We start from the raw sequence: 144,179 nt of genomic DNA, 5'->3' as shown, positions 1-144,179 counted from the left end.
TATGAAATTTAAAAAATGACCAAATCGTATCGTTAGTCGTAACACGTTATTTTTCATTAGTCTATGTTATGTTGCATATTTTTCATCTATCTTCTGATTCATTTAAAATAAAATGTGCGTCTTTAAAACATACACACTTAAACTGTATATTTCAATTTTATAATAAACTAATTATTTAGTTAATTTTTTATTATTATTTTCCAAACATTTAAAAATGCTTTAAAAATAGAGTTAAATAATATAGCCTTAGCACTTACCTAGTACATTTATCTTCAACTGCCTTTCATCAATTCCCCCTTCATTCACTGCAATACATATATAAGTCCCTGCTTGTGTGATGGCAACACTATCAAATGTCAAATCAGCGTAACTAGCGCCCTTGTCATTTTGACTTATATTATTGCCATGCTTAAACCATTGTATCGTTGGTTTCGGATTGCCTTTCGCTTCACATGCTATTCTGACGTTTGAATTGAGCTAAAAGTTATATTTTTTATTAAACACTATAGATAAAAAGTCGTCACTTATGGTATAAAGAGGAAATTTTAGACATTTTTGTGTTCTTTACTTAATTGAGAACACTTTCACCAGTAGAAACCTATAAGAATTATTTTTAATGACCAATTAAATGATTGTTTAACCATAATATTTAAAATGTAGTAAAAGCATTTAAAATTAAATCATCTATGTATTGGAATGATATAAAAATAGTCATAACTTACAGCAACATCAACACTACCCTCTAAATCAGTTCCTTCCCCATTTCTAAACACCACAATACTCTTCACCCTGGCAACACCGACAACCGTCACATTATACTCTAGGTGGGCAACACCGACTTTGTTGATGGCAACACAGCGGAATGTACCCTCGGATGCTGGAGTCACTGATGTTGATGTTAGCGATGTGTTTGTGATATGCCAATTTCTGTTACTGAAAATTATGTTGTGTGTAATAAACGATAACTTATAAAATTTTAAATAAATAAATAAAACCAGACAGTTTTTGATATTGTGGAAATGATTTTTTTTTTAATAAATTACTTATTCGTATTCTTTAAATCAATAATAAAAAGTAAAAGAACTAAAACCCAACTACGACAAAAAACGACGCTGAAAAAGTATAAAACAAGATTTTCAGAATTCCACTATGTAGAGATAAATTTTCATGTTTGGAAAGGCGTAGTCACACGTTACATATATCTACCATAGCACTTTGACAACGTGTGACTACGCCTTTCCAAACATGAAAATTTATCTCTACATAGTGGAATTCTGAAAATCTTGTTTTATACTTTTTCAGCGTCGTTTTTTGTCGTAGTTGGGTTTTAGTTCTTTTACTTTTTATTATTTGTACTATTTTGGTGTTAAAGTGTATTTGTGGCGCATAATATTGACAAAAGTTAAATTGATGAACTAATAAAGAAGCTATGAACGAAAAGATGTGAATTATATGCAATCAGCCCATGAATACAGGTAAAGTCACAAGCAAATGCTAGTAATATATATATATATTCAAAATGTGCAAGTAAAAAGCTTTCAAATGATACCAAACACGGCATATTTATCTTAACTTTATTTTTTTACTCTGTATGTTTTGTCCGCTAGAGGGCGCCACATTAGATTTTGTGAAACCCCATATAGCCTATAACCAGCGGACAATTAAGACCACGGACATATATCAAGATAGACTAAGCGAGTGTATGTACTTCCCGTGTCCAAACTACGATTATGAAACTTACTTGACGCTGGCCTACACTCAGTCCGCGCTTGCAGTTCGCCAAGGAAAGACGTGAAGCTGAATAAAGTAAAATGCCGAATTACGCCGTTATAAACTGTAGAAACTCCACAGCTGTGAGTGGCCGAGTTAGCAGAGATGTTTCCTTCCACCGGTAAGTAATTTTCTAATCAGAATATGCACTATTTATTTTAAAATCAAATAAAGAATATCTGTGGAAAACGATCGTGACAAACACGGATACCAAATCATACGAAATGATTCGGAATACATTGCGGCTTTTACTTGGCACGGTAAAGATCGCGTCGTATGATAACAAGCAATGAATAGCGTCTTCTCATTTTTCTGTCCAATTTTGTGGTTAGTGATGTTCATTTGATGCAACAGTTCTCGATTCTAATCGATTTTATAATCGAACAGATAAATGATAATTTGAAGGAGCAATTTTTCAGAAAAAAAGGCATAGATTTTTTTTGTCATTTAATACGACTTGACCTAGAACTTTTAAGTATTTTAATACAAAGGTACTAAAAATAAATATTATGACATGGACGCCATTAGTTAAAGTGTCATCTTGGGAGTTTTTTAAGAAAACTCCTTATTGCTTAGACTATGTTTGTTTTTTCAGTTTTCCAAGTAACCCGAACATAAAAGGAAAATGGATCGATGCAACGGGACATAAAGATTGATTGATTGACAGTTTCATTACTTTCTTTCGATGGCCTCTCTAGTACGTAGTACATGGTAACTCAATGGGCATATGTAAGAAAAAGCTAAAACACATTAGTTTACTTGTTAGAATATTAAAAGGTTTATAACTTTATTTTATCATCCCTCTGTCTATGGTAATTATCATTTTTCTGTCTTGAATCGATTTAGTAATCGATTACGATTCATTTATTTGACTACCTCTTAGACATAGATCTAGTTTGATCTGATTTCTTTCGATTTACTTCGATGGGATAGGACGATACTAGAATCGCCGCGCGAGTGGCGGCCTAATCGATTTAGCGTAAAATGAAATTAACATCACTAAAAAGCGCTCGTGACGTCATAACGCGTCAAGGTCAGTACAAAAAATATGACACGCTTGGTTTTCATACAGATCGCGGTACTTGCGTTGTCTACTTATATATACATGTCTGTGATTAAGACGCTTCTAATGATATGTCATTTGTCGAATTCTGATAAGTAGTTTAGAAGTTACGAGGGAACAGATGAACATACATACATACATATATACATACATACATACATACATACATACATACATACATACATAGCCTGTGAAAATCATAACCCTCCTTTTGCTTTGCCGTAGTCGGGTAAAAATCAAAGGTGCCGACTGCCCCAATTAAAATAGATATGCTACTCAGTGCGTCCAATAATTGTTTTAACTTATAAATAATTTTCCAAAGAGCAAATTCAAAGCTTCTATATATTTAAATTCAAACTACTACTACAAAAAAAATTGAATATTTTACCATACCATATTTAATTAAACAGCAGTCAGTATTCTAACTTACTCAAAACTCCATGTAACATTTGGTTCGGGGACGCCCTTTGCGTTACAATCAAGTGTTGCATTTGCTCCTTCCTTCAATTGTACATCTAATACATCGAACTCCGATATAAAAGGCGGGACTAAAATATATAAATATTTATGACTGTATTTCTAATAAAAATAAAAGAAATATATAGCTTGATACATTATGTAGATGAAAAATCATTTGTTACATTTCTCTAAACTTTATTTCAAAAAGTAAATCAATTATGGTGGTTTGAAAAACTTTTCTAGATTGTTAGTACGGTAACAAATTATTAAAATTGCGTAAATTTTGCAAATTATGTAACGTTACTTTTTAAGTTTTAGTCAGGTTGAATGTCAAAGTGACATTTCCCGCATATTTTTGTTTATTAAGGAATAATAAATACATATATATATCCTTATAAATAAGAAACTTCTTATATTTCTTACAATTCCAAATACAAAAAAGCCCAATAAAAATAATTAATTAACCTCACCTAATACACCTAGAGAAAACTCCCTACTAATGGTACCGTATTCGTTACTAACAATACACTTGTATTCGCCCGCGTGGTGTGGTTTTATATTCAGTACCACAAGTTTGTCCCGATCTTCCCCAAGTAATAACTTTGAGTTGAAAAGCCATTTTGTCTGAAAATAAATATCATTTCATAATATAGAAAGTCCTTTTGGTCGTCTGTTTATGCTTAGATCTTTTAAATTACGCAACAGCTTTTGGGGGATTTTTAATAGATAGAGTGATTGTCAAGAAAGGTTGTGGTGTAGTATAATTTGTTAAGTTATAAACCAAGCGAACGAAGCCGAGTGCGGAAATAGAGTTTTAATAATATAAGAAAGAGAAGCAAATAAATCATAGAATTGTGTGTGGGTAATGAAAAATTTTACAAAGTTTGCGAGTAATTATTTCAAGCTCTAAAAATGCTGTCAAATAACAGGCAACATAATATGTTTGCGCCTTGCGACATTATTGTGTATCTAAACAGCAAGTATTTTTTAAATGCCGAGTGTTCGAAATTAATTATAACAATACTATATTTTAACCGCTATTTATGACGGTTTATAGATTATTTTATAGTTCATAGATTTTTTAAATATTTTTCTTACATACCTTAGCACGCGGCTTCGCATCGACCTCACAATCGAAATACCAATCCCATCCCTTAGTCACATCTTGATGTTTCTTCGGGTTAGCGTGGAAGCGTGGCGCCCACGCTACGTCCACGCTCACGCTGGAATGTGCGGAGCCCACTGTGTTGGACACTACACATGAGTATGTGCCGGAGTGTGAACGTGATACGTTCGGAAATTTTAGAGAGCCTGTTGATATTAGCGTGCTTTCCTAATAAACAAAGAAACAGGATAATTTAAACCTTTTTTTGATTTTTAAACGAAATTCCTAAAAAGGGTTTGTCGTAATTAAATATTTTTTATAATAACCACCAAACCACGTTTATAAATTACTTGATTATGATCAACATTGTAACTGCAATAAGATTTTATTTGCGTTCTGTACAGTGGGTTAATCATTCCAGAGTTAGCGTGGAAGCGTGGCACCTTCGCTACGTCCACGCTCACGCTGGAATCATCTGGAATTTGCGGAGCCCACTGTGTTGGACACAATACATGAGTATGTGCCGGAGTGTGAGCTTAATACGTTCGGAAATTTGAGAAATCCTGTTGATATTAGCGTGCCGTGCTATTGAAGGACAAAAAATTAATATTATTCCTAATAAGGAAAAAATAATGGACTGTTTAAACCTATAAAATCGGTTTTTAATTCTTGGCGTAGGTATATATTTGTTTTATTTAATATAATTGTAGTGAAAATATTCAAACCTTAAATCAAATATTTAAATTTCTCAACCGATCGATATAATCATTATGTAGTCACAGTTAGTGTGCTTTTCCCCCAGAGGATGTGCAAAGATGCCAATGGAATGAACCAATCATATCGCTTCATTTAGCGTTTGAAGCGAATCACAGTACCAAATATAAATATTTAAGATAGAAAGTGCTAAATGTATAAACAATCAACAACTCCAAATTTTATAATTATTTTCAAAACTATCGAACCTTGTACCATTTTATTTCTTGTGCATGTTTCACAGGACACTCCACTTCGGCAAATTTTCCTTCCTCTAACGTCACTTTTGTAAGCGCTTCGTCCGATTGTGCTATAGGGAGGGCTATAACAAAAATACAAATACGTATTTACAATCTCACGAGAAAAAAATTAAGACAAACAGATATATTTTTTTATTCATCTAGATAAGGTTATAGATAAAGAGTATTTTATTCATGTACTAATATAGATAATTATCAATCATAACATTAAATTTCATCCGCATGAGTTCAGTAGTAGTGTATTTTTTTTTCGAACAAATTCCTTAAAAATACATGTACTTACGATAAATGTTCACCTTTACATTCTCGGTGACATTTCCTAGATAATTCCTTGCGACACAAGTGTAGTTCCCGCTCATTTCAACTGAGGGTAGATTTATTGTTAGACTACCCTCACTGTCGATATTGTAACGGGAATCTAAAGTGAATACAAAAAAAAAAGTTTTTAATGGTTAGATTCCTTTCAAATATTAGAAAATTAAATAAAGATAAATATTTAATATTAAATATTTTATTAACTTGGAGGTAGCTAAAAAATATGTATGTAATAATTTTATTCATGAATTTGTGCAGTTACTTGTGACAATTGGGTATTTGAATAATTTTTTTTTGTGCTTAATGGAAAGATTATATATTGGTTTTATAACAAAACTATTTTTTTTTGTAATACATATTTCAAAAGTTATTTCAAAATAAAAATTAGTCTTTGAATCCAGTACCGAAGACACACCGACAACTCCCGAAGCGTCACCCGGACGCGTGTGACGTCATAATGTTAGTTTTCATTCATTGCAGTTGATAGAAAAACGTATACAAGTAGAACATTTTGACGTCACATCTATGGTGACCAGTCATGGCGCGTTTATAGTCACGTTATATTAATTTAAATTTCATCAATTTTTAATTGCTTATAATTAATTGAAAAAAAAATTTTTTTGGAGTTTTCTGCATTAAATATCGATATTATTAATAATAAAGTTTTAAAATACATAAAAAATCAATATTTTTTTATTATTCATACCCAATTCTTTCACCCATGAAAATGGAATATGCAAAATCATTTAAGAAAGTGTAACAATTTCATTACAAATTACAATTCATTACGTATTTTTCAAGTAAATAAAAACAAATTTCGCAAAAAAACCTTTAATTTTATGTCGAAAGACAGATAAGACAAAGACACAAGTTTAAGGCAAAATATAAAACAAGATTAAATTTTTTCACAAAAGATGAGGGTAGATTAAGCTTACCTCTGTCCAAATAATATTCATCGTTCATCCACACGACATAAGGTCGAGGTTTGCCCGCAGCTTTGCATGATAGAGTTATAGCGGTATCTCTACCCTCTATTCCTATGTATTCTTTTAAATTATTCGATATTATTCTTGGCGGTTCTGAAATAAAATAAAGTAAATTAGTTTGTTAAGTATTAGTAATTAGCACTTTAATTTCCTAATTTACAAAAATATTGATTGCACACAAAAGTTATAGTTATATTAATTCCTTAGTCTGTTAAACAGAAATCTACACTGATAAAAATTTCAAAAAACGTTTCGTTTTTATTTAAGTAACGTCTAATTAAAATAAGAGCATGAAAAAAAACTGTTACCTAAATTGAAGTCACAGACGCACACTTCTATGTTTAAATTATTTAAGTTATTAATATTAATTTGAGTTATTAAGTTATTAACTTACCATGTATATCAAGTAAAAATCTCTTAACATCAAATCCAGCGATATTCTCAGCCACACATACATACTCGCCCACTTTATCTGAACTAACATTTTGTATGTACAAATTACCAATATTGTTGAAACTGGAAGGAAAAAGTTAATTTAAAAAAAATAGGCTCCTGAATTATTACAGTACTGTTCATATTAATGTAGGTATTTAGATTTGTGTTGATTTTATATTTTTTAGATCATTATATTCCGTGTAATTAAATACTCTTTTTATTTTATACTAGCGGTCCGCCCCGGCTTCGCCCGTGGTACATATTTACGTTTTCTCTATACAAGGTGAAAGGTAAGACGTTTGAAAAATTTAGACAGGAGCTTCTACTCATGAAACTGAACAACTTTTGTTCTACAACTTTGCTGAATTCGTAAAAAAAATTGGACTTTGTAAGGAAACTTCGCTAATCAGCTGACAGATTTCCATACAAAGTCCAAATTTTTTTCTTGATAGAAGACTTGCATAATTGCTTAAGGCTGCCTGAGCCGTTATATGAGGAACTTTTGCACTTAGTAACACCTATTATAGCAAGACAGGCTACGCTCGCGGCTCCCGGAAGTCCCGGAGGTGACAGACGTGCGAGTGAAGGCGGGCTACGAGCACAATTTCAAACACGTTGGGTCGTCAACGAACTTACTCGACGGTTTTTAAGTACGCGTACTTGGGGTGATACATGAGCGAAAAAGGTTGTCGAGCCACAAGTTCGCGTACTTACTCGCCATAGAGGAAAGTAATATATACAGGGAATAGGGAGCCATCTCGCGGTATTTTTTTGCCAATTAATTTGAAACAGCAGCGACCTCTGGATTTGTGGTTCCGTAACTTTTGTCAATATCTCTTATATATAAAATTCTCGTGTCACAATGTTAGTCTGCATACTCCTCCGAAACGGGTGGACCGATTCTCATGAAATTTTCTGTGCATATCGGGTAAGTCTGAGAATCGGCCAACATCTATTTTTCATATGTACCACGGGCGAAGCCGGGGCGGACCGCTAGTATATGTATAACTACATAAATCAATAATATCATAAAATAATTAATGTGGTGTTTGCAGTCAGACTGATTGAATTTCATAATACAAAATGATAAGACTGATTTCAATTTATCATTTTATATTATGAAATTAAATTAGTCTAGCTGCAAACACCAAATTTTTTGAGATTTGGTAACAAGAATGAGGAAATATATTTTTTTATCAAACACAAAAATTATTTCATATTTTTATTTTATTATTTTTATGTTTATTATAATACAAATTATTGTGCTTTTTGTTTGGTCTCGTCATCCTCCCTTGATATTTTAATTTTTCACATAAAATTCGATTTATAGAGCGACACCAACTATAAAAAATTATTCTTGGAAATATGATTTCAATTCTTTTTTATGTTTATCACAATTGTTTAAAAAATTATAATCAACTAAAATGTCACACAGTATATTTATATTACTTTTTATATTTTTAGGGTTTATTTTCCCTTTTAAAATATTTGTCGAGATTGACTGTATTTTCCTAAAGCAGTGTTTTAACTCTTCGGAGGGATAGCATAGCCATTTTTTAGAATCAAACAAAAATTACAAAAAGCAAATAGCACATTTAAATTAACGAGCGGCCATTTGAAATTTGCTTGTCAAAGTCCAAAGACACAGATCAAAGATAGAGGAGTAAGCTGTCAAAGTATCGATAAAAAAAAACAAAAAAACAATAGTTTATTTCCCTTCTCAATTTCATACAATATGGAGTAGTAAGTTTAAGATAAAACCTGTGTCAGGAGGACCCGCTTATCCTTAACTTAAAATAGGTAATCTACATGAAAAAAATAAACTGTTTATAACTAAATAATATTAATGTGTGTAATGTGTTTGTGTATTGTGTGTGTGGGCGCATGTGTGCGTGTGTGTGTGTGTGTGTGATCGATACTCATTAGATATGTTTAATTAATCATCGAAAGAAAATATGAACAGAAATATACAGTTTTAAAATAAGCAAATACCAAATAAAATCATAATCATAATTATTTGATAAGAATTAATAGAGATTTACTACCCGTTCGCTTCGAGTTGGCCGTCGATGACCGTTACAAAATGATGTCACAGGCTCATCGACTGGTACCATTGACAAAAAAATAATAACACTCCGAAAAATAAAATAACAAAAACAGTTTGTATAATTACTTACTTCAGCGATTTCCTCGCTGAATAAATCTAAAAAATATAAGAAATAGCTATAAAACTTAACAATAATAAACTTAACAAAACGATCAAATAACATAACCAAAAACAACGGGAGCAATATTAGTGACGAACGAGCGCACGTGATTGCGTTACTGACGGTACTAACAGGGTCTGTCTAGGAGTGCGGTGCGGTGAAGCGGCCAACTCGAAGCGAACGGGTAGTAGGATTTTAAAATATTTTGGTATATCGGAATTTATAGATGCTCAACAGCAAACTCGGTACAAATCGAGTGTTCGAATAGATATTTATTTACTCTATTTCAGTTTGATAATTGATTTAGAGTAACTTTTTTTATAAATAACGCGGAACTCCGATTGGCTATTATAGATGGTGACTCCACAAAGGACAATACAGTACTTTTAATTGAGTTTCCCCCCCTGTTAGGCTGTTACTCGCACGTATATCAACATTCAACTCCTTAAGGAAGGAGCTTACAAAAATAACACAATAAATACACTTAAATTACGACGAATCAAAGGTCCAAGGTGTCGTGTCCGTGTATACATGATATAACAAAAACAAAACACTAGCGCGATATAATTTCGAACAATTCTAACGTGGCGCCATCTAGTTTGCGATAAGGAACTAAACGTAGACGGTATTGATCACGTAACTAGTACGAAGTTTATATTAATCTCTTTGTAATCGCAAGTGGTAGCGGTATATTGGGAAGTCTTCCAAGAGTACAGCGCGATCGGTAAACAAATGAATAACAGGATATGTATTATAATTATAAAATTCATAAAATAACACAAAGTTGACAAGCATAAGGAAGGCAATAAGTCCACTAGTATGATAGAACTGAAGACGCCTAGGAAAAGGTATATTATAGTTATTTTCCTTGGTACCTAGGTTTTTAAAATTTTCTTTTAGATTTAAAAAAGTTTATTTACTTATGTATCAATTAAATTAAATAAGTCGATCATTAACTAAAACAAAGGAGAATGAACAAAAGTGGTCCAAATATCCACCACGAGACCTATGTTGACTTATAGACCACTAAATATAGAGTCACTTTCAGTTTAGCACAAAAAAAAATAAGCTGTCAGTAAAAAGTTACGACCATATGAAACGACCATATATATTGTTTGCATTTGGGACATATCATGTAAAACTTGTGCGTAGCTACTATGCTGAACATATACGCAATGGCGTATATCACATTGAAGTAGCAAGAGACGGTGTTTTTAATGATATTGTAGATTTTGGCATAGAACCTGAACATGCTGTGTTGATACGCGCAAGGTTTCAATCCAGGCACGCACATGCAAGATTGTATTATAATTTCTAACTATTACTGTTCATGTTTACCTGGCATGCGAACTGTGGGTTGCTGTGCCCATGTGATGGTAATTGTGGTGGTACTTTGGATGGCCAAGTAAAATATAACACTAACTTAACTATTTACCCCATATTTGATCCTATCATAATTAATTAACGAATAAAATTACCTAATTTCCGTAGTATTTTCCGTCAACATTTCCCCATTAAACTCCCAAGATATATCCGGTATGGGGAAACCGATCGCATCACATGATAACGTCACGTTACTTGCTTCTAGAACATTCTTATTTTCTTCGAACGGTAGAGTTATAGATGGCGGCACTGTGACAAAACTTTATTTATTTAATATTATATTTAGTCTGTAGTTAGTATAGTTTATTAGGAATATTTTATAGTGACAACACAAAATAATAAGAGAAAAACGAACGGCGTCATACCTAAAAATAATTAAATATTATGATTTGAACATGGCCATGTAGAATGTTTACAAATAATGAAATCTGGTTTCAAACTACCATATATGTTAATTTTTATTATATTAATCAGTCCAGCAGCTTAGTTGTAAAAGTGTAACGTACAGAGTTTAGGAATTTTTAAGGAAGGTAATTAAAATAATTATAAGTGAAATAATAGTACTTACTCCACACAAAGAGTGTATAGTTGAAGGTAGCTGTGCCGTGGTCATTGCTCGCTATGCACGAATAATTACCAAAATCTGTTAAATTCGCAACAAATCTGAAATTAGGAAATAATTATTATCAAAGCATAAATCGCGTTTAAAATCCGTAAATAATCTTAGATAAAGAATTTGATAAAGTTTTTTTATAGCATGCAAATCTTTACTAATACATATTATAAAGCTGAAGAGTTTGTTTGTTTGTTTGAACGCGCTAATCTCAAGACCAACAGAAGCGGAGCCACGCGGGTGAAACCGCGGAGCGCAGTTATAAATGAGAAATTTTTAAGAATTGAAAAGAATTCTTTAAAAATTTCTCGTAATTATAGAAGTTTCGAGAATTTTTTTCGTTACCTAATCCCATATTCGTCCACATATATTCTGCTAGTAATATTATTCCCATTGTGTTGCCACCACACTGCAGGGTTGGGAACACCACGAGCAGAGCATGGCAACTCTACTAGTTGTCCTTCTAGTAGTTCTAATTCTTGGTTATTGGTAGAATAGATTGTTGGGGCTTCTGTAAAATTATTAAAGCGTAAAAAAGAATGTGGTAAGTAGGTACATAGTTTTTTTATATTTCTTGCCATAGTTTTTATAGAATGAGAACTTTATTAGATGCCCTTTTAATAGCTCTACTTCTTGGGTATAAGTAGAGTGGTTTTTTGGGGCTTCTCTATAGTGATTGTAGAGAAATTTATGCGTGAATAGGAATTATAATACTTAGAATAGAGGCGTTTTTACATTATTCTGTTATTCTTGTAAATATGTTTCTATCCATGTAAGTTTAACTATTCGGTGGTTAATGATAAAACTATGTTATGACGATTCAAAGTGCTTCTAGAAGTCTTATCGAATAATTAATAAATGTTCGAGTTTATAAAAAACAGAAATGGGCGTTAATAATAAGTAAATAAAAAACATTTTTATACATACCATACACATTGAGTGTAAAATTCCTGGCCACAGAACCCAAACTACTAACAGCTTTACAAGCAAATACCCCTGTTTCATATTGAGATACATTTGCTATGATCAAATCGTTGTCTTCGCTTAGATGACTGGAAGTTCATTTAGGGCCGATTTTTCAATGCTTGGATAAAACTTATTCGTCGAATAATGTATAAAACTACCATTTTAAAAACGTATTCTCATTGCCCGTATTTGACAGTTTACGTAACATTTTAATATTATCGAGTAATACTTTATTGGACTGATAAGTTTTATCCAAGCATTGAAAAATCGGCCCTTAGAGAATATAAATGGATATTTTAAATATCGGTTAAGTGTAGAAAACGTTAGGCGTAAGACGAAATTGGAAGATAATTAATAACTTCTTTTCGACCAACAAGATTACACTTATTATGTAAAAAAATGAAATGAAATAAATTTATTTGTCCATTTTATGTTTTACAATTAATGTACGACAGTGGGTCCCAAACTAAGTAAAATACTTGTGTCTTGGGACTCTTATTAACCCATAAATTCAATACAAATAGTTCTATTCCAAATATAGGGGTTGTTAACTGGCTTACTACTGGCAAAATAGTAGTGGTATTCAAAAGAAGTCGGTTAATAAACTGTTTTCGTTTCAAACACCCTTTTTCATAAAAATCCTCATATTTTTTTTTGCAAATAAATAAGAAATGTACCCAACAAAAGCCAACATACATATTTCTTGAAAAAACTATTGGTTGATCGTTTTTAGTCCACACCACGACTGGTTTAGGCGAACCAGTCACATTACAACTCAATTTTAGAGAATTCCCCACTTTCAATTGCAAGTCATTTTTCTCTTCCGGATACAGCAGTTTTGGAGCATCTGTAAGACAGATAAAAAATCGAATGTTAGACTAAAAATAAACAGGCTAAACTTCACTACTTTTAGCTTCACAAACATATGTTATAAAATAATAGTTTTAAAAAACTAAAAAACACGCTTTTTATAGAAAACCGAACTAAAAAATAGAAAATTTTATCAAATTAGTGTATTGTCATCGGTCCTCAATAAATCTACAAAGTTTGAACGAAATCTGGCCGTTTAAAGTGGGTCAAAATCGCGCCCAAAGAAGTCGGTTACAAACAAACAAACATACAGGTGAAGCTGATATAAAGCGTGTAATTAAGATGTTTATATCTATCACAACTCCCAGCTACACCAGACAATATGGAATTATTTTTAGTAATGAAAAAATATTCAAAATCGCTTTTATACCGTTTATTTTTGAAAACTAATTAACATTCATACACAAAAAAAAGATACTTACACTGTACAACTAATTCGATATAATATTCATCTCTCCCAATAATATTTTCCGCCACACATCGATAGATCCCCTCACTATCGATACTAACGTTCGTTAACATTATCTTATTATCGATAACAGATACATAACTAGTAAGATTCGTAAAGTCACTCGAATTATGGCTTTTGTATTGCCATTCTATTGTTGGTTCTGGTTTACCTTTTAACAAGCTGAAATTTTTAAAATTATTAAAGTTAAACATTTTGTTTTCCAGTAACTATATTTTTGAGATTTTTTTTATATAAGACAACAACTTAGAATATCTATTTTTAAAGGTAAAACCTATTTACTTTTGTTGTGTCTTAAAAATATTCTTAGAATGTCTAGCTACCCTCATAAAAAAATATAATTTCGTAGTAATATGCTAGATGAAACTACATATCTTGTTAGATTAATGTTCTAAAAATGCCTAATACCGTGAACAATACAAAATCTTACCTACATGTCAAAATTATTGATTTTCCTTCTTGAGATATTTTTTTGGTTGTTTCCTTTGATATAACTGGAGCCTCTGTAAATTATTTAAAACGAATTCGCATCATTTTTTTACTGATTTTACTACAAAGATTAAAAAAATGGAGATATATATTACTACATCTTCTTATATATAAAAATGAATCGCAAAATGTGTTGGTAAGCGCATAACTCGAGAACGGCTGAACCGATTTCGATAATTCTTTTTTTATTATATTCCTTGAAGTACGAGGATGGTTTTTATGTAGTGAAAACGTAAATATGTACCACGGGCGAAGCCGGGGCGGACCGCTAGTTTTATATATTTATACCGATTCATGTCCAGATTTTGTCCATGTCTGTATGTTTATGCAACATATTTTGAAAGTATAATTAATATTTATATTTAATAATAAAAATGAATCGCAAAATGTGTTGGTAAGCGCATAACTCGAGAACGGCTGAACCGATTTCGATAATTCTTTTTTTATTATATTCCTTGAAGTACGAGGATGGTTTTTATATAGAGAAAACGTAAATATTATGTACCACGGGCGAAGCCGGGGCGGACCGCTAGTATTTAATAATAATTTAAAAACAATTTCTTACCCAAACCATGAACAGACAGCGTTGCATTAACAACCAAAACCTCATAACTATTATCAGCCACACACGAATACATTCCTAGATCGTCAAAATCTACTATTTCTATATAAATGGTAGAATTTTCCGCCATCTTGGTAGAATTTATTATTCGTGTGGAATTGTGATACCAGGATATGGTAGGTAGGGGATATGAGTCTATTTTGCATGGCAGTTCTACTTTTGAGTATAGTTCTACTGATTGATCTGAAATAAGTAGAATATGTTGTTAATTCGACTTATAAAAATAGTTATGATCAGTCAGTTTGCGATAATGGAAGGACTTTTGTTAATATTGTATGCAAACATAATCGATTGCAACTGTATGAATGATAGTGAAATAATATAGTCTAATGCGCATATTATATTATGTTTTCACTCGGCAACAACGCAAGTCAAGGGCTCCAACATATTATACTCTAATAAATATCGATTTGTGAATTTTAAAGATTATAACTTGGGATATCATTGAATGGCAGCAATTTCTTTATAATTTGAGACAAATTTTAATTGAATTAGATAGATACCAGCAAACCCCTCCAATAAAGTCATCTTCCTTCTCACTCGCACAGTGATGTTGTCCTTGTCTGTCTCTTCAGAGTTCTCGCCAGAACAGAAATATGTACCATTTATGTTTTCTTTGGTACTATCCAGTATAAGAGTGCTTTTGTACGTATTATTTGATATTTTAGTTATCTGTAAATATCATATTAGGTACAAATAAGCTAATTATTTCATTTTCATAAATTTATTGTGAATTAAAATAAATGAGTGTGGTGCATTCCTGTCGACTTAATACTTTAAAATGTAATTTATGCTTAATTTTTATTAAATCAAATATGTATCATCGTTTCTATTTTTCCGTAGTTTACCAGCCAATAGTCTACGTCTCTACCAGCTAATAGCCATCTTTGGCTATGTCTAGGTCAGATAGATATTTGTATCGGACCATAGTCCTAGCTCCAAATATGATTTTATTTATTTTACTTACTAGTAAGATTACGCACCATAAAGCTAGAGAAATTTATATTAAAGCTCAAAAAAATCACAAAGTTATTATATTTAATATTAAATTACTTACATTTTGATCCATATATTTTTCATTATCTCTATACCATACTATCTCAGGTTCAGGTTTAGCTCTGACAATACAATTGACTAGAACCGTTGTTCCATTAAGTACTGTAATGTTTCTGGAACCTTCTATTTTTACTTCAGGGTTTATAAGTAATTTTATATGTATAGAGTCGGATGCTGAAATAATTCAAAAGTCAAAAGAATATAGTTTGGAAATCATACACTTAATTAAATGGATAGGACTCGTTTTATTTCAGTTACTAGTATACTCTTACTAGCTGTGCCCTGCGGTTTCACCCGCATAACTCCGCTCCTGTTGGTCTTAGCGTGATGAAATAATACCTATAGCCTTCCTTAATAAATGGGTTATCTAACACCGAAAGAATTTTTCAAATCAGACCAGTAGTTCCTGAAATTAGCGCATTCAAACAAACAAATAAACTCTTCAGCTTAATAATATTAGTATAGATTTACTGTATAATTAGGCTGAACCTAAAATTGCATCATGCAAATTGCTCTATCTTTTTCAACACTCATTACTATCATTTCTAGTTTATTTAAAATGATGTATTTTTAAGTAATTTAAAAATGATAAACAAAAATTTAAATTACCTGTATAATTTTTTCGACTGGCAACACACGTCCAAGTGCCATCCTCTTTCAAATTCTTCACACTGAACACTGATTTGTAACTACCATTTACGGAAACTGCATCCAAAATGTTTCGATTCGGGTCCAGCCAGTGCATGTGTAGAGCATTCTCTATATCACAAGTAATTTGTATGTCTGTATGTTCGTGTGCTGTGAGTGTGTGCGGGCCGATGATTTGCACGTGTGGGTGTGTGATTACAGCTATGTGTGTTGATGTGTTTGTTATTCCACCTGAAAATTTTAAATATATGTTAAAAAGTTGGTATACAAATGTTTTAGAAGTAAATAACTTCATAGTATGAACGAAGTCGCGTCCCGCTGACTGTCTGACTGTACAAGCGTACAGATATTAAAAACTTCATATAATGTTTACTATAGCGACTAGTTTTAAACTTAAACATGCGGATTTGCGCATAGCGGATTTTGATGCCGTTTTTATTTAATACATAGATAGAGTTCAACGGGAAAATTTTCACATACGTAGCCGCAGGCAGAAAGGTAGTGTAATAAATGACTCAGGAATTCCGAAACAACAAAAATTAGCTCAATTCCAAAACTAGTCACCTAAACATAGTTAAGATAAATAAAGTTGCAAGAACAAAAATAATAATGATTATTATTTAGTGATAAAATAACAAACCTCTATTCCGAACGAGACATGTATACAATCCTGCGTCCCTTTCACTCAAATTTTTAATAGTTTTATTGAATGTATAAATACCATCCAAATTGGGCTCCAATTGGAAATCTAGAACTAAATTTAAAACATTTATTGATTTATGTAAAATTTTAAAATATATAAGAGCCTGTGTGCCGAGCATACGTGTAAGAAGCTAAACTTCTTTGACAAGATTCAAAGATACAAAAAACGTCGCCTTACTTCATGACGTGACGGTACTGCCATGACACGACCATGAAATTTTACTCTCAATTCGTCTTAAAAAGTTTCACTTCGATATTAATACAATTTTGTCTTACCAGAATCTTCATCAGTGCCGTTGAAAATAATTTTCGATCCATATAATAGAGCTTCGCTAAATACAGAACAAGTTATAGTCAAGTCTTCGTCAATTAAAATGCTTGTGTTAGCTGGCAACACTGATATTTGAGGCGGATCCACTGTAAATTTGAACGTTATTGAAATGAAGAACAAAAAATTGTAAGTAATTTTGTGTATGTTATGGGACAAGTATTAATAATATCTATTATTAACACTTGTCCCATAATATGTCATCTGACAGGAAATGCATATTTTGGGGTTAGAAAAATATACTATTGAAAAAAGCAAATCGTATAATGTGCCATCGGAACAGTAATTACATATGAGGGTCATAGAACATAATCAGGGTTGTCTGGTAGGTATAAAATTTTACTACCGTCATTTATATTTCAAACGAAGAATAAAAATTGTAAAGCGAATCAATAGATTTTAACATGTAGGTAAATAAGAGAATTTATAATTAACACTTTTCAAGTCACTTGATAAAATGAGTACTACATATCAAACGCGAAAATCACACTAAAAGGAACTTTAAATTATACTTCTTCCTTACTAACTTGCCATTATAACCTCTTACGGATACTGTAGAAAATGCCCATATCATTCACTTGATCAACAACACACACACACACACACATCTTACCAATAATCTCCAACACAGTTTCCGCACTAGTTGTCCCCGCGGCGTTCCCCGCTACACATGTGTATGAACCCGCGTGTCCTTCGCGCACGTCTGATATATCGTGATCTAATGTTGTGCTCTGTCTGTAAGTGTGGATAAAATGCATTTTAATTATTAATGGATATTATTTATTGTCATGGAAGTACAATAAACAACAATTCTGACAATCAAGTCAAAGTGTCCGAAGAAAAACTCTGCCTACACATGTATCAGGCAGAGTTTTAGAATTAGCAATACTATGTTACGTTTTAATCATTACTGCCTCGGAATAAGATCTTAATTTCAATTCATGTTTACATACATCACCGCTCGGATATTTTTTTGACGAACATTTATAGAGGATTGTGAATGTATAGGTTTTTAGAACGTCAATGTTTATTGTAGACAAACAAAAAGAGAAAAGAGGCACAAAGCACATGTATGTAACTTTGTTTGACCAAAAAATTGTTTCATTATTAAGCTATCTTAATAAGCTTAATAAGCTAAGCTTAATCTTAATATATATAAATCTCGTGTCACAATGTTTGTCCTCAATGGACTCCTAAACCACTTAACCGATTATAATAAAATTCGCACACCATGTGCAGTTCGATCCAACTTGAGAGATAGGATAGTTTAAACATGTAGGTACCACGGGCGAAGCCGGGGCGGAAAGCTAGTAGTGTTATAAATAAAAGAGGGGACTGAGTGAAATAGGTTCAATGTGATTAATATCAATTGTACAAAAAACAATTTTATTATATAATTTATTTACAAGATAAATAACATAAAAACAATACTCACAAGCTAGAACCCCTCTGCAAACTAACAGAGTCTTTATACCAAGCGACGGTCACAGGAACAAGACTGTCCACTTCACAAGAGAGAATTATGTGCTCGTGTGTACGCGCTTGAATCTGAATTTGTAATTAAATTATTAGTATAGAATGCGGGTACTTGAATATTTAATATATAGACAACGATTATGCATTAAAAATTCTTTACGAAGTTTATATGAGGACATTTAGGATTTTCAGAATTAGAAAACGATGCATCGGCAAAGAAAGATGAAAAATTAACATACCCTCTGAGGCACAACTAAGTATGGAGCATCTGTAACAAAAATGTTGTTTTTTTACACTTCACCAAAAACAAAGTCACTAAATTCAATTAGAAATATTAGTAAACTAAAAAAGAAATATTTCAATACTTATTAACTTTGTAGATAATTTAATTACCTGGTAATTTGGCTTGTACTGCAGTAGTGCCGACTCTTCTGAAATCTTGACCACTCTCGTCGACTCCATTTATCTATAATGTAGGATATGCAATTTGAGCTAAAATACATTTTAGACTGCGGCTTTTCTTGGCGTTAGCAAAAATATCATTTAAAAATATATACTTTTTTTCTGATCTTTAGAAAGTCGTAAAAAAAATATCAAAACATAAAACTTATTATTATTAAAGATTTCGTATATCAAACAGACTCTTCTATCTCATTTATTTGTAAACAGTGAAAATACTCACAGATAAGTAGAATAATTCATCAGGCGGTAGAAACGCATCAGCTAAATAGACGCCATCTTGTTTTTTTACTAGTGGAACCTCAAATAAGGATTTTCCTTCCAAATTTAATATCTCCGCGTATTTTACTTTTACTGGAGCATCCGGTTTTGAAAGTGTGATCATCATGTGGTTGTAAGTACCTAGAATACGTTTTCTATAAGATTTAAATGTCATTAAATAAATTAAATAATTAATGAAACACAATATGATACGAGTATCCGACTTCGAATACATGTATCGAAGATATCAACAAACTAACTATGCAATAACAATTCACTCACTAATCCGTTGAGCGAAACATATATTTTCATTTATTTTTTGTGCCATTTAACCTCAACCTACCCTTCATAGGTCTATAACCAGTGTCCTTCATACTCTGTGGCGTTTGAGCCGCGAACCCGTGCGAGAAAGAGAGGTCCGATGTGCCCAACACTCGGACAGAGTGAGATGCACTGCTTCCTACTGTTATACTCCAATTTCCGGGCTCCGGTTCGAGTACTTTTACTATCTGGAATATATAGAAGGAAATTTTTAACCACAAACATTTTAAAAATAATCATTTTTAAAATCAAACCAAAAGATAATGATAACCATGATTAAACGCATTAAGCTCGCACTCTACTAAACTTTTTAACATCGTAAAGCCTAGAGTTGAAATACTAGTTAAATTTTTCTACAACAAAAATGAGGGTAGATCGAAGTTCCATATTTTTAAAAGCATATTATTAACCGCTTAAAATAGTATTAAATACACAAAAAATACAGAGTATTTGAAGAACTTTATCCTTTTTTGAAGTCTCTTTAAAAGAAAATCAACATTTATCAGACGAACCTTAATCATTGGTACAGCCTGTAAATCATCGCTGTTTTTGTGCAGTATTTTTCTAAGGCTGTGTCTATTTGCCCTTATAATTTTAAGATAAATTTTGTATGTAACTACGTGTTTTTGGCAATAAATTTATTTTCTCTTTTTTTCTTAAATTTCGCTGATACAAATTCTTTAATATAATTATTAATTACCATAATTTCCGAAAGATCCAGTGTAGTCACCAATTGCGGTGGTCCAGTGATCTCTTCACCACTGGGATTGACCACACGGATCTGGGGTTTGGCTCCCGACACAGAAACTGTTACTTCATTGACTGTTTTGTCTACTGGTATCTGTAATTATTAATATTTTAAGAAATTCATGAATACTGTTATGAATGACTCTCATTTTATATTAATTTAAGTAGATGTAGATGTCGCAATACCTACCTACCATACTATACTGCGACAAATAGTTAGGAAATAGGAAATGAGATTTTTTGTAGACTCGTTTTGAGAGTCAAAATATCATGTAGAGAGTAATTGAATTTAATTTTACATAGGTACGTGTTGAATATGTAATGGTACATTATTAGTTCAGATAAAATAAGGGCTACCAAACCTTTTGTGTATAATTATATCCAGGCGGGTTGATTGAAGACGCGAGATTAACAGATCTGCCCTTTATAGAAGTTCTTACAAAATCCAGCACCTGAAATTATAAACATAAGTTATTAGTATTTTACTAGATTCACAATCACGCTCAATAATTGTCCAAAGAAAAAGTCTGCTTACGCGCACTACGCGGCTTTCAGGTAGAGTTTTCCAATGAGCGATAGAATCGACGCGAAAATAGTCCTTTTATATCAATGTATGTATAAATAAATAAATAATAAATTAATATTTCAGGACAATTTTAACACACGGCGCAATCTGATCCCATACTAAGCTTTTCCTTGTGTTATAGAAACCAGATGGCTGATAAACATACATATGTATATATTTTTTAAATAAATACTTATACCTATAGATAATATGCATAAAAATAATGTAAATACCTTATGAACATTGTTTTTATTAAGATTAAAGATCTGTCCAGAGCTAGCGGCTGCGATTTGCTCGTACACCTTGAAAGTGGGCTTGGTCAGGTCATTGCAGTGTCCCGTCAGCACAAATACTACCTAAAAATGGATAAATATTATACTTTATTAACAAAACCGAATCCCAAAAAATGCTCTAAAATAAGAGCCATAACTGGCTATCTTATGCAACTTTTTTAAATGTATTGTTCTCTTTCATGTATTTATTTTTCCACTGTAAAAAATTATGTAATACTTCTACTAATTTAATAAATATTAAAAATACTACTAATTTACCAACCTGACTCTGCTTCCTCTGCACAGCATCCAGGACCTTTCCCACTAGCCTATGATCAGACGCCGTTGCGTCAGTGAACACATACACAAACGACCTGGGACGGCTAACGTTAAGCGCTAGTAGTAACCCCCCCAAGGACTTCTCCGGGCAATCCCCCCCACCATACACGTGGACTATCTGTAACGCAGCTTTGAATACTTCCTTGTCCTTTGTCACTGTTGCTGGACCGATGGCTAAATAATTCATATTAAACCAAGATTAAGTAATATACTATGTATTTGTAAAGTTAGTCATTCAAACTTTAGCCTAAGTTTACAGATTAACAGTATGGAACCTGTCTACAAAATCTAAGGCCTAGTTGCTTTACTACTATTCGTATTCTATTTATTATTATAATCAAAATAATAGTGAGTTGCATATTTCACACAACTCGATGAACTTCAATATGCGTTAAAATGTTATTGAAACTTGTTACAAATTTTAGTAAATAAAAACATAAATAAACGGCCTTTTTCTGAATTTAGTTTCTACTTTCTAGGTTTGTATTTCCCGGGGCTAAGATAGAATCTGATTAAAAATGTAGCATATTCATAGAATATAATTAACTTATTTTCTTATTAGCAAAAACGCAGCGAACATTTTCAATAATAAATTTGCTTAAATGTCTTTGCGTAGCTTATTCAGAGGGATAACCTTTTGTACATAAATAAGGAAATGGTTAATGGCAATCATTACATTAACTAGCATAGTAGATAAGTTGTTTATATGAAAAATCTCAATGAACTACAAAAAAAAAAAGTCACCTAAATGTAAAATAAAACTTACCTGGATCGTGAAATGGAACGAACACAAAATCTGCGATAACATTGCTTTCTTCGAGCGCCGTTTTCAAAATCATCTCTGCACCAGCCCGAAGCTGCCTCAGATCATTATGCATCGACCCCGTTGTATCAAACACAAAAACTAAACTGCTTTTACCATCGTCTTTATCAATTATCTTAGCTCTGGTAGCGTTTTGTTTCTCTACAATAAATTGGTACGAATTTGAAAATAGAATGAAAAAAGTTAAAAGAAATAAAACCATTTTCGCGCCTAATTCGAATTTGGAAACATGTAAAAGTTACATGAATCGCGAGCGCGTAATGAATAGTATTTTGTTGTAAAGAGCTAGATGTTATCAATGACCTATGACCATACAATCAATCTGGGTTAGATCTTTCTGTACTTGAATTCAAATTACCAACTACATGCTTCAGGATTATAATTTTATGGTCAAAAAACTATAATTTAATCATCATGTCTCATTAATCATGAACACAATGGCAAAGAATAATAATTGTCCTTTGCCTTGTCAAATAAAGAAGAGGTTACACTCACTACTTATAAAAATAATTTAAATAAATATAAAACTATGGAAAGGAATCAAGTTTTTAAAACGTACCTCAGGTACAAAATAGTATTAGAAAATAATGATACATTGATACATACAAAATTAAAATAAATAAAAAAGGGAATAAAAATAAAATCTTTATTAAAATTCACACATTACTAATAGACGTCTTTACTTGCACAAAACAACACTGGGACAGCCCAGAAAAAAAATGCTCAAAATTATCTATTTTATTACATTTAATAGTCAAAAAGAAATACATACATAAAATACTTAATTAATTTTTATTTTTCTACTATGGATGTAATCATTTAAAAAAATATTTAGATTTTCAGTTGAGTTTGAAGTACATAAAATAACATAATAAAAATATGTCAAGTCAATTTTTTATCATAAGCAGTAGGAGTTTGAAAATACAGCTATGGCAGATAAACTTAATATAATCTTAATTCACAACAATATATTTTGCTAAAAAAATATAAAGAGCTCATTTATATTATACCATAAAAATCTTTAACTATGTCGACAGAAAAGGTAAATCATATTTTTTTATACGATGATATATCGCTATTTAAAATAAATGCTCCATAAAGCGTAAAACATTGAAAAAATTACACAAAAATTGGCATATATTATATTTCTTCAAAAAGTTTTGTAAAATGTATAAAACAAATGAGCTCTTGCATATGTTTAAATCTAAAACAACGTCTTTAAACTTTGAGCAAAGAAATTGTTTACATACACTAACTACGTCTTAAAATATTATATTGCAATGAAATTGCAAAAATTATTAAAAATATTAAAAACAGACACTATAGATTGCCAATAAAGTGCCCGGTTAATTAACTTATTTTAGTAGAAGCTTCATAAAAATACAATTAAATACGAAAAAAAAAACATGAGAATAAATTCTCTTTGCAAATTATCGGTGGCATTTATTATTTATTTTTTACATCAGTTTTAATTTTTAACACAATAATTATAAAAAAAAAAACATATATATTAGGGGTCATTAATATTTAATAGAAAGCAAGTTTCAAAAATTTGCTATTATAAAAAAAAGTTGAATATTTGAAAAAAGAATGTGAAAATTTAAGATTATTAGCAGTCGTAACTGTATTAATTCTTACAATTTAGCTATTTTAGTGTATTTTTTAACTGTTATACATAGTTTAAACAATTGCTTAAATGAACAAAACGTCATTTAAAATATTCTACAAATAACCCCATATTTGTTATTCAGTGCTTTGGCAAGTTAACAACGAAGTAAAACCTGTAAGAAGTCATGGATTTATATTTGGATATAGAATTCAACTGTACTTGAAACAAGCCGAACAAACCAAATCGGAAAATTAAAGGTAATGTATATTTATTTATCTATTATTATATTATTAAGAACATTCAATAACTTTCACAATATTTATAGACATCAAGTACAGACATTCAAATTACTACTTCACTATTATATTGAATTGTAATTATGAATTAAATCTATTATTGTATAGTTAAATATAATTATAAAAAATAGTAATAAAATAAGAATATTAAATCGAAAAATTTAATATGTTCTAGACATACTTCGAGACATATAAAATAACAATTAATTAATTTATATAGGTGTAGAAATAATTATTACATTAATTTTTATAATTATTTTAGTACCCACCACATACTTAGTTTCATAATAAAAATAGTCAAAATATTCAAGTAAAAATTATATGAATTACCGAATCTATTGTATACCTATTATATTGATAGTACGAACGCCCTACCCGCTTCCGTCTTCCCAGATAAATATAACTTAAACTCATTCAAGGCAAGAGTGAATAGGCTCTATCTAGGCAGGCATGCCCCTTCATAGACTGCATCACTACTTACCATCAGGTAATGGTGCAGTCAAATGCCTGGCTATTCCTATATAAAAAAAAAAAAAAAAAAAAAATAGTATGATTGTCAAGATAGTTAAAAAGCCAAACATGTAGGAACACAGCATCTAATTATATGAAAATCTACATTAACAGCAAAACTACGACACTTATTGTCAAGTACATCAACACATGAAAGAAGTTATGAAACATTAGTAAGTACTATAATAAGCAAATTAACCCAGCCCCGAACAGCCCGATCGGGCCACGACACAATAGATTTTCTATTGTCTGTGATTCCGGGGCCTGAGTTATTAAGTAGATTCACTCCAACGCTAGCGGTAGTGACGCACCATGGGTTTCCTGCCAAATAGTGGCCTAGTCTTACCGCACCAATATACTTTGCCTACCAAGCTCGATACTCGAAATACATGTAACTCATTCAACATTTTTCCTCAAAATCGCATGTTTGGAAAATAATAATTAATCATGTGCTAACTCCTCACCAATATTATAAATGCAATAGTGTGCTTGTTTATTCGTCTGTCTATCATTACACCACGCAGTGATTTTATGGCATGAATGTTGTCACAGTTGAATTAAAAACCTTATTGAAGTGAAACTTCTTTATCGGGGTTGGACAAAAATTTAGTGTAACATTTTTGCGTTACACCGTACGCGTGACATTTTTGCGTTACGCCGTACGCGTGACATTTTTGCGTTACGCCATACTCGTGACATTTTTAAGGTCATAAAGAAGTTTCACTTCTTACGTGTGTACTCTAGTACACGCATACATTTTTTATTTTTTAGGTCAGTTACAACATGACTTTTGGAATAGCGTAGTTTGTTACATGTATGATATGATCATTTTTCGAATTTACCCTCATTACCGTTAATCTACTCGTATTTTAATAATTGGCTATATTACATGCGTAACACAAACTATTTGAATAAATATAGCAGTATATATGAAATTGAGAACAATTTAATATCCAAAGTTTGCGCATGCTTAGTGCATGGACGCATCGTCTAGAAGTACTATTATATTATGGAGGGTTACAGACACTTAGTAAGAACTTTCTACCTTATTTTATAAACCTACATTCCATAAATGCACATATAGTAGATATAAGAAATGTAATTATTAGTCGTTAATTTAAATGTAAATATTAGCATGTTGGCACAATATTTAAATAGGTATATATTTTTTTGTCTATAGATCATAGACACGTCAAAAGTTATTTTAAACTCTTGGTCATAAATTTTTAATATTTTAGTAGTGTAATAATCATTTTTCTTTCACAAATCAATTGATTATGTTATTTTAGAAAACAAATCACTACACAGTTAAATATTTTATGTAATAATTATCCAAAGGTCAAAATCATGTGTATTATACAGTCAATAAGAGTATAGTTATACAAATATCTTCTCTTAAGTCTTGTGTTGTTATTTAAAAATGTTAGTGCAAAAAGCTTACTGCACTTTGGCTGGTTGTTTGGCACAGTATTAATAGTTGCACTTATTATATGGTCTACTTTGACAACTTTATTACGAAATTTATAACAGCTGTATAACTATTGTCGAGTCCCTTAGTAGTTTTACTAATGACTTACTACAATAGTTATACTTGTTAACTACACTCTACTACATCCCTACTGCGAAAGTCCGACTGCATTAATCCTACTGCAAGAGTCTCATAGCAATAGCCTCACTGCCACAACTTTAACACAAAATTCCCGCTATAAATATGTTAGTTTCACTGTATGGTCTTTTATGATAATCCCACCGCTATAGATGTACTGCAATAATCCAACTGTGAAATGCCTCCTGTAATATTATGACTGCGCAGTCCTACTGCTACAGTTCCACTGCTATGATTTTAATGTGGCAGTTCAATTACAATACTACATATTGTGGTGATATTCTCAACCCACCTTTATGTGGCATTTTTGCTGTGATGGTAGGTGTTTTCATTGGAAATCACAAATGGCATTAGTTTTTCCAACATTTAGTAGGGCTGCAGCAGTTTTTATAACGTTTACAGGGTCACTACTCACTAGTTTACATGAACATTACACAGCATAATTTCCTCCATTTACTGCGATGGTAGGTTTTTTCATTGGATATCGCACATAGCATCATTTTTTCCAACAATTAGTGCGGGTAATAACTTTTAAACTGTCACTAGACCACATCGGACATCACACAGCATTATTTCCTCCAACATTAACTGCGATGGTAGGTGTTTTCATCTGACGTATTGTATATTATTATAGAATAAGTGCGGGTATTTATAACTTTTAAACGATCACTAGATCACATTGGACACCACACATAACAAGTTCACTGACGGTAGGTGTCACACACACTAGTGCGGCAGCTGGTTGAAGTGGTTGTAGCGGCGGTAGTGTCGGGGCGGCAGGGTTGGCGGCCGGAACCCCCACACGAAGCTGCTGTAGCAGTACAGCACCACCGCGTCGCAGGCCGCCAGCAGTAGCATCTGTTATACGTCCTGCGCGCCCGCCGCGCGACTCTGCTCGCGCTCCATTATGAGTATGTTCTTGCCCACTTCGCCGTCGCCAAACTGGGGATTACATATTGGAACATTGAGTTACTAGAATGCGTGCAGAATTTAACACTTATCTATTTTTTCACACAAAATTACAAACGGATATTAAAGCGAGCCTTTAGTAGAGATAATTTAGTGCAGGTCCACACTGCGAGCCTAGCGCGGTTGCGACGGCGGGCGCGAAATATCAAACGTATGAAACGCGCCATTGCGTCCACATTGAAATGACTATGGCGGAAGCCTAGTGCGATGGTAATGAGCGAGCCAGCGCGCGTAGTTTTCAAACTCTCCTATCCGCGCGTTCTGGCCACACTACGGGCCTAGTCAGCAAGCGACCCAATGCGCGGACGGCGGGGGTATCAAACCAGTTCGGTCTTGTCGCTCGACTTCTTATATTATATCCTTTATTGTTTTTCGTAAAATAGCGGTAAATACTTAATTGTTGAAGTGAAACTTCTTTATTTATAAGTGCGATTCAATCTAAAACACTTATATATACCACAGTAATTTTGTAGGGTATAATCTCAATTCTTCATATAAGATTCACCCGTTATTCCTCTGTTTTATTTATTTCGTGTACAACTTCTATAATGATCTCATCTCAAAATCGGACTGTCCAGTAAAAATAGCAAATCGTCCAATGTTTGCAACACCCGAAAAACGTCGAACCGCTACTTGAGCTCGCGCGTCGGTGTGGCCACCGCGAGCGCCCGCTCGTCGCGCCCGCCTAGGCCGCCGCCACCGCGCATTCAGTGTGGACGCACACTTAAGGATAATTTAAAGAACCAATAAATTCTGATCACCGAGTCGAAAATCATGATATTATATAACAAACCAAAAAAATAGACTCCATCAATAACCTCGTCCTTTTTTTTAAAATTGGTTGAAAATTAAATCAAATACCCACTGCACTAAGTTCACGTAGAATACAACGGATTCGCATTTGCTCTAACAACAAACTACCAAAATTAACAAAGCTACTTTACCTGCGAGTGCGGCACTTGGTACATCAGCTGATATCCCCTCAGTAGCGTCTCTACACGTCCCCTCAACACATCAAACAGTACAATGAAGTCCGGCAGCTGCTTGTCCGAGTACTCCTGTCTCCACCATTGCGTCGGGTTGATGTAGAACGTGTCAGATTCGCAAGTGAAGCCGGTGGGAGGAGGTGAACAGTCCAGGAATCGGGCTGTTATATTCATGTGAAGGTGGCTGTGGATAATAGATTAGAAAATTAATATTTGAATATGTTTTTGTATAAATTACACTTGCATTGCATTAAAAAATTACCAATCTATTGTGTAAAACATCCAATCAAATTAACACCTTATTCTATAGCAATAATGTTTAAAGTCTATTTATGCCCATTTAAAGCGTGATTGTATGTCTAGTTGTTTACTGTATGCCAATGTTTTGTAGAAGTATTACACTTTTACACTACAGAATGGCAAGACGAAGTCAGGCAATTGCCTGACTCGTGTACACAACACACGTCACCTGTAGAGCGGCATCGAGTGGCACGGCATCATGAACAGCACGGTGGTGCGGTTGTGCGGGATGACGTCACGCAGCAGCGCCATCGCCGGCATCGGCCCGCTCTGGTGCACCAGCCCGAAGTAGCCCGCGGGGAACGCGTTGCCCACCACTAGTAGGGTCGCGAGACTGTACAGTTGCCAGCTAAAATAACAAAATATATTAGTTACTTGCATAAATATTTACTAATATTATGTATAGCTGAAGATTTTGTTTGTTTGAACGAGCTAATCTATCTGATTTGAAAAATTCTTTCGGTGTTAGATAACCTATGCTATGAATACAAAGAGGAAGGCTATATATCATCACGCTAAGCTAACAGGAGCTAGTGATTAATATAAATCGCATTTTATTTATCTTTTCCGTTTTTCCAATCTGCAGATTTATAGATTGCTGGGAAGAAAATATTATTGTTACCCAATTTTTAAATAATCATAATATGATAAACTCTGTAATAATAAAAGAAAAAAGTACATACTTCTTGGCCTTCCGACTCCAAGGCACCACGACATCTTGCGCGATGTATAGCAGTATTGGTATTAGCGGCAGCACGAAACGCACTTCCTTGTGTGGGATACAGCTGAAAGTTACATTTGTATTACAATTTTACATTTTGTACTTGGCAGACGCCCATATTAAAGAAAGCTCTTTTTTTATTTATTTTCTACTTGACAGATGCTATTATTAATTAGAAAAGCGATCACAAAAAACATTAAAATCAAAAAATAAAAATTCCACAGAAAGCATAGTTTCAAGTATTAAAATTGTTTATAAATATTTTTCTGTTGCTGGTTTGAGCAAGATAATTTATTTGATAAGTATGTATACTTAGTAGGATCCGTGATTTTGCACATGTTATATTATATTAGAGACAAATTAATATTAATTAATAAATATTGATTATGACCGCTGCATAAAATAATTAATTACCAATAATTCTCTAGTTTAGTTTTAAAACAGATCACAAAAACTGCCATACCTATGTACTGCCAGATGCAGAGCCACGGCAGCCAACAGCACAACTCCGATGCTATTCTGTTTGGGTCTGCGAAGCACTGTATAGATTCCCCACAGCACGAGCGGCAGGCTCACTCCGAGAATTGCCGGCATACCCTCCGTTATGTACCAGTACCTGTGAATTAAGTTTATGTTAGCGGTAAATAATATTATTGAAGTGAAAAAAAAGTTCTTTAGCGGCGTTGGGTATAAAATCTTAAACTCGCGTCAGGACACGTGACCTGATCGAAAAAGCGTAAGACGGATACCATTCCAAAATATCAAACATGCTCAACGTTAATAATCAAGTATTCACTTCTGCCGGCACTCCCGCATTGCAACCTGTCTTTTTTTATAGAAATGAGTCATGAAGAACTAACAAAGATACTTTTAGTGGTCAATTATATAATTAATCACTTGCATTGCAAAGAGAATATTACTTTTTAAGCTTTTTTCTGAATATTTTTTTAAATGACTAAAAAGAGCATTATCAATCACAAATGTTAATCTATCAATAAAATAATATGCAAAATTAATTACAATTACAAATATTTATTCAACATGAAATTTGGATACAAACCATGGATGAGTTCCATAGTAAGACGAAACATCATGCAGTATATTGTATTTAAAGAATTCCCAAGGAGTGATGATCAGCTCTCCGTAGTAGTAAGAGTCCAAAGCTACGAGACTGCCTCCACCTATAATGCTGAAATATAAATATATATGTTGATAAAAATTCATTAATAATTAATATTATTTAAAAAGGGTAAACAAGACACTTTAAAATTACAAAAGAATAAATATTATAGCTAAATTCTATACTTGCAGTATAGAATTTAGCTATAAACATACATGTGTATGTTATGCTCAAAGGCTGAAATTTCATCATAAAAATTGTGTATTAACTGTAATAAAAATGCTCATGATGTGTGTGGCAATGCAGAAAAGCCATAATTGCATACATTAATTAATTTACCATAGCAGAATAGACGCACAATGATATAAAAATTATAATCATATAATAATACACATTCGCAAAATATATTATAAACATTGGTATACCACAAAAATACTTCATGTAATACATAAAATATCTGTTAAAAAAAGAGTAAATTATGAATGCAGTCCTAACAAAGTTACAATACTTTTGGAAATGTGAATAGAAACACATAGTACCTGATCGGCAAATATTTCTGTAAAATCAGCCATTTTCCTTGGTTTGTGGTGAAGAGGTTGTATAATCCCAGAACAAGCCAAATTGGAGCAGAGGTGGGGCGAATAAACACTGATATCACTGCCAGCCACACCCAACTGTTGTCCTCTGAAAATATCATGAAAATAAGGAACTGCCATAGAAGTGTAGTAAATAAATAAAGGATGGATAAAACCATTTTTTTTTTCCTAAAATATCAGGCAAAAGTTCATCAAACACAATGTAAATAAATAATCTTGTTTACATAACAGTTTCTTAAATCCTCATTTTATAGAACAGGATAAATAACCTTTATCGTAATATCCCATTTTTCCTGCTTTGAACGGGAACACAGATAAGCCAATAATTACGAGGACAGTTTCCACTGTCTGTAGCAACGTTCTGTTAGCTGTGTAGAACCAAAACCATGAAGTGAGGATAAGGAAAAGGGCCCATTTCCTGCTTCCTGTCCATTTGTAAAATCTGTAGTCGGCCACCGCACTCAATGTGGCTTGGAAGACCCGTGGAAGTAAAATCTAAAAGGAAAATTTATATATGTAAAAAATGCTAACTCTAATAAAATGTGTAAAACAGCTTAGATAATAAAATTCACAAATTGTAAAATGCAGAAAATCTTACCACAGCTTCAGGGTAATCGAGGCCGGTGAATTTAAGTATAGCATAGAGCGCAGATACAATGCCCGGGTATAGGAAGCTTCGAATTCCCTTCTTCCATTCCCAAGTCAAGTATCCATAGCCAAAAACATGTTTGTGGGCCACTTCCAAGGTCTGCCAATATTCATCAGGTACAAACCAAGTCTGCACTAGAAATATTGACGCTAACCTCACTGTTAATATCATTAAGAAGACCTGGAGCGGCCTCAGGCCCTTTGCCAAAGCCATTCTCCCGCCTAAAACAAGTTACACCCAATCAGCTATAAATAGGAAAGTGGTATGTTACTATGTATTCGAAATACTGGTTTTCTCCATAATTCATACAAAAAACGCAAAGAAAATGTTAACATAACATTCCTATGGGAATGTTATAAATAGACGCTATCAGACAAAAATAAGCCATCCGAAATGAGTGTCAACTGCCGCGTCCCTTTTTCTGGGCAGGAAAGTTGAATGAATGATGAATTTCTCTAAACTATCGATGTTGTATTACAAGAACTAATATTGTTATATCGTATTATTTTTCAACATTTATTCATATTTTAATTCCAATTCATTATTTTTACATTAATTTGATGTACTAACCTCACCACAAATAACACCGCCGCCGTAAAGTACTCCACTAGTGATGTTTTGACTTTTGTAATGGACTTGTTGTGCGATCAATATTTAAGTTCAATGTTACATGCTCTAAGATCAGTTTTCAATTTTGATAGTTCTACTTTTTATTTTCCTCTTTATGTAGATATAAACCCAAAATTGTCAGAATCCGTAGAGGGAGACAGAATCCTATTATTCTGGTTTAAACGTACTCAATATATTTATTTTACCGATCTATCGACTATCGTAATCAAAAATTCAATACGATGCATCACTAAAATTAGTTTTACCGTGAAACGGACTCCGTTCCTAAATTATTATAAATTAGTGAAGGTGTGGCGAATCCTTTGATCATAGATTCGCTTATAATCATGCCAACATTAATTTTAAGCCTTTTGAAAAGGATATATATACGAATCGAATGCTATTTCGTTTTAATATAAATATGAATATGACAAATTATATTCAAGAAAATATGTTGTGACTTGTCATTATCGTAATTTGGAACGTTAATTTACAAATGTTGATTTTTGTGGAAAACTGCATCATTGTCATTTATTTATTTTAAACTAAAAATGCTATAAATATACCAAATATGGGTATGTAGAATAATTTCCATGTTTACTCATAGTTAAAGAAATAGTATAAGTAATTCCTTTTAACCTTTTAGATACAACGAACGATGTAACTTTGGATTTATCGAGGCGTGGGCTCAAGAAAATAGAGAAAGCGCCTTCCGAGGAATCAAAGACGATTATCAACTTGATTCTCGACCAAAACGAACTACAGCGTTTGGATAATCTTGATACCTATAACCGAGTCGAAAACGTAAAGTATTATTCTTACATACAATGTTTAATAAATACATTGAAATAAGAAAATTATGTTAGCCGCATTTCTTACCCCAATTTTACAATTACTGCCGGCTACTTGACTACCTACTTGTTTATAAGTCAGAAAAATTATACCTAAGATTGTGAAGGGATAAATAATAATATTTCTAGTGTTATTTACAATTTCTAAGTTAATTACAACTCATATTAATATTATTATTATATATGCAATGATAAAAACGTTTTATTTTAGCTGTCAATATGCAACAATTTTCTGGTGCGAATGCATGGAGTGTCTCGATTAACAAATATCAGAATTCTCTCTTTAAACAACAATGGTATTTTGCAAATTGAAGGGCTGAAGGACATGATCTATTTGAAAGTTTTAAAGTTGGCTGGTAAGATGCTATAAGATTGAATAAAATTAAAAAAATAAAACCGTCATACAATATTATTAATTTGATATTTGTTTTAGGTAATAATATAAAATCGATTGAACATTTGAACCACAATATACACTTGGAACATTTGGATTTATCTAATAATCAAATATCATTTATCGCCGATATTTCATATTTAAAGAATTTAAAGGTAAGATATATTTTTAATAACATATTTTCTTTAGTACATATTCTAGTCATTATTCAATAGTATATTTTCAATAATTTGGTTGTAATATTTTATGTTATAGTAATTCACTTTACTCATAGAACAAAGTCCTATATGGGTGTTAATGTGAAACATTTATATAAAACTAGCTTACCGCCTGCGGCTTCACCCGCTTTGTCTAAAACCTAATAAATTATATACTAAAACCTTCCTCTTGAATCACTCGATCTATTTAAAAAAACCGCATCATAATCCGTTGCATAGTTTTAAAGATTTAAGCGTACAGAGGGACATAGGGACAGAGAAAGCGATTTTGTTTTATACTATGTAGTGATTGTAATACAGCCAATTACATTACAAATACATTAAAATATTGGCTTTACATCTACCTGCTGTGTCTCTTATAATATTTATCTTTAATTTTAGCATCTCAGCTTGGAACGTAACAGGATAGTTGACCTCCGCCAGTGTGACAGATATTTACCTCCCCACCTCACTCACTTGGGGCTTGCACACAATAACATCCCCGATTTGAATGAAGTGTCGTTCTTGGTGCAACTGAACCAGTTGGACAGCTTTACGATACAGGGGAATCCGTGTGTTGCAATGGCGGGGAAAGACAAGTTGTATCCTTTTGTATTAAACTATAATGAAATGAAATGAAATTATCTATACTAATATTATAAAGAGGAAAAGTTTGTAAGTATGTATGTATGTATGTATGTATGGTTTTCACGCATAAACTACTGGACCGATTTCAAAAATTCTTTCACCATTAGAAAGCTGCATCTTCACTGAGCAACATAGGCTATATTGCATTTTGAAAAAAAATAGAGATCCTTACCAAAAATGAAATAATGTAACCCAAGGTGTAAAAAATTCCTCAATAAAAGTTATGTCATCGCGTGCGCTGCGGAATCTATTGAAGATAGAACAAAAAAATGTTCTACGGTATTATAGAATGGATCAATATCTACAAGAAAGTCCGCGATACCATATGTCCATCTTCAGTAGTTATGTTACTACAACAACTTTTTTACGTTTTCAAAGTAAATAAAAGTGCCGACAGTAATCAAACCATGTTTTCCATACACATATATTAATCCTTATCCCATTAAATGATGTTTTATTATAGACTGTTTCAATACCAGCAAAATACTTTTTAAATGAAAAGAATTGGATATTCCATTCAAAAGATATAACGAATTTTTAAAAGTGTCAATCTACAGAAAATAGTAGGTATACTGTTCGAGCAGGCCGTAGTGCGGGGGTCACGGAGGAATTCTACCAATATGCGGCTTGACGGAACACAGTGGGGTTTTGGTCGGTAGGAATCCGACATAACCCACGGCCCCTCCCCCGGAGGCCGTGGGTATCTATGCAAGATTTCCCCACTAAAACAAAAAAAAAAGGCCGTAGTGCGGGACGGGGTAAAGGTGATTTTCATGTGATTAAAAATTAAACCTATAGTCCGACCTATAGTAGACTTTTCACTGTAACGATATCGCTATCTATGCGGGTGAAACCGCAGGGCATTGCTAGTTTATTATATAGACTTAAAACAACTGTAGATGTACTGAAAATCTAATGACAATCATAAACTTTTAGTTTTGTTTCAAATCTATACTTATAAAGCCAAAGAGTTTGTTTGTTTGAACACGCTAATCACAGGAACTACTGGTCTGATTTTAAAATTCTTTCAGTGTTAGATAGCCTTTATTGAGGAAGGCTATAATTTTATATCATGGTAATACCAACAGGAGCAGAGCAATGTGGGTTAAACCGCAGGGAACAGCTAGTACTTTGTATATGAGAAAATTTTAAAAAACCTAATAGAAAAACAGCAGGAAATTTTTCTAATGAGAATCTTGTTTATGTTTATAGCATTGAATTATTAATTTGTTTTGCAAGCACTATTGAATATGTAAAACATACACTAGAGAAAATAAGGTGATGAATTTTAATTTTATTAATGAGACTTTGACATGGCAATCTTGTTGATACAGGCATTTATCTGATGTATGTGACAAATCACATTATATGATAATAAAATAAAAAAAAAGAGCGTGTGCCGAACACACGTTTCAGAAGTGAAACTTCTTTGGCAAGATTCAAAGATACCAAAATCGTTGCATTACTCCATGACGTGACGGTATTGCCATAAAGCAACATTGAAATTTTACTCTTAACCTAAAGAAATTTCACTTAAAATATTAGAAACTAGCTTTCCGCCAGCGGCTTCGCCCGCGTTTTCAAAGAAAAACCCGCATAGTTCCCGTTCCCGTGGGATTTCCGGGATAAAACCTAGCCTATGTTACTCGTGGATAATGTAGCTTTCGAATGGTGAAAGAATTTTTAAAATCGGTCCAGTAGTTTATGAGCCTATTCATTACAATCAAACAAACAAACAAACAAAGTTTTCCTCTTTATAATATTAGTGTAGATGTAGATAAAAAAAATCATGAATAAATTCTTATATTTTGCATAGAATATTTCCTATTACATAACAGAGGGTTTGATTACCGGCCGTTTGTTCTAAACTGGATTATGAGTGTCAAATCCATTGATGGTTTCATCGTCAGCGCTATTGAAAGGTTAGTGTTATTTCTTTGCATTATTTGAGCATATTTAGAAATAATTTTTACTGTTAATCTTTTTGTGAACCTGTCAGCGATATATGGAACTTTTTGTTAAATTGTTTAGTTTTACACTATTCAATTAGAAAATTCTTTGCCACTAATTCACATTTTAATTTCGGTATTTATTCTATGAGCATTGTTACTGAAACCATTTTGTATGTCAATGGTAACAATTTCAATTTGTTACCATGAGAATACAATGCAAAAATATAGCCAGCAGAATGAAAACAAATATTGTGTTACATTTGTTACTTTATATATATTTTTTTTTAATTTACAAAAAACATATTTATTCATTTAAGCCTAAAAGCCGAGTGGCTATACAGCCAGGGCAAAGGCCGGCACTTCCACGCGGGCCAACATCGCGAAGTGTGCGAATATCTCGCTTCGACCTGTCCTCTCACCGCTGATGCGCTCGAGACAGAGGACCAGAGGAAACTGAGGCTTATATTAAGCAAGGTGTGTAGATTGTTTTGATATTCTTTAACTAAATGAGTTGAATATATGTTTAAATCTATACTCATATTATATTATCTTATCTTAATATATATATATTATAAATCTCGTGTCACAATGTTTGTCCTCAATGGACTCCTAAACCACTTAACCGATTATAATATAATTCTCACACCATGTGCAGTTCGATCCAACTTGAGAGATTGGATAGTTTAAACATGTAGGTACCACGGGCGAAGCCGGGGCGGACCGCTAGTATTATAATATTATAAAGCTGAAGAATTTGTTTGTTTGAACGCGCTAATCTCAGCAACTACTGATCCGATTTGAAAAATTCTTTCGGTGTTAGATAGCCCATTTATCGAGAAAGGCTATAAGTCATCATGCTAAGACCAACTGCATCGGAGCACTGCGGGTGAAACCGCGAAGCGCAGCTAGTAAATAATAATTTTAACCGATTACAAAATAAAAGTTCTGTAAGTAGTTGTATAGCTTGTATTTTATCTCTAAATACTTTTGTCTTGATTAGTAATTTCGATAAAATATTATTCATAATTATTGTTTGATCATTTTTAGGCACAGCACCATCAACAACAATTGAAAGATCAAAATCATAGTCCAGTGAAGTCGAAACTGCAGTCACCGAGAATGCAAGGTAACGATTATGAACATGCAGAAAATAATCTTAAGATTTTAATTTTTATTTTAAAAATTAAAAGTAAGCGTTTCATATAAATACTTATGTAATGTGAAATAAATAAATTCACTTATAATAAAGGCCAATAAAAGTCTCAGTTTTATAACAACAGTCTTTTCATTGTAATATCTTCTTTTACTCATAATAAGTTTAAGCATTTTAATATTAAGCTATTTTACACCATCTGAACCTCAAACTCTTTAAAGCTTTTCTTCTTTTCTTTTCTTCTCGGGGGCCTTGAGCCGCTGTAAAGTGTACGAAAAATTAGTTAAAACAATATATTGAATAAAACGCGTCTTTCTAATCTCTCTCTGACCGCCTCCTTGGTACAGTGGTTGACGCGTGAGCGTAGAACCGAGGGGTCTTGGGTTCGATTCCCGGTGGAGACGAAGAAAAAAAAATGTCTCGATCTGGCAGGGCACAGAAGGCTGATCAACTACTTGTCCCTAAAGAAAACCGATTAGTGAAACAGATGTATAACGCATCTGCCCCTTACCCCACTAGGGGACATGGGACTTCACTTCTAATCTCTCATATACATAATTTGATAAAAGTTAACTAAATTCTTACATATGGTCTTCTCTAATAAGAAATTTACCTTTCAGCTCGCATGTCCGGCCGTGCGTTAGGCCGTTCACCAGACCGTCTCTCATGCAGTTACCACGGTGGAGTACCTCGTACTGCGAGCCCTGCACCTAACGCCATGTCTCTATCTTGTTCTGGTGATCTACCCGCACCGAACCCCGTGTCACATACTATATCACATAGTGTGTCACATACTATGTCACATAGTGTGACACATAGCGCGTCACATAGTGTGACACATACCGCACCAAACTCGGTGTCCCACTCTGCATCATCAGTGTCACATACTACGCCGCATACTCCTCCGCTAAACACTCGGGAGAGGCAACTTGGTGAGTATCTACCCCCTACTCCCATAATAGTTTACTGCTAGTGGGAATGCAGTAAATAGCACGGATGTTCCGCGCCACCCACTGTTGCCACCGATAGATATTACGTGAGCAACTCTCTTTACTTATTTATTTATTTATTTATTACTCTTTAATGGAACTATACATATACTTTACATGGGAAACTTATTGCTATACAAAACAAAAAAAAACAGTATAGTTTATTAGGCGGCCTTATCACTTAGAAGTGATCTCTTCCAGGCAACCTCTTCGCCTTCCCTCCTCTACACATAGTTCAGTAAAAGTATTCTTATTTTTTAACACGCCTAATTAATAATGTCTAGTAGAATGAAAACAAATGTTAACTATGTAGATAAACATGCTAAAATATTTTTAGTGACAATCGGATTTAAAAAAAATTCTTTCAATACTTTGCACAAGAATTTGAACAAAATTGCCCCAAAAAACCTTTACATCAAGCTAAACATGCAAACATTTAGTTCCAGAACAATCAAAAGTGACGAACCAATCACTAGAAGCGGCTTCCAAGATGGTGCCCGTACCGGAGTCCCTCATGAGTCCAGATTACCAAGACCCCATCTACGATATACAGAGAACGATACCAAAGGCCAACTCTATCTCTACCTCTTCGCAGTCGAGTAATAGCAGTATACAAGAAGAGAAAAAGAAGAATTTAAGAGGCTCACCCAGGTTGAGTAAAAGGTAGGGAATTTAATTCGTTTTAGTGTATTTGAATTGATTATCTTAAAAGTTTAAAAAAAAAATGGTTGTCTGTAAAGTCGGTTTACTGACGATAGTTGAACGTGACAACGTCCGATTGTGCTTCTTTGTCGCTCGTTCCGCGCTCTCGCTCGCACTTCAAGCCTTACACGGAACGCCTCAGAGCGAGGTAACGCCGCATGAGTCATGTTTTTTCGTGCGTGCAGCCGGCTCTATCGAATTATAAGACGTTATCACGTCAAAAATGAATATTTCTTGAGGCAGGATTCGACCCTACGTCTTAGCAATACAGATTATATTTTGTTTTTAATCTATCGTTTCCACAATAACTTGTTTTGTAAAAATACTTTGTCATCTACTTAGCCAGGAATATATCTTGTATACATGTTTGTTTTTTTATATGGCGTAATACATAAGTAAATAAATTATAGCAATTTTGATCGCAAATCGAAATCGATTTACGATAAATGCGAAAGAGCTTTTGGTTATTATTTGAAAATTACATTAATGAAATTAAAGAGATATTTGAAAATTTCACTGATATGCTTATTTTTTTCATCTAAATCTATCATTTTAGTGCAACTTCATCACCAAAATTGAAAACCAAAATGGAGCAACGCAACGGCAAGCAAGATTCCAAAGAGAACGGCATGACGCAAGACAAGGACAAAATAGATCCGGACAAATTGGAAATTATTAAACTCGCGTCTAACCAAAGAAGGCAGAAAAAAATGAGCGTAGAGAATATGGCAGCGGTTACAATACAAAAGATGTGGCGTGGTTACCGTAGTCGGAATTTGAATAAAGACACTATGAGGATTCTACACGCTATACAAGCCGCTAGAGCAAGGCAGCATATACAGTTAGTAAATTTATTATTAGTATAATAACTTTCCGCTTACGGCTTAGTCCGCGTTATTTATAACTTTAATAGAAAAAAAATCGAGGACCAGGCAAACCATTGGAAAACAAGAATGAAATTAGGTGTAATCTTTTTTGAGTTTATCGCGAACAGTCGGACAGGGCAAAGGGCTTTGTTTTATAAAAAGTCCATCCAAATTCGCACTCTTTTATCAAAGAAATTAATGTTATTCTGTCAATGTTTCCGTGCTTCGTTTTCGTACTTTTGTAATATATAATAGGGAAAAATGCATCTTTTACATCAAAAATTGTGAATTAAAGTAAAGTCGCAATGTAAAAATGATGCACAAGGCAATATAAATAACACAGATATTACAATAACTAATTATTTCATTATAGACGGTTGACATGCGACATGGAGGCAACTAAAGCAGCTCTAGAGAGTGAAAGAAAGATCCAGCAGTTGCAGATGCAAGCTATCAACGCCCTGTGGAAGAAGGTCTCTACACTGCAGACACCTGGTAATATTATTATATTTCTTATATACCAAATCAAAATTAATTAACTACAACTTACTATTGCTGATAAAAAGCTCAAACATGTCATGTTTAAAAATAACTATGAAATACAGATAATAGAATATGTGTGTACACACACACACACACACATACGCACACCCACTCACACATACTCTGGAGTTTGTTAAATATTTTATTTTTGTTTATTATATTTCTTACACTGCAATGTATAGTTTATAATCTTTCGAAATTAAATATTTCTGTAACATCGGAAGAGACTAGTTTCCCACAACACAGGGGATCTTAGTGTGGGAACTAGTGTATCTTTATAAAGTGCACATTATGCAATTTTTGAAGTGAAAACTTCTTTAGCGGCGTTGAGCACTTTTTCTGTAATGGGTATAAAATCTTAAACTTGCGTCAGGACACGTGACCTGATCGAAAAAGCGTAAGACGGATGGATATCAAACATGCTCAACGTTAATAATCAAGTTTTCACTTCTGCCGGCACTCCCGGAGTGCAACCCGTCTTTTTTTGTATTCAAAGCTTATTGTACACTGTGTTATGAAACAAATAAACGATTTAATTTTATTTTTTATTTATTTTAATTTATACTGAAAGAACTGCATTACTTATATATAGTTAAGATGAAAAAAAACACACACACAATTCACTTATTTCACTTTTATTATACAAACTACGACCGGTTTCGTTACAATATCATCATCAGGTATTATTATTGACATGCAATACAATATGTAAATATTATATAATATAAATAACTGGACTGACAATTAAAAAGTATGAAAATATTCATTCAAATTACAACCATATTTCGTTGCGGTAAAGCTCAAAGTTTATTAAGTAGAAAACTCTGCCTATAGTAGAGCCATTTTAATAGGCAACATTTGACAGTTCAACAAAATTAAACTACGTAACCTAATAACGACGACATAGAATAACATGATATTTCGTTTTGTTAGAACTGCACATTTGCTTAACTTTTTTCAATTACGATTACATATTTATAATAATATTGACCAATACAAGTAATTTTAAGATTTCATTTTACTGATAAACCATTCTAAACATAATAAACAATTTCTGAATTGAAGAACTGACGTCGCTACAATTTTGTGTCAATAAACCTTTTTTCTTTTTAAATACCAGAGACGTTACTCTAAAAATCGAAATCTGACATCTAGAATCGAATGCATTGAATACTTGTGAATAAAAATCATCATAAATTAATAAATTCGATTGTCAAATGTTTCAAATCCGTATCGATTAATTCACTTTAATCGATGTTTTTATGCAGGTTACCTCTCTTCGAAGATAAAATTGATAGACGTCAAATGTTGCCTATTAAATTGGCTCTATAATAATAGTCGTATAGGCAGAGTTTCAATTCGGAAAATATTTGATTGTGATTGTAAGTCTGGTTATAAATTATTATTATATTATGTCAATGGTTAAAGTATAAAATATATTTATGAAGTCTTCTAAAATATTATTATTTCCAGAAATGCAAAAGCAGAAGATGCCAGATTTAGATGATAACTCTGAAGTGCTGAGGCAGCTCACTGAAACATGCTTCAATTTACAGACGCAGGTAATTTATTGCAATCTTTGTGAAATAAAATTGAACGTTACTTGATTTTTTATGTGTTATAAGTTATAACTTATAATGCTTAATAAACTATAGTATAAATATTAATATAGGTTTATATCAACGGGAAAATGTTTATATTGCAAAAAAGCTCCAAAGCAAAATCTTTTAAAGAGTAGAAAACTTATTTATTTATGGTTCTTTTTATCTCGGTTCAGCAACAGAGTAAATGCTCGTATTTATTGGTTAGCAGTTTCTAATTAAATTTACAACAATAACAAAATAGAAGAATTGTAATAAAATATGTCTCTTTATCTATACTAATATTATAAACCTGACGAGTTTGTTTGTTTGAACGCGCTAATCACAGGAACTATTGGTCCGATTTGAAAAATTCTTCCGGTGTTATAGTTAACCCATTTATCGAGGAAGGCTATAGGCTATATATCATTACGCTAATCCAAGTCACGCGGGTGAAACCGCGAAGCGCAGCTAGTGTATAAATCCATACTAATATTATAAATGCGAAAGTAACTCTGTCTGTCTGTCTGTTACTCAATCACGCCTGAACTACTGAAACAATTTGCATGAAATTTGGTATAGAGACATTTTGATACCCGAGAAAGGACATAGGATAGGTTTGACGACGCGGTTGGCGCAGTGGTAAGTAACTGCCTACTGAGCCGAAGGTCCCGGTATCGATCCCCGGCCAGGGCAAATATTTGTGTGATGAACTCAATTATTTGTTCTTGGGTCTGGGTGTTATCTATATATGTATTTATAAAATATTATATTTATCGTCGCCTACCCACAACACAAGCCTTAATTGAGCTTACTGTGGGACTAGGTCGATTTGTGTAATTATGTCCTATAATATTTATTTATTTATTTATAATATTTATTATCCCGGAAATCCTACGGGAACGGGTTTTTCTCTGAAAACGCGGGCGAAGCCGCGGGCGGAAAGCTAGTAAAATGAATAATTATAATATTTTATTGCAGGTGGAGGAACTGCGCAGTTGCATGCGCGAAGTATTACGGGCTGTGAAGAATCCCGGCGAACCGAGAGCCACACAGACAGACATTACAGCGCTCACCACACCACAGGTATACATTGTGCTACTACTTGTGCGAAATCGCATCGCAATGGGTACAGTCGTTTCGGTAAAATGGGTAGAGGAGATAAGTTGATGAAGTGTAAGATTAGTTTTTGGGTTCTTCTAGTAATCGTTTGTAAAATATTTCTACAAACATAATATTTAATCGTTTGGGCATAAATAAAATAAAGTTATCAGTAACATTAACATATTCATATTCAATAATTTTTTAAAATATTCTATTGTTCGATTTTGTGAATTATAATATATTATATGATTATGGCACGGGATTCCCCGTCATACCATTCATAAAATTTAAATGCAATGCATTATACTTGCATGTAAATCAATTAGTTTTAATTTAAAAATGTATTATTTATATATAATTGAAGTAAAATGTTTGTGTATATGTCAGGAGGAGCGAGTGAGTTGGTTGCGCCGGCCGCAGTCTCTCGCACTGCCCTCTTCGCCGAGAGATAACACGTATATATATCATTATAAATAAAAAATTATAAATGCGAAAGTAACTCTGTCTGTCTGTCTGTTACTCAATCACGCCTAAACTGCTGAACCAATTTTCATGAAATTTGGTATGGAGATATTTTGATACCCGAGAAAGGACATTTATCTGGGACTTTTTATCCCGGGAAAATGACGCAATCTCGGAAATCCCACGGGAACGGGAACTATGCGGATTTTTCTTTGACTGCGCGGGCGAAGCCGCGGGTGGAAACCTAGTTATAAATAAAAATAAAATATTAGTACGCTTTGAATAATTGAGATCCTTCGTCGTTTCTGGAATAATGGTTAAAAAGGAGTAGCATATGAAATTGAAAAAATATCCTATTTTATTCAAGAACAATAGAAATTATTATTATACTAGTACTATAATAACACTGGTCTGCAAAGAAATCCTCCTTTGAATAAAAATATGATAAACATGGAGATTTTAACATGCTGAATCTAGATCTGCTTTCATTTTTTTTGTATCACATCTAAAATTTTTTTTATTGTCGTTTTTAAATACCTCAAAATTCTATATTGTTTGGTAGTCTCTCTTGCAATAATGCTATTTTATTCGATCTATATGATATTTTTCATCACAAAAACGACTTGAATTTATAAAACTAGAACGAAATCTACTGAAGACATTATTTTTACACTAATTTGTAGAGAATTTATGGGCTTCCGTAGTTCTCATCATGACTCCGCGGCGCTCAGTTCAAAGTAAAGTTTTAAGGTGACGGTTGATGATTTTATCCTAATATTTTGGTAAAATTTTTATATTGTACTGATAGTTGATACATTGATGAAATTTGGTGTATAGGTAATTTCAACCATAAAGCAAAATTGAATCACGTGTTATGGATTTTTAAACGACGCAACATTGAAAGCGCGAGTCTTTAGTGTGGTCTCTAAAAGACTGCAAATGCAGGAGCTTAGATAAGACTTAAATTATGAAATTAAGCAGACTAAAGCTGTAAAAAGAGTATCTGGTGATCACTATGAAATATTTCACCAGAAGTTTGAGAGGAGATACGGAAAAGCTAACTGAAAATATAGTAAAATATAGATAATAAGTTGGCAGCAAAGCTTGCTGATTTTACTTGATCGATTCGTCGCGAAACTCCTCATAAAATATTAAAAGAAAAGAAAGCAACTGATTGAAACAATGTAAATAATGTGTAATTATATTCTCTAATAGTTTTTAATGGTTTTTTTGACATTATTTGTAATATTTAAACCTAATTATTAAAATAACGATGTATTCTTAGAACAAAAAATTGGTTTCTTTCAAATTAAACCACAAAAAATGTAGACGTGATACAAATTTTTTAAAACTTAATTTCTGTTCAGAAGTATCACTTCTATAATAATCTTGTGCAAAAATAAGAAGGAGCGCGAAAAAATTTTTTTTTGCAGACCAGTGTAATTTTCAGATACCTTTTGCGTAAGGTTTTAGAGTTTAAATCTTCATTTAAACTTACCAATACATATTATCTCATTTTTTTTCCTACACAAATGCATATTGACAATATTACTATAGACAAAAGTACAAACCTTTTTTTTATTAAAATAAACATTATTTACATGTATTTTTATTATTTTACAGGGACAAAACCGAAATAGAAACTTTAGAAATAGAGAGAACGGAATCGGTCATAGAGGAACAAGAGCAAAGCATAAACACCACCGAGCCAGAATTATTGGCTGAATGAAAGTATTGTAGAATATACGTGGGGAATATCACTTTGATTTTAGAATGTAGACTCTATTTGTTGAGATTTAGGGTCTGTTTTTGTATGAATTAATTTTTTTTTTTTGAGATTCATTTGATTACTCGTTATGGACTGTATTTAGAGGAGATAGAGTCTATTTTTGAATGACTTGAGTTGACGGATTTCTTTTGGAATTGCACTTGATTTCTTACTGTAGACTTTGTTTGTTTGATGTTAATGTTTTATAATTCAAATATTATGTAATCTAAAGAAATTCCTCTTTTGACCTGAATTTGTATGTTTTTGGTTAACCAGTATTAGAATTTGCATTTTTGTTTTTTTTTTTTTTTGTAGTAGATAATAATTTAATAACATAACCATAGGAGTTTTTTTTTATTCAATTCATTATCAACGGAAATCATGTTAAGATTTTTTTATTTATTTACGGGTTTATCACTAACAGTAAATATAATACACACTGCCATAAAATTTTCAACAATCAAAGGGATATTTCGCAATAATACGCTTTATTGTTTAAGTACATAAGGGTCAATGTGGTACGCGCTTTATATCGCTTATACAATACGCACGCTGCCTCTTTCTTTCGTTACAAGTGTGAGTGAGACAGATGTCTCGGTAATATAAGTATATGTGATGGAATATTTTTAGCGTTTTAGCGTTTTATAATACAGTGTTAACCGATTTGGGAAAAGGTTTATTATTAGGACGTTTTTTGTTGGGATAGTCATTTTTTTTTCATTAGTTATAGGTTCTAAAATCACGATTTTTTTCGTAAGGATTAACATAATTTTGCTGTGCATAGATAAATTGCCGATTACATATTTGCTTATTACATGAAGTAAATATCTAATAATTAATAAACTATTTGAATTTATTTTTAATCGTTGACCATTGAATATAATAATAAATAAGTTAATTTTAGTTAAATAAATTTATAATTGTTGAATTGGCGCGTAAAAGACATCTCGAATTTCGGAACGACTGATTTTTATTATTATACATTATAATAAAACGTAAAATAAATATACAAATTACAAACTGAAATTATCAGCCATTTTTGCTTGAATTCTGAATTCGTAAATCATACAATGTTTCATATTCATAATGCTTTACAATTTAAAAAAAATCATGTTTTTATGTAAGTTTTGCTAAAAATGTAACCTCTTACAAACATAAATGAAAATATTATTTTAAAGTTAAAACATCATTTTCACTGCCATCACGAATTACCATTGTAAAAATAAAGAGAAATATTAAAATTAATGTTATGACTCGAATGAGCTTCTCTAGTTAAGTTATAAAAAGTATTTATAATTTTAACAAATATTTTGATTTTACATCCCCATTGCTTATTAATGAGTCGAAAATATAACCAATGATCTATTAGACTACAGGCCCATGTTGAAAGAGTTATGGGTCATTTGAACCACCAGGTGACCTATCTAGAACGATCCCCTACAATACAAAATCAAATGACCAAATTTACCCCGGGCAATTGTCGGAAAATAAATTCCGACTTTGTGGACCACCATTTTTGTACGGCATCTGTGTCATACTATTTCAATACTGCTTTTAGTCCATTTATCCGCAACGCTGTACAAAAATCATGGAGACAAGGGGAATAAATCTCTACCTGTACTTTTGAATTCTCATCTGCACTCAGTTGGACAGCTTACAAGTGACGTCATAGTGCTGAATCTTATTATTTTATGCTCTTATATCGTTCTAGATAGGTCACCTGGTGGTTCAAATGACCCATAACTTTTTCAACTTGGGCCTGTAGTCTATATCGATATTTAAAATTCAACAAGTATGTAGTAGGTATAATAATAAAATAATAGATTTCAATAGAGTTAGTTATCTTTTAAACCTGATGTAGTATTTTAATTATTATTCGAGTCGTTTAGGTTTTTCAGTCCTATAATAAAACTAAGTTTGTGTCCTTTAATTTTCTATATAAGTAGTGTTTCTTAAACAAAAAACAGTGGTACAATTTAATTATAATAATTTATATCAAAAAATGTCGAAATACGCACACGCAGAGACAGGACAGTTTGTCAAACGAAAGTGTATCTTATGTCATAGTTTATAAGCGCTAGTTTAAGGTTTATTTATTTTTGTAATCGCGAAGTTAATTAAGTTTTCTAAAAGCTTTATGTTTGTCACACTGTACAAAGTACGTCACGAATCTCTTACGCTTTTTGTATTAGTATTAAGATTTCGTTTAGTTGTAGTTATCTTGTGTAATGGTTCGGCCACACAGAGCCAAGAAAAACGTGTTCGTGCATAAAAAAGAGCGCGTGTGCCGAGAACACGTGGCAGAAGTGAAACGGTTTTGACAAGATTCAAAGTTACCAAAATCGTCGCCTTACTCCATGACGAAGCGGTATTGCCATGACACGACCTTGAAATTTTACCCTCAACGCGCCCAAAGAGGTTTCACTTCAATAAAATGAATTTTAATTACAGAATGAATAAAAACTTTAGTACAATTCACCAAAAAAATATTTAAATAAAAAGTAATTAAGTAATACAATTGAAATGAGAAGAAAATGTTGTTGGTTCTGTGTGGAAGGACCATATGTCTAACGTAGTTTTACTTAGAGCCAGTGATTTGAGTCGCGTTGTGTCGAAATAACGGGATTAATTATTTTTTATCGAATCTTTCATACGTATTTTCTAACTACATATTTTGTTAACTAATATTCACCAATCTCAGTATTCGCTAAGTTATTTTACTAGTCATTTTTATTATTTTTCACTTGTAAGTACAATAATAATTTATGATTGAAAACTATTGCGATGTATATTGTTCTATGTTTAAGTAAATAAATACACGAAGAAAAAACTGGCAATAATGTGAAAGACGTTTGTAAAAAAAGAAATGGACGTTTCATTATTAAACTTACCTTTTAGAATCGTTAAAATTTTTTTGTTTCCTCGCCTTTGTTGTATTAAGGGATGATAAACTTTGAAATTAATATTTTCCTATTGGTATTCATGAAAATAAAAGCAACCGTTAAGCAATCTATTAGTCAAATATTACAAATCGATTTCATTTTGACACAGTTTTAAAAATGCTAGATTTTCAAATATTAATTGAAAAAATTACATAGAGCAATATACATCGTTTATAGTTGAATTTATTGTATATAATTTTATATTTCTATGTATCTCGATCCCAAAGTGAAGGCTATATTTATATATTGTAACACATTATGTCGCGTAATACACCTTCTTATAATCACATTATCTCATTAGTACATAAATATTTAGTTTTAATTTCACTCTCACCAATTGAAAAAGACCAAAATATATTTTTACTGGCATTTTTTACTTCAATACACTTACAATATAGTTCAAAAGTAATTAAGTATCATATATATTTCGCCTGAACTCTGAACCAAAGAATACTCATTAAAAATATTATTGGGAAGAACCTATAACTACGTGTTTCTTTTTTTTAATAAATCCATAACATGAGAAATATAAAAACAATTAAATTGAAATATATTGTAAGTGTAAAGTGCTCTTGATAAAAGACATGTGGATAGGACATTATCTGTTAACAGACTTCAAAAGATTAGTTTTTATTTTTATAGCGCGTTGGCTAACATCGAATTTTTTTTTAATTTTCACCTTCCTCGTTTATTTCGTAACAGATAAAAATTGTATTTTTTTCGAAAAAAATGTTTATTTGTTTGGTAACTGAGGAGCGATGACGAAAATAGCATTAAAGACAAATTCTCTCTAAAATATGTCGCTGTACGGTTCCCAAAGACACTTGCCGTCCTACTTCAATTATATAGCGTACCCACCTTATTTGTTATCGTTTCGTTAGAGCCTGTATTTATTGTTTTATAAAAATATTTTGAAAAATATGCTGTTTTATTTTTATACCTCTTCCTTATGTCCTCTCTTCCCTATTTCATTCTAAGGTCACAAAACGTTGGTTGTCCATTTTTTTAATCTACAAAAACGTGAGAAACACTAAGAAAAGCAATTGAACACAGGTAGGTGAGATAGAATTCGAGCCCGCCTCTTTTGCTTAATTTAGTTCTTAGAATAAATAAATGACTGCTGCTACTCCAAGAACTGATAACTGAGATATCAAATGCGAATACTTTAGACAAAAAATTGGATGCTAATGTAGATATTATCTAGACAAAATACCATATGCCAAATTTTGTTTAAATCTGTCCAACCCTATTTGGTTCATTTCGAGCAAGATAGGTAAGCATGAAGCCTTTATAATTTATACTATCATCAAATTATTCCTAATTACATTCAGGATGAGTAAGGAAAAAACAAGAAATAAAACAATTGTAGGGGTGAATCATATATTCAATATTCATACTGCCAACAAGGTCCACTGTTAAACTAATACCATATACTACGTAAATTAGGTACAACTTAATTAATAATTGAAATGGATAACGGATGCATCGTCTCTAAATTACTCACTCCACTCTCCAGTTTGCATCACAAAATAGTGTATCACGGGACGCACTCTAGCGGAATGTTCATATGCGGCGATGACGGGCTGCGTGCGTGCGAGAAAAGATTTAAGATCGACACAATTCTGTTCTCATCGGGTGTTTAGCTTCTAAATGTGATCGATACAGATCCATTTATTAGTGAAATGTTGAGAGGCAAACAATTTGGTACTGATGTACAAAAAAAAATGTATCTAAGTAAGCATTAAAGCAAGTATTACGTATTTTTGTAAAAAAAATCTAAATCGGTTCAGTATGTAGTGAGATTAGCACGTTCAAACGATTTATAAACAATTGCACACGTACAATTATTATGCACTTGTTATTAAAGCAACTTATTCGCTAATCGCTTACTGCATAAAACATCGGTACGATTCGTAGCAATACGAATGCGTATCGACGATGAAGTATCAATACCTCCTAACTAACATTTTAGCGATTTTCGTTTTATAGCATTTTCGTACTTAAAATAGAGTAATACATAGGCCCATAAAGGTCATTTCTCTGTAAACAGTCAATTTGAGCAAATATTAAAGTGTAGCAATACCTTATAACAAAAGTTGCGTCATTTTTGCTGGCAATATATTCTAACTACACCCTGACGCGTCCGCTCTGTTTTTAAGCACGCTTTCCTTGGGCTCATTTATAGTTTATTCCTGGGTTAAATGTGGTGAGTTTGGCATGCTTTCAAACCAAGAAGAAAGTATCCTAATACGTGCTTCTCCATCAAACTCAACAAACCATCGAAAATTGCCATTCTTGACGATTTTTTAGATGCTTTTCCAAAACTACCATCGCATTACGAGCGTAAAGATACCAACAAATTGTTCGTAGAGTCAATTAAATTACTAAGCATTGTACATGTTACTGGTATGACGAAACAGCTGCTGCCCTGACGTCTAGCACTTTTGTTTCGTTTGTAATTAATTACCTGGAAAAGCATTGTGTTAGCCAACAGCTGCCTATTATTGTATTTTCTGACGGATGCTCTTACCAAAATCGCCTATTTTGCGTGAGAGATGGAGGTGGGGGAAACCAGCTAAAACTGAAACCACCCGAGCACATGAAGCCAAGCAGCTTGTGAGGGCTCCTCGGACGCCATGCATGATCTGCATAGCGGACTGTCTGTGATCCCTAAATTAAAGAGATGTTTGTTGAAGGGGGCGTGCCCTGTGAGGGTCCCTGTTATTACACGTAGTTGCACTCTGCGTAGGTTGAGAATCCGACGTGCAAGCCTAGAGTCAATGTTTGGTAGGGCTTCTCTGGCTTGCTTGCAGTCAGATCTGCTTGAACATTCTGCTTGTAGTGCAGTGCTAGTGAGCTGGGTAATCATCAGCCGGATCCAGCTTGCAGGTAGCGGTATAATGGGAAAAGGTCCCATGACCGGTGTTTGAGATGCCCTTCTGGCTAATATGTCAGCAGCATCGTTTGCTCGTGAGTTACTACTTACTGTGTCCTTTTATTCATTGTAGTACTAGGGACTTTCCCAGATCACATACCCTAGTTAGGGCTAGGTGACACTTTAGAATTAACCCTGAAGTGATTTCATGGCTTTTGATTGCCATGAGTGCTGCTTTGCTATCCGATAGGATCCGAATCGAAAAGTTGTTACATTCCTTTTGATTATGGCTGAAGCTGCAAGTAGAAGTCCTAGGCATTCAGCCTGAAAGACTGTATTACGGGGTCCCAAGGGGTGCGAGATGTTAATGTTTAGGTCCTCAGAGAAGACCCCAGCACCCGTGCCATTTTCAGTCTTGGACCCGTCCGTGAAGATGAGTAAATCTTCGACGCTGTTGTGCTATGATGTGTTCACGTAGCTGTATCTTATATTTCTTGACTTGAACGCCAACTTAAGAACAAAGAAATTTACGTTCCGAGTGATTATGCCACTATAACCAAAGCAGCAAGAAAATCTCGTCCATATGAAGTTGAACAAATTGAAATAATGTTTTATATTCAAACCACTATCTTCGAGCATAATCACGTGTAGTGACAGGATTTTAAATTAAAATTTTACTATAGTATTGATACAAAAACCTAATATTAAAATAAAAAATATGTTGTAATCTTTAGAACAATTTCTTCTAAGTATATTGGCAATAACTTGTATCTAATAAATACGGCTTTCTATTTAAATACAATTACAAGCAATATCTAATATCTGCATGTTTTTTTTAAAAAGCTTTGAAGTTACATTTAATAAATGATTCCATGATATCTAATATCCTTTGATAATGAACGTAAGCTAAAATAATAATTAAAAACAGTAACGAAAAAGAAATAAAACGTTTTTTTTATCTCCTGAAAAATGTAGTTTTTGTAGTTAGCATATATTGATACTTCATCGTCGGTATGTAGTAGCATATCCGCTGCAGGCGCGCAGTCTTAGTTTTGTGAGATTTCGATTTTCGTGTGGGGTCTCATTGTTCAGAAATTTTACCACTACAGTTTTATGATATTATGTACCTAAAGAATAAAATATGATATCTAAGTATTTATTAGACCTTGTAGCATAAGCAGTCAGCCTACGCTCGAAAGCAGTTTATAAAGTCAAGTGAGTTCATCAAATATAAGTAGGTACTTTTCGCACGTTAGGTAGTTACTCGTTTTTCTGATTCGTGAGTAAAACAGCTTAGCAGTTGGTGTGATAAGAGATAAAAGGAGTAGAATAAAAAACAGTTTATATTAAAATTTGTATATTATTATGTCATGTAGAGACCAGTATAAAACTATAACTATTGTGGAATCGGCTAATCCAGAAACGATTGAACTATAATTTGACGACACTTACATTCTGCTTTATTGTCACTTTAAATAATGTACTCAAGTAAAGAAATTAACTTTATCTACAACCTAAGTAGAGTATACGTACTTATAGGTATATTAAGAAGAGCTGGAACGTCAACACATTTAAACATTGCACATGTTAGGCCGGGAGATACTGACACAAAATTTCGGGTCATTTGTAACAGGATGGCGGTCTAGAGGGGTCTTAGTACGCAATGACAAAAAGAAAAATGATGGTCAGAACGCTGGTACCGGCGGACTAGTCGCGTGGGCGTTAGTCACACTCGTCGGATAAATAGCGAAAGTCCAACGATTTGTAACACAAAAATTTTAGAATTTACCGATAGCCCTTAAAAAAGATGTAGGCGGTAGTGTCATGCCATACAGTTACGATGTGACTTACAGTCCGCCATACCGACGTGAATGCGTTGATTTAAAAAAACAATTCAACCATTTGTACCGGGCTCACTTTTGCACAGGTAACCATCGTCGTGCAGCCATTTACTAAAATCGCCATGCCATACTTTTCGGACGATTCCAAATGGTCGACATACCGCGGAAAATCTGCAAATTTTTGAATTTTTTTTCTCGCCAAACGATTTGTACCACCCTACATTTTTTTTTCAACAACTCCTGAATGATTATAAATAGAAGTGTGATAATGCCATACCTGTGGGAGGTGGCGAATGTGTATAAGATTTTTTTCTTATTGTAAGATTTTATTCGTAGTTTGAACGATTTGTAGCAGTATGGCACTAATTTTTCCCTCTATTAAAAGTATGGCAAATATAATAATGGTCACGTTGCATCATATACTTTCCAAAAATGCCGTACTGGTACAAATCGCCAATTCTTTTCATTTTTTTTTGCGTCTTGGCTTAAGTCTTACAATCATCCGCCCCATGTTTGCAATCTGCGATATTTTTTTCTAGGTAGAATTGTATACAAACAAACAGAATATAATGATCCCATACTGTAAAAAATTATTTTACGTATTGTACAGTCGTATTTTTGAACGTGACGAATAAATTAATTTTCAAGTATGGCAGCACTTTTTCCCCCTACTAGAAGTATGGCAAATATAATAATGGTCACATTTTATCAAATACTCTCCAAAAATCCAAATGCAATACTGGTACAAATTGTTTGGCGAAAAAAATTTTTTATTGCAGATTTTCGGCGGTATGGTGGCCATTTGGAATCGTCCGAAAAGTATGGCATGGTGATTTTCGTAAATGTCTGCACGATGATGATTACCTGTGCAAAAGTTAGCCTGGTACAAATGTTTGAATTGTTTTTTTTTTAATCAACGCATCGCGTCGGTATGGGGGGCTGTAAGATACACCGGAAAAGTATGGCATGACACTACCGCCTACATCTTTTTTATGGGCTATCGGTGAATTCTAAAATTTTTGTGTTACAAATTGTTTGACTTTCGCTATTTATCCGACGAGTTCGACTAACGCCCACGCGACTAGTCCGCCGGTACCAGCGTTCTGAGTTCTGACCATCATTTTTCTTTTAGTCATTGCGTAATAAGACCTCTGTAGAACCGCCATTCTGTTACAAATGACCCGAAATTTTGTGTCAGTATCTCCCGGCCTATGTATGTGTCATATTTTGCAATTGTTTATAAATACAGGGTGATGTAATTGGTGTAGTACGAATATCTAAAAATCTATGAAGAATTTTGTGATACAGTAAATGGAAGAATTATAGACTATTTTATAGTATTTAATAAAATCATTTAATTTTTTGTTCATTTTCATTAGAAATGTCAATTTTTCTCACCAAGGTGGAAATTTGGATGATAAGGATCTTGTTAGAAAAATATAAATTTTGACTAAAATCGGCATTTTTTTTTTCAAAAATCAAATTACTAATTAATAATCAGAGTTATCACATTATTAAAAAAAATAAGCCAAACTATACACAATTTTTACCTACTTGATGCAATCCTCAAAGATCATGGACATAGTGTATTGCGCCTTCCACCATACCATCCAGAACTCAACCCAATAGAGTTACTATGGGGCATAATTAAAGGGAAAGTAGCATCACAAAATGTGAACTTTAACTTGAAAACTGTGGAAGAATTATTTAGAAAGGAAGCAAATGCTATTAGTCTGGATATGTTTAGTGACGTTTGGAGAAAGACGCGAGAACATGAGGAAAAATATATTCAATTAGAACCAAAAGTAGATAATAATTACACTGACTCATTTATAATAACATTAACCCGTGACGCGTCCGGCACACAGCCGGCACCGATCCCGATAGTGTCAAGGGAGTTCACGAAATCTAGCTTTTTTATGACTACCGAGTTTGAAAATTTTATTTACCCTATTGTTCTATAATTATATGCCATGTATGATATATTTTTGGAAAGAGGAAGAAACTAGTTATAGCATAAAAATGTAATCATGACGATATATTTTTTCTATAAAATTATAAAAAATTGATTTTCTTTTGTTTTAATTTTAATTGCTTACATACTAACACTTACATGATAATGCTGAGTCATCAAATGATCATATTCACGTTTTCATATCACTACACGATTGCCAAATACATTCACTTATATTTTCACACATTTAACACAACGTATTTCACTATGAATAATAACAAATCTCCATTATTCACAAACAAGAAAAAAAGCGCCATTTTGCGTCTTCCGCACTGAAAAGTTGAGACACTTTTTCACTGAGTATTCTTCAAATATCCCTAAAACCAATATCATAAACGTATTCTACGTAAAATTTCCAGTAATATACGTCTCAATTATCACTCATCTAATTATTCCTCTCGGCATAATTCACAATCCAAATATTCGTTGAACAAGACAAATGTCACAAACTATGGCCGATGACGCAACTCAATCAATGATTCACTTTTTTTTTTTATTTTGTGGTTTTGGTCTCTATTGCCTGTCTCGGAGTCGTGTCGATTCGAATTATAAATGTTTAAGGCATAGAGAAATATTTTTTATACTGGAAACATTCACTTGTAAGAACTACAGGTGACCTTCAAAGTCATTGGCCGCGTTATGAACAGTCGTTGTTACGCAGGACGCTACAGTACAGTTTTAGTTATGAGCAACCGTCTGTACATAGGACGCGTCACGGGTTAAGAAATTCCGACAACGAAACATCGAGTTCTTCGAGCGATGAAAGTTACAGTGAAGTAGAAGATTACGATTATGATTAAATAGATTCTTCTTCTTCTCTATAGATACTGCTTTCTGAATTGGTGGTAAATGTTAAAACTGTTAAACTGTTATGACGATTCAAAAGTGCTTCTAGAAGAAGTCTAATTGTATAAATGTTTGAGTTTGAGTTTAAAACCAATAGTGTGAAAATTATACAATAAACATGTAACACATATTTGTTAGCGCGTATTGGTAGGTATTACGTACTTACTACAAATATAATATTTCTTAGATATCTTTACTCGACCAAAGTCAGGAATTTAATTATTATTTGATAATTGAATGATTATTAATACTTTTATCCAATTGATTATTATTAGAATAAATAATTAACTTCATCAATTGATTTACTTTTAAATTATAATTTTACAGGTAAATTATGAGAGCTTTCATAAGTAATTATATTTGCATATATATATATATATATATATATATCTACAACGCACCCATTTTACAATTCAAGTCTAAAATGAAACTAGAGTCGCATTTATTGCACGCCTCATAAGCGAAGCGTTGAGGTGGGTACTACTGTCGCTTCGCGCAAAACATCTGATTTTTCAAACTTAAAATGTCTTTATGTATCATACATTGCACTAATTGTAAGATAATACATACACACACATATTAAGAAAAAACACTATTTTTAACGTTCATGATATTTTTGATGTCATTTTTGTTATTTAAACTAGTTAAAAAACAGTTTAAAAAAGTTCTGTCTTGGACGTCCGTGTCTGTATGTGCGGATCCTTTTTCTTGTTAACACGATAGCGACCGAAATACTTTACTAATCGAATCTTTTTTTTTCTCTTACGCTTGAGTATGCTCAGGAATAGAACCCTTTCATTTTTCAGGGTCTGATTCGATGTGGTTTAATTGTTATTAAATAAACAAAAAAAAACTCGGCTGTTTTTTTTTTTTTTTTGAAGTGAATTTTTATATTTTTATTGAAATTGATTCCAGAAGATTACTGGGAACTTTAAAAATTCATTTTGTTACTTTTATTAGTAGGTACGATCCTTATGAGTATTTTAGTGTATTCAACCAACTTAAAAAAGTGTGACTATTTTACAACAATTTGAATATGAATTGTATTATTGTATACAATATCGAAGCTTTTTAAGAAATGTACTATAAAATACTTTTTTAAGAATTATTATCATACATAATATTATGTTACCGGCAATATATTAAAACCGGCATTGTATGCAATTCTTAGTAAATGTATGTTATTCCGAGAAACAGTCGGAATGAAATAAATTAAATTCGTCACATTACCTACTTATATCTTTAAATCTGAACTTTTCCTAAGTAGCAAACACATTTGCAAATGTGGGTGGTTTTTGGGGTAGCTATTAAGTATTAACCAATATGAGGTCAAAACTAAAATCCAAGATGGCGCCGACGAAAATTTGAAATCTTTTCGTCATGGGTGTCATTTTCATGGTTTTTGGGGTAGCTATTAACGAATATGAGGTCAAAACTATAATCCAAGATGGCGCTGATGAAAATTTGACTTTTTTTCGTGATGGGTGTCATTTTCATGGTTTTTGGGGTAGCTATTAACGAATATGAGGTCAAAACTAAAATCCAAGATGGCGCCGACAAAAAATTTACATCTTTTCGTCATGGGTGTCATTTTCATGGTTTTTGGGGTAGCTATTAAACTATATGAGGTCAAAATTAAAATTCAAGATGGCGCCGACGAAAATTTTACACATTTTCGTCATGGGTGTCATTTTCATGGTTATTGGGGTAGCTATTAACCAATATGAGGTCAAAACTAAAATCCAAGATGGCGCCGACGAAAATTTTACATATTTTCGTCATGGGTGTCATTTTCATGGTTATTGGGGTATCTATTAACCAATATGAGGTCAAAACTAAAATTCAATATGGCGCCGACGAAAATTTTACATCTTTTTTCTCTTACGCTTGAGTATGCTCAGGAATAGAACCCTTTCATTTTTCAGGGTCTGATTCGATGTGGTTTAATTGTTATTAAATAAACAAAAATAATAATTAATAAATAATTATTAAAAAAAAATTATGAGGCGTGCACTTTTGGATTTTCCAAACTATTTTTGAACATACTGTAAGTGAAATTGCATAAGTGTGAGTACTGTGAACATGCCAGCTTTCCCTAATTTACCTATAACTCGATTAAGATGCAGTACTAGCTTACGGTTGAAATGAGAAGAAATAATTGAATTCATATTTACAAAATAAAATTAATATTTAGAGAACTGACAATATCATACCTTTGAATAATAAAATGTAATATCAATACCAAACGTTCTCGTTATATTTCCTACTGAAATTTCACCACAAAGTATATTTACTACTACTTAGTAATTTTATAATATTTATGGAATAATTATTATTTATGATTCTAATGTATTTTTCATGCACGTTCGCTAACAATTTTTTTCAATTGTAAACAATTTTGTAATCAGAAAAAAATCGGTGGTAAAATGCCAATAATCATGTTTTTTGGATCTTCAAAACAAATCTATAATAGTAAGTCATCGTCATGAATGATAGTCCAAAAGCTAATCTAATTGTGACTTAAACTAGAACTTACTTACACTTACTCTAGAATTACACTAAACTTATTATTATGCCCGAGTCTGGTTGTATTCTAACAAGAGGAGGCCAGCTATTGTTTACATTTTCGTGTGATTACCGTTTATTTAAATGCCATTTTCTTTGATACAGATTATAAATTGTTTGTTACAGAACGTACTAACAATCAATACCTACCTTAAAGAATGTTTTGTCTCATTTTCTGAAATTCAAATCTACACTTCATCGAGAAGGACAAATCATTCAATTATTTTAGTGGTGATTATGAATATTCATGGAAGAATGCAATACAACTATTTATATATTCAAATGATAAATTTGAAATATCCGTATAATGATTAAAAATAACAGAATATCTAAGAAAATTGATAGATAAATAATTTTTGTACTCAACTACATATCAAACAAGTTTTTTTGTGTAGTTTAAGGACCAACTTGACTACCATAAAAAGAATATTATTGCATGCAACTTTGTCCACGAATATTCTTGAAATAACCAAGGGTCGAGAATTAAACAATTCTAAAATACAAGAATGTTGGAAAATGCTCTACCAAAAATGTTATACCATTGAGTGAAGCAAGATAGAGACAGTTAGACCTCATTCACACGAGAGTTAAAAAAGCGTTGCGTTAAAACCCGGCGTTGGCGCTTTTTAAACGTTCTCTCTGTGGTTGTTCATACTAACGCTTTAAAATCACTTATGTCTCGTCTCTGACTTCAGTAAGACGTGGAAATGGTTTCTGCAAAATTAATGGCACTAGCGATTTGTGTTATTAAAAGACGAAAAATAAAACAAAAGGCATTCTGGGTACATCCTCTGAATGAACAGAGATACTTAAAAGGGCAGTTTGTGACACTGTACGAAGAGTTGAGGCAATACCCCGGAATTTTTTTAATTATTTTCAAATGTCTATAACGATTTTGAATACAGGAACGGACGAGACTCCACATCTATAATTAATAGTTCGGGATCAACAATCCACGACATCGTATCGATTTTCTGATGATTATAAGCACAACAAACACGTGCTACCGCTGAGCGAGCGTGCGGCATACTGAACGCAGCGCCGGCGCTTTTTTAGCGCTCGTCTGAATAATAGTAAGAAGTTTCCTATGGTCTATTTTATTTAACGCCCAACGCCGAGCGTTGAAAATAGAACACTGCGCGATAAAAAAGCGTCGCGCTTTAAAAGCGCTGACGTGTGAACATATACTTGGGAATGCATTTGTTCTATTTGGACGCTTTTTTAACGGACGTTTTAACGGACGTGTGAATTAGGTCTTAGATTATAAATATTGCCATCCTTGTCTTGCATTAACAAAGAAAGTCTGACCAACAGGTCAGTAGACACGGTACATGATTCGAAGAAGTTATAATATAATATTCGTATACGTCACTATGGCTTCTTATCGTGGCTATTGAAACTTACTTGCTATATCACTGTATTTGTATGTACTTATACAAATTGTCTCAACTATTGTAAATGATACAAGTATTAATTTACGATGTAATTGATTGTACAATATTTATTTAAACTGTAAAATATTACGAAATTAACTTATTGCATAACTAATTAAAACTAATCTTTAATATTTTAGATAACTAAACTATTTACAAAAAGAAACCCAAGTTAGTTTATTACGAGTTAGTATAACCAAAAAAAAAACTAGTTACAAGTTATATTAAGTTATATTATTTTAAAACACACATTTTTAAGTGTTTCTTATTGATGTTCAGTAATTATAAGTAATACGTAACAGAGATCATTTAAGCATACCCTAACTTGTATGCTTGAACTTATAAATAGCTTAAATTAAAACTATTTACACTTAGTTTTACATACACAGTACCATTGAAGTACTATGTACTACGTACTAGAGAGGACATCGCTACTACACTATTTGTAACACGAGTTAGAGCCAATCGTCTCAAATCAATTTTTTTTTGTTACATTGATTGGTTTTAATTTATAAGTAATAGAGGCAGAATATCTACAAAATGTATTACTCACTAGCCGTCCCGCGCCGCCATCAGATTTTGTTCGTGATGTCCTCTCTATGCATAGTAATAATACCTACAACGTATTTCAAGTTTCTACCTAAGTGCTTTAGGGCAAAACAGACAGATATTTCCAATAATGTCAAATTATTACGTAGATGTTGAATTTAGTACCAAATACGATCAAGCATTTTCATAATTTATCTATACATAAGATATTAATTCTTATAATCAAACTCCCCAGAAAGGAATTCACAATGTTTTTTATAACTACCCTACATTCGGTATTAACCTTATGTCTATGTAATCTACATATTTTATTGTTATAAATACACACGTATAAATTGTAAAACCGAACATGCAAATTCTTTGTCAAACATGTTGTATAAATCAAGGTACAAATCGAAATCCTAATTGCGTATTAACAAATATTGAAATATTAGTTGCACAAATTATATTTGTAGGTAAATCAAATGCTACATTTCAAGTATGAGATTTTTAATCAGAGTGTATAAGATAATTGTAATATCTTTAAATTATTTTTTGTTCAATTGGAATACGCATCATACTTTTACATCTCAGCCGATGTATGTGCTTTTAAATATCTCCAAATTATATAAGACATAAAGTTATATTAGATATAAAGAATCACAACAATGGCCGCTACAAAATATCAAGCCAAACGACATTCAATGTTCATATTTGCCTAAAAAATATACCAGCCGAATTGAGAACCTCCTCCTTTTTTGAAGTCGGTTAATAAATTACAAGCGAAAGTCACTATCTACAATATCAATTGAACACTAAAAAAATGTTTATAAAGAAACACACTTTGACACTTAGACGCAGTTTCAAGTCCTTGCAATAATTTATGCCTAATGTATAAAAATTTATAAAAAAACACTCAAAACCCCTACAACTCGCTAGTCTAATATATCTGGCACTTCCAATTCGCTAGTTGATATAGCACCATCGGATTTTACACATTCTCTATACTTTCCACACCTCTTTATAACTCCATACTAGAGCTACTTTTTCAAGATTGAAGACTATTATCTCGTTTATTTAGTTGTAAAACTTTTTTTAATTCTCACTTTCATACATTTTTTTCATCCATCTACATTAATATTAAAACCTCATCATCATGATAGTGACCGTTTGTGACTGTTAAGGATTCTACCTCCTAAAACGTTACTATTAAGGTCAGCGAAAACATGTACGAAATATACTTAAAAATGTATCAAGTGAATTTGATACATTGGTTTTGTGGCATTCAAATGCTTTATAAATATATTATTTTTCTATTCTATAAAAAAAGTATTATTTTAAAAATATTATTAGTCGGCGCAAACAGCCATCAAGTGGTTCGCGCCGACTATTACGGTCATAGTACGTTGTAGTTCGTAGAGCCGTTTACGTTTAGACTTTTTTATAATAAACTGATACTTGAAACATCAACCATCTTAACATTCCTTCTCATACTTTTTCCTTTTTCTAGCAACACTTTTTTTCAATATATCGTATTCAACATCATTGTGACCTTATCACCAATTACCTCACACTATTCCAATCATTAGAAATCATTTATAAAAATGAAAAACACTTGTGCGTCAAATAGTCTCCAAATTATCTACGAGTCAAAGCCAAATAATATCAACCAATACAATACAATAACTCAATAATATTTTGCTACAAATAACAGGTATAAGGCACTATTATTCATGGCAAGATATACAAAAGCGTGCATTTTAATGAATTGCCAAGAAATTTAAGAATTTATCAAGGAATACGGTTAAAAATTTGTTCAAAGTTGGTTCTACGTTATTTTTTTTATCATTTTTTACGCAAGAAAGTGTAATATCAATCCAATACAAAAAAAATGTTAACAACACGCTATATATCAAAGATTAACATCGCATTTGTATAAAACGACAAAAGAGTATTATTTCGAAAATAAATTTCAATATCAAAAAAGTTAATTGGTCAATAGTAAAATTAAACTAACAAATTCATTTAATTTCCTAAAGAATTTCATTGTTACTTTAATAACACCGAATATTATTAGCAAATATTACGTAATAATACTTCCTACGGAAGCGACACTTAGGGTGCTTTTTCACCAATAATGTGCGAGGATGAGTTTGTAAATCTTCTATACAATCCCTATTTCCCTTGGTCAAGGCATCACGCGTGTACGGCTGGACCGATTCCGATAATTATTATTTTGATGTGTTCGTTATTGTCAGGGGAAGGATCTTATGAAAGAAAAACTCAAGAAATTAAATAAAAATAAGAAAATGCGGGCATAATAAACTTCACGGGTGTGACAATTTGCGCGAAGACAGGACAGCGTCGTCGGGTCAGCTTGTAACCAATAGTTTCGCTTCAAACGCATCAAATTTAAAACACATTCCTTGCTATAAATCGTCGCATATTATTAGTGGAAAAGCACCTTTACGCTCAAATCATTATACATTTCAATAATTTTGTTTTATTCGAATAGGCTTATCACACAGACCGCGTGTACCCAAGTCACACATAATGTGTCTGTAAAACACGAAATACCAATTTTTAAAGAATTTTTAGTATCGAACTGTGGTATGGAATTCTTAAAAAGAATAGGTTAAAAATAGCGCATTTTCAGATGTATGAAATTTTTCTAATACGCTTTCCATTCAAAGTAAGGGCGGGGGTTATTAAAATACATACTTTCTGGCTTTTGTGTTTACAACAGAAAGAGACAGGCTACACACATATATACCGAAAGGTTCAATATATAACTAAGAACCAAATTTCACACAAAGATTCATCATAATGATTGCGTATATGATTTGAAAGTATTATTTTTTCCCGTTATGATATACCGTTACCATAAACAAAAGTACGTGTTTCTCTATGTACTGTATAGTATATATATACGCATTGAAATAGCAAGTACAAAAATCTCAATCAACAAATTCGATGCCAATATTCACATCTTATAAATAACAACGTTTAACCTCAACTCAGTGATGTCCGAAGGCGGCTCCTTTTTCTTTTTGGTCACGAAAAAATTTTGACAGCCTTTGTTTTTGTATGTCGTTGTAGTTTTTATTTGTCGTTTTCACTTCCTCTAATAGTCTTTGCACCGCTTTATTGTTGGGCGACACTTTTTCCGCTAATTTGAGATCTGATAGCGCCGCGTCGTAGTTCTTTAGGGCGAAATTCGCTTGACCGCGTCGGTATAGTGCTTTCTCGTTTTTCGGGTCGATGCGTAATACCTGTGCAGAGAAGTTTGGCTTTTAAATACTTATCATTAGCCCGGTTTACACGCACACTCTTTACCGCGTGATTGAGTGCGCGGGATTGAACGCGGAAAAGCACGCGCGCGCAATCGCGAGGGATTGTTTTGTCACGTTTTTTTATGCACTTATTCTTTCGCGCGCGATTATTCGTGCGTCTTTGAGGAAACAGGAAAGATTGTGCGAGTAAACGATAATCGCGCGCGATTGAACAAAGGAAAGCGTGGCGCGTTGGAGTGTGTGCGGAGTGGACGCGCAATCTCGTTCTCTCTGTCATCGTTTAAATGCTCGCACTTTCCCACGTGAAAGCCGAATCGCGCGCGAAAGAGCGTGCGTGTAAACCGGGCTATTCATTAATATGTTATTATGCTGTTGTCATTGTTGTAATAAGTACATAGTGAAACGAGCTGTTTGAATTTCTGGTAGATAATATTATATGGAAAACGTACACAGTAGCAACACGAAGGAAAAATTGTTAGTATTAGATGTACCATTTTTTTAATATGTACATATTAAAATGTCGTTATTGTGTCTCCCTCATAAGCATGATTTGTGGGGATCTATTCATTATGTAGGGTAGTGTGCTGATTTTGTTGTGAATGCTCACAAAATATACGAAAATGTGCAGTGCATGCAGAACAACCGCAGGTGTGGGTGTGTTAATGTATATTCAGGCTATGAATTTGTGCGTGCGTGGGTACGTCGTGTATGCGTGTGTGTGCGCGTTTGTATATGCGCGCCTGTATTTTGTTATTTACCTGGGAATATGCGTGCAAGTATTTTGCAATTTACCTGGGTATATGCGCGCCTGTATTTTGTAATTTACCTGGGTATATGCGCGCCTGTATTTTGTAATTTACCTGGGTATATGCGCGCCTGTATTTTGTAATTTACCTGGGTATATGCGCGCCTGTATTTTGTAATTTACCTGGGTATATGCGCGCCTGTATTTTGTAATTTACCTGGGTATATGCGCGCCTGTATTTTGTAATTTACCTGGGTATATGCGCGCCTGTATTTTGTAATTTACCTGGGTATATGCGCGCCTGTATTTTGTAATTTACCTGGGTATATGCGCGCCTGTATTTTGTAATTTACCTGGGTATATGCGCGCCTGTATTTTGTAATTTACCTGGGTATATGCGCGCCTGTATTTTGTAATTTACCTGGGTATATGCGCGCCTGTATTTTGTAATTTACCTGGGTATATGCGCGCCTGTATTTTGTAATTTACCTGGGAATATGCGTGCAAGTATTTTGTAATTTACCTGGGTATATGCGCGCCTGTATTTTGTAATTTACCTGGGTATATGCGCGCCTGTATTTTGTAATTTACCTCTGTATATGCGCGCCTGTATTTTGTAATTTACCTGGGTATATGCGCGCCTGTATTTTGTAATTTACCTGGGAATATGCGTGCAAGTATTTTGTAATTTACCTGGGTATATGCGCGCCTGTATTTTGTAATTTACCTGGGTATATGCGCGCCTGTATTTTGTAATTTACCTGGGTATATGCGCGCCTGTATTTTGTAATTTACCTGGGAATATGCGTGCAAGTATTTTGCAATTTACCTGGGTATATGCGCGCCTGTATTTTGTAATTTACCTGGGTATATGCGCGCCTGTATTTTGTAATTTACCTGGGTATATGCGCGCCTGTATTTTGTAATTTACCTGGGTATATGCGCGCCTGTATTTAGGTATCCTGGTGTGTAGCACGTGCTTGTGTATGTGTTCGGTTGTATGTATGGATGGGTGCGTGTGTTTGTATGTTTGTGTCGCACCTCAGTGCAGCAGGTGAGCGTGGCGCAGTGCCGCTGCAGGCGCGCGTAGCACGCGGCCAGGTTGAGGCTGCACTGCGCACGGTACGTCTCCATCATTTCGCACACTGCACATAAAAATATAAAAACTACTGGGCCTATCCGAATAAAATTTTTATGGGGCCAATTCCACACCATCCCGCATCGAACAAAAAAAGAATCACGTAAATCGGTTAAGAAACCTCGGAGTAATCGGTGTACATACATAAAAAATAAAAATGTATGCGCGTACTAGAGTACACACGTAAGAAGTGAAACTTCTTTATGACCTTAAAAATTTCACGAGTATGGCGTAACGCAAAAATGTCACGCGTACGGTGTAACACAAAAATGTCACGCGTACGGCGTAACGAAAAAATTTTACACTAAATTTTTGTCCAACCCCGATAAAGAAGTTTCACTTCAATAAAATAAATAAAATTTAAACTAACACTTGTGCCGCTGGTCCCCTTCGGGCAGCGTGGAAGCCACGTGCTCGACGTACCGCAGACACTTGCTGTACTTGCCGGCGGCCGCTTTGTACCGCGCGCTACCGAAGTGCGCGTTTCCACTGCACTTTATGTCCTGTATGCCGGCTAGTAACTCGTCCACCTGGTTTACGAAAAAGAAAACAGAAAATAGAAAAAAACCTTTATTGAATAAGTTTTAAAGTAATACAGTTTATATATTTGGGGAAACTAAAGCCTGTTATTTCAAAACTGTGTTACAGGCTACAGCATAATATAATAATCTAAGGTGTTTGTAAAACTGACCGTCTCGGGCTATACGCGTTGCAGTAAGCGCATTCGTGCAAGGTGCGTGCGTATGTGCAAGTATGTGTGCGTACGTGTATAAGACGCGACGTCACACACATATGCACACTGAACAGACATTTTAACTAGAACGGTTGACGGACTATACATCCGGCTAAAATTGTTTTATAGAAATAGATCTGTAGAAAAGCTATAGGTAACGGTAACTGCCAACTCGTGTAGGCGAAGTAGTGTAGCGAGATGCAATCCGTTTTATACGTGAAAAAGAAAATTAATGATGTCAAAACATTGTATGTGGTGATTCTACTATAGAGATCTATAAAAATCCCCTTCCCACACTAAAACCTAACCCACAAACATTTTTCTTTCACATATCACAACAGACTTGTAAAGTCTTAAATAAGTCACAAGTCTTGTCAAACAAAAACTTAAACAGGGAACCATCTAGCATTAAACTTACCGTGAGCTCAGTCCTCAAATCCTCTGGATACTCCGGCAAGTGATCCGTTGTTCCATCTCTGCAGCAGACGTCCCACGTCTCCAGGTCGGTTATCTCCCCACAATCCTCTATGACGCATTCCTGAAATTGCCGCATTGTTTATAAATATTATGAATTTTTATAGTTGCAAAATTCATGTTTATTTGGCTTGTATATAATTAAATACAGGCAACAATAGCCACAATTCTTAAAATATCCTAAGCTCTCACTTTTTCTTTCCGCCTGATTATCCTGTTATTAAAAACTTTATTCTTCTTATTTATACACAGATAATAATCAGTGTCATAAAATGGTTATAGAGAGAAGTAAATAAATGTTAAAATGATATAATGTTCTTAAAATTGCAATATTTTAAAGACATCAATCAATAATTATATTAACTATATTGTCAGTCTGAAAACAAGCCATTTGGTACTAAGAACATTAATTACTAGAAGGAACTATAATTTATACATAAGAAACTATGATTTAAGAAGATGACTAAGCGCACTTATAAAGTGATATAATATTAAACATTAGATAGTTCTAGCATTATCTTAACGATAGACTTATTTGCTTAACGCTCTATACATTAATCGAACAGTTATAAAGTCAATAATGGCTATGAATAGTCGCTAATCGTTTTCTTCCATCAAAGATAAAAGCGTTTAAATTAACTGCATACACCTATCATGTAACTATACATAGGAATATTATAACAATGCATATTATTACATAGAAATTATACAAGGGTACAATTATTACTTGAACTTGACACTTGACATTAATTGTTAATGAATCGACTTCACAAAAGGGGATATTATTTTTTTCAATTTTTTTTCAAGTCAAATCCACTGTCTATGTTACAATATGACTTAGAATAATTTCCATTCATCTTATCAAATAATGTAGCTATAATTTACGAACATAAAGAATGTGTTCAATGTTTCTATAGATTTACTTTTATTAAAGCGAACAGTGCAAGTTTCAAATAAAGAAAGAAATGTCAAATGATGTTTTTTTGGAAAATCGAAATATATTGTGCATCATAGGGAAAGTATCATAGAAAACAAAGACGTTTTCCGCCGTCTGTGTTTGTAGATCATTAAAATTACGAAACAGATTTTGATGATTTTTTGGTTTAGTATATAATTTATATTTTTTTAGACAAAGCGGGCGGAAAGGTAGTATGTACTTGAAAAAAAAGTATGAGTTTGAAAAGAATCTCACTCACCACACTAGGCCGACAGTCATCCGCGGTCCGCTGCACCTCTTCGAGCACGCGCAGGCCCGCGAGCACGTGCCCGAACACCACGTTAGTGCCGTCGAGGTGCGGGCACGGCACGCTCGTCACGCAGAACTGCGAGCCGTTTGTATGCGGCCGCCCTGCGTTCGCCATGCTGAGCACGCCTGCCTCGTGCTGAAATATACGCGTGCTGTATACTGGCAACGGTTTATACGCGGATTGTATACTAGATATTAGCAAACACGTTAGTGCCGTCCAAGTGCGGGCACGGCACGCTCGTCACGCAGAACTGTGAACCGTTTGTATGCGGCCGCCCTGCGTTCGCCATGCTGAGCACGCCTGCCTCGTGCTGAAATATACGCGTGCTGTATACTGGCAACGGTTTATACGCGGATTGTATACTAGATATTAGCAAACACGTTAGTGCCGTCCAAGTGCGGGCACGGCACGCTCGTCACGCAGAACTGTGAACCGTTTGTATGCGGCCGCCCTGCGTTCGCCATGCTGAGCACGCCCGCCTCGTGCTGCAATATACGCGTGCTATATACTGGCGACAGTTTATACGCGGATTGTATACTAGATATTAGCAAACACGATAGTGCCGTCTAGGTGCGGGCACGGCACGCTCGTCACGCAGAACTGCAAAACGTACTAAGCACGCCCGCTTCATATTGAAATATACGTTCAATAATACTCATTTAGAAATTAGGGTCGATTTATCAAAGTTGTTGTATTTTACTTGTTAAAATAAAGGAATTTACATTCTTTTTTGTTTTACTATACCCATGCTGTATTCGAACAATTATTATGCTTAGATATACTAGTAAGTATGTACTTTCTAGATATCAGAGGCGGCTCGCCCTAAGGAGCGCTGGTGCAGTGAACTCCCATAAATAATTATAATAAAATCATACTCCTTAATTTAATTATTAACATTAATTATTACTATTTAAAATCAATCGTAATCTTTAAAACTACTGTTAATACCAATGAATATATCCATCATTCCATCATCCCATACACCTGTATAATAACCTACTGTATTATGTAACGCGCGAAGCGGTGCGCTCACGATTGCGCTCCAATGAAAAAAGATTTAGTACATTTCCTAATACGAAATCCAATAGGAGTGAAAGAGAGGGTTTTGCCAGAGCCCTGCGCGTGAAACAAAAGATTTTCTATGGAAAAGTAGCAAAATTCGGAGCGCCGCACCCGCAAACGTTGCCGGTTCGTTTTTACCGCCCGGCAGGACAGCGATTGCGACGTTGCCAGTTGCTACGTCTATAATATAAACAAACACTCGACTCTCGAGTCAACTTCAATGCACGCGCGCGATTCATGCAATTTTCTAATTAAAATTATAAAATACGTGTTGAAATAGCCTGTACTTATCAGTATTACTTGTGAGTGTTAAAATGAACAATAATTATAATGTGGCGTTCATTAAAAAGTGTGATAAAACGTTACAAATTCGGCTTGAATGTAAAGCTAAGGGACCGCCACGGCCTGAACTTGATCTTACGCAAAAATGTACGACAAAAACGAAAACATATACGCGTGTGTTTAAATCTGAACAATATGTAAAAAAAACCGTGGTTGTGTGGTTGTGATGAAAGCAACAACAGATATTTACGAATGTCTTGTCGCTTTAAGTTATAGATATTTTTGCACACCAAAAAGAAAGACGTAGGTATGTATTTCCTTTATAAGTAATTTTTTTGATAAATGTACAGCTTTACACCATGTATTTTCAGTGTTTTATTTCAAGTGAACACCCATAAAATTTTGTCACGAGCCGCCTCTGCTAGATATACATAGGTTTTACAAGTACTTCCGTTCGTGATTTTTATTTAACATTTACCTATATATGACGGATTTATTTTGCAGTATACATTCATAAAACGGAATAGGTATCTTTTAGAAAACATTATATTGTCTTTTTGTATAAATTTGCATTGTAAACCAAATTTTATATTGATTAATTCGGGCAGAGTATCATGGCATCAAATTGATCAATGAAGTGATCAGATTAAATAACCATTTTTGACTAAAACACGGAAATCAAAAGATAATATATTCTATTTGTATAAAGCGCACCACGTTTTAATAACGTATAATTAATAGCGTCATGCTAATTTAAAATGTCATTGGGTTGTGGTATTCTTCCATACACGTACCCTAACAACCATCAAAAGTAAAAAATCAAATTTATTCGAATTATCTTTTTTGAATATTAACTACATATCAAATACCTACAGTATATCTATGTATTGTATTTTCATACAATTTATCATATTTTAATTTTACACCGAGTAATTCATACGAGTACAAAACACACAACAAGACAACATAGTTTTTAACATGAAGACGATTAAAATTATACGGCCTACGTTAGGTACTAGAATATTGTAGAGTACACTACATACTATATAGCCATAGTATAAAAATGAGTAGGTACTAGACATAGCTATGTACCTATACGAGTATAATGTATCAAGTATGCAATGGTATCACATCGCTAAAATAAACAAATTATACATTCCACTATCAATAGCATATAAAAACAGAACTAAGGAAAACTCATTAAAGAGATATGTGCTACAAAGGATCTATGACATTTTTATTAATATTGCATAGATGCATCCAGAATAAACTTGTAAGAAAACTAGAATGTAAAGTACCTAGGTACTTACGTATTTAAAACAAATTAAGGCTGAGAAAAATATGGAGAAGGAATTCAATGAAAGCTCTGAAGATTCTTTATAACCATTACTTTGCATTCTATTGAAAATGAAATAATTTCAAGTATTTCGTGCTTTGAAAGAAATCGTAGACCGCTTCTAGAAAAATATACAATACTACTACATAAATAATATAAGTTCTTTCATAATAAATATAAGTAGTTATCTACTATCTACAGGCGCCGTCGCGTCGATTTTCATTTCTATATTCTTCAGGGACGTTATTGCTCATTATGTACCTTATTATATACCAGACCGAGCCGGAATGCAATTATCTTACGTCAGCTACACAGTTGACAGATATATACTACGTACATACAGTTAGGAAACTAAGCCCCCCCCATGAAATTATGACGTACTAGATTTCCGCCCGCGGCTTCGCCCGCGTTTTCAAAGGAAAACCCGCATAGTTCCCGTTCCCGTGGGATTTCCGGGATAAAACCTATCCTATGTGTTAATCCAAGTTACCCTCTATATGTGTGCTAAATTTCATTGTAATCGGTTCAGTAGTTTTTACGTGAAAGAGTAACAAACATCCATACATCCATACATCCATACATCCTTACAAACTTTCGCCTTTATAATAGTATTAAGATTAAGATTAAGATAGCTATAGGGCTGTTACTTTTTGATATTTAACCGACTTGAAAAATAAAGGAGAAGGTTATCAATTCGGCCTGTATATTTCTGTTTGCTTCTTTTCACAGTTGATTTTGTGGTAATTTGGAGATTAAAACTCGTTAAAATACAAAAATGGTGTAGCCTAAATATGAATTTACAAGAAGAAACAATCCGAATTAATACAGCTTGTAAAAGTAAATACGTTTTTATCAGTGCTATATTTCGAAATCTAGTTTTGTTATGGACGCCGAAGGCTATTTAATGTACCTAAATTATTTATAATGCTTGATATTTGTATTATACATATATTCAATAATTATTTTAAACCAGAATTTACAATACTTGTATGTAGGTATACCTACTAAATTATTTTTAAAACGATAAATTAAATTAAATTAAAAAACACAAAATATGCAAAAATAAATTAAAATTATTATTATACGAGCATAGAACCTCTACCTTTTTGTTTTAGGAAGAAAAAGAAAATAGTTTGACAGGCTTAGTGCTTGACAAAGTGGAGACGCCACGTATCGATAAAAATACAATAATTATAATATCTATCCTTTTCTTCCCTAATATTAACGTAATTATGCACATAAATTTAAACAAGATTTTTATAAGGTTTCCTTTTTTTATATTTTCGTGCTCTTCTAGATTGCGTAAAAAATAGATGCGATCTTTAAACAGACTGGACTCCTAATAGGTACTATTTGTAGCTATCATTTTGATAGAAAATATGTCAACATAATATAAAACTCATACTGCCATATCTATAGAAATTAAAAAATAGTCTCTTTTTAACTTGTAGTAGATATGGTATTTACAAATATATTTATTGAAAGGGCTACAAACTGAAACAATCGATATTTATTTAATGTGAATTGACATCACTTTAAACTTTTTTCCATACTATATTCAAAATCTGTGGATGTGTCACCCGCTACTATCGATCCCCCTCAATACCCTTGTAAACACGCTTGATGGGGGGGGAGCCATTTCGAACATTTTGTATGAAGTTTCCTTACTGTATGTATCTGTATATTGTGTCAGCTATGATAGTAATTTTCAACCGACTTCAAAAAAAGGAGAAAACTTTATTTTTTGTGTTTGATACCTTAACTTTCGACTGGGCGAATGAATTTTGATGTTTTTTTACGATGCCTCCCTTGTTCTCCTCGTCACATTTAAATTTGGTCTATGGTTTATTTATTTTTGCTGTTATAAAGAATTAATTAATTATTTCACACTATCTTCCCGCGCGGGTTTCGCAGGCGTTTTCAATGGAAAACCCCGTTCCGTAGTTCCCGTTCCCGTGAGATTTCCGAGACTGAATTACTTTCGCATTTATTTATGTCTATTTCATATTATTTTTGATTACTATGTACATTTATGTATGTACTTTTAAATTTATACGCCTAATTCTGTCGGCAATATTTCAATACTTATAAAAAATATGAACAAGTTAAGAAGTTTCAAATTTCACAAAAAACATACCTTAAGTATAAAGTTTTCATCTTCAAACGTTGGTCCATAGATACTCTCACCGCCGGTGCCATCACCATTGATTATATCACCACTTTGTACCATAAACTGAGATATCGCTAAAAAGAACAGTTATATTAGTATTCATATGCATAATTTACATCAAACGAATACGTCGTCTTTTAGTGTAAGCGAAAACTCGTATTCAGTCTAGTTCAGTATTATTACATTCCACAGAATCTTTTTGAATGCACTTAAGAACAACGAAAGAATGCTCTACGCCTGTTTACACTAAAAGAATTTGACATAACGTAATGGCACCGAATTCCGACCACTGATTGATACGGCTAAATGAATCCTTTAAAAGATAAATTAAATACTCTAGAGGTCATAAGAAAAAATGATATTATGAAAGATTACGAACTTATATTTTAAAATATGCACATAATTGTATTTCATAATGGCTTTTTATTACCTAAATTTGGATTTTAACTGTCACGACTGGAAATTAACTGAAAGCACCATTTTCCGACCGACTGAGTACAAATACACGTGTTTCCGACCACTGAGTAGCTAGATTCCGACCAGCCAAATATTTTCTACTAAAATCAACTTTATGATAATAGAAATACAATGGAAATTCGTAAAAACCCGTTTCGTCTTTTCACTGCATCACGCGTGGACCGATTTCGATAATTCTTTTTTTATTATATTACTTGAAGTACGAGGATGGTTCTTATGGAGAGAAATTTTAAATATGTACCACGGGCGAAGCCGGGGCGGACCGCTAGTTTTAAATAATATTTGAGCATTTATTATAATAACAAAAACTAACTCTATGTTAGACTGTAGTAGTTTAAAATTACATTTACTCAAACTCAAACTCATAAAATGCCTCACTGGTCATCCACACTAATTTAGAATGTCCCATTGACTACTTTGCCCAATTCTAAAATCCATTTCACCAAAAGTATTATTTCAGCTAATGAGAATACTTCAGCCTCTTTTTTATCACTCATGATGATGACCTGAAATAAACGCATGCAATTTCACTCAAGCACAGCGCAAGCAAAAGCTAAAGCAACCCAGTTGGACGGAAACAGGGAATTATATCGCACCTAGATTCCGACCAAACCTACATTTGCGTAATAAAGCCTCTAAACCGAAATTGATATTCATTTTTAGTTCATTTCTATTTCATATGTACACTTATAAAGATCTCACAATTTCGTAGTTATGCAATTATGTGTCATAAACGTAAAATATAGGGTTTTTAAACCAGACCGGTCTTTGTAAATGAATAACAAAAAAATCAAAAAAGAGTGTCAGTTAAAACGAATATTACAAATAATCCATTAAAATTAGCATTGGTCGCATACAGGTGTTGTATGTAAGCATAGCGTTTAGAATAAATAACTTAATACGAAACCTCCACAAAACAACATGCATAATAGAAAATTACCTTCTTTTAAAAAGTGCGAAATTCCTTTTACCGACCGATTCGGTCGGATTTCGGAATGTTGTTATTTTGACAAGCTCCTCATTCCGTCCATAATTATTTGTCCAAAAAAACCTATAAAAACACGCTATCTTTGCATGTATATTTTAAAATTAATAATTTAAAACACCAATAAAACGTTTAAAGTAAATTAACCACAAACTTACCAGAGTATTTAGCGTAAAAATCCAAATGTTTATTTTCACCGTTTTATGTTTTTTTCGCATTCAATCCAATACAAACTACACCCTCGCCTAGCTTTTCTTGGATTGACGAAATGTCGGTTAAAATTTGAAACCCAATTTTGGACAGATGACGTACGATAAATGATTGGATCGAAAGCCTTCAGTTTCACGCATGTCGCGCGTATTTTAAACGTTTTATCAAATAAAAATCAAAATGGTCGGATAGAGGAGGCTAGTCGGAAACCGGTGCCGTTACGTTAGTGGGTTAGAATGAGCATTACTTGTTTGGTGGAAATGCACCATTACATTTTGTGTTTGCTTTATTCTAAATGAAATAGTATGAATAAGTATTAATACTATGATAAATTAATTAAAATACAAATAATGAGTAATAGCAGTACACAGCTTAAGCCTTTCTGTGGTAATTAGGTTGAAATCTACTTTGTTTACCTATGACAACTTCTAGCTTAATCTCAGATTAAAAACTAGAACATTACATTAAGCCCTGCGGTTTCATTGTAATATCTCGTGATTACAATCACACTATATATGTAGTAAAAATCCATCCAGTAGTTTGGGCTGTAGGGTGTGCTAAAGAAGTATACATATATACACTCAAAAACATAATCCTCCTCTTTTCATATTTGAGTTAAAAGAAAGTAGCCCTGTATACTTAAGTCATGTGATCATCAGTGTCATGAGACAGACATATTTCATATTTATAATATATATGCCCCGCAGTTTAACCCGCATTCCGCAACCGCAACCCCTCTGTTCCTGTTGGTCTTAGCATGATAATATATAGCCTATAGTCTTCCTCAATAAATCTGCTATATAACACTGAAATTTTTTTCAAATTGGCCAATAGTTCCAGAGATTAGCGCAAACAAACAAACAAACTCTTCAGCTTTATAATTTTAGTATAGATATATACATATTGTAAATATAATCACTGTAACCATCATAGCAACAAGATATTTGTACAGAAGGAAATATGATAATAATTAACATATTATATACAGTTACATTTGAACATTAGCAATTCCATAAGTGATAAGGAATGATAAATGTCTAAAATATGTTTTATTTACATTTATTGCATATTCAATCATAACTCAGTAATATCTACTTGAAACATATTTATTTTTAGATAATGTATTCTTACCTTTATGGAATTTAACACCTTTGTAGTGTAAGGGTTTTCCTAAAGTACCGATTCCCTTCTCTCCAGTACATAAAGCTCTAAAATTCTCTGCGGTTTTTGGTACGACATCCCGCCTTAACTCTATCACCACTCGACCAGCTAAAAATAATTCATTTGTATATAACAAATAATGTAAGCTATTTATAAACTTCCAAAATATAGAGTCATTATGATAAAAGCGTATGGTTCAATTTAGTAACACTTTAAAGTTTAAACCATAAAGCTGCTGCTATATTAATAACTAGCTGCGCTCCGCGGTTTCGACCGCTTCTGTTGGTCGTAGCGTTATGATATATAGCCTATAGCCTTCCTCAATAAATGGTCTTTCTAACACTGAAAGAATTTTTCAAATCGGACCAGTAGTTCCTGAGATTAGTGCATTCAAACAAACAAACTCTTCAGCTTTATAATAATTGTATAGATAACATTTTTAATATCACACAAACTAAGCTTAGCTAGGTCTCAGTATTTTAATCTTTAATGTGAACTTGTGAACTACAGGTCAGGTAATACAATTATATGTTATCAAAAATGTAATTATTTTTATAACAGTTTATGTATTCCAAACATTGAACATAAAATTCATTACTTTAAAAATATGAAGGAAATATTTTTGTGAATAAATATGTTTCATACATTTTCAACTCAATTCTGCAAAACAATTGTAATATAATTGAAATGACAGCCCTAACCAAACTTCTTGTTTTCATTTCGGTAAACAAAATATGAATTCAGATATTATGCACTTTGCAATGTTACGCGACCTCGTCCCACTGAACTGAATAAGAAATCAGTGAGTATAATGGATAAAATTATAAATAAATCACACATTTGAACAACATAAAAAATTGCAGTTATAGATGCTATTTATTGAAAAATCCATTAGAAATAATTAAACGGCACTTTGTACTAACCTTTAACACCGTCTATTGTTATATCTAAATATACTAAAGGGTTTCTTTGTTTTGTTTGAGTCTCCGATATCATTTTTATCCAGATCACATCGATGATAACACTTTTACGCTAGGATATTGATGTAAAAGCACAACCACAAACGTTTAATTGACGATCTCATTATTTTTTATTCAGAAATTATTCAATGAAACTATTAAACAAAATAAAAACAAAGAAAAGGACGGTTTGCGAATTTACGACCTACCTCAATCACAGAACATGCACAGAACGATATCTGAATGTCACTCAGAGGAATAGGAATGTCAACTGTCAGATCCCGTCAAAATTGAACGTCAGATTATTATGGCGATCACACATCATTACGAATATAAGAATGTATTGGGCAAACACGGTATAATTAATGTTAGGATAACTAGTTACAATATAACTATAAAAGTTTCAAAAATCTTTTGTCTTCTCGTTCTTCTAAAATCATGAACATTCTAAATATTTTAAAAATTAAAAATGATTTTACATTATGCGCTTATTACACCTTCCTTAATTTAGAAGGTCATTTACGAATAAAAGCTCCTGAAAGCAAATCAGGTAATGAAGATAACGAATATTTTAGAACAAGGGGAAGCAGAAATTATCTTCGAATTATTTCTTAGATCGTTTTACATAATATTATTAAATCTTGTGACATCTGCAATCTGCATCGTTAATTCAGAAACAAGATACTTTTATCCCAGTACAATACTTCCTATTTATTCAAAGAAAGATAGGTGTGTTGAATCTGTGTTGTTAAAAATATTCGTATTATGATTAATAATTCAGTTTTTCAAATACAACCCCTTCCAAGTTCCAACAAAAAAATATTTGAAAAATGTGAGCCGTTAACGAAACATCGACATTATTTTGTACGACGAATTTAGTTAAAAATAAAACACTAGACAGCGTATAAACTGTGTTTCTATACCATCATAATAAAGCGATGAGTGATGCGTTGCGTCGCGGTCGCCACGCCAGGTATCACTTTTTCGTGCGGCTATATATGATTTATAGCAAAAAATATTTAAATGTTTTAAGTAACTAATTATGATTACACCTTCCTCAATGCGTTTCTAATTAGACTTCTAAATTAGTCAGTCAGAAGCCATCCCGACTTACAAATATGGATGCATACTTGGGTTGTTGAGGAAGTGATTATGAGGAAGAGGAGGAGGAAGAGGAATTTTCACACACAAATTTAGAGGATGCGGATGAGGAAGAGGATATTTTTTTTGAGGAAGAGGATGCGGATGAGGAAGCGGAAGAGGAAGCGGATGAGGATGAGGATGATAAGAAATTATAATCAAAATTAAAAAACAAAAACTTTTAAAATTAAAAATTAAAACAAAAGCCATTCTCCTGTCTCTACATATTGATGTTTAAGGTTAGGGGAGGTTAGCTCTCCCGATCGCGAATTTACAAAGCCTGTAAGTACTATAACTATTTGAGTCACGAGCCGGACTCAGATGAGCTTTTGTTTATGCATATTACTCGAAAAAACCCACAGAAAAAACCTAATCTATATCAGTGTCAGAAGCGACATTAGGCGATTTCCACAAAAAAAAAACTAACTGGTAGATATTATTATGTAAGCTTAAACATCTTGTTTGTTTTTTAATTTAAAATGACATTTGACAAACATTATTTGGTAAAATATGTTTCTTCTGATTATTATGTTTAGAGATAAGTGTTAGGCGCAGATATCTATAAATAAGGCGGTAAGACTCTACTCTTGTTCGTTAGTAGAGTCCGACTCGTAACTCAAATACATAGTTTAAATAGGCTTTGTAAATTCGCCGCCCGATCGGATCAGCATCCTCATAAATTTCCTCTAAATTTTGAGGAAGCGATAGCGGAAGAGGATTTTTTTATTTTCATTTTTGAGGATGCGGTAACGGTAGAGGAACCCAAAATATTGCGGAACTTCCGCATTATGAGGAAGCGGAAGAGGAATCCTCAACAACCCTAAATTGCATACTTACTAAGTGCGATTTATCTTTTCTAAATTTAGTGGTCACTAAAGTATCTTGAAATTTGGTGGCTCAATAATTTAGGATGGTGTATACTCGAATTTTTAATTAGATAAAGTAAACTGACGTTTTCTGTGTTGTCAGTTTTTGATGAAATAAAAATAGAGTTGTCACAAAGTGAATGATTCAAAATCGGGAATGAATGAAATTGAATCGATCGTCTAGTGAATATTTAGTGTGTAACAATATAACACCAAATAAACACAACAATTACAACAAACACAACGTAATTAGTTACAATTAACGAAAAAATTAAGAAAACAGTAACGTAAACATCGTAAAAATAAAAATGAAAAAATGATTATAATTACATTATACTAGTAACTTATATCTTATATAGCTTTATATATTACAATTAGAAATAATGTTATTTTATAGTTTGAAATGATGAACTATTCACACTCATTGTTCATTCATCTGATTGAATGAGAACTGAATTCCTCACTATTACTTTAAATGTGGCAACATTATTTTACAAAGTGACATTAGCTGCTGTCAGTTTACTTTATCTAATTAAAAATCCGAGTATAATAAGCACATTAGAGACACGCATCATAGTATAAAATAATTTATTACCTGTGGAGACGTGAAATTTTCAAAATTGAAATATAAAAATGTCACTGTCAGTTTGAAAGTAAATTGCGTCATCACACTTATAGCAATTTTACATTGCTTAGAAATAATTTAATTATATTTTAGAAATGATTATCGTTAATTAATAAGGCATTATAAAACCAACAAAGTAAGTTCATTATAAATTTTACTTTTTTAATAAGATTCCATATAAAAAGCTTGACAATCTTTATATACGGTCATGTATTATTGACTTAGGGAGTATTCAGAGAGAAAGCTTGAAACTTATAAGCGCTTATCGGCGCTTGTCATGTTCATATATTTTCCTGCGCGGGTTGACAGCACTGACAGGAAAATATATGAACATGACAAGCGCCGATAAGCGCTTATAAGTTTCAAGCTTTCTTTCTGAATACGCCCATAGATAATAATTGATTAATGTTCATATTCCAGTGTTAGTAAAGAGTAATTTGTAGTTCTTATTATTCAAAATTAATTTTCAGATGTCTTCGTCAGCAATATACATACTGGACGTTAAGGGGAAAGTCCTTATATCCAGAAATTACCGCGGCGATGTTGATATGGGTGTGATCGATAAGTTCATGCCCCTCTTGATGGAAAAAGAAGAAGAAGGAATGTTAACTCCTCTTCTACAAACCAGCGAGTGTACTTTTGCATATATTAAAACTAACAACCTTTACATAGTATCAACAACAAAGAAAAATGCTAATATTGCTTTGGTATTTGTATTTCTATATAAAATAGTGGAAGTCATGACTGAATATTTCAAGGAACTAGAAGAAGAAAGTATCAGAGATAATTTCGTCGTAATTTATGAGTTGCTTGATGAGTTATTAGATTTTGGATATCCACAGACAACTGACAGCAAGATTTTGCAAGAATACATTACCCAAGAAGGTCATAAATTAGAAATGCAGCCTCGAATTCCAATGGCTGTGACAAATGCTGTGTCGTGGAGGTCAGAAGGGATTAAATATCGGAAGAATGAAGTATTTCTTGATGTCATAGAGTCTGTAAATCTATTGGCAAATTCAAATGGGAATGTTCTGCGTAGTGAAATAGTTGGAGCCATAAAAATGAGGGTGTACCTGTCTGGAATGCCAGAATTGCGACTTGGTCTCAATGACAAAGTACTTTTCGAAAGTACAGGTAGGGGGAAATCAAAATCTGTTGAGCTGGAAGACGTAAAGTTCCACCAATGCGTGAGATTGTCTAGATTTGAAAATGACAGGACAATCTCTTTCATTCCGCCTGATGGTGAGTTTGAGCTCATGTCCTACAGGCTCAACACTCATGTGAAGCCGCTCATCTGGATTGAATCTGTCATTGAACGACATGCTCACTCCCGTGTTGAATACATGATTAAAGCCAAGTCGCAATTCAAAAGACGTTCAACAGCTAACAATGTTGAGATTATTATTCCCGTGCCTGCTGATGCTGATTCTCCAAAATTCAAAACTACAATTGGCAGTGTGAAATATACACCAGAGCAAAATGCCATTACCTGGTCTATAAAGTCATTCCCGGGTGGCAAAGAGTACTTAATGAGAGCACATTTCGGCCTACCATCCGTTGAGTGTGAGGAAACTGATGGAAAACCCCCAATACAAGTCAAATTTGAAATCCCGTACTTTACTACTTCTGGTATTCAAGTGAGGTACTTGAAGATCATTGAAAAGAGTGGTTATCAGGCTCTACCCTGGGTTCGGTACATTACCCAAAACGGCGACTATCAGCTAAGAACAAATTAGTACAATTAAGCATGTTTTGTTACATTCCTTGTATTTTTAAGTATGCACTTAATAAGTATTCATTATGCAGTTGTAACTTGATTTTTATTAGTATTTTATTATGTAAGAATATTTTGACCCAATAAATTGTTTAATCCTATTATTTTATTTTATTATTCTTTTATTTTATCCTAATAAAATATAATGACAATAACTTCCTAACCCACTTCGATATTTAACATAATAAGTACTATGTATTTGACAAAATTTATTTTATTTTAGTTATAGTTGGCTAAAGTGGAATAAAACATCATATTATAATTAAACCAAGCATAAACTAAAAAAATATTGAAATATCAAGATATTTTTGGTACCACAGATTATTAGTTCCTAGCAAAGCCTATTGAACTGAAAAAATAAGAACCCTAAAAGGCCCTTAGGTATATGTATTTAAGGGCATTATAGCAACAGGATGATTTGGATGGGCTAATCCATCGCAGTATATTACTATGAATTTTCGTTTCTAAATAATCAATGGGATAAATAAAATAAAACCCTCTATTTTTTATTGAATTCGTCCATCTTTAACAACTTCTATTACGATTTATGGCTGGTGTACACGTATTCAGTTGTTAAGTAGATAACTAAATTACTACCACATCTATCCTCCCCACTCCCATCCTCCCACATCCATCCTTCCCACTCCCATCCTCCCACATCTATCCTGCCCACTACCATCCTCCCCACTACCTTCCTCGCCAACGAAATACACGTCATTTTTACCTATAAATTCAATAATATGATTGGGCTAGAAGCTAGGTTAGGTAACTATGTACTTGCTCTCAAGTCTCAGGTGTCTTTGTGGGCGTGTAAATAAATGTATTGTTTAAGTAAGTTAATTTTATAAAGAAAGTTAGTTTTATTGCTTTTGACATAGTTGTTCAAATATTATTACACGAAAATGAGAAAAATATTTTATTTCTATGCACTGTCTTAATGTCATGTCTACTATATTACTTGCTCTGTGGTCATGTCAACTGATAACAGCTGATATTTACAAAAAGTCAAAACAAAAGCCCGCTGTTTTCTAAAGTTAGCATGATACATAAATTACCTTACCCAATAGTGTAAAATGCTATATAAAAGGACAAGTTTTTGTATAAATAAAAACATATATAGCGCTTGTTCACTATGTAGAAGTTATTGTAGTGATGTTCTTCCTTTGAGTGAAATAAAAATAATCAGAAAACATAAAGAAATTTCGAATGAAGAAACTCCTGAAAAAACTGAATGTCCAAAGGATACTGAAGAGTTTAGGGTCAATGCTGTTAATATACATATGATTTCAAAAAACATCTACAAGCAACTATTCAAGGACACTCCTACTGAAATAGACCCAAATGTTGTTAAAAGGTTAGTTTTAATAAGAAAGTTATAATGAAACTCAATGATTTGCCCAGCTAGAAATCCTATCATTTATTTATTCTACTATAAAAAACCTTTTAATGTTAAACTCAATTCAGAAATTAAACTTAATAATATTGAAGTAAAAAGAAGCTAACTATGTACAAGTATATTATTAAACTGAAACTTTTATTACATCGTCTCAAACTTTTTGGTCTGTGTAGCGCATGTCGCGTGTATCGCGGCAGCCGACCGATACGCGACATGCGCTACACAAAGCAGTGTTCGGAACCGTTCGAACAGTTTCACTTTTACCGTGGTTTCATAAAACCACACAACATTTTTATTTGAAGTTATTTTTTATTTTCAGTTGCCAAGCTCATCTCTTACAGCACGGTATAAATTATAAAGAATATAACAAACTTCCAGATGTTCAATTAAAGTTGCCAGATTTAGAAGGAAAAGATATTGTAGAACATTTTTATAACATCGGAAAGAAGCAATCTGCTCCTTATAAAAAATTGTTAAACGAATTGGCATCAAGAAAGCTGCCAGAATTACCAAAGGTTTTGTATAGATTTTTTAAGTTTCTGCTCATTAAATATATGTACAGTAGAACTCCAATTATCCGAACTCCGACTATCCGAATCCCCGATTATCCGAATCACAAAAAATTGTCCAAAAAAAGTCTAAGTGCGCTATTATTCTTACCCTAACCCATATGGAGAGGATGATGATGATAAAGATGCGTTGTCACTAGAGGAAATAAGAAAAATGATTGCAAAAATATTTAAAACATGTGACAAATTTCATGTTTTTTTCATGTAATTCAATAAAAAAATAGTGCAATATCAAAACGTAGCTTTTATTCTCTCCAATGGCAATATTTTTTTTAAATCCGATTATCCGAATATTTGATTATCCGAATGGGTCCCGGTCCCCATTAATTCGGATAATTGGAGTTCTACTGTATAGATAAATCATTCACTTAACTTAACACATTAATACTTGAAGCAAATTCATTACTGTTTGGAAAATAATATTTTATCAGGGTGTTCCAGAAAGTGGGTGTAATTGTAGTTGCAGATGAAAAGCTTGCATTATTTTAGCATGGGATTGTTTACTTTTATAGCACAGTTACTTCAGTTTAAATAAAAAAATATTTTATAATATTACAGTCATTTCTATTTCCCATTAACAAAATAACACTGAGATGACACTACTATATAATATGGAACACATATTGAATCATTAAAATTTCTTTATTCTAAAGATATGGTTAAAAAGTAAAGGCTGGACAAAATACACACCAGAAGGCCCCAAATCGGTTCCATGCCCATCAGATGATGTCTTGGTTTTTGATGTTGAAGTTTTGATGGCCGCGGGTAAAAGGCCAACCCTGGCATGTGCAGTATCCCCTGATGCATGGTAAGTTAATAGATGCTTTAAGATTTCACATTTAAGCAATTGTAAGCATTTACGCTGATATGTGTCATTTTATAATTTTATGTATAAATTAATTTCATAATCGATCACTACCCGGATTCAGATTACGCTTACTCACAATTATTAACCAAACTATACAGAATTAAAGAAATAAAACATATTATTCCACTTAGTTTTTTTATTTATAAATAAAAAAAACTATATTAAATTCTCTATTATGGTCCTTCGAGCCGGATTTACTTTCTAAATGTTAAAAGATAGCCTTCACTCACCACAGCAATATGCTTTCTAGACTTTCTATTTTAAGGGTATTGACCCTTTAGAATAAAAACTTATACATGTTGAAAATGATAAAGCAAAATTATTGATTACAGGTATAGCTGGGTAAGTGAACCCCTAGCCAGTGGAAAAGTCCATGAAACTTTTAGTGAAGTGAATTACGAAGACCTCATTCCTTTAGAAACAGATGGACACAAGCCATGCGGTGATTTGAGCAGGCCAAGGATAGTAGTCGGACATAATGTGTCGTACGATAGAGCGAAGATTAAAGAGCAGTATTGGTTGGAAAGGACGGGTAATTAATAGTTATTTAATTGTTTATACAGTTCTTCTAAAATACGAATTTATAAGTATTTTTGTGATTGAAAAAAAAAATTATTATTTGTTTCCCAATGACAAACATGCACAATCAGATGTGCAGTGTATTTTTCTATTGTGGGTGGAGATATATGCAACAACTACGAATTTCTAAAGGGCGGTGCTGATAGACTAGAATATTTTACATGTAATACAGAAGGAATTAGCGATTTAAAATTTGATTTAATCGCTTTTCGAACTCGTAACGCAATCTACGACGCAGACGGTAACAACGACAACTTAAAACATGACAATGCTTACATATTTTGCTGTGAGCACCTTGTACAACATGCATACATAATACATATTTTGCTGTAGCACCTTGTACAACATCGACCATTCGTAGGAACGTTATAATCTAGGGAAAATGTTGTAGTTTATACATACCCAGAAATATATTGATGATTTAAATACTGTATCAAGATGTACTGTATGTTTTATAAACAACAAAGTTTAACTTACAGGTGTGCGTTTCATGGACACAATGTCAATGCACACATGTGTGAGTGGGGTGACGAGTTACCAGCGCACAGTGCTGAAGGCGAAGAATAAAGAGCCCGATCCTAGTGACGATGATTGGATTGAAATTAGCTCATTGAATAGTCTTTCCGAGGTACTATCAAATTTTCTAAATTTAGGAATTTTTTTTAAAATTAATTATTATTTTTTCCTAAGTTATAAGATGATATTATGAAAACAATGAATAAATAGCTATTAAGTGTATACCGCCGACTTTCACTATTTTTCTACATTGCGCCTAGCATCAGTTTCGATACCTACTGTTTATGATAAAAATACATAACCTCTTACCTAGGTACATAAGCTCTATTGCGGTAAGGCAATCGACAAGCAAACCCGGGATATCTTCGTAGAAGGCACAATGGAGGACGTACATAATAACTTCCAAACGCTCATGAGTTACTGCGCTGGTGACGTCATCGCTACTCATAACGTACTAAGGGAACTATTCCCGATGTTTCTGGAAAGATTTCCTCATCCTGTTACGTTGGCTGGAATGTTGGAACTGGGTGAGTGGGAAATCTTCATATAATCTGCAAATGAATAAGCTTATAATTTTAATAACTCAGGCCCCGGAATCACAGACACAATAGAAAATCTATTGTGTCGTGGACCGATCGGGCCGTTCGGGGCTCAATGGGTTAATTGCATTTGCTAGAAATCATACAAATATGAAAAGTTGTCTCAGATACATGGCTATATTTTTACTTCAGATTTTTTTAAAGCTATTTGCTGACACTTAACAGGCCTTCAAAGGTGAATCAAAGCTTATCGTACTATTGATGAAATCAGCTATGCCTATTTTATTTTGTATGCATTTTATAATAGTGATAGCGAAATTTATAATAGTGAAATTTGAAATCAATTTTCAGGTACAGCATACTTACCCGTTAATTCCAATTGGACGCAATACATCGACTCAGCAGAAACAGTATTCAATGATTACAAGCTGGAATCTCAACAGTTACTATCCCTGAAAGCAGATGAAGCATGTCGCCTTATGGAGAATAAAGAATACAAAAACGACCTTTGGATGTGGAACGAGGATTGGTCAACTCAAACGTTAAAACTGAAAAAGTCTACGTCGAAAAAGACTGAAATTCATGAAAACGTAAAACCTGATAAACAAACAAAAACTCAGGATAATTTTGAAACGTTAAGTGAAAGTTATATAGAAAATTTGGAAGCAAATTATGGGGAAAAAGTAAAGGTTTCAGAAGAACTAGTCAAAAAGTTTCAATATTTGTACGATTTACGAAGTTCGTTGCCGGTAAAAAGGCCGTATTTAGCCGGATATCCGGCGTGGTATAGGAAACTATGTACAAAGCCAGGGAAGGATCCTGATTGGTCGCCTGGCGCTAATAATATTACGACCAGCATGCAGGTATAAACTTTGATGTCAGACGTTGATTTATAAAAACAATAGAATATCGTATTAAGTACATACGATATTTCATATTCTATTGTTTTTATTAATAATTCATTGTTTAAAAAAATGCCAGAAAATAACTATTGATGAGATATAAAAAAACCGTAAAAGTTATTCAAAATTGCGCAGACACAAAAGCAACTTCTATGAAAGAAAAAGTGGCTCTCTAATAATAATTTTTAATATTCAATGAACTTTAACGTAAATTTGCACATTGTCACAGAATACATAATATGTAGTAGCTAAACGCTAACACTGTGTAAAAAACACTAAAAGCTATCAAATTATCAATAATCCACTTACATTAACACCTAACGAAACTCGTATTCTTTCAGATAACCCCAAAACTTCTTCGTTTATCATGGGAAGGTTACCCTCTCCACTATATCCAGGGAGAGGGGTGGGGGTTTCTCGTCCCCTACAGTAGAACAAGGGCAGATCTAGAGGAAGGGGAAATTCCTTTACCCCTAGAAACCTTATTATCCTCCTGTCCTATAGTTACGTGTAAGGGGACTGAAGTTGATGCCGAATCGTATGTATTGCCGAAAACTGTTGAGGTGGGTGAAATAAAGCTTAGATATTTTTCTGAAAATATATTGTGTTCTGCAATAAATAAATTTAATTCATGGCCAATGGACACTTTCAGTGATTATTGCTTCACATGACAGCTATGGGTATAATTCATGTGGATTTTTTCTGAATCAAACCTATTTCTGGTGGATTATAAGAACCTGTAGAGAAGCTTGAATAATTTTGGAATGTTATTACTTTATTTTACTAGGAGGATCTTGGAAAGCGTGCGTATTTTGCGAGAAAAAGAAAGCTAGAACAAGCGGCAGCAAATCAATACCATGGATTAGGGGTTTGGACCGGCATAGAAATACAAGGTGATAAATCATTCAAGTACAACATTATAAGTTGAATTTGATAGGTATTTAGTTTTATTGCATTCAAATGCTTTATAAATATAATTTTAAAAAAGTAGAAGAATAAATTCTATTGATCTGAGATCACGAGTGGACGAGAGGTCAAGCGTCGCTCCGGAATGGCGAAAGACGCGGATTCGAATCCCAATGAGTGATAGAATTTCTATTATTTAAATTTATCGTTTACAAGATGTATTTTTCATGTATGTATTACATATTTATAAAATACGTTATATTATATTATACAGGATGTTGCCATTTTCTCCGATTGCCACACAAAGATGGCCCTAAGTACAAAGTCGGCAATCCTTTAGCGCGGGATTTCTTAAACATGTTCAGTCAAAACGTTCTGTCAGCGCAGGGAAATGATGCAGAAAAGGTTGGTAAATATAATTCATTTTATTATTTATAGTGACCACACACAAAATAAATGTTTAAATAAGTGTTTCTAAGTAAAGCCGAATTACTTTGAACTCAACATTTTTGTCTAAATTTAAATATTATTATTATTAAACTGTGTGTTAGGTCATACGTGGTTATGACGTAAACCACAAAACGTTTATTTACTTAAACAATCATATACATTACAAAAAATTTCACACTTCATAATTTTCCATACTAGTGGTCCGCCCCGGCTTCGCCCGTGGTACATATTTCGCAATAAAAGGTAGCCTAGGTCCTTTCTCGGGTATCAAAATATCTCCATACCAAATTTCATGCAAATTGGTTCAGTAGTTTAGGCGTGATTGAGTAACAGACAGACAGACAGAGATACTTTCGCATTTATAATATTAGTATGGATTTTACCTATAGTCATATAGTACCCTAAAATTCTAGGTACTAACATACGGTCGCATGATGTCATACTGGCGTAACAACAGAGAGCGAGTCATGGGCCAACAAGTAGTATGGTTACCTGAGGAAATATTGCCGGAACATTTAAGAGGAACATTGAGAAGATATGGTGCGATTATTCCGCAGGTGGTTGTTTGTGGCACGCTTACTAGACGGTATGGGGTATTTATAAACTATATTAAAAAAAAATGAATGAAACATGCAAAAAAAATTCTAATTGAATTAATAAATGTTTGAGTTTGAGAATTTTGCGCTTTCGTGGGGTTTACATTTCGTTTCATGTTTGTATGTATTATAATTAAAAAAAGTAACACTAAAAACTAAAGTTATTTATTTTTCACTTAATGATATTTTCTTTCTCCGATACAAAGCTATATTATTTCTTAGCTTACATCATTTTATGTTTGTTTATTTTTAAAATAAATAAACAATTATTACAGAGCCAGCGAACCAACATGGATGACTGCTAGCAACGCGACGGCAGAACGCATCGGTTCTGAGTTACGCGCGCTCGTGCAAGCGCCGCCGAAGTACCGCTTTGTTGGCGCTGATGTTGATTCTCAGGTATATATAAACTTGGAGGTCTTCCTTATTTCTACAAGTATTTTCAATAAAATTTAAATAATCATTACGATTAATATTTATTTTAGTTCATGTAATCGATGTCACATTTAGTTGCTTTATATCCGTGTTAACATTCCTCACGAAGGCAGCCATACCCGCGTCGTAGGAAGTATTTTTTACTTTTTTTTTTAAAATAAATGTCTCTAAACCTAAGTAAGCAGGATCATCTCAGTGTAATAAGAAGTGTCCGTATAAAGTGAGCAAATTGAGTTGGCGCTACAGCAGCAAGTGGAAGAATTTTAAATAGAGCGCCTCAAAGAACCATGCCTATATTACTGTGATATTACCAGGGGCGGCTCACGACAAAATTGTGTGGGTGTTCACTTGAAATAAAACTACGAAAATACAATAGCGTTATCGGGATAATTAACAAAAAAAAAATACTTATACTTACAGGAAATGCATACGTCTGTCTTTTTTGTGTGAAAACAGATATCTGATTAATTTACCGTTTTTTTGTAGATAATGGATATAATTAAAACAGCCCCGTGTCATGCTATTGCGCGTAAAAGTATTCACTTTATTAAAGATTATCAATTCATAATTATAATATCTCCGAATTTGCGTTCGCGCGCGTAAGCATTCAAGCTGACTAGTGAATAGTGATTGTTTATATAAGAGTGGCAACGTCGCGCAATTGTTGCTGTCGTGCGATGCGGCGGTAATAACGGGCAACGTCGCGTGAGAGCGGCGCGGCGCTCCGTATATGGCTATTTTTCCCTATATATTTTGTTTCACATGCAGGACTGTGGCGAATTTTCTCTTTCACTCTTATTTGATTTTGTATTTAGGTAATGCATATTATGTACTAAATCTTGTTTCATTGGAGCGCAATCGAGAGCTCTGAGCAATAACTCTTTTTTTTTGTAATAACATTTGTAATAAAAATTAGAGATAACTAACAAGCTAGCTTGTTGTATAGGAGCTATGGATAGCCGCGTTGCTAGGCGACAGTGGCACGCAGCTGTGCGGTGGGAGCGCGTTCGGGTGGGCGGTGCTAGCGGGGCACAAAGCGGCTGCTACTGATCTGCACTCGCTGACTGCGCGAGCTGCTAATGTACAAAGGGATCATGCCAAAGTTATTAATTACGCGAGGATTTATGGTACGTGGTGTTTATTAAGGGTTAAAAAGTTTATTTAAATGTCAATAAATATAACAAAATTGAGTGATTATTTGTGTGTGTGTTTCATCTTTAAACTATTCCTTGTTGGAAATAATGAAACAGATAGTGATTTGTAATATACTTAAACATTGATTTTAAAACCAACATTAGAGAAATTTAACCCATTGAGCCCCGAACGGCCTGATCGGTCCACGACACAATTTTCTATTGTATCTGTGATTCCGGGGCCTGAGTTATTAAATAAAAAATAAGCTCACTTTTGTAGAAATCTTCGATAAACAATTGGAAACTAAATAAACCCAGAACGTTGAACGTTATTTACAGGAGCCGGACAAAACTTTGCAGAACGATTGCTAAAACAATTTAACCCCACTATGACAATATCGGAAGCAAAGAGCAAAGCCGCCAAAATGTTCACCACTACGAAAGGTAGAAGAGTGTATACATTGAAGAAAAAATATATGTTGGGACTTATGGATGAAGATATTGAAGATCAGGTTTGGTTATAAATATAAAATTGCATATCTACACTTTACAGCAACGAAAAAATATACCGAACGGTTTTGTCAGTGTAATAGGTAATCATAAAAGTTCTATAAATTACCTACTTCCAAATATAATTTTCCTCTAAAAACATGAATGAAGATTAAAACACAATTTTGAATGTGTTACAAAGAAAATATGATGAGGCTAAAACTTAATAAAAAATGATTTGGTACACTAATCATAAAACTATATTTTTAGTTGATTAACTGTAAATACGACAATATGTCTGGAAAACTTTTCATAAAACATGTTTTATTTTCACATAGAAAGTTGAGATGACGTCATATCAAGCGACACGCTTAGCCAAAATGAGCGGCAAACAAGTTGACGACATGTTCGAGAGGCCCCGCTGGGTGGGCGGCACTGAGTCGTGCATGTTCAACAAACTTGAAGATATTGCGGGTAGATATATATTTTTATTTTGTGATGTTTTTTTATAATGTGAATCAGTTGTTGTGTCAAGTTTGAGAATAATCAGTAACAATTTTGTTTAGATTGAGGTGTTCTTTAAAAATAACATTGAAATGCATATCTTTTGTTTTCTTTTGATATTTCCGTTTGTCTCTATTTATTTCAAATAATTTTAATTACATATGTACAATAACGTAAAACGTTAAAAAGAGTTTAAATCGCATAAAAAAAAGACGTGTGGCACTCAGGGACTGCCACGGTAAAGCTATTGCATAGCATGCCTTCAAGCCACACCTCCGAGCCCGTCGGAGTGGGGAGCGTGAGGTTTTTTCGTTACGGAATTTCTCGGTCCCCGCGCTCAAGGCCCGTGATAGAAGCTATGCAATAGCTTAAAAATATATAAGTATGTTAAAAAATTTAAATTGCGTATCTACTCTTTCACAGACTCCGTAGAACCAAAAACGGCATTTCTCGAAGGCCGATTATCCCGTGCGCTAGAACATAGCGCGGGACGGTGGGGGGGGACTCGGCTCAACTGGGCGGTACAGAGCGCAGCTGCTGACTTCCTGCATCTCATGCTCGTTAGCATGACGCACTTGGCACCGAAAGCTAGGTGCGAATTATATTCATACTTGTACAGTAAGATTCACGAAAGATGACTACGGCGCAGAAGGCATATTTTAGGTCCCTATGGAGGTGCGAGGTGAGGCGCGGGCGGATTTAATTTTAAATAAATAAAAAATAAATTATTTAACCAACATTAAAATGTTATTTTGTCTTAAGTCTTTTCTTCATGAGTGAACGTGCGCAGGCGGCCGCCATTTGTGGTCATCTTTCGTGAGTCGTACTGTACATAGATGGTATATATACAGTCCAAAATTGCATTTCTCGAAGTTAATCGAGTTGATGCTTGGCAGCACGCCTGGCGCCAAAGGCCAGGTGCGAATGATGTTGACACTTGTGAATAGATGATAAAGAAGTTAAATTTCTCGAAAGGTGTTTATACCACGTGATGAAATATAACACGAGATGACGACACTTACCGATAATATTGCTTTTTTAAAACTTTTTGATGTTTCATTCAGTTAGTTTTGGCAACAGTCTCGCATCATTTATTCCATTTTTTAGCAAAATTGTGACAAACATACTGGAAATAATGTATGTCCTTATTATCTCTGCAACATTCTGGAAATAATTTATGTTCTTATTATCTCTGCTTAGTATAGAAAAACAATTAATTATACTTTAAATTTTCAGATTCTGTCTGAGTTTCCATGATGAAGTGCGCTACTTAGTGCCTGATGAACATAAATACGAAACAGCGCTTGCTCTACAAATCACCAATTTATTTACGAGAGCATTTTGTTCCCAAAGGTTAATTTACTCACATTTTATTTTAATTTATGATATTTAACTATTTCCAAATTGTTCATGAATCAATGCCAATGCTTGAAAAAAAAATCTTATTTTTTTTTTGTTTTTGCAGAGTCGGTATAAAGGATTTACCATTATCTGTTGCCTTCTTTACATCTGTTGAAGTGGATCAAGTTTTACGAAAGGAATCAAATTTAAGCTGTACGACACCTTCTAATCCGCACGGCTTAGAAAATGGATATGGCATACCGAATGGAGAATCATTGACGATATTCGATGTACTTGATAAGTGTAAAATAAATAAGGAATAAAGATGTGTATTTTTATTAAAAGGGTCTGGAATTATTTTTTCTATACATATGTATATAGCTTTTTTTGATCACCTTTACCTCATTCACTATACGAACAGCTGTGAAGTGTGAGCCGAGCTCTGAGCTGTCATCATCTACACTACACAAGCGGGCACTCGCATTTCTAGATGGCGAACGCCGCGCCGAACCGATAATCCACTCTTTCACACGCAGATTTATCCTCCGTGATCTGCCGAACGACGATTACCACGCCTATGAATGGTAACCATTAATATAGCAATCATATAAGAGTTTCTTACCTTTTCATACTGTTAATTTAGAACGCATTTTTATAATTTGTGACAGTGACATAGAAAGTTGACATATTATTATTGTCAAATAATTTTGAGGTTATACAACATAAACAACGCGATTCACAAGTTTTAATTTTGTAATAATTCAATATTTTTTGTAATTATTTATACAAGTTTAGACATTTATGTGTGTAATACACAGAAAATTAAACTATGTCGAAAGTAAATAAACGGAAACATGTAATGAACGAGACTCTGTGGGACGACTATGAGTTGCCCAAAGAAAATCAGAGTATTGTAAAAGTTTTAAGAAGTAGAGGAAATAACTTACACGAGGTAAGAAAATCATATATTGTTTGCTTGATTTATTTATTTATGTAACATGCAATTAATCAATCTATTCAGGTATGTAGTACACATCTGAAATTGAAATGTTATTTTTCAATTTTATCTTCACAGATTACTACACCAAGTGGAGAAGAATATCTAGTATCTATGCCCACAAAATTTAGGAAGAATATTTGGGTGAAGCGAGGAGATTACATCCTCGTTGAACCAATTGCAGAAGGAGACAAAGTGAAAGCGGAAATCGTCAAAATAATGAACAAGGATTCTATAAAATATTATAAAGAAAATAAAGTTTGGCCTAAGGAGTTTGACGATGTTAAAAAGGATGATAATACTAACAATGGTGATGGTGATAGTGATGATGATTTGTTTGTGAACACTAATAGAGTTCAAATGCAAACTTATGATAGTGAAAGTGACTCTAGTGACACAAGTGAGAGTGATGATTGTGACAATAGTGATAGAAAATAAAATGTACTATTAATTTATAACTTTTATTTGTTTAACAATAATGAGATCATTTTTTTAATTGTACACATATATAAGATTTTGAATATACTTTTCTATAGGTAAAAGATTCTCTATTAGATAGGTACCCTTTATAAATACTCTACAATTAGATAAACAATAAAATAAAACACGTATAAAGCTTGTAAAAACAAAATTTCTAAACATACAGAGTATACATACATCTAAACATAAAATATATTATGTAATAAAAGATAATTTTTTTCATAACATTTCATATAAATCAGTATGATGGCAATTTATAAAATTTCATAACAAGAATGATTATAATTATAGAGAAAGCTTAAATTTGTATTCAATAGTGTTACTTAATACACATGTTTTTCAAAATTAAGTAAATTTTTGTACCATCTTAACACAGATCTGATCACAGATCCAATGAATGAGTTCACACCCTTATACAATAGAATAATTTTATAAAGATTTAGTTCCCTCAGATTGGAAAACATGTGGAAATGCTAATGGAAAATGTACATGGTATTTAAGGCCTTATTCATGGGTTATTTATCTATATTTTCCTACACACCACTATAAACTAATTTATTGAATATATTATAGACACCAGAGAGAAAATACTTTACTACACTACCTTACTACCTTATCCAATTTCCTGCAAGTCTATAGTTAGATATGGCTACCCCCTACAAATTTAAACTTATTATTTAATATCTGCATCTACATCATCTGTCATTATATGCTCATAAATACTTTTAATCAGCTCTACTGACTTCACCATTGCCCAACCTTCCGTCTTTGTTATTAGTTTTGCTTGGCCATCCTTAATGAATTCTAAAGTCAAATTTTTCAATGTTTTTGCCGAATGTAAATCTGCTAACTGTAAGGTTTCAATTGCATTGTTCACTGTAAGTTTCTTGTGTAAAGCCTCTTCACACAAACTCTTAAGTCGGCCAAGCTGATAATAGTCAGCAGCAGCCAATAGCTTTTCAGGTATCTCATCGACTCTTGGGGCTCTATCACTGTAAATAAAAGTCAGAACTTCTCTCAATACTTCCGACTCTAGTGGCGATTCAAGAACGTTTGTTATACATTCAGTAGTGTTATGTTCAAAGTGAGCCTTTAAAACCAAACTACGACTGGCCAATACAGCTTTGTGTACTTTGAATTCATTTCCTTCTGCACACTTTATAACCACATCTGAAAATAAGCCATTATTCAAGAGGCTTTCAAAATCATCACTGAGTTGGGCCTCGGGCACATGTGCTCGGTCAACTTTTATGTCATTTGTCACCATGAACTGAAATTTGAGGCGAAGACTGCCATCGCTCAAGAGGAATGTATCACGCCCATCATAACTTACAATATCACGTTTATATAGTGTTGCTAGGTATTGCCATTTATTGGCTTGTACTGTGTGGTATTCTTTTATCACAATTGATCGCTCTTCAAATCTCTTTAAGCATATGGTAAGTATTGATTTGAGAAATACTGGTATAGGTGATAAGTAATATATCTCGATTATATCATTGAATCTGCCCAGAAATTGCATTTTTAATTGAAATTTCGAATTTGCTAAATCACCAGCTTTATCTTTTGGATTTTCTGTCCGAAATTCTCGGGATGTTTTAATTTCTAATAAGGTTTCAAAACATGGTACTGTCCAAATAATAGTGTTTATTTTTGTTTGACCTTCCGTTCGAATTGTATAATTCACATTCGACATTTTAATAATCTCAAAGGAAACCCAATTTATTTAACAAGAAATAAATATACTTGTAAATTTTTGTTTTTTTGTGTACAGCGCTTTTTTAAGATGTTCCCCAAATTTACATACACATATTGATATAGCTGGTTAGTGGTTGTTTTACACTTTAGTCCCTTTTATTTACTAACAATCTACTGATATACAAATCGCACCTCAAAATTCAAAACTAAAAAACTGCAAAACTCAAATTTCAAAAATGCAAATTGCAAATTATAGGTAATCATAGATTACAGAAACAATAAATGACAAGTGACAACTGGAACCGGAACTGATATAAGATGGCTGTTTTCCAATTACAGAGCATAATGCGACTCAGTGCCGCACAATGCCGAATTATGCTGATGCTTAATTGGAACGTGAAACGCACCAGCGTTGCGCTAAGTTCAGTGTTGAAAAAAAAAATATTCATAGAGTTAGCAATAACCCACACAATAACCTCATTAATGTGTAAATAAAGTGGTATACATAATAATTGTTTGAAAAATGTTTACGGTTATTTTAAGTAATTTGGATTTTAATTATTTCATTACCATTTTTTTCAATGTTTGTACCTTCATCCATACTTATATTTATTTTTTTAACACAATTTGAATTAACTTTGATTATAAATTTATAAAGAATAGAAAAAATTCGATCACGAGGCGGGACCGAATTTTTTCTATTCTTTATAAATTTATATTTATAAAGCATTTGAATACCATAAAACCAAAAATATAAATTTAACTTTGATTATTTCGAAAAAACTACAATGAAACGAAAGCTTTAAAATTTTTTCCTACAATTAATAATTTTACTAACGATAAATCGATTGCACGCATCAATTCACGCGCATTACTTTTTAACCGACTTCAAAAAAAAGGAGGAGGTTATCAATTCGGCCGGTATGTTTTTTTTTTTTTTTTTTTTTTTTTATGTATGTACACCGATTACTCCGTGGTTTCTGAACCGATTTACGTGATTCTTTTTTTGTTCGATGCGGGATGGTGTCGAATTGGTCCCATAAAAATTTTATTCGGATAGGCCCAGTAGTTTTTATTTTATGAGCATTTTTGTCTGTATTTGTAAATGTTGCAAGTGCAAGTTTGAAGTCGGTTGTTTTTAACGCAGTTATTGACTTGTTCTAGTGCTCGATTGTGCGAAGCGTTGCTGTAGTTGGAACATTCAACGTTAAGCATTATGCCGCTTAATCCGCAATGCGCTCTAGTGCTGTAATTGGAAAACGGGGGATATTTTTATATGTATTCTTTTTCAATATGTAATTCATATGTAATTCATAATTGTCTTCAGGTAGGTAATAAAAAAAAATGAATATTGCATAATTTCAGTTTTGCACGATTTATTACCGTGGATAAATCCCTTTAAAATATGATTATGGATTTTATTGTGATAGCATTATCTATATTCGGCAATCCTACGTTAAAAAAAAAAAAAAAACAAATAAAAGTCGTATGTCAAAGTGAAAATTGAAAAGACAAAAGTCAATATTTCAATAACTTGATCGTCATCGCTGTATTTATTGTTTTGAAGATTGATAATATCTTCATTGATATTTTGATATGAAATCAACGTTTTATGTGTAATCTTATCTTAACTATAATTTGTGTTTGATTGTGGAATAATCGTTCAATTTCGTTTTTATCAGCCTATCGTAATGTAATGTCTGTCAATTCACTAAAGCGGAACAGTGAACGGGGGAGATAATTTATTGTTAATTCCTTTCAGCTAGTTTTTAACCGACTTCAAAAAAAAGGAGGAGGTTATCAATTCGGCCGGTATGTTTTTTTTTTTTTTTTTTTTTTTATGTATGTACACCGATTACTCCGTGGTTTCTGAACCGATTTACGTGATTCTTTTTTTGTTCGATGCGGGATGGTGTCGAATTGGTCCCATAAAAATTTTATTCGGATAGGCCCAGTAGTTTTTATTTTATGAGCATTTTTGTCTGTATTTGTAAATGTTGCAAGTGCAAGTTTGAAGTCGGTTGTTTTTAACGCAGTTATTGACTTGTTCTAGTGCTCGATTGTGCGAAGCGTTGCTGTAGTTGGAACATTCAACGTTAAGCATTATGCCGCTTAATCCGCAATGCGCTCTAGTGCTGTAATTGGAAAACGGGGGATATTTTTATATGTATTCTTTTTCAATATGTAATTCATATGTAATTCATAATTGTCTTCAGGTAGGTAATAAAAAAAAATGAATATTGCATAATTTCAGTTTTGCACGATTTATTACCGTGGATAAATCCCTTTAAAATATGATTATGGATTTTATTGTGATAGCATTATCTATATTCGGCAATCCTACGTTAAAAAAAAAAAAAAAACAAATAAAAGTCGTATGTCAAAGTGAAAATTGAAAAGACAAAAGTCAATATTTCAATAACTTGATCGTCATCGCTGTATTTATTGTTTTGAAGATTGATAATATCTTCATTGATATTTTGATATGAAATCAACGTTTTATGTGTAATCTTATCTTAACTATAATTTGTGTTTGATTGTGGAATAATCGTTCAATTTCGTTTTTATCAGCCTATCGTAATGTAATGTCTGTCAATTCACTAAAGCGGAACAGTGAACGGGGGAGATAATTTATTGTTAATTCCTTTCAGCTAGTTTTCGACAAATGTAATTAGCTGTTCATTATGGAGGATTACAAGTTTTTATTTAAAGTAGTGCTCGTTGGAAACGCAGGTGTAGGCAAAACATGTTTAGTGCGGAGATTTACGCAAGGACTATTTCCTCCAGGTCAAGGTGCTACAATCGGTGTTGATTTTATGATTAAAACTGTTGAAGTCGATGGAGAGAAAGTAAAGGTGAGTTCACTTGAATCGAAATATTTGGTAATCCGCTTCCATATATGGGTGGATCCTTTAGAGGAAACAAGGTTCAAGTTTTGAAACCAATACAAATTATTATTATGCTACATGTATGACCATAAAGGTTGGACACAAATTCAGCATATTGTATTTGTTGTACTGGCTCTAATAGTGACTAATTAATTAAACTAGTAATTAGAATTTATTGGAAAGATGTAAATTGTATTTTCACACTTATAACAATAATATGAATTGGATTGATTTCATTTATATATTGCTAAATATTATGGTTTCATTGTTAGATAGTTGGTCTAATAAAGTAAAGAAAGAATTTCCCATAGAATTGAATACAAAGATATTTATGGAAATAAATAGTTCAAACAGCTTTTTTAATTTCCTTCCAGAATGTTTAAATTGTAAATTATAAGGATCGAACATGTATTAAGTTTTAATTATGTACACAATTTGATATCTTCAACATTCTATATTAAAGCATTCTTCAAAAATTTCATACCTAGTAGAATGTGAATGGAAATTATTGGTAGAATGAAATTACAGAAAGACTTTTTCAAAATTTATAATACTACACAATGTGATATATTATTATGATTAATGAATTGGAAATTTATTCCCAAATTTTGTAATGTACTTGGACTTTAAATTCTATTAATTAAACAATTTTAGCTACAAATATGGGATACAGCAGGGCAAGAGAGATTTCGTTCAATCACACAGAGCTACTATAGATCAGCTCATGCTCTTATTCTTGTGTATGATATATCTTGCCAACCCACATTCGACTGTCTGCCGGATTGGCTCAGGGAAATAGAAGAATACGCTAATAATAAGGTGCTGAGGATATTAGTCGGTGAGTTACTTTCTATCTATAAAGTATAAACATACTAATACTGTATGCATGAAACTTGCTCATAATATGACATTATTATAATTATATTATATAATAATGTTTGTTACTACATGCAAGATGCAAGAACAAAATAAAGTTTGAATAAAGACAGCACACAATTGTACTGTAGTTCGAATTGAAATTAATCTAGATAGAAAATTTTGATGTACATATTATTTTGATAATACCATGCAATCGAGATTTAATACTTGAATTTGTTGCAATGTCAGCATTCAGAATGGACATCAAATCAAAATCGTAATAGAATTTGTCAATTGAATGGAATCAAAATAGAATCAAATTTAGTGGTATAAGGTTCCAGATCTGTTTAAAATTCTCTATTATTATTTCTTTATCACTAAACTAGCGGTCCGCCCCGGCTTCGCCCGTGGTACATATTTCGCAATAAAAGTTAGCCTATGTTCTTTCTCAGGGTCTAAAGATTATCTCTGCCAAATTTCATCAAAATCGGTCCAGTAGTTTATGCGTGAAAACCATACATACATACATACATACATACAAACCTTTCCTCTTTATAATATTAGTATAGATAGATACAAAGCTATAATTTTTTGTATTCAATGTGTCATCAGGTAATAAAACTGATAGAGAAGATAGAGAAATACCAAGACATATTGGTGAAGACTTTGCGCAGCGCCATGGGATGTACTTTCTGGAGACCTCAGCGAAGGAGGCGGAAAATGTTGAGCGACTTTTTATGGAAATTGCAGTGGAATTGATGGAAGTAAGTTTAGTAATTTTTTTCTCACACATTTTTTTTAATGACTTGCAATGTATGTGAGTATGTTGTGATATCATCAATGTAGTGAAACCTTTTGGGTTCCAGAAATTTAAATAGATGTAACAAAAGTGTAATATAAAAAAAGACGTGTGGCACTCGGTAAACTGCCGCGGTAAAGCTATTGCATGCTATGCCTTCAAGCCACACCTCCGCGCCCGTCGGAGTGGGGAGCGTGAGGTTTTTTCGTTGCGGAATTTCTGGATTCGGTCCCCGCGCTCAAGGCCCGCGATAGAAGCTATGCAATAGCTTAATATAACTTTTGACTTTATAGTGGACTTACAATTGTAATGCACCATGGCACCATGGCAAGTAAAATGTTGAATGTAATTAAACAAATTAAATTTGTCTATTTCAGCAAGCAAAATGCAAGGAGTTGCCAAAATACGATGGAAGCTTAGGACCAATAAATGGCAAATCGTCATCCATTGGTGATTCTTCCTGCTGCTTTAGGTCGTAGATAACCTAACGAATTTATCTCAATGATATTACTAACTGTGTATGAGATTATATTTTATAAGCAATCATTTGTAGCGATTAAATGTATGATAAAAACAACATATCTTGCAATTACATAACAATTTAGCGTAGGGACAAGTTACATAATGTACTGAAATTTTGTTTATTATACATAAATGTTAGATAATTACGGAATTGATCTCAATGCATGTTAAAGTTTTATTTACGCGTTATTGTGAAAACTGAATTACCTGTCGTTTTAAGACGGTTGTGTAGCTGTTAAATTTTAGCCATCTTTCATGTCAGTGAATGACAATATATTTGCTTAATTGCATTTGTCCTTATTTCTTGATTCAGGTAAACATTGTTTTTCAAATACCCGCCAGTGATAATAGCAGGTTGTAAATGAAATATTGCAAGGTGATTGTTGACCTTTTATTGTTAAATGAGAAATACATAGAAATTGGGATTACTAGAAATAAGGTCTAGGTTATTTTTTCTTCTTGTACCTATTGTTTGTATATACATGTGTTTGTCGTTCTTAAATATTATTAGCAGACTTGACGACGGTTCATCAGAAAAAATCAGTTTGATAATTATTCTACAATTGATTGCTTTATAAAGTTCTTACTGTTAATTATTATATTTGTAGAACTTAACATTCCATTTGCTTGTAAGAATAATGGATTTGTCAAAATGTCATACTTGGGCTTATTTTTTTTTGTCGATATTAGAGCGAGCGCGCACGAGCAACTTTGTCTCCGCAACTTTTTTGTCTCCGCAACTATTTTGTCTCTCCAACCTATGGGCTAGTATGAAAGTGCGCGCACGTAGCGACGCAACTCCCCATACAAATTGATGGGAGAGACAAAATAGTTGCGGAGACAAAGTTGCTCGTGCGCGCTAGCTCTTAGTCGCATAGTAAACTTGTTTCACAAATAATGAGGTTTCTAGTAAAAGTATTGTGTTCATTTCATTATGTGCTTCTTATGTATATATAATTTATATTAATAACCTAATGCATATCATAAATTCATGCCCTTTTGACAGAGCCATTACTTAGTTGTCGCGATTTATGTTAATCAATGTTAGGTATAAGTAGGCACGCGAAATTGTGACTTAGATGATGTAGGCAATTTTTTAGTACTTTTTAAAATGCATTGGTTATTCCATAGATAAAAAAATAGTTAAAAATTGATAGTAATACATTTAATCGTAGGTTGCTACTAATCTATTGTACCTATATAGCTTATTTTTTGTTGAGGGTAGATCTCATTGTTTTATTTCAATTGCAATTTTATTATTCTTACCGGAAATATGCGTATTAGTAATAAAGGATAACCTTCGATTATTATTAGACGCAGTTATAAATAATTAAAGTTTACATTGTACTAGATAATTGGTGTAAAGTTGATTAGACGTTGTGAAATGATATACAGGGAAAATGGAACAGATTTTTCGTAATTGTAAAGGTTTTGAAGGCTACAAACTAGTAAATTTATGTTTTGTTCCTATTGTAAAGATAACTAAATACATTTTTCCTGTGAACGTTTACAGTTTGATCCTTTATGTAATTGAAAAGACAACGATCCAAAATAATAGAAATTTTTACAGTAGGAACGGAACTTAAACGGTTCTTGTAATATTACAACAGATATAGGATCGGATTATAGACTAAGGTATCATAAAATTGGAAGGAAATGGGTTTGAAAATTTTTGGCACACCTACTGTCCGCCATTTTGATGAACATTTTTTGCGTGTCTGTAGCAATCGAAATATACAAATTTAGTAGTGCGACGCAAAATCGAAAAAAAAAAAAATCAAAATGGCGGACAGTAGGTGTGCCAGGCTCCATACAAAAATTTTCAAACCCCTTTATTCATATTTCCCAATTTACATTTCACTTCATAAAGCTACCGTCTATCGCGGTAAAATTAACGAAATTCACTCCATAATTACTCCGTTTACTATTTTTACAAAATCGTGGAATAAATGGGCGTATTTATTTACATTTTAATGGTCAGGGTTTTAACAGAAGCTTTATTTTATCTTGCGATTAATTTAAGTACAGTATTTGTTAATATTTTATGGTCACAGTAATGTAAATTGAGAATCATTTTAATGAATTTGTGATGTTTTCTTAAAATGTTACGTTACTGGTGCTTTTAAGTATATAAGCTTTTTTATAAAAATGGAAGAGAAACAAATGAAAATTGAATTGAACAAAAAAGACAAATTTTAAGTTATATATTCAGATATTCAACGAACACAAGCACGGGCACAAGGATGTAAACATGTTGTTTGTGCACGCGTCCGAACGTACCATAAACATTTCATAAGACGGCCTCGGAGGTTATTCAAAACTAGATTTTTTCCCGTACCTAACACTAGATCACCCTTATCTAAATTCTTATCCAATGACTAATGACACGATCGGTAATTCGATTTTATAAATCCATTGATGCATAACATGTGTTCTGAAAAAATTGTTTATTTCTTTTTATATTACTGTGGTCGTTGTTCATGTGTTAATAGTATTTTATATTATTGTTAATTTTTAACATTAAATGTTGTATAATTATAATGTTTCAATATTAGTTTTGGTAAATTACGATTTAATTATTTATGGATTTAAATGGTATAGTAACTGGTTTGAAACTTGATTAAATTCATTTGCGATAAGTACATTAAGAACTGTAGTTATATTTACCGAAAGTACTACATATTTTCATCGTAAAATACCTTATTCATCGACTAACTTTCTTACTGTAGGTACTTAGTAGAATATTTTTATGTTTTATAAAAAAAAAATTGTATAATGTATACAATGGGCATAATGATTTTTAACCATCACATTTACTTATTTCGTTTTTGGTGTTCAATAACTTTGCTTGGTGTTGTTTTAAAGACTTCTATAACTAATATAATGTTAGGTAATAGCATTTAATTCTGTTTTTATCAAAAACCTATATTTAAATAATTATATACAAATAATGTAACGGTGGTTTTATATTACGATTAGTTGAGTGTACAACTTGTGTAGTTGTGTATGTAAGAAAGTACTGGCCCAAAACTGCGCAGAAGTTAAAAGTAAGGTACAGTACGATTCAAACTTAATGGCGGCTCGGAACATCGTACGATCCGATGCGCATAAAACAGTTTTAGGTATGAGCGGGACGTTAAGGGAAGCGTAGCGTTCAATACTCTATTGAACGCTACGCTAACAGAAAGCCACTTGACTAGGGGGGCTGTGCGCACCCGCACTCGCACCTGCACCTAACTTCCGAACCGCCATTAAGTTTGAATCTAACTGTACCTGATTAATTGTATGCAGTACCTCAATAAATCACTTGCACATTGCACTCAGCGCTACATTTGGATCACGGTTTGAAGTTACCGCAATCTTTCCCTCCCTCCTATCTCTATAGGTATATGCCCATGATAATGTTAATATGAACGATGTTATCAATACCATCTTAGGTATAGGTTTTTGATAAATCGGATATTATTTTATGATGGTTCTACTTCGTGCAATGGCGCTTGGTTGGTTGGTCTTTATTAATGTTTGTTGTAAATTGTTCTTTAACATTTATTCATTGACGCTTATTGTTATTTGTAAATATTTTAAGTGATACGTTTGCATATTTTATTTATTTCTTAATTTCACTTCCTATATGTGTGCTATTTTTGAGGTGACCGAAGAACTGATAATGTTTTATAAAAAAAATAATAATCAACAATAATTATTAATAATAACAATACTTTATTCAATCACAAATTCAAAAAACTTTTACATTATTATTTTTTTTTATTTAAAATTAATATTGTTTTAATTGTATAAACGTAAACCAAATTTACATTTGTTCAAATAATTTACTTCTTTTTTTATTTTTATACATTGTGTTTAAATTAATTTTTGACCATGTGATGTCTACACTACCTAAAGCATGATTTTTTTTTGTAATTCCTAACAGATCTGATGTAATAATTATTATTATAATTTGTGTCATTTATAATAGAAAGTAAACATCACCAAAGAAATTGAATTATTGTAATACTCGCAATTAATAAAGGATATCACTTTAATGTGTCTTTTCTTTCATACTTATCTGGTTTTTAGAACTTGCACATAATCCATGGTACTATTATAATATATTCTGTGGTAGAGTGATTTTAAAACCTTAATATTTCAATCTTTCTCTATTATTAGTACATAACTACATAATCTTTATCTGTACTAATATTATAAAGCTGAAGAGTTTGTTTGTTTGAACGGGCTAATCTCAGGAACTACTGGTCCGATTTGAAAAATTCTTTCGGTGTTATATTTCCCATTTATCGAGGAAGGTTATAGGCTATATTATATCCGCGCGGCACAGCTAGTAAAATAATATATAAATTATTATATTATGTTTCTCGGTTCCATAATACTCGGGTACCACCAGAAGGACGGTACCCGGACCTTTGGAAGGCTTACGTGGGGACACGGATCCAACACGCAGAGGCCTTTTCAAGAATTTTACTGTGTTGGGACTTGGGGGACACCAGCCGCAGCTCCCTTCGAAGATAAAATTGATTCATTAATATGAAGGAAAGAAAATAGTTTCATTGGTCATTAATTAATAATATTAATTTAATGCACATATTTTCTTTCTTAGGCGTTTCTTTTTTATAGAAATTTTAAAGAAGTAGTTTAGTTATTTATTTTATAGCTAGTTCGATTCCCGGTCGAAGCAAGTGAATTTTTAGAAAATCTTTGAATGCAGTTCTATTTCTTTTAAAAAATTAAGGACTTTCCCTCCAGGGCCCATCTAAAATATCCAAACAAATATATAAATATGCAAATATTGATCGTTTAATAGTATAGGATAAGAAGTTAATTTATTTATCAACATTCCTAGGATAGCTAATAAAATCAAATTACTAATTTATTTATACTGTAGCGTGCTCGCCCGCCTCCATAGGTCACCGGAGTTCACCGCGCCGGCTCTTGCGCAACGCGGGCGCGAGCCGTATCAGTGCTTATAATGCCTAAACTTTCGGGACAAGGGGGCCTTAACAAAAAATAAAACCACAATGTAATTTTTTAATAAATTTATTATATAAATAGTAATATTATCATTTTGATTATAGTTAACAATGATATAATAAAATAAGGTTGATTACAATGGGATCATGTTTATTCTTTTACATACTAATACGTGATTTTATCTTACGCTTTTTTACTGAATAAAACAAAATTTTAAATCCGTAGGTGCGAAATATGCATTAATTATTAATTACATATATTGCAATATCTAATATCCGTTAAATAGACGTAATAGGGTTGTTAACAAAACTAGGATTATAAGAAAATAAGGCGAAAGGTATTTCAACTTTTTGCTATATTTTATACCCATGACCAATAATAATAATATAATTGTTTACAGTTGAAATACCTTTCGCCCTCTTATCGCTTGCCACATTGCCCCAGTAAATACAATACGAACAGTACCTAATAAACTCCTTAAATACGAGTAGGACGTATGTTTGTTCGTCGCTTCTAACGTTTTATAGGTAATTGCACTACTGTAATTAGCCTCAGCTGTTTACTGTGCTATCGTTTAGAATAGGTCCCCAAGTAACAAATATATAAAATTTAGCTTTTAAACTATAATGAAAGTTAGGTACTATTTTATACACCTTTACCACCTGTTTCCTACCAAAATAACCACAACCCAAACTTGATAGTCACTGGTCGTTCTTATCTGTATAGGAGACATATACAGAGAAACTTTCAACTTTCCGAAAAAAAGGAAAGTCTGGCCGTCGTGGGCTCTTGGATTATTACTTTTTGGCTGCAAAATTTTTCTCCCTTATATCGGATAACAAAATCATGCATAATATTCCATATTAAGAAGTGCTAAGTGTATATACACCTTTATTTACAAACTAAGAACATAGGGTTGTATGCTGCATCGATTACAAATAAGACTCAACACTGTATCGATTTTTACCCTCATCGATATTGAGATGCGATTATGTTTCTCTGGGATTACTTTATCAAGGTGGTGTAGAATAACTTCCATTAATAATTATTTATTTAAGTAAGATAATTCGGTTGGATACATATAAATTAAAATTAAGTCGTTATTCGTATTAAAATACCAGACTTTTTGTCATTAAAATGAAATGGTTAATGGATTTTGTAAGTTTTATTGTTAAAATACCTGAAAATACCTACACAATAAAAAAATGGTGTGTGGTTTTATGAAACCACGGTAAAAGTGAAACTGTTCGAACGGTTCCGAACACTGCTTTGTGTAGCGCATGTCGCGTGACGGTCGGCTGCCGAGTAGGTATACCTACTCGGCAGCCGCGATACACGCGACATGCGCTACACAGACCAAAACGTTTGAGACGATGTAATAAAAGTTTCACTTTAATAACAAAATTAGCTCAATTGCTAAAAATTAAAAATGTGCTATGTAACGTGCGTAAAATAATATTTAAGTATGTAATAGATGAATAAAATAAAATAATTTAAAAGATATAAAATCTTAATTTCATCATTCGATTTTAAATCGATTATATTGTACTGCATACGAGTGGAATCGTACTGCATTGACACATTGACAGGAATTTTATTATCGATCTGCACTAAATGTCGCTACAATTGAAATGGCCGACGTTTAGGGGGAGTGTCTACCAGAAATTTGTTTTCTAATTGATATTTTAAACGTAGAGGTGAGTTAATTGTATTTCTCATTAACTTCCTTACTAATAAATTAATGTACTGGTACAGTTATTTATTGCCTGAGTACTGTTTACGAGTTTTGCTTAAATCTTTTCATATCCGGTCGCAACCCGGCCAACTTATTCAAAACCAAAACAAAGTGCATATAAATTATTAAGAGTGTATAAAATCTTTCTCTCGTGAAGATTTCCATAAGAAGAGACCGGTAATAAGTAGACTAATAACATTTGTCAGTATTCTTTATTATTTACTACAATTTATTAATCATATGCGCTTTATTAAAATTTTACCTTTGTCTTTAATGTTTTTATTTTTTAGGTACACCGCCTAAGGCTGTAACATTCCAAATTAAAGACTGAAACATTTTATTGGCTCAAAATGGCTTGGCGTTTTAAAGCCTCTAAGTATAAAAATGCAGCGCCTATCGTGCCGAAGCCCGAGGCATGTATCAGGGATATATGTGTGGGTTCGTATCAGACGTATGGGAACAATATATGTGCGTCGGCAGCGTTCATGGCGTTTAACTGGGAGCATGTAGGCTCCAGTATGGCTGTTCTGCCTCTGGATGACTGCGGCAGGAAGAGCAAGACCATGCCATTGTTGCATGCTCACTCTGACACTATTACTGATATGGATTTTTCGCCGTTCCATGACGGCCTGCTGCTCACTGGGTCACAGGATTCATTGGTGAGTTTTAAAGTCATACTTTTACAAATAGTTAAAGTGCTGAATGGTTAGTATTGTAAAAAAAATATTTTGGTTGCATTTTTCCTTTCCATTCAATTCAAACCATACTAGTATAAATTATTTCATCATTACCAATTATCAAACTTTGATAAAAACTCAGTGAAATAAATAACTTTTGACTTGATTGGACTCATTAAATTGTATATTTTTTCTATACTGTCACTATTATTATTTATATTTAATCACAAAGACAATTTAATGGCCCTTCAATTATACCTTCTACCTTTGATCAGACTGATTCTAATAAGTGTTCTATTTATCTAAATGTCTATCATAAACAATGTTTAGATTGAGCTACAAATCGGTACATAGTAATTGTATTTGGTTCAATTTTCGTTAACCTATATGTGGACTGAAGCATTGAAAGTGTTTTCACCTTTCTAATAGCTTTGAGTGCCGCTAAACTTTGTTGTTTGAGATTTTTTAATGATCTCTGATAGTAATTAGTAATCAAATCATTCAGTGTTCTTAGACAAAGAAACTTGGTAACATTTTGTTATTGAATATGTTACAAACAGATGTTGATTTTATTTTATTCATCTATGGATTCTTATAATATTTTTTTTTTACTGTATAGCATATTCTGTCATAAGCAATCACATCCTGTTTTCAATATTAACTTAAATTTTTTTAAATGATTAAATATATGTATATTAAATATAATGAGATATATAAGTGTATTGATAAATAAAAATTAAAAATGTTGAATAACACTGTGTTTTCCAATATATTATGTGATGTGCGCCAAAACAATGTATTATTAGTAACTTTATAAGATTCTATTTTGATATAGTCTTTCTATTTTAATAAGGTTTTAAATAATTTTTCCATATCAATAAGTATCAAAGACAATATTTGTTTAAGCAGTAATGTGTATTGTTTACTTTACTTGTCGAAACAATACAACTTGTCCTGCTTGTTATGAATAAAGCCTACAAATGCATACAACAGTTTTAAAATTTAATGCTATGAAGGAATAGGACCAACATTTTTTATCATAACTTTTACAGTAATCTCGTTTTCAATGGAAATATACTCAGTTCTATTTTTGTGGAATAGATAAGATAGAGAAAGTACTTGCAATGAAATACTCATTTGATGATTTGTTTAAACATTGATTGAATAATCCAATTATTTAATAATATTAAACATGTAAACACAATACATCAGTATTTAGTTTTATTTAGATAAGTAATTAATTGCTGCCAATAAGTTGAACACAAATGGTTGACTATTTAAAATAGAAAAGATACTGTAAAGTTGAAACAATATATGTATATTTATTTCATATATGAGATCTGTTTAATTTGAATTTTTTTGAGAGCAATGACATGAGCACTTAATTTGTGTATCAATACACAAATTCAGTGCTGAAATTCATTGTAGCGTAAGCTACTATGTATTAAGTATTCTGTGGCATGGATTTGGCCTATTTGATTTTAAAATAACTGTGAACTTATTGTATGTTCTATTTATTCACACACTTTGTTGATATAACTGTGAGCTTGTCATAAGTTCTAAACTACTTAATATTTACACAAACTATAATCTACAGGTAAAAGTATGGCACATTCCACCTGAGGGCCTCAAGGAGTCTCTCTCGACACCTGAATGTACTCTGTCCCAGAAACAGAGAAGAGTGGAGAATGTTGGATTCCATCCTGTTGCCGATGGTTTGATTCATGTTGCCTCGGGACATGAACTTGCTCTCTGGGACTTGACGAAACAGAAGGAGGCTTTTGGTAGGTTTATTTTGCTATTTTGTTTCATATACCAGTATGATAGACGCGAAAGTTAGGACTATTGCAAAAGCTGTTTCAATTGTTAGTTTTTTCTAATACAGTTTGTGAGTCTTTCAATACAACCTAATAAAGGATCTTAGTATTATAATTAATGTGAATGTGAAATGATTTTCTTATACATTCAAACCATATAAGTAAAAATTTGTTAACAGTAAACAGAGACCACACGGAAGTGATACAATCAACATCATGGAAGAAGGACGGCAAGCTAGTAGCCACTTCATGTAAAGACAAGAAGGTGCGAGTGTTAGACCCGCGAGTGGACTCGCCCGTGCTCAATGTAGCGAACAGCCATCAGAATATCAAGGATAGTAGGCTTGTGTGGCTTGGCGATACGGATAGGATTCTTACTACTGGTGAGCTTTTTTCTTTTCTATTTAATCAATTACCTGCTTTGTTTTAAATTGCTTAAATTTCATATTTAATGTAGAAAAAAATTCAAGAAGTAGTAAGTTCATGGTCATGCAAAATAAAAGGAACTTGTATTGCGACAGATACAAACTAATTGATAAATTATTATTACGCCTTTTGTTTTATTTGATTTATCTTTTTTTCGATAAAAGTATAGGCATGGTATATTTCCGCAATGCGACGAAAAAATGCGTATTTTACGGGTATGCTCGCTGTTATTGTATTTGTAATATTAACATTTAGAAAAGTGAAACACATTCACAATTGATACCTGTAAACTCAATGAAGAATATAATCTTTGAATAAATTGTACTGTAGCGACACCTCGCTCTGAATCGCGCAAGCGAAATGTTTTCGCTACAGAGCACATATACAACTTTCCGACATCTTAACGGCCGGCCAGTCGAGTAGACTGGTCGAGGATACTCCCTTTTTTGAGGAATTCCACCTTCCATTCTCCACAATATGATTTCAAAATAGAAATATAAACCGTATCCTCTCTTACAGGTTTCGATTCAGCGCGTCTCCGTCAAATAATGATTCGTGATATACGCAACTTGTCCCAAACGCAGAAGACATTAGAACTAGACTGTTCCACCGGAGTGTTGATGCCCTTGTTCGATCCAGACACCAATATGCTGTTCCTAGCTGGGAAGGGTGATACAACGATATTGTATATGGAATTGACTGATAAGGAACCGTACTTGATTGAGGGATTACGGCATTCTGGTGAGTAATTATTATTTCTATATGTTTGAAGTTTAGCGTATTTCACTAATTATTAATACTCTTGTTTTTAAAATTTTCTTGCAAATATACGATTGATGAAAAAAATAGCCAACTCTAATAAATATGGAATTATTACAAATGTATACATTTTATTATTTACTCTTGATACATTATTTGCTAATTTATCATACAAGTTCCATATTCAACTAAGACTATTAACTATTTTTCGTATTAGTTATTCTGCCCGCGGTGTCGCTCGTTAGCGCTTTGTACTGTTGTAGTTATCCATTCATTCTTTATGTTTTACTTTCGTTACGGAAGTCTTCTAAGTGAAATGCTTCATCTATGTTTATATTAAATTAATATTCGCTTTAAGACGAAGTTACTTTCGTGTTTATAAAAACCGATTCACCGATTATGATGGAATTAATTGAATTACTTTGATATATATTTATAATGAATATATTGTTCTAATAATATCCATAAACGGCTTGTGACCGTTGTATTACAAAATATATTCATAGTAATACCTACATGTAAAAAAGAGCTTGAGTGCCGAGTACACGTCCGAAATGAAACTTCTTTGGCAAGATTCAAAGATCGATTCAAAATCGTCGCCTTACTCCATAACGTGACGGTATCGCCATGATGCGACCTTGAAATTTGACTCTCAACGTGACTAAAGAAGTTTCACATCAATAAATGAAAATAAATCTCCACCAGGTGAACAAACGAAGGGCGCTTGTCTTGTGCCCAAAAGGGCACTCCGTGTTATGGAGGGCGAAGTGAACCGCGTGCTGCAGCTAGCTGGCTCATCTGTTGTGCCCATCATGTATCAAGTGCCGAGGAAGGTTAGTTTTAAAGAATATTATCTTTGTTTTAACTAGGTTTTCTGATAAAAAGTCCATTGTTTTGGAAATTATGTTCTTCTATTGATTTTTAAAATAATTATAAAATAGTATTCAATGCTATAATACAGAGAAAAGAAAATAGTATATTCTGTGCTCAATGGAGATGATTGACTGATTGTATATCTTTTTGAATTTAAGTGTTAATAAAAAATAATTATTTTATAAGATAGCTTTCATCTGGTTTATAAAACAGTTGCCAAATTTATCTACAAACCGTTATGTAGGTTTTGCGTGATGGAGTAAAAAACATAACATTTTCTCAATTTGTATATTCATTCTGTTCTATGAAAAAAAAAAATCACAAATCAATACTATATACAATGCAATGGACTACGATTTTCTGATTGTTTACAGTTTTCTGATTGTTTACAGTAGTTTCTTCAAAAACATTACATTTACAGAGCTACCGCGACTACCACGCGGACCTATACCCCGATACAACCGGCGCAGTTACTTACCTCAGTGCACCCATGTGGCTCGATAAACAAGACTATCCCGTGCCAAATATATCCTTACATCCTGATGCCAATAATTCTACACAGGTATGTAAAATGGTCGGATTTGGTAGTTGTTTCTGGGGTAATAATTGAGGGTAGAATTCTAATAATTCTTTGAAGGTATGCAGATAAAATGGTCGGATTTGGTAGTGTTTTTGGGGTAATAATTGAGGGTAGAATTGTAATAATTCTTTAAAGGTATACATATACAATGGTCGGATTTGGTAGTGTTTTTGGGGTAATAATTGAGGATAGAATAGAACTAATTTGGGTAAGTGATAGAAAATTTTTTTTGGAAGTAAAAAATTCATTGTCATTGAATCTATCCGTTACTAACTTTATGGTTAGTAATAAGCAGGGGAAATATGTGTAAAATTGAAGTAATGTTTTAGGGACTGTGTATTGAAATAATTGGTTTTACATTAGACTAACATTTTTTTAACTTTAAATGTTTCCCAACTAACAAAAGTAATTTTCTTATTTACACGAATTCGCAATGAGTTACGGTTGCAAATTTTTAAATAATAAAAAATAAATAGCTATTTACAGGGTTCAATTTTTTTTTGGATTTGTGTGATTTTCAGTGGTGATATTTTTTGGTGTGCGCTTTTTAGTTTTCGTTTTTATTTCGTAGTGTCCCGTAGTTAGTGGTTTATTTTGGGTGTTTTAGTTCAGTAAGTAATGTTTTTAATTTTTTTGTTTATTTTTATTTTTTAAGCTTCTACATTATCTGCTTTTTTATTTAAGTGCTGTCTGCATGCACATTGCGACAGATTGAAGCTTATGAGTACATGTAATAAATTCTTATAGGTACACCGCGGGAATTTGGAAGAGCTCGTCAAGAACATACTAGCTATGCCGGTTCCTAAGAAAGGTGACACTAAAATTGTCACATCCACGACAGAAGTGAAGTCAGCACCTAAACCACAGACTATACAAACACCAGAGAAAGAAGAGGATAGAATCGATTTCATAAACGTCAAAGATATCATTAAAGGCATGGAGAAACAGAAAGTGGAACCTAAGGAATCGAAAGAAAATGGCTTCCACAAAAAAATAACGGATAATGGGTGTGACGAGAAGAAAGATTATGAAATGGAAAAAGCGCAGAGTTTGGAAAAAACGGACTCGGATTCTAGCGAAACATTGTCTAGGAGTAATAGTTTGATCAACGGTATTCAGGTTCCAAAGCCGTTGCCTAGGTCTTCTATTTCGGAAGCAGGGTCTGCGAGTGATGATGTAGAGGCTCCTAAACCTAAGCCCAGGACCACTGCTATGCCTGTGTCGGGATATAAGGTATTCGAGTGGAATGTGTGTGTTATTTTTATTTTAAGCTATTGCATAGCTTCTATCGCGGGCCTTGAGCGCGGGGACCGAATCCAGAAATTCCGTAACGAAAAAACCTCACGCTCCCCACGGGGACGGGCGCGGAGGTGTGGCTTGAAGGCATAGCATGCAATAGCTTTACCGCGGCAGTCCCCGAGTGACACACGTCTTTTTTTATGATTTTTTTTTTATTGTTTTAAATTTTTGTTATTATTGGAATGTTGGGTTAAATGTTTTCCGTTCCTGTTGCGTGTTATGCGTTCTTTTTGATTTTGATGTTGTATTTAACTCGCATTAGAACCGAACATGACTCAAAAATATTTTTTATTATAAAATATTTTTGTGTCGAGAAAAGTTTTGGTATCTTAAGCTTCTTGTACATTTCTCAAAATTAAACAAAAAGATATGCTGAGAATTCTCATTTATAAAGCATTTGAATGCTATAAAACTAAATATCAAAGAAGAAATGTTTATTTGAAAATTTTATAATGTTCCGCTACACCACATTTGTCTGGTAATAACACATTTATGTTGCGTATATCTGCACGTATTTTAATGTATAAGAGTTTGTGTTTGTGTTATTTATGCGTTTTAATAAAATAGACACGGCGTTTTATTTTTTTTGCTAGGTATATAGTTTTTTAAGCTTGTAGATGTACTGATGTATTTAGAATTATTATACTGTGTGTTAGATTTAAATCAGTAACAGGCACTTTTATTAATTTTTTAAAATTGTGTGCCGGAAAAGTGCCTGTTATTTAAAAAATAAGAAAATTTAAGTACATAATATATTTAAACAATAAATATCGTATGATTTAATTTATACTAAGAGAAAAAATACTGCATATTAAGTAAGTATAATATTTGGAAACATTTCAGCCACGTTTAGGTCCGAAGCCATTTTCCGCGTCCGCCGGCAGCGAAGAGTTCTCCTTCGATAAAGTTTTTTCAGTTCCCGCCGTGCCGGGAGTCAAGAGTGATGGTAAATGTAGTTTTTTAGGGTTCCGTAGCCAAAATGGCAAAAACGGAACCCTTATTATTTACTGCAGCATGTATGGTAAAAATAGCGTATATTTTTTGGGATATAATATATTATGTGTATGCTAAACTTGAGATGCAGTAGTTTTTGGGTGACCGCAAGTTTTCACCTGAAACTTGATTAATTTTCTGTATTTTACAAAATAATTTCATACATTAATATTTAAAAGTATTTTAACAGCATGTTCTTTCTATAGCTTGAATCAAATTAAGCATTGACGTGGTGGTATGTTCTCTCTTCTATGAAATCGATCGTCTATGAGAGTGCTAAAGAATGAAATTCAGTTTTTTTAATAAATTACACATCACTAATGAAAATAAACATCTTAAAATAAACTATAAATTGCAGCAACATCGCCCGTGTCGGGATCGACGCCAGTGACGTCAGCGCCATTATCTAAAGATGAAGAAAAAGAAAAATCTTTATCTCCCACTAGCGATGTAGAGGTTGCTCCTAAAGGTGAGAATTCACTTATTTTAAGTAATAAATTATTTTCTTGTGTTTTATTGTACTCGAGTATTTATAAATTGAAAGTCTTTCACTCAAGTGGGTGAAACGTCGGGTTAATAATATAATGAATAAATCTTATAATAAATAATTTTTAAAGGATTGTTGATCATTTACTCCTTGTATCTATCAAAATACAAGAAATATATTTTTTAATGTCTAGATTTGTCTGTCGTTCTTTTATCTCCTTGGTTTTTGGAACTGTTTCACTGAATACTCATATATTTAATTTTTACCTTTATTCTTGTCTAACATACCAATATAATTTCAGAAGAGTACACGAACGGCAAGTCGGATACGAGTGTAGAGGAGGAAGTTAATAGTTCAGATTCTGGGTACATTCCCAAAACACCCAGTACAGCAGATAGGAGGAAAATGTTCGAAACTACTGAGTGAGTATTCCACATACTTGTTGTGAAAATATTGAATAAATGGTATTTTTTTAAATAAGTTAAGTTTTTGTATAAATTTACACGCTAAATATATTATGCACACTTTTAAATACACAAGTTTGTGAATATTGTGTACTAAAGTACAATTCCGTATTGTAGAGTAGAGTATTAAGTATTGAATCAATGCGCATTGTTTGAAAATAATACATAATATTATTTTCACACTTCAGAATATTGTGTGCTAAAGTATAATCGGTCGGCGTTAACTTAAGTGATTTTTGCCAAGTACCTCAAATAATTGTCGTTCGAAAATGATACTATAATAATTAAATAGAATATTGTGGCTTTTCAAACTTACACTGTACATTCTATTGAAAACATTTCTTCCATAATAATGTGTTTACCTAGTGTCCGTTTTACGTTACAATGTGCACAAATTAATAGAGATAGAATAATAAAAACATATGTTTAAATAATGAATGTATGTATTTTTTACTGTGCATAATTTATTATAGCGCTCGAATAGAAAAAGTGGTATAAAATAACATGTAAGTGTATTGTTATAGCGGTGTGAAGTCGATAGCGGATCGTCGCCGCGCGTACGAAGTGCGTTCAGTGAGCGCCGCGCCTGATACTGAAGCCCCGCCTTCACCCGCACCACTAAGGTATTTTTATTAACCGACTTCAAAAAAAAGAAGGAGGTTCTCATTTTTTTTTCTTCAAATTGTTTTTCCTTTGAAAAAATATCAATAAAGTCCCACTTTTGTGTGGGTAGTTTAGGAATAAAAATAAACAGGTATTTGATTATGAAAACTAAAAGAATTGTATTTATTTTCATAAAAAAATCGAACGTGATAGTTTGTAAATTGAGGATCTCAAAATAAAAAAAGAATATTGTTGTTTCAGTATATTGTTCCACCTTGTCTCGTGATCAAAAACATTTGAAATTAAAAAATTTCGCTTGTTCAAGTTGCGTACAAAAAATGTATAATATAATAATTATAACACAAACACATACTTACATAGCCATAATATGCATAAATGTTATATGATTTTTTAGACGCAGAGACTCGTTAAAATCGCGCAAGAGTCCCGACAGAGAGGAGAAACGCTCGTCCGTGCCAAATGTGACCACCAAACGTACTTCTACTGTTTTTGGTATGTATTTTATGATAATTTAATTTAGTTTCACTTTACACTATTTAAATGTATTTTTGTTATAAATAAACCGTTTTTATTTTTATTGTCTTAGAATTATTTCAATGTTATTCAGTAAAAAATAAAGTTTTTATATGTCTTTGAATGATTTAAGAAATTAGGCATTATATTTTAAATATTTAAACTACTATATACTGCTACTATTGTATTTATTATAACTTCTAAGCCTAAATTATTGAATGTCTTATACATATAAGCATGATAGTAATTAAACGAATAGTTTTTTCTTGTATTCGATTTTAAGCGAGTTTTTCTTGTAATTTAGCGTTTTATTTTCAAACATTTTACATGGTGCGTGGCTGTTTTAAACTCCGTCTAACAGTGTTTAATTGCTAAATTAAATAAATGTTTATCTTTCATCAGGAAAAGTATCAAAGTTCCGCCACTTGAAGGGCACGCCGGGTCACAAGTCGACGCACATTGAGAATATCAAGAACATCAGTCGACAGATTTCCGGAGAATGCCACGGTTTCTGTGGTAAGTACCATATTACCATACAGTTATTATCACATCTAAAAGTATATCATGGAATAGTAAATTAGTTTTAAAATTATATTATTTTAAGGGGAAAGGAAAATAATTTTAGTAATTTCTTTGCAATATTGCATTGATAATTATTTTCATTTGAATATAATGTTTAGTTTTATGTGTGCGTGTGGTGTGCAGTTCTCTATAAACTGTCATTCGAATATAAAATTAAACCACTCGAAATATGATTGACAGCGAATGGTGTGCAGTGCGCTTTTCTATTGTTTATGTATACCTATTCATTTACGTTCACACAGTGAGCCCACTGCATCTTAGTGCACCAATTGCTACTCTCATATAAACATTCAAAGACACCTATAAAGTACATTCAAATTTACACCTTAAATCCATACACTACGGTCCACAGCGAACGGCATGTACTGCTTTGCGACTTCTTTAAAATACAATCGAACATGCACCTGAATATCTTGTAATACAGTCCACTGCGCTAATTGCCACTGAAATATAGACTCTAACCCCACACACTACGGTCCACAGCGAACGGCGTGCGCTGCGCCGTGCCAATCAACACGGTGGGCGGGGGCGGGCGGGTAGCGGTCATTGAATTACCCGTCGGGGCTTCCCCCGCGGCCCGCGCAGCCCCCGCGCACCCCGCGGGGTTGCACCCCCACGCGTTGTTGCACCCCGCGCCCTTGCAGGACTTCGCCTTTGATCCGTTCCGAGTTGATAGGCTGCTAGTTGCTTGTGATGATGGGGCGGTGAGGGAGTGGATCATACCGGAAGGCGGTGAGTGGATACAGATTGTATATGAAAGGAAAATAAAAAAGACGTGTGTCACTCGGGGACTGCCGCGGTAAAGCTATTGCATGCTATGCCTTCAAGCCACACATCCGCGCCCGTCGGAGTGGGGAGCGTGAGGTTTGGATTCGGTCCCCACGCTCAAGGCCCGCGATAGAAGCTATGCAATAGCTTAAAAATGTATTAAATCATATTTTACAAAAGATATTTTGGCATCACAGTTTCTGACAAAACTATAATAATATGTTACTATCTGTTTCTCTTTGACTGTTGTTGATTTTTGCGAAAAATTATTATTATTATACATAAAAAAGAAAATTATAATTGAAGCGTTAGTTCCACTGTTGTTTTATAGACGTAAAACAATAGTAGAACTAAAAGGTTAGTTTTATGTGTATTTAATGATGTATGTAATTAATATTTTTATATATTGATATAGAGGAAATAACTTATATTTTATCAAGTAAACAAACGGTTGAAACTATAAAAATGTTCTATCGTCAACAATTCAAACACTAAAGCAAACTTTAACTCCTACAGGCCTAACAGAATCAACGAACGAGCCGAACCGCACATTCTCAGCGCACCCGGACAAGATCTACATAATACGTTTCCACCCGACCGCTTCGGACCTGCTCACGACCGCGGCCCACGACCTCACGGTCAAGCTGTGGGACCTGGCCAAGGAGGTCCCGACCGCGGAGGTCACGCTCACGGGCCACACGGACCAGATATTCGCGCTCGATTGGTCCCTGTACGGGGAGTATCTGGCTACAGTGTGCAAGGATGGACTGATTAGGGTGAGTTTGTAAAATGTGAGCGACGAAGTTTATGTAAATCGAGGTTTTGTTTGTTTGAAATTTATAGAATTAGCACTAGCGTCACTTGTATAATATACAAAACTTCAGTTTGTAAAATCGATAAAATTATTGCGTTGAAATTTAAGGCGAAATGAGACCCAAAACAGACGTTTCGAGCGCACGGAGAATGAATTTTTTTCTTCAAAAACTTTGAATTAGATTTTTTTTATTTATCGATTTATTTAATTGAAGAGTTTGTTTAGTGACGTTTGGAAACCGAAACACGATTGACAAAATTTGCCTCGATAGAAAAACGTTGTGAAGTTGCCCAAAAATTAAACGGTGAATCAATTTCATTTGGACAATAGTAAAGTAATATCAATGAAACTTTATCCATATCCACTTCCATTCAATTATTGAGGGACGCACGGGATTAGATTTTTCAATTAATACATCAGTAATTTAAAAAAAATATATTTATAAACTATGATCAAAAAATTGCGCGCAGGCCGGTCGCTTCCGCCGTTCCGCCTCCTGTTAGTCGACGCCAACGCGTCTTAGAGAGCAGTCCTGTACAACTTTTTCGCGCGGTGCCGTTGTCTACTCGCTTACGTGATTTAGTGTTAGTGTTACTAAAGTTTTTCATAAACATGGTGAATTTTGGTGGCCAAAACATTGATGGTGAGAACATTAGGAATAAAATGTTGCGAAGGCAGATGAAGAAACTACAGTTATTGAATCTAAATAGGTAAGTTTAATGTTTATCATGCTTATTTATATTTATTATGTCTTTAGGTCGCTACAAGTGTAAAGATTTCAACTTCAAATATTTTGATTACTAGATATATGTTTACAAGTCTAAATTGAGAAACGCATAAATGAAAATCTGATAGTTATTTTTATTTGTAATAAGTAATATTATTTTAGTCATATTTTGAGATTTCATTACCTATTTATGATTTTTGTATTAGTACATATATGTTTACAAAGTCTGAATTTAGCAACGCACAAATCAAGATTTTATAATTTTATGCACTCTGTCTTTATTTTTATTTATAATTTTATTATTGGTATAAATAGGTAATTTTTTAGTTGTTTTTTGAGATTTCATTTTCCAATAAATATACTACTGATTTGTGTATGTATGTTTATTTCTAATAGCGAAGCGCGACCACGAAAAATCCGATGTGCAGCTTGCAAGCCAGGACGCAATAAAGACACGTTGGTCTTTTAGACCAACCATGATTACCAGAAAGTGATATGGATCTTCAGACAGTTTCACATAGTACTTTTTTTGTGTAAGTTTATTCTTATGTCATTTATTTATAAGTCATAAGATTGAAGATAGTGGAATATTTCAGACTAGTGTAAGTTATCACTGACGGGTAGGTAATTACCAGTGAGATCAGAAACAATTTTTATTTCAACCCTATTGCGTATAACTTTTTTGTTTTTTTTTTATTGTATTATAACTACTGTCTGAGGTCTTTCACTGCACCGGTAATTGTAATTTTTTTACTTATTAGATATCATGCTATTTTAGGCTTATTGCTGATCTACTTACAATTCTATACACATGTGAGCAATCCCAAGACAAGGATTAGATCTAGACAGGATTAGATTAGATAAAGGATATTTATTTATACATATATCAATTCGAATGAATGTATGTATGAGTAATTTTTTTATTTGTTTTTATGAATACTATTTGCATATTATGCATAAGCATAATTACTTATAAATTTTATATAAAAATATTTGAAAAATTTGTAGTTATGTAACTATGAAGTATGTAGGTAACTAAGCCGACAAACGACTTTTTTACGAGCTAGGACAATAGAGCGATAAACGAACAGACACAGCTGCGAAATTTTTTACTATTTTTTATAAAAGCACTTGTTATAATAATTGCGGTCAACCGTAAAATTTTGCAAACAAAAGAACGATTTTCTCAGAAAGTTTGCTATGTATGACGCCGACAATCGAGTTTATTACGGGCTAGGATAATAAAGCGACAAAGGAACGTACACAGCTGTGCAATTTTTTCTAGTTTTGATGACAGTATCTTTATAATAATCGTGGTATTATAAGAGGTATTATCAATTAATTTTTCTCCTATTATAACTTATTATGGTTGTTTCAGCACCTCAATGTACAAGGATAGCTCAAAGTAACGGGCAAGAGACATATTTATTTACGGAACAAGGAGAAGAAGTCGTATCAAGAAGATAAACATTGGAACAATAAAATGGTAACAAAACCAGCATTCGAAAATATCTGATGTTAAGTATATCAAAATGTCAGATATATTTATTCAAAAATAATCAAAATTGTAAATAATATTTTTTGTCTATTATTGTTTTTATTTTTTTTTTTCAATAAATATGATATAAAAACAAAAACCCGTTTTTTTTTAATCTTTTAAAACCGATAATAATGTAAAAAAAAAACAAACGTAAATAGACGTAAACGTAAACGTAAATTCTTTTATGTATTTTTATTATCATATTGTACGTAAAGTCCCCATGTCAAAAAACTATAAAATTTGTTTACAAAGATTTGAAAATAAGCTAGTAACGTAGGTAGCGACAATTCTAACAATAACAAATATGTATGTAATTACATCATAAAATAATTTAGTCGCAAGCTCAGTTTTTGTAATCAGATTAGTACCAATTAAAAATCGACCTTCGTGCAAAGGAACAAAGGTCGATTTTTCTAGTTCGATGGGCCCGGCAACGAAAAGACGTTGCCGGATCGCTTTACTCAGCTTTAACCGCGCGAATATAAGAATATAAGTAAAGTTCATTGAACCTCCGTTAGTTCCGTATGTTTCCGTCATCTATTCAGTTGTGTGGCGTGGCGAGGGGATTTTTGTGAAGCGTCCCGCGCGCTCTTATGCTCCACCCAGGGGGCGTAGCCCAAAAGGTGCACAAGCATGATTGTATTTCGTCTTAAGAATATTACAGGATTTTATAAGTTTAATTTTTTAACGGTAAAATGTTTCTTCCCGGTTCTTCTCCATAGATAATGCTTTCCGAATCGGTGGTAAATGTTAAAAATATGTTATGACGTTTCAAAAGTACTAGAAGGAGACTTATTGAATACATAAATGTTTCGATATCATTTAAGAAACACTTACTTAATATTTCATTCCTCCATATTCACACCTCAATAAAGTTCTCGCAAACGACGTGTCAGGCACAAAGCATAAATAATAAAATAAAAAGACATGTGGCACTCGAGGACTGCCGCGGTAAAGCTATTGCATGCTATGCCTTCAAGCCACACCTCCGCGCCTGTCGGAGTGGGGAGCGTGAGGTTTTTCGTTACGCAATTTCTGGATACAGTCCCCGCGCTCAAGGCCCGCGATAGAAGCTATGCAATAGCTTAAAAAAACAAGTATAATAACACTGTTATATTTTCAGGTATACAACCCGCGTGTATCATCAGAGCCGATTCGCAGCGGCGGCGGAGTACTCGGCAGTAGAGGCGCGCGTATCGTGTGGGCACTCGGTGACACTCACCTCGTGGTCACTGGGTTTGATAGGTATGCATATACACACATACAATGTCATAACACACTGATACGAATACACAAAGATAGAGACACACGCACACGCACACGTACACGTACACAAACACGTACACGAACACGTATACGTACACGAACAGGTATACGTACACGTATACGTACACGAACAGGTATACGTACACGTACACATACACGTACACGTACACAAACACGTACACGTACACGAACACGAACACAAACACGTACACGTACACGTACACGTATATTTACACGTACACGTACACGTACACGTACACGTACACGTACACGTACACGTACACGTACACGTACACGTACACGTACACGTACACGTACACGTACACAAACACGTACACGTGCACGTACACGAACACAAACACAAACACGAACACATTACACGAATACGTATACGTACACGAACAGGTATACGCACACGTAACAAACACGTACACGTACACGTACACGAACACGTACACGAACACGTACACGAACACAAACACGTACACGTACACGTACACGAATACGTACACGAATACGTACACGAACACGTATACGTACACGAACAGGTATACGTACACGTATACGTACACGAACAGGTATACGTACACGTACACAAACACGTACACGAACACGTACACGTACGCAAACACGTACACGTGCACGAACACGTATACGTACACGAACAGGTATACGTACACAAACACGTACACGTACACGTCCACGTACACGTCCACGTACACGTACACCTACACGTATACCTACGCGTACACGTACACAAACACGTACACGTACACAAACACGTTCACGTACACAAACACGTACACGTACACAAACACGTACACGTACACAAACACGTACACGTACACAAACACGTACACGAACACGTACACGAACACAAACCCGTACACGAACACAAACACGTACACTTACACGTACATGTACACTTACACATACACGTACACGTACACGTATACGTACACGTACACGTACACGTACACGTATACGTACACGTACACGAACACATATACGTACACGTACACGTACACGTATACCTACACGTACACCTACACGTACACCTACACGTACACGTACACAAACACGTACATGAACACAAACACGTACACGCATGGACGTATAAAAAAAGACGGACGGAGTATCGCCTAAACATTGAGTGAAGCCTAGTAATGGCGGCGACACATCCATGTGTGTGTGCCATGTTGCCATGGCAACAGCTGTCCTGATGACAATGGCGGCTGTATTTTTTTCTATGAATTTTGCCGTAATAATTTTGTCATTAAAACATAAAAGAAATAACTTTCTTCCCTGTGGAATGTAATCCCTTGTGTTTTGTTATTTAAAATTGTACTGTTGCGACACCATTTAACCACGCAAGACGGCATTTTAATAAATATTTTTTGTGAAACAGTGACCCAGTTAATCAGTCGGTAGTTCACGACGTAATGGCGGCCGACTAGCTTACTATGGTGAGAGTGTGTGCGTGTTCATTGTCTTTACACGATCGCTAGCTTACTACGGTGGCTTCACGTTGTTTGTTCGTAATACGGCGTCCGTCTTTTTTTATACGTCCATGCCTACACGTATACGCACACGTATGGTGTATATTTATCTTAGGTACAATCATTTCTCTCAGACACTCCACCCTATCATATACATCTAAACCAATGATTATAATATTGTACCGAAAGAACTCGGCATTTTTAAATTTAATTTTCAATTTCTTTATACTCCGTTCATAACATACGCATATTTCAAGTAATAATTGTATGTAGCGTTTGCCCAATTTAGCTATTAAGCCAGCCAAAATTTTTATATTACATTCATGCTTTTCAATAAAACAATTTGTTTAAAAAACACATTTATTCGCAGAGTATCCGAGCGGCAAATACTACTGTACCGCGCGGATTCGCTCACGGCGCCGGTGTGTACGGTGTCGCTAGATGTGTCTCCTGCTATCCTGCTCACACATATTGATCACGACTCGGGCACACTCTTCTTGACTGGACGGGTGAGTAATAAATATAGAAAATATAATGATATTGTGATGAAAAAAATTGAGAACGAGGTGTATTATATACCTTTTATAGTCAATTCGCGCAATTTCGTATGCTCTGAAAAGTAATATTATTACATGTTTTTGCAACAGAGGCATTACAGTGACATCTTATAGCAGTTATTCCTGTGTGGGAAAGATATGGTCGTAATGGTCGTGGTGGCTTTAAGCGGTCACTACAACCCGCAGATAACTAAAGATTTTAAAGCCAGTTTATACATAAAATTTTCAGTATAGTGTTGTTCGATTTTACGCGAGAATTTACAAATTAAAGTTATCAGTCGTTCAGACTGAATGAATGATTTCGCTCGCTGTAAAGTGTCATAACGTCGGGTTAATAATTTAATGAATAAATCGCGATTATATTCCATTAGTCGTTAATTTCCAAATACTATTGCACGCCTCGTAAGCGAAGCGTTGAGGTGGGTACTACTGTCACTTCGCGCAAAACATCTGATTTTTCAAACTTAAAATGTCTTTATGTATCATACATTGCACTTGTAAGATAATACATACACACACATATTAAGAAAAAACACTATTTTTAACGTTCATGATATTTTTGATGTCATTTTTGTTATTTAAACTAGTTAAAAAACAGTTTAAAAAAGTTCTGTCTTGGACGTCCGTGTGTCTGTATGTGCGGATCCTTTTTCTTGTTAACACGATAGCGACCGAAATACTTTACTAATCGAGTCTTTTTTTTTCTCTTACGCTTGAGTATGCTCAGGAATAGAACCCTTTCATTTTTCAGGGTCTGATTCGATGTGGTTTAATTGTTATTAAATAAACAAAAATAATAATTAATAAATATTTATTAAAAAAAAATTATGAGGCGTGCACTTTTGGATTTTCCAAATTATTTTTTAAATCTACACTCATTATAAAATAAAGTAAATTAAATTTCAAATACTATTTTTAATGTCCATATTATATGGTATACAGGGCATTGAGTTACATGTACTACGTACTAGAGAGGACATCGGTACTACACTATTTTTAACACGAGTTAGAGTCAAGCGTCTCAAACTCAATTTTTTTTGTTACATTGATTGGTTTTATTTGATAAGTTTATTCATATTTTTTTTAGGGCCGATTTTTCAATGCTTGGATAAAATTTATCCATCCAATAAAGTATTACACGATAATATTAAAATGTCATGTAAACTGTCAAATGCGGACAATTAGAATACGTTTTTAAAATGGTAGTTTTATAAATTATTCGATGAATAAGCTTTAACCAAGGATTGAAAAATCAGCCCATAATAAGATAAACAATATTTTTTTTTTACATTGATTGGTTTTAATTTATAAGTAATAAGAGGCAGATTATCTACAAAGTGTATGACTCACTAGCCGCCCCCCGCTGCCGCGCTTATCGCACAGATTTTGTTCGTGGTGCCCTCTCTAGTAATCTATATATGTATATATAAAACTCAAAGGTGACTGATATAGTGATCTATCAACGCACAGCCCAAACCACTGGACGTATCGGGCTGAAATTTGGCATGCAGGTAGATGTTAGGACGTAGGCATCCGTTAAGAAAGGATTTCCCGAAATTCTTGCGGGAACGGGGAAAAACTGGGATGCATTTACAAAGTCGTGGGCGGAAGCTAGTAAATAATAATAGCTCAATGATACAGGGCGACTCGACGATCTACTGCTACGAGGTGACGTCGGAGGCGCCGTACCTGTGCGCGCTGTCGCACCACCGCGCGCACTCGCTGCACCAGGGCATCGCCTTCCTGCACAAGCACATGCTGGCCGTCGACAAGGTCATTCTACATCTAACATTTATTTATTAAGCTATTGCATAGCTTCTATCGCGGGCCTTGAGCGTGGGGACCGAATCCAGAAATTCCGTTACGAAAAAGCCTCACGCTCCCCACTCCGACGGGCACGGAGGTGTGGCTTGAAGGCATACTATGCATTATGCAATAGCTTTATTTGCCGCTCGGATACTCTGCGAATTGATGTATACTTTAAACAGATTGTTTTATTGAAAAGCATGAATGTAATATAAAAAAATGTGTGGTTTTATGAAACCACGGTAAAATTGAAACTGTTCGAACGGTTCCGAACACTGCTTTGTGTAGCGCATGTCGCGTGACGGTCGGCTGCCGAGTAGGTATACCTACTCGGCAGCCGCGATACACGCGACATGCGCTACACAGACCAAACAGTTTGAGACGATGTAATAAAAGTTTCACTTTAAAATATTTGTCCTACAAAATCTATAGTTTGATCAAAGAGTCCCCTCTTTCCAATATGTATTGATAACGTTTGAATGCCATAAAACCAAAAATATCAATTTCAATCTTGTATTTAAATTTAAAAGAGTATATTATTGACGCAGTCATTTTTTTTCATGCAGGTAGAGTTTGCGAGAGCTCTCAGATTGACAAACGGGAATGTGGAACCTCTGTCATTCACAGTGCCTAGGATTAAGGTGAGATCAGTTTTACGTTATTTCTGGTTAATATTACATATTGTAAAACATATTTGTAATAGGCCATCCACACGTCTGCCGAACAACGTGACACACAACGAACACATAGGGACAGCACTATACGAAGAAAAGAGATGTACTTATTTCCTTCTCACTTCTCTGTATGGCGCTGTCCCTATGTGTTCGTTGTTTGTCACGTTGTTCGGCAGACGTGTGGATGGCCTATAACAAGTAAGTGGGTGAAAGAACACGCGAATGTAAATTTATGTATTTGTAACTTTGAAAACAGTCGTCAGTTTATAACTACATAGTTCATTTTATTAATATTTCAATGTAGGGAATACAAGAGCTTACTCTTTACTAAAGAACAGTGTTATGTATGCAGTGCTTTTTCTATTTAAGCATAATATTGTCATGTCACATTATTTCAACGCATAGAAAAGCGAGTGTTTTTCAAATGCGCATAGTGTTTTTCTTTAAACATTCTCAATACGCATTATGTCGTACAGAGCGAGTTGTTCCAAGACGACCTATTCCCCCCCACGCACGTGACGTGGGAGGGCTGGCAGAGCGCGGCCGACTGGCTGAACAACAAGCCCCTGTCCCCCCGCCTTGTGAGCCTGCAGCCGCCGGGAATGGAGCCGTGTGAGTAAACATATTATGTGTAATAACTATCATCGTCGTCGTCGTTTTTATCAATTATTATGCGCTGCATCTCCTTGTCCAGGTTGATTTGAAGAGGTCGCTGTTGTAGCGATGAGACCGTCTGTTCTGCTCTTTTATTGACAGATTATCGATTAATTGGTAAAATATTATTCAATCATCATTTCATTCACAATATGATATTTTTAATTTTGATGTAAGTAACCTATTGACAGACAGACAAAATATTGATCGATTTTCGTAACTTAAAAAGTAGTTAAAAATATGAATATTATGTTTGTAAATAATTTATTTTCATCCTAGTGTCAGCGCACACGGCGCCCGCTAATGCGGCAAAGGAAAAGCCGGCGCAGAAACCCAAACCCGACCTCATCAAGTCGCACGTGCCGATGGACCCCAAGGAGAAACAGGATAGTGTGAGTGTTTTTTAATAGTAAATAGTTTAAAAGCTTGTCGCAATGGCTGGAAATTAGTTTTTATAAAATTTTGACAGTTATTATCCTAATCTAGATGGGGACGAATCCAACAAAGTAAAAAAAGAGCGTGTGTGCCGAGCACACGTGTCAGAAGTGAAACTTCTTTGGCAAGATTCAAAGATACAAAAATCGTTGCCTTAGTTCATGACGTGACGGTAGGGCCATGATGCGACCTTGAAATTTACCTATCAACGTGCTAAAGAAGTTTCACTTAAAATATTCATTTAAAAAGAACAATGCCCATTTTTCACCTGAACATGTATAGAAATGAAACAAATCTTAAAATTTAGCTTATTTTATTGTGAACTCATTACGCTTATCATTTTTTTATCAGAGACGTAGGAAAAAAAGATTTTTGTTATTTTTCTAAACTCGTACAAACTTCTTAAAAAATGAAATTATGGTTTTTGAACGTTATCTGTAGAGTTGCTACGTTCCGTTTTACTTGCTGGCGAGTGACGACTGGAGACTGACTTTTACTATTTTAACTAGTTTTATTACTGTTTGTTATATTTTAAGTACTTAATTCTTTTACCTAAATAGTAAAATATTATGAACATTTATTAAAGTCAAGTAAAAAATAATACGAACATTATCAGTTTACGTTTAATTATGATGATGATAGAGTGAAACGGATTGTTTTGACGTTTGACAGCCGCCTGTCATATTCGAATCGGCGCAGTCTCTTTCGTTTTGCGTTTGCGTCTCGTTAATAGGTAGAATTAATAGGTAGAATGATATAATTAATTAACTTTTAAATACCTACTTGGTACATATGTACTGCCTACATATTTCCATAGCTATTTGTGTTGATAATTTGCCCGCGACAATTCCTAACCTACAAAGTAGTAATTCGTATTTTTTAAAATTCCTGGCGTTTAACTGGTAAAAGTGAAAACAGGGAATTATTCCCTAATCAAGCACGCAGTATTCCTGCTATACTTGCGGTCTATACATAAACTTTCTTTATCAGGTTTTCAAATGTATGGAAGGTGGGCATTGTCATTTAAGATTCAAGAGAAAAATTTATGAAATCAGTACGAAAGTTTACAGTTTTAGTAAGGGAATTCCTCTTAGTAATGTTGTTTTTAATTTTTTTTTACAGATAATGAAATCCATGAGCGCCAAGGTGACAATGAATTTGAAGCTAGAACAGGACAGCATGGAGGGCGTCGACGAAGCCGAGTGGGACCAGTGAAGGATGTACACCCTATATTGGGATAATTACCGCGTTTTAACCGGTTTAAAACGCGTTTATTCGACTATTTCAAGTATCCATATGATAATTATATGACGTAATCAATAGTTTGATGTGGATTTTTTGAGTTTGTTTACGCAATATTGCTGGATCTTTGTAATTATTGACATGTTCTTCGTATATTTTGAATGCAATTCGACATTTTTATTTATGATAATCTATTTTAATTCACGTAAATTATACATTTTTGCAGTTTAAAGACATGAATAGAAATCTGACGTGAGCAAAGATGCATTTGTAACCTTTCGTTTAAGGTACACACTTGGTATTGCTTTTCACTCATAAATATTTGCAATAATACTGAGAAATTAACAAGTTTTGATTAAACATACAGTTTAGCTATAAATGTTTACTGTATCAAGACAACAAGATTTTTCACTGGATTGATGATATAATTGGAAAAATAATCAAATAAAAAAGGAAATCCAACATTTGGTAAAACTAAATAATATTACGAAGCGATAAACGGTAATTATAATATTGCTTATTGGAGTTTTAACGTAAATTTGCTTTTTAACGTACTTCTATGTACAATTTTTAATCGCCTTATTTCAATATATGGGACATCTATGATAAGAATAAATACGAAAATTATGCGTATAAATAAAAAATCCTGGTATTTTAAAGTATTTGAAAATTTAATAATGACATATCTAATTCCCTTGAATGGTTGTAGACTTGAAACGTCCAATAATGCTTGATTAGAGTGAAGGTTGAGTAAGGTTTGTGTAAGGCTTGAGTAAGGCTTCAAATATACGACAATTAACTCATTTTTATCATAATCTATTCAATACGGTTTCATTTATTATCAAAAATAAGAGTGAAAAATACAGCACATATTAAGATACTAGCGGTCCGCCCCGGCTTCGCCCGTGGTACATAATATTTTCGTTTTCTCTACATAAGAACCATCCTCGTACTTCAAGGAATATAATAAAAAAAGAATTATCGAAATCGGTTCAGCCGTTCTCGAGTTATGCGCTTACCAACACATTTTGCGATTCATTTTTATATATAAGAAGAAGATTACACCCTTGAATCAAAAGTGACTGAGTATGCCTTAAGACTACTCTTTTTTTAATTCTGTGTAAAATACCCATCCGAGTATGGAATAAATATATCGCATGCTGTCTCTTTCATTTGAATGTAGAATCATGCGACAGAACTACCTTGTAAAATTCCAATAGTTTAGATTTCGTATAGGAGGCTTTATTATGAAATATTAACTTTAACAACTTTTGACAAATGAAGTTGCTGGACAACTTTTTAGAAACACTGAATTGACAGAAATTTTCATATGAAAATTTAAATAATAATTGACGATTATAATCATCGTGTTTTTATCAAACACATTGCAAATACAAGATGGAATAATCCAAAATGTATATTGCATTTTTTCTAACATAGGAAGAGCTGCAATAAGTATTGCTTGTTTTTTTTACTTCAATATTCATACTATTACGTAAGCATACGTAATTTAAATTCTATTGAGATCTATTCCTTTATTATCAAATATACATGTCTCTTTCTTTTGTTTTAAAGGATATGAGAGGGCATTATACAGTAGTTTTTATGAAATAAGGTTTTGATATCAAATAATGTTTTGTCACACTCCTCATGACGTCGGATTATTAAAGAGGGAAAGAGAAAGGTTATTAGAGACAAAAGCATTTACATTAAAATGCATTTATCACTGCATTTTTTAAAGTACGGACCATGGATTAAGTTTATAAGATTTTTCCAATAAGAACTTCTTTCTGTGTCTATTAATTCTTCTTATAACATTGCATATAACATCACCAATGTGCACTTTTTTATAAATATGCTTGATTATAACATTTTCTTGTATTTGATATTTCTCGAGTACTTCAATGAATTTTAGTTAGAGTATTACATATTTAGATATTTTATATTTTTTTTACGGATTTCAAACGTGGTTTAAATAAATATGGTCTGATTTAGAAATTTACCGACAGAAAACGTGCAAAATTGGTAAAAATAAAAACAATCTGTATGTATCAATGTTACAACAACCATTTACAAACACAAATTAATGATTCTGTTTTTTTGGCGTAGATAGTTTAAATCACGATTTAAATCAGTTTTATTTATCAATTTACTTAGTTATACATATATTTAAATAGTGTTGTGATCTCGGTGACCAAAATATTAATAAATAATGCTCATGTATTGCTCACTGAATGACAAGTAGCGTTTTTTCCACAAATATTGTAACAGTTTTAGGGTTCCGCCGTACAAGGAACTATTAATTACTTTACCTTATAGTAAATGGGATTCTTACGTTGGAGCGATTTTGAACCTTAATTTGTGTTTGTTAAGGTGTAAATTACTTTGTCTCATTTTGTATATTTATGTTTGATTAGACGCAGTTATAAAAACAACGCAGCATGTTTAGGGCAATAATGAAAAACAAAACCATTAACATGTGGCGTACTTCCAGAATTTTCTATTTATATCTACAATTGAACCATAAACTTGACTTAAAAATAATGTAAGAATCCCATATACTACAAGTAAATAAATTATTTGTCTGAAAACTATTCAGTGACAGTTAGTGATTAAAAATAATGTGAATGAAAAAAAATAGACACGATTACCTCGTTTTTGAAACTACAGTTTACCAAAAACAGAGATCTAGTAATTTTATAGCTACTCTTTACTCATACAAATATGTCTAGTAATATTTTTAAACATTTTCATACTCTCACTAAGCACTAAAAACTAATTATCTTCCAACTTGTCTTTAATAAATAAAAATAGCGATTTGCTTACATACTTATATGACGTCACTCACATAACATTCCTACATTTGCCATATGAGATGCATTTATTTATTATAACTACGCACTTTTTTGTATTTAATTAATTATATTTAAATACGATAATATAAATTGTAATGACGTAGATAAGAAAATGTAGGGTACTTCTGATTAATGGCGCGTCTACACTAGGGCACAAATTGTACTGATGACTTTAGTCGTAACTTGTAATTGTGCGCTAGTGTATCCGGATCTTTAGGGAATTGAATTAAATGTAACCGGTATATAGTCATCATTTATATTTATAGATTTGTAAATGAAAGAAAGCGTTTAGTACCGCTAGTTGATGCCATACAGTTTGCGTTCCTAAAGTCGTCACTCGGAACAACACATCACGTTTTGCTCAAAACGCCAAAGGATCTTTTTAACATTATTAGAGGTTTATGGAGTATATTATTATATTTCAATTTATTAGTTTTTAATAATAAATTCAGACGAGTTAGCTCTCTACGATGCTATTTCTTTTCTTGATTTATGCAGTGTAATGAAATTTCAGAACGATTTTTGTCTTGATGTAATTTTGATCGGAAATCTGACTTAGTATTTTTTTTATTTACAAACGATTACAAATGACATTTCCCATTTGCATGTATTAGTTAGGTATTGAATTACTTTTAGTGTTGAATATGAATCTCATTTTGTAATTTTGAGCTTTATTTAATTATTATTATTAGAATATATATGCGTTAACGGGCCTATTATTAGCTTGTCTCGCTCTCGCACAATACGTGCGACAGAGATGGATGTACGTACGTACGCTTTCGTATTAATTACTTAAAACACTTATGTATAGTTGTAATTTTATTCGCTAGTCAAAAGTTATTGTAAAACTTATGATATTTTCAGATATATTACTTTGTATTAAGGTTTATATTTGGTTATTGGGTAACATCAGGAATCGGTATTATTTTGAATCGGTATATTCTGTAAAAATCAATTATAACAAGACATGAATTTCATTTTTTTTCTTATTTATGACATAACTAGCATATGCTTAATTTACTCGTCAATTTCAGCTGAACTGGATCGTTATCGGTTCAGCAAATGAATGTATCTAATACAAACGAATACATATCTACATGATTCTAACATAATATCGATGACTGATTCGCACTGCACGTATAATCATATCAAACTTGCAACTTCGCACCGACTTCTCTATTTCTTGTTGTTTTTACATTTTTCTACATATACTACATGTTGTGAATGAATTATGCGCTCAATTTGTTTAACATTTTTATGTAATTTAAATTTAGTATTTTGTACCGCGATTCTGTTATGAAAGCGAAAAATGTTTACAATGTTTTTATCGTCCGAAATGCATGAAGGTATTTTCAAAAATAAATCAAACAACCGAATAAAACTGCCTTCTAAAAAAAGGCAATAAACCTAACTCCTATTTGACCAGTTCTTAAATTAGATCGTATCATGAGTAAAGTTCAACGATGAGAAAGTGCCTAATGTGATAATTAGTTTTGCGCATTATAACTTCATTTAGTTCCTTGACTTGAAGGACCATTTGTAATTGTAATATGAAGATACGTCCATGCATATCGGAAGTAAAATTGATAATAAGCCAAAATATGTGACAACAGATGTAGCCATCACGATCTCTATCAATAATTTATCGAGCCAAAGAAAATATTAATTGTTTTGCAATTGCATACATTTTTTACAAACTGAATATCTGTGTTTAATTCCATAGATACAAATGGACCCGTCGAAATAATATTTTACTGGGTTTTTTAATGAAAGGAATCGCGTGCAAATGAAATGAAGCACAAAGCATTGGCTTTTAATTTCGCTCTGTGAAGTTGTGAAAAGACAATAATCGTTTTGTCCATTTGTTTTTTCACAGTGTGACTGCTACAATCGAAAACGGTGCCAACCCTTTGTGATTTACATACAATTGGCGTAATTAAATGTTGCCAGTTCTGATAAAAATGTATTGGGGAGTGATGGTTTTATATCTTTCAATTAGACAGACTAAAAATCGCTGATAATTATTAGAATTTAGCATTTTTGTGTACTACGCGATTGTGTAGGTAACTCAATGTTATTACGAAGAAATAATTGTATCCTTTAGAATTTAGATATTTTAGGGTCATATCTCAATTCATTTTTATCAGAAGAACAGTAAGGTAATATGAATAAAAAATGTCAATAGTGTGATTGCGTGTAGTTTTGTATTTTTGTATGATCGTACACATACTGATATCCCTAGTGATAAGTCCCAATATTTGGATATATTTTTATTTTGCATTTTTTTATTAAACTCTTGCTAAACGTAAATGTTGTTTTTATATACCCGTCGTCCATCCTTTTCCTGAATTTCCTTGTAATTAGATTTATTGAGCTTTTAATAAATAAGTATTGACTGAAAAAATAAAGTTAACTTTATCTTCTACTAGCCGCTCCGCGCGGTTTCACCCCCGTGGCTCCTCTCCTGTTGGTCGCAGCGTGATGGTATATAGCCTATAGCCTTCCTCGATAAATGAGCTATCTAACACCGAAAGAATTTTTCAAATCGGACCAGTAGTTCCCGAGATTAGTGCGTTCAAACAAACAAACAAACAAACAAACAAACAAACTCTTCAGCTTTATAATATTAGTATAGATTTTAAAGAAGATTTATTTTAATTACATTATTGCATGGTGGTAAGCCAAGTGCGCCGCCAAAAACCTGCAACCGAGGTTATGAGAACGTAAGGTGCGTATTGCAAAAACATAACCAAAGCATAGAAATTGATTAATTTTGTATCAGTGATAAATGAATTACTACTAATACGTAGTACTATAAAAGTTAAAGATGAAACAGTTTTTAACGTAGGTACCAGTATGTAATCTATGATATCATTATGTATCTACGTGTTATTACTTATTACTCATTACCCATTGTTCCCATTTGAATTATTAGCTCCAATCTATTCTTTAAAAAATGGTTTTCAAGGTTGGTTTATTGAACAATTGTCCGTGAAAAGGTAATTAACATTTGATCCCTTGAGAAATACGCTAAACAATAGAAGCACGCGACTCTATCAATTCATTTATTTATTCAATGGATTAATTAGGGCTCCGTGGGAGTACCTATAATGACCACCCACTAAGGTCGGATAGTGCTGAAAATAGTGATCGTCTTTTCTACACGATTCCAAAGGAGTGTAATGTCATTATTTAGGTATTAGGGTATTAGTATCTAATTTCGATTGATTAATAGCCAAGTGTGTGCACAATTCATTTTCATGGAAACATGAATATTTCTTTGTCTCTCAATCTAGCAATGAACCTAAATAGCTCATGCGTTCAAACGCATAAAAAATTTATCTACGCTTTCAAAAGCGTAAATTTTTTAACAATATATTATTTAAACTTCAGATTACTGTGGTAAATGTTAAAACTGTTACGATTCAAAAATGCTTCTGGAAGGCTAATTGAATAAATAAATGTCTGTGTTTGAGCTTATATTTGTGATACACATTATTATAATGATATTGTTGCAACAAAATATATATAATTTTCATCAGAGCTTTAAAGAAATTTGTAGAAATATAGTATAACCCTTCGAGACTTATTCTATTGTAATTGCTCTATCCAAGGGACGTTACATAATACGCATTATGCGTAACTTGATACGGAATTTCTGGTGTGTTGCGTAATAAAAACCTAAATACATGATACCCCTCGTCAACTCGTGACGTGTGCTGATAGCCAGGACACGCAATTTGGCGGCTGTGGATCGGGTGCTCGCTCGATGAATCGAAATACCATCGCCTGTGGTGTCTGGTGTAAGTTATAAGCTGTTTATTGAAGGACTTATTGTTGATAGTTTTAGGGAAATGCAGTTTTGGGAGAGATTAGAAGCATAGATTGGCACAGATTACAGAGCTAATTGTCTTGGCTCCAAAACATCGCCAGAAACTGTGTGCATTTAACGTTATAATAATTTTGTGAATGATATCTATTTTTTTTTGTAATATTATCATCTTTTTTTTAATATATATACTTAATGTGTATCAAGCAAACTACAGTAATAGTCTGATTGATAAATTAAGTTTAGATAAAAGTCTCGACTCTAGGTACCTACATTGTCTGTGTTATGAAAATATAAGTACGGTATTCTTGAAAAGGCTTCGGATAATGTTGCATAGTCAACGATTTTGGCCTGGAGATGGCAATATCTTGTTATACTGACTCCATTTGGATCGTAGGTATGACGATGTATGTAGGCTAAGTATGTAGGTAGGTACCTAAACTGTTATGTGAGAAATGCGGAAATTTTGTACATTTTTAAAACAAACTATTATTTCTATTACGCATTACTTTCTCTTATAACTTGGAGCAAGTTTGCAGAAAGCGTGGGTGTACAGGCGAAGAACAAATTTCGCACCAAGCCTGCGGCGTGGCTTTCGCGCGGAATATTCGATACATTTCGCTTTATTACCCGATAAATGTGTGTGTTTATTACTGCCTTTCAATACAATAGACTATAGTTTTATTGCAGCAATGTTTATGTTATTACCTACGTTTATTTTCACGTATCTTGTAAAGCAAAAATATAATGTAATATGTAATAAGTAACTTTGGCTATAGAGTATGTACGTAGTTAAAACTTTATAAATATTTTCTATTCAAGTACCTACTAGGTACCTGCATAGATACTTCAATCAATGAATTGGTAAACTTATTAACTTTAAATTAAAATTAATATCCCAGTGTCAAGTCAATGATAGCCATCGAACTAGGTAAATTATAAATAATAATGTGGTTGACGCACTACGCTATGTAGCTATGATCTAAGGTATGACTCAATTCTCTGAGGGCTACGGGATCCGTCAGTTTAAATTCTAATGAGGATATATGGCTAGGTGCCATGTAGGTTGTGATTGCAATACGTTTTGTTGTGATAAACGGTTCCTCACGTGTTTGTTTGCTACGTTTTATATCCGAGTTTAAAACCGGGAAGTAGAGTCAACAAGAATGAAAAGTTACAGAAAAATTAATTATTATATATATATTTCATGAACTTTCACGCACACGCTATTTCTTTTCACGAAATTTAATTTAGAAGGGAATTACCAAACACGGAGAAGTCCAAATAAACCATTAACTTGCACGCAACAGGCTCAATCCAATAAAAAGTTAAAATGAAATCGAGTAAATTAGACAACAAAAAGCATTTGGTGCTTAAAGTGAAAAATACACGCACAGTACTCTACATTGCTTCTTACAAATTACCGACATTCATCAACACTTACTACGTCTCAAAGGATACCGCGAAATGTCTATGTGAAATTGAAAAAAAAATCTCTATACGCACGTAGCAAGCTTAACTGGCGTAGGGTTTATGGTTCTCACTTTATTTCACTCTACGTCACGCTGTAAATCAAGAAAATAATTTATTATCTGCATGAAACGTGCGTATGTTTTACGTTCCCGGGGCGTGTTTGGTTTCCCTCTCTTATTTTGAATTCAATTAATGGTGTGAGTGTACCTAAGGGTTGAAAACAATTTGAGGTGCATTATTTATATGTGAAAGCAGCTCAAAGCGTCTGAATAAAATTCTTCAAATAGCTTCATTAAATCTCAGCAGATTTATTTTACTTTTGATATGAGTGAAAAAACTAAAGTAAACATTTTCGCGGCTAAATTCCGATACAGATAATAAAAAACTTTTAAGCGTGCATAATTTGCAAGCTGGAAAATATGACATTAAAAAGTAAAGAGTTGCCATTTTCAAGTGTGGTGCGCTTTCATCTAAACCCGTATACAATGTGGCCGCCCCAGCAAGCCATTTAAATTGTCTTTTGATGTACATGACCTAATTTCAACATTTTATGCATTTTTTCTCCGTTTCCCGCGTTATGAGATCAGGCGCTACGGACACCTACTTTCTTTATTGTCCCCCACTTTTTATCTTTTTTATTGTAGTGACAACTCCTTGGTGACGGCTATTCTTCGTTTAATATTAAAATATTAAAGTCTAAACTTGGACAATGCCTAAATATTTAAATTTTCTCTTATAATTTTAAGCTTTTGTGAGCGATTATTATATTTATGAATGTTATAGATATAGATATTTAATGTACGTTTATGTAGATAATTTTGGTGACTCTGACAAATATTCGCAGACAAACTGATGTTCGATTACTGTTTTCTTCATTAGCGATTAACTATTCTCAAATAATCGATTAAAGCGTCAAAAAGAATCCACATTGTAGTAATATTAGTTTACAATATTCTCGCCTAAGCTACTCGACTAATTTTCATAATTTCAATTAATAAGCTATATGTATTTTCAAAAACAAAACACCTTCGCTGTCCTAATAGGATTGTTTTGGCTAAAGCTCACACCTACATGATCTATTTTAAAAATAAACAATGCTCTTCATCCAACCTTTTTCCATACAACCAGCTATTTTGATCTTGTCATGGCAGGGGTCCACAATGCATAAGGATTAAGTGCGGGTTTCTGGTTTTTTCCAAACGCAGGCCTAACCACATAATATATCCGATTCTCCACGTTTTTATGGTTATAGCTACAATTTATAGAAGGAAGTACAAGTCAAAAGTGACCGGCTTAGATTAAGGATTGGTCTCCGCGCGCGCGCTAGGACTAGATACCGCCCCACCTAAAAACAATAGCTCTGTGAGTGCGGCAACTCATTTCTGTAGTGTGTGTTAGGCAATTTGTAAAGACGCTAGTGTGTGTGAAGAATTGGGCTGCCAGCTACATAAATTTTACCTCATAAATGGGAAATCTGCCATCTTGGAAAGAAGTTTGAAAAATATATTTTTTCATCCTGACCTGGCCGGGAATCGAATCCATGAACGATTTGAGTCGCATGACTCAAATCCACTTGCGACGCTACTATACTATAGTCACAAAGGTTGATTAAAAGTAAAAAAGCGGAAATAAAAAAATAACATACTAAATGCGTCAGTTAAACATGGTTAAACAGAAATAAATTATTGTTATTATACTCTTTTATATATGTATTAGTAATAGTATTGAAAAAAAAAGTTCAAATTATTGCTAAAAGATTTCCTCAACCACGTGTATTTTTTTGGATATGCAATACGGCAACACTGAATGGCGTCGTATTTTCGTAGAAAAAAATTTCGAAGTAAAGGAGAAATTTCGAATAATACGATACTTAGTGATGGTACGTGATCCCAGTGTCTTTCTTATTTTTTGTTGTATTATTTTTAAATAGTTTTATGGCACAAATAGGCATTTTACTTCAGATTTTGTTCAAAATCTTTATAAACTATCGGTTCGCCCTCTCAACACAATGCTTGTGACACGACTGGCTTGGGTACGCCGAATTCGGCGTACTTTTAGTTGCCGCATTTTTCAAGTACGCCGGCGGCATCTAGTCGTAGCGCGCGCGCGGAGACCAATCCTTAATCTAAGGTGACCGGGATATTTTAACCACACTTTTAAATGTCAAAACGTATATTCCTATAACACATATAAATTTGATTAATTTTAAATATTTGACTATCATGCACGTACCTAACACACTAGTTATTTAACATAATATATGAAAAAACCTTCAATATCCCTTATCAATACAATCATAGACATAATCATTGATTAGCCAATCCCGGTCAAAATGGCCGACCTTTTCGCCAGTAACATTAATTCGAGCAATGACTATCCCATAGTAAACAAAGGCGTTAGTACAATACTGTTATTATCAAACTAGCTTTGGGTAACAGCTTCCTGACTCCAAAACAACAGTATTCCTACCTCTAATTACTGCCAATTGTATAAACAGGGCTGCCAACCTTCCGGCATCCGGTATCCGGCTTTTTGTCACTAATTTGACATCATGACGTGCTTATTTTTATTGCAATTGATTGTGTTTTTTAGAAAATTAGCGAATTCGATTAGCTGATAGCCAAATGAATCGGCTTTTGTTTTCGTAATCCTTATGTGAATGAAAAGGAATTGTTAGACTCTATAGTTTTGGTATGAACATTAAAAGATCCTCGCATGAAAAATGTATATTTTTGATCTGATTCAAAAGAACTGATTTTGAGTTTTTTAGACTTGATTGATGTATAAAAGTGTATGTGTATAAAAGTGATAGTAAATAAAAATATGATACAAATAAAAAATAAATCACTACATAGTAGTATAAAACAAAGTCGCTTTCTCTGTCCCTATGTATGCTTAAATATTTAAAACTACGCAACGGATTTTGATGCAGATTTTTTTAATAGATAAAGTAATTCAAGAGAAAGGTTTTAGTACTTATAATATAATTTATTAGGTTTTAGACAAAGCGGGCGAAGCCGCGGGCGGTGAGCTTGTTTACAATAAAACCTACGTAATTACACTGCAACTTAGTTATCTTTTTTATGTAGCGAAAAATAATATTGTTGTTTAATAGAGAAACTGATCCCTCTTGAACTGGTTGCAATAAATTAAATCACAAATAGTTTAATAAACTAATTGAAAAGTAGCAACCCTATACAGTGTATATAATTTATAAGCAGTTCTTTATCCGTGTTCACACACCGAAACTGCTGTTCTGTTGTGAATGTGTGAATATTTAATGTGCTTATTTATTAGTACATATTTTGAATGTAACAACACTAAAACAACATTTACTTTATACTTTGTATGAAAACAAAAACACTTTTAAAGACAGCTTTACCTACCCCGTTTCGTGATGGATTTTTTCTACTCCTTAAAATTTTCTCATTTATAATAGCATCTGAATGCTAATAAAGTAAATTATAGTTTATTTTTTTATATACGTTAATAATTAAAAAAAATGCGGATGTATAAGGTATAGAAAACGAAATTAAAATGTTGAGATTTGTATAATAAGTATAGGTATTATTTTTCTTAGGATAAATACGTATATGTAAATGTTTACAACCTACAACGAGAATCGATTATGGGTAGATAGGTAAAATGGCAATACAATTTTCTTAAATGCTTGCTGAATAAAATATCTTTCCAGTCTACACGTGTCTCGTTAAATTTAAAATAGGCTTCCGTAAACATGAGTTGCGCAATTTATTAAATAAGTCGAATATAATACGGCATTAATTACACATTCCTTACCCGGAATTATTTGATTACAATCTAAGAATGTCTAGGTAAATAGTCCAGGTTGAGTGAGGTTAAACTTAAACGAGTAAGTATTTAGGTTAGGTTACAATTAGGGCCTACGGTCTAAAATTACATGGCCCTTGATAAAATCTATGACACAACTGGGTAATAATGTAACGTCATACGGACAATATGGAGCTATTTGAGCGTGCTTCCTTCTGGTATTTTTATACGTGAATACTTAGATTGGTATGTTTTATATTGCTGTTTATATTTACATGCTTGTCTTTGCTTAGCTTTAATCGACACAATGGAACTTATTTTGTTACTTGAGAAGGTACAAAAACCCAATGAGAGTTTATTGAGAAAAAATCCTTCAATTAAATATTTATAGTAGGTATGTATCATCACTACATAGTATAAAACAAAGTCGCTTTCCCTGTCCCTATGTCCCTATGTCCCTATGTCCCTTTGTACGCTTAAATCTTTGAAACTACGCAACGGATTTTGATGCGGTTTTTTTTAATAGATAGAGTGATTCAAGAGGAAGGTTTATATGTATAATAACATCCATTAAATAGTGGAAAAGTACTGTTATTTTTGAGGTTTCTAATGTGATGTCGTAAAAAATTACATTTTTTCCGCTTACATTGCAAACGCAGGCTGAACCCCACGAGTTTTATCAAAATAATGTACTAAGTATTATACACATTGAAAAGGTCTACAGAAAAGTCCGCGATGGTATATGTCTATCTCTTATGGATAACCCACAATAACTTTTTTTTGTCATTTACTTTTTACGACAAATAGTGGCTAATTTTCGATGCGATTTTAACCAATACAGCATTAATTCTTAACCAATTAAATACCTTGGATACATTGTTCATTTAATATAGATCTATATGGCCCTTTACACCGTATGATTTAAGTGAATATTTTCGAAGATATTACAGATTTATAAATTGCGGGACGTAGCGTTTGCGGCGGTACCGGCCGGCCGCCCGGCTATATATTTTATACCCGTGCGAAGCCGGAGCGGGTCGCTATGTTTTTATACACAACGTTCACACTTCACAGTTTTTCTGTAGTGTATTTAGTATCCGCATTGCACCCGTGCGAAGCCGGAGCGGGTCGCTATGTTTTTATACACAACGTTCACACTTCACAGTTTTTCTGTATTGTATTTAGTATCCGCATTGCACCCGTGCGAAGCCGGGGCGGGTCGCTAGTTTGTATATATATTATACAAACTGACAAAAAATATAATAATTTTTGAAAATATATTTGTTTATTATCTACATTTAGTATAAGTATCTACAGAAACTACCATTTTGTATCCACAGTTAAGTCAAGATTTATATCCATTAAAAAGGTTTATTTAAAAGAATTTAAATTTACCTTTTGTGCGCAAGAAGATAATGGAATATTTCAGCGTTTATAATTTATCTTGTCTAATCTTCAAAGAAATGGCGAAGAAAGCCGAGACTGTATAATTTGCTACACTAAAAATACATTATACTTTCTGCTCATTTATAGTAAACATTTTGAACTTATTCTTTTTAAGTTTTTCCAGATTTATGAGATTGTGGTTTTAAAAAGAACTGTTTATGTAATCAAAAATAAATAAAATAAAAAACATACCTACAATTTCAAGTGTTTATAAGATGTGCTGTTTGGACTTCATTATCACTATCTATAGGTAATATTATAATATATAATACTAGTGGTCCGCCCCGGCTTCGCCCGTGGTACATATTTCGCAATAAAAGGTAGCCTATGTCCTTTCTCGGGTATCAAAATATCTCCATACCAAATTTCATGCAAATTGGTTCAGTAGTGTGGCGTGATTGAGTAACAGACAGACAGACAGAGTTACTTTCGCATTTATAATATTAGTAAGGATTTAACTCTTCTAGGTTCGTATTGTATAAGAATATATATCCATTTTGTACATGCAAATCAATTTATCCAAACAAATATACACAAAGTTGCGTTTGTAATATTATTAAAGGAATAATTTATAGATTCCCCCGGGCAAGGTAATTAATGTCCTAACATTGTAACATTATAGGTTTTATTCCCAGCTTAAACAAAAAAGTCAGACAGCTTAATGAGAGCTTATAGAAGCTCTCAATAAAACATATGAAAAGCGTTTACCGCAGTTTTTACTAGGCAAGGTATTAAATTGATAAAATAATTTTGTTATTGTAACAATGTATAAAGATCTTGAATGTTGATATTAATATAGAAACAACAAAAACAAAGAATAGTAAATCATATTACTCTAGCTAACACTTTTACTTTTCTC

At 33.1% G+C, this 144,179-nt stretch overlaps 10 protein-coding genes and 1 long non-coding RNA gene across 16 annotated transcripts in view; 7 read left to right on the top strand and 4 right to left on the bottom strand.

Annotated features, from left to right (window-relative positions):
* Window positions 1–23,023, bottom strand: part of LOC149476765 (hemicentin-1-like) — a 33,682-nt gene extending 10,659 nt beyond the window's left edge. For 3 of the 4 annotated variants that reach the window (XM_089711343.1, XM_089711342.1, XM_089711345.1), the window contains exons 1-33: window positions 22,706–23,023; window positions 21,884–22,113; window positions 21,562–21,684; window positions 21,126–21,215; window positions 20,717–20,857; window positions 20,039–20,204; window positions 19,658–19,836; window positions 19,369–19,441; window positions 19,215–19,243; window positions 18,935–19,047; window positions 18,113–18,234; window positions 17,448–17,588; window positions 17,110–17,223; window positions 16,431–16,700; window positions 15,823–15,995; window positions 15,269–15,437; window positions 14,709–14,948; window positions 14,085–14,157; window positions 13,608–13,816; window positions 13,012–13,162; window positions 12,277–12,401; window positions 11,695–11,860; window positions 11,305–11,399; window positions 10,832–10,985; window positions 7,106–7,227; window positions 6,661–6,804; window positions 5,694–5,828; window positions 5,360–5,472; window positions 4,395–4,625; window positions 3,763–3,916; window positions 3,264–3,381; window positions 723–933; window positions 258–477 (exon numbers count right to left, since the gene is read on the bottom strand). In XM_089711343.1, coding sequence (XP_089567469.1) covers window positions 258–477; window positions 723–933; window positions 3,264–3,381; window positions 3,763–3,916; window positions 4,395–4,625; window positions 5,360–5,472; window positions 5,694–5,828; window positions 6,661–6,804; window positions 7,106–7,227; window positions 10,832–10,985; window positions 11,305–11,399; window positions 11,695–11,860; window positions 12,277–12,401; window positions 13,012–13,162; window positions 13,608–13,816; window positions 14,085–14,157; window positions 14,709–14,948; window positions 15,269–15,437; window positions 15,823–15,995; window positions 16,431–16,700; window positions 17,110–17,223; window positions 17,448–17,588; window positions 18,113–18,234; window positions 18,935–19,047; window positions 19,215–19,243; window positions 19,369–19,441; window positions 19,658–19,836; window positions 20,039–20,204; window positions 20,717–20,857; window positions 21,126–21,215; window positions 21,562–21,684; window positions 21,884–22,113; window positions 22,706–22,964 — 5,053 coding nt within the window. In that variant the 5' untranslated portion in view covers window positions 22,965–23,023. The remainder of the gene's footprint in view (window positions 1–257; window positions 478–722; window positions 934–3,263; window positions 3,382–3,762; window positions 3,917–4,394; window positions 4,626–5,359; window positions 5,473–5,693; window positions 5,829–6,660; window positions 6,805–7,105; window positions 7,228–10,831; window positions 10,986–11,304; window positions 11,400–11,694; window positions 11,861–12,276; window positions 12,402–13,011; window positions 13,163–13,607; window positions 13,817–14,084; window positions 14,158–14,708; window positions 14,949–15,268; window positions 15,438–15,822; window positions 15,996–16,430; window positions 16,701–17,109; window positions 17,224–17,447; window positions 17,589–18,112; window positions 18,235–18,934; window positions 19,048–19,214; window positions 19,244–19,368; window positions 19,442–19,657; window positions 19,837–20,038; window positions 20,205–20,716; window positions 20,858–21,125; window positions 21,216–21,561; window positions 21,685–21,883; window positions 22,114–22,705) is intronic. The other variant, XM_089711344.1, reaches the window with a different exon arrangement.
* A 2,187-nt stretch (window positions 23,024–25,210) lies between these two features.
* Window positions 25,211–32,802, bottom strand: PIG-B (phosphatidylinositol glycan anchor biosynthesis class B). The gene is made up of 10 exons (XM_089711220.1): window positions 32,695–32,802; window positions 32,074–32,345; window positions 31,745–31,970; window positions 31,419–31,563; window positions 30,820–30,948; window positions 30,223–30,375; window positions 29,722–29,823; window positions 29,208–29,387; window positions 28,697–28,922; window positions 25,211–27,725 (listed from the first exon to the last, which is right to left on the bottom strand). Exons 2-10 carry the CDS (start codon window positions 32,335–32,337, stop codon window positions 27,645–27,647), a joined length of 1,506 nt encoding a protein of 501 aa, XP_089567346.1. The 5' UTR covers window positions 32,338–32,345; window positions 32,695–32,802; the 3' UTR covers window positions 25,211–27,644.
* Window positions 32,803–33,177: 375 nt separating this feature from the next.
* Window positions 33,178–49,803, top strand: Cep97 (centrosomal protein 97kDa). The gene is made up of 16 exons (XM_089711175.1): window positions 33,178–33,308; window positions 33,380–33,537; window positions 33,796–33,940; window positions 34,018–34,133; window positions 34,578–34,777; window positions 36,662–36,745; window positions 37,093–37,249; window positions 37,823–37,901; window positions 38,549–38,860; window positions 39,358–39,580; window positions 40,176–40,460; window positions 40,859–40,980; window positions 42,502–42,590; window positions 43,590–43,694; window positions 44,100–44,167; window positions 45,798–49,803. Exons 1-16 carry the CDS (start codon window positions 33,305–33,307, stop codon window positions 45,901–45,903), a joined length of 2,253 nt encoding a protein of 750 aa, XP_089567301.1. The 5' UTR covers window positions 33,178–33,304; the 3' UTR covers window positions 45,904–49,803.
* A 10,565-nt stretch (window positions 49,804–60,368) lies between these two features.
* Window positions 60,369–77,473, bottom strand: Cyp40 (Cyclophilin 40). The gene is made up of 8 exons (XM_089711229.1): window positions 77,223–77,473; window positions 76,270–76,407; window positions 73,434–73,540; window positions 68,566–68,751; window positions 67,314–67,433; window positions 66,533–66,692; window positions 66,066–66,169; window positions 60,369–64,258 (listed from the first exon to the last, which is right to left on the bottom strand). Exons 1-8 carry the CDS (start codon window positions 77,293–77,295, stop codon window positions 64,004–64,006), a joined length of 1,143 nt encoding a protein of 380 aa, XP_089567355.1. The 5' UTR covers window positions 77,296–77,473; the 3' UTR covers window positions 60,369–64,003.
* Window positions 77,474–79,894: 2,421 nt separating this feature from the next.
* On the top strand, window positions 79,895–81,778 carry AP-1mu (adaptor protein complex 1, mu subunit). Its single transcript, XM_089711335.1, has 2 exons — window positions 79,895–80,025; window positions 80,360–81,778. Exon 2 carries the CDS (start codon window positions 80,360–80,362, stop codon window positions 81,626–81,628), a length of 1,269 nt encoding a protein of 422 aa, XP_089567461.1. The 5' UTR covers window positions 79,895–80,025; the 3' UTR covers window positions 81,629–81,778.
* An 867-nt stretch (window positions 81,779–82,645) lies between these two features.
* PolG1 (DNA polymerase gamma, catalytic subunit tam) lies at window positions 82,646–93,233 on the top strand. The gene is made up of 18 exons (XM_089711539.1): window positions 82,646–83,020; window positions 83,382–83,577; window positions 84,285–84,439; window positions 84,832–85,031; window positions 85,558–85,706; window positions 85,908–86,121; window positions 86,485–86,996; window positions 87,377–87,598; window positions 87,823–87,928; window positions 88,216–88,346; window positions 88,805–88,977; window positions 89,263–89,386; window positions 90,369–90,549; window positions 90,895–91,067; window positions 91,383–91,518; window positions 91,972–92,140; window positions 92,785–92,901; window positions 93,014–93,233. The coding sequence occupies exons 1-18, from the start codon at window positions 82,740–82,742 to the stop codon at window positions 93,210–93,212; spliced, it is 3,438 nt and encodes a 1,145-aa protein (XP_089567665.1). The 5' UTR covers window positions 82,646–82,739; the 3' UTR covers window positions 93,213–93,233.
* A 363-nt stretch (window positions 93,234–93,596) lies between these two features.
* LOC149476759 (putative RNA-binding protein EIF1AD) lies at window positions 93,597–94,453 on the top strand. The gene is made up of 2 exons (XM_089711541.1): window positions 93,597–93,841; window positions 93,965–94,453. Exons 1-2 carry the CDS (start codon window positions 93,719–93,721, stop codon window positions 94,322–94,324), a joined length of 483 nt encoding a protein of 160 aa, XP_089567667.1. The 5' UTR covers window positions 93,597–93,718; the 3' UTR covers window positions 94,325–94,453.
* A 136-nt stretch (window positions 94,454–94,589) lies between these two features.
* On the bottom strand, window positions 94,590–96,342 carry LOC149476758 (speckle-type POZ protein-like). The gene has a single exon (XM_089711540.1). The coding sequence runs from the start codon at window positions 96,060–96,062 to the stop codon at window positions 95,040–95,042; it is 1,023 nt and encodes a 340-aa protein (XP_089567666.1). The 5' UTR covers window positions 96,063–96,342; the 3' UTR covers window positions 94,590–95,039.
* A 2,092-nt stretch (window positions 96,343–98,434) lies between these two features.
* On the top strand, window positions 98,435–101,458 carry Rab30 (RAS oncogene family member Rab30). Of its 2 annotated transcripts, XM_089711254.1 has the most exons (5): window positions 98,435–98,569; window positions 98,716–98,919; window positions 99,607–99,790; window positions 100,423–100,574; window positions 100,987–101,458. In XM_089711254.1, exons 2-5 carry the CDS (start codon window positions 98,749–98,751, stop codon window positions 101,086–101,088), a joined length of 609 nt encoding a protein of 202 aa, XP_089567380.1. In that variant the 5' UTR covers window positions 98,435–98,569; window positions 98,716–98,748; the 3' UTR covers window positions 101,089–101,458. The 2 variants fall into 2 exon arrangements, with proteins under 2 accessions (XP_089567380.1, XP_089567379.1); XM_089711253.1 differs by having other exon boundaries at window positions 98,441–98,919.
* A 6,248-nt stretch (window positions 101,459–107,706) lies between these two features.
* pod1 (coronin) lies at window positions 107,707–130,806 on the top strand. 2 transcript variants are annotated; one of them, XM_089711131.1, is made up of 23 exons: window positions 107,707–107,814; window positions 108,143–108,511; window positions 110,127–110,313; window positions 110,526–110,729; window positions 111,292–111,513; window positions 112,237–112,364; window positions 112,826–112,966; window positions 113,732–114,217; window positions 115,127–115,229; window positions 115,635–115,745; window positions 116,065–116,185; window positions 116,752–116,850; window positions 117,246–117,343; window positions 117,767–117,880; window positions 118,430–118,678; window positions 119,231–119,490; window positions 122,919–123,040; window positions 124,931–125,069; window positions 126,759–126,890; window positions 127,490–127,564; window positions 128,074–128,209; window positions 128,531–128,643; window positions 129,809–130,806. In XM_089711131.1, the coding sequence occupies exons 2-23, from the start codon at window positions 108,203–108,205 to the stop codon at window positions 129,899–129,901; spliced, it is 3,642 nt and encodes a 1,213-aa protein (XP_089567257.1). In that variant the 5' UTR covers window positions 107,707–107,814; window positions 108,143–108,202; the 3' UTR covers window positions 129,902–130,806. The 2 variants fall into 2 exon arrangements, with proteins under 2 accessions (XP_089567257.1, XP_089567258.1); XM_089711132.1 differs by lacking the exon at window positions 113,732–114,217.
* Window positions 119,925–121,820, top strand: LOC149476756 (uncharacterized). The gene is made up of 3 exons (XR_016317756.1): window positions 119,925–120,238; window positions 120,652–120,788; window positions 121,634–121,820. It is a non-coding gene; the product is annotated as an uncharacterized LOC149476756 (long non-coding RNA).
* Window positions 130,807–144,179: the final 13,373 nt, after the last annotated feature.

Source organism: Colias philodice, chromosome 26, assembly GCF_061535455.1.
Source record: "Colias philodice isolate Cphi_HAF_F1 chromosome 26, ilColPhil1 Martin Lab GWU primary, whole genome shotgun sequence".
Lineage (NCBI taxonomy): Eukaryota > Metazoa > Arthropoda > Insecta > Lepidoptera > Pieridae > Colias > Colias philodice.
Note: the sequence above shows the minus strand (reverse complement) of the source record. Positions and strands in the feature narration are given on the sequence as shown.

Bases quoted from the DNA above. Each gene is read 5' to 3' on its own strand.
- PIG-B (XM_089711220.1), bottom strand. From the start codon at position 32,337: ATGGCTTTGGCAAAGGGCCTGAGGCCGCTCCAGGTCTTCTTAATGATA. The intron at 31,971-32,073 runs GTAAGATTTTCT...TTTTCCTTTTAG, and splicing joins TCGATTACCCTGAAGCTGTG to ATTTTACTTCCACGGGTCTT. The intron at 30,949-31,418 runs GTACTATGTGTT...TTTATATTTCAG, and splicing joins CAGAAATATTTGCCGATCAG to CATTATAGGTGGAGGCAGTC.
- Cep97 (XM_089711175.1), top strand. The intron at 38,861-39,357 runs GTGAGTATCTAC...GCAAACATTTAG, and splicing joins CACTCGGGAGAGGCAACTTG to TTCCAGAACAATCAAAAGTG. The intron at 40,461-40,858 runs GTTAGTAAATTT...ATTTCATTATAG, and splicing joins AGAGCAAGGCAGCATATACA to ACGGTTGACATGCGACATGG.
- Cyp40 (XM_089711229.1), bottom strand. From the start codon at position 77,295: ATGATATCGGAGACTCAAACAAAACAAAGAAACCCTTTAGTATATTTA. The intron at 67,434-68,565 runs GTGAGTGAGATT...CGGCAATTTCAG, and splicing joins ATGACTGTCGGCCTAGTGTG to GAATGCGTCATAGAGGATTG. The intron at 64,259-66,065 runs GTGCGACACAAA...TTCTCTGCACAG, and splicing joins CGCTCACCTGCTGCACTGAG to GTATTACGCATCGACCCGAA.
- AP-1mu (XM_089711335.1), top strand. From the start codon at position 80,360: ATGTCTTCGTCAGCAATATACATACTGGACGTTAAGGGGAAAGTCCTT.
- PolG1 (XM_089711539.1), top strand. From the start codon at position 82,740: ATGCTATATAAAAGGACAAGTTTTTGTATAAATAAAAACATATATAGC. The intron at 85,707-85,907 runs GTACTATCAAAT...CCTCTTACCTAG, and splicing joins CATTGAATAGTCTTTCCGAG to GTACATAAGCTCTATTGCGG. The intron at 92,902-93,013 runs GTTAATTTACTC...TTGTTTTTGCAG, and splicing joins AGAGCATTTTGTTCCCAAAG to AGTCGGTATAAAGGATTTAC.
- LOC149476759 (XM_089711541.1), top strand. From the start codon at position 93,719: ATGTCGAAAGTAAATAAACGGAAACATGTAATGAACGAGACTCTGTGG. The intron at 93,842-93,964 runs GTAAGAAAATCA...TTATCTTCACAG, and splicing joins GAGGAAATAACTTACACGAG to ATTACTACACCAAGTGGAGA.
- LOC149476758 (XM_089711540.1), bottom strand. From the start codon at position 96,062: ATGTCGAATGTGAATTATACAATTCGAACGGAAGGTCAAACAAAAATA.
- Rab30 (XM_089711254.1), top strand. From the start codon at position 98,749: ATGGAGGATTACAAGTTTTTATTTAAAGTAGTGCTCGTTGGAAACGCA. The intron at 98,920-99,606 runs GTGAGTTCACTT...AAACAATTTTAG, and splicing joins TCGATGGAGAGAAAGTAAAG to CTACAAATATGGGATACAGC. The intron at 100,575-100,986 runs GTAAGTTTAGTA...TGTCTATTTCAG, and splicing joins TTGCAGTGGAATTGATGGAA to CAAGCAAAATGCAAGGAGTT.
- pod1 (XM_089711131.1), top strand. From the start codon at position 108,203: ATGGCTTGGCGTTTTAAAGCCTCTAAGTATAAAAATGCAGCGCCTATC. The intron at 110,730-111,291 runs GTGAGCTTTTTT...CCTCTCTTACAG, and splicing joins GGATAGGATTCTTACTACTG to GTTTCGATTCAGCGCGTCTC. The intron at 123,041-124,930 runs GTATGCATATAC...ATTTATTCGCAG, and splicing joins GTGGTCACTGGGTTTGATAG to AGTATCCGAGCGGCAAATAC.